Source organism: Carcharhinus amblyrhynchos, chromosome 6 (assembly GCF_965287045.1).
Source record: "Carcharhinus amblyrhynchos chromosome 6, sCarAmb.v2.hapA, whole genome shotgun sequence".
In the NCBI taxonomy this organism is placed as follows: Eukaryota; Metazoa; Chordata; class Chondrichthyes; order Carcharhiniformes; family Carcharhinidae; genus Carcharhinus; species Carcharhinus amblyrhynchos.
This window is the reverse complement of record NC_137329.1, coordinates 62068694-62188015: the sequence shown is the minus strand read 5'-3', so window position 1 is coordinate 62188015 and position 119322 is coordinate 62068694. Positions and strand designations below refer to the sequence as shown.

Here is a 119322-nt window from a genome sequence, read left to right as displayed (position 1 = left end):
ATCTCCAGTGCTTTAGCTGAGCCACTGCAGGTGGACAGCACCAGCATTGGTCATGTGTCCAAAAGTGGCTTGATATAATAAATTGTTGAAAACCCAGGAAGACCTAGGCAGTCTGCAGAAAACACCAAAAGTGACAGCAGCTTAAGCAAAAGCTGTGTCCTTTGCCTTCAATAATCTGGAGGTTGTACATCATAAAATAACCCCCCCCAAGCCTGATTCCAAAACTCCCAAATCCAGTTGGAAAGAAACTTGACCTGATATTAAAATTACAAGTACAGTTCATCTCATCATGGGAATCCTGCAATAATTCCGTACCTGACTCCAAATACTTGAATCCAGCTAAACTACAATTCAAGATGAAAAAGACTCCTTTCTTTGCAAGGCCTGCAACAACTGTTCTTCTACAATTATCCAAGCATGTGAACGATGAAGTATTGGTTTTCAAAGTGTATTAGTATTTTGTTTTCTTCAATGTCATCTTTCTTCTGTGTGGGCAAGAGTGATGTAGCATTTAGACTCTCTTGGTGAATGTGTAAATAAATAATCCTCTTTACTTAAATCCACAAAAGCTTGCTGCTGTAAACTAAATTGACCAGACACTCTGGGAACTTAGGAACACTCATCTTCTTTTCCAAAACTGCACAGACTATGGACAGTAAGGGAAGAGAATTGAGGATCAGTCCTTTCTCTCCTCCCCTGTCTGTAACACCTGTCCTCACTTATTGTATGCTGTCAGCTTGACAACAATTACACATGATGATGCTTGTCTATCAAAATGGTTCACACATGCTGGTGAAGCCACTATGGAAATGATATGATACTGTAGTCTCTGGTGCTTACACAACCATGTACATTAAGATTTGCTAAAAAAATTGTTCTCAATCTGTTTATTATATTCTTAGCTCTTGTAACGTCTGACAAGTGCTTTTAAAACACTCTAGTGCAAGGCATACTGAAATTTATAATATTTTTATTAACATATTTCAAAATGTGTATTTATAGAAGAATAAATTCACATAAGCTTGTTAGTGAAATAGAACTAGTCATGCTTACATACTGCAATCACATTTCCTTGGGAATCATAAAAGTACATATAGGAACATAGCCAAAAGTATCATTACAAAACAACAAGATCTAAGGAGAAGGCAAGCAGACACTGTATAGCACATTCTGAAGCAAAGCTTTTAGTTGCAGGAGGATTCCCAACCATCTCTGCCAGCCTTAACCACCCCCATGGAGCAGGGTAGTCTGGAGAAATGTCTGCCACATCAACACAATACAATGTACAGTTGGCTCAAATATAAATGATCCAGACTGACTCTGGCAAATCAAGAGACTTGAACTGTCTTTTTGGAAAACATTTTCTTCCTTTTTTAAAAAGATTTTTTTTTAAGCCACAAGTTGCTGCTTTTGAAGTTCAGATATAATAAAATTAATTAATTAATAAGATTCTACTTAAACAAGTTCAAACTCAAATAAACAAGATCTGTTTCCTGCCAGCAGGGGAAGGGACGGGGCCTAAACTCACTGAAAGCCAGCAGATTGCAACAGAGGGCGCCATTTTGCTTGTACAAATCCTTTTTGAGTGTGAGGCTGATCTTACGAGATATCCAATGCCAATAAGATTGCGAGAGGCACGCAATCAGGCGCAAACCTGATTTTTCAGCTCTCTTGCCATCTCACCTGCTCACTCTGCCCACCAGCCAGCGGGGCGAGATGGTATGAGCGCCCCAATATCTTTTCACAAAAGATATTTGTGACTTTGGCTGATTACTGTAAAACATATTTGCTGAATACTTTTGAATTTCGTAGTTGAAAGAATTTGCAACAATAACGAAAAGTGGCTTGGTTTTTTTTCTCAGAGATTATATTGTCCATGAAGAAATCAGCACTATGCACAATATCAATGTAAATGCATTACATTGGCTGCGTTGAATAGGACCTTTATCTGTAAAACAACAGAAATAAAACTTGGGAATTACTGTGGAAGTCACTAAATGTTGGATGTTTTAGGAAAGAACCATCAAGTCCTCTAAATTTAAGGTGCTGATTTTCCTGCTTTATTCTGAGAAAATTTTATCTTCTTTAAATAATTATCTGATAGCTTTTTAAATGCTAGGGTTGAAATCGGCCTTGCTGGTAGCATAAAGCCCGGTTATCTCTTCCAGTGGCTGCTGGTTTCATATTTGCCCTACTGCTCAAGTCCAATCTTTACCCTCCACGGATATTCAATTTAACAGTTTTCCCATTATGATAAAGCTTTGTGTGAAAATGTTTCTGGTATTCTGGCTCTAACACTATCAGAAACGAGAGGGATTTCAATCTGCCATGCAGCTGTAAAATTAATCTTGTCAACGAAGCACAAACTGCATAGTTTACATTTTAACTCATTTCAAAGCAGGTGGCTGATCACTAATACCTGGGTGACAAAGAGAAAAATCCTAGCCCAAAGCTCCATTTAACAATCAATGCAAATATTTCTTGGTAGAATTTTCAATGAATTGGTCATATCTGCTATAATCATTGATTCCATCCCTGGTGTTCTTTTTGGGATGACCCTTTTCCAAGATAATTACATGTTTTCCAATTAGAAGGAGCCCAAAACCGCACTCAGTACTTCAAATGCAGAATGATCGCAACATCTTTACTTCTGTATTCAACCCTTTTCAATTTAAAAAGATGGCATTCCAAATGCAGAAAAACACAGGGGTTTGTCAGTGGCATTGACCAAAGTTGTGGATTTTAGGCTGGAGGTCGCTTCTGAATGGGTTTGAGGGTGAATGTGTTTGTTGGGATTAGCGACCAAAACAGGTGAGTAAAGGGCAAGAAGAAGGTAGAGAAATTATAAACCATCATGTGAAAGACAGGGTTTCATCAAAAGTTAATCAGCTAACTCCTGTAACTCTGTTCAGTTGCTGTCCTCCACATTTCCAAATAAAAAATAAAAGTTAGGATCTATCAAGCCTGGTTTCACCCTGGGGTGAGACTTGTCCAGTAGCAACATCAGCTAGGATTGTAACATATAATCTGTTATGTATTTAAATGGTTGGAAGATTAAGAGCCAGTCAAATGATGATGTCATTAGGGTGTTGCACAGGCTGTTGTTTTAGTTTGTACTCCATGCAGAGAACATCGTTTTCAATAAACCTGTTGTGCGTTATGTTTAATCTACATATGCAAACCACATCTATTCTTTTTTGTTTAAAACCCACAATGCATAATGTAGTTAGGATGTTAGATAATTGAGTCTAATGAAGCATTCCTTCACGGAGGTCAACATGGTGACAAACAATGTTCGAGACCTTACAGTAGAGTTCACTTCATAAAATTAAACTGGCACTTAGAGATGAATCAGTCTTCTATGTGGGAGTATAGAAGTTCCAGTAGAATCCGGTAGCGATTCTACTACAGATGACACAGGGGGTTCTTGCTGATTCAGATACACATAGGATACACATTGATCAAGATACACACTGGTCCAGATACATAGAGGATTCACGCTGATCCAGACATACAGAGGATTCACATTAATCCAGATACATAGAGCATACACACTGATCCAGGTGCACAGAGGATTCACACTGAACAAGCTACACAGAGGATTTACGCTGATCCAGCCACACAGAGGATTTACACTAATCCAAATACATAGAGCATACGCACTGATCCAGACGCACAGACGATTCATAGAACATAGAACATTACAGCACAGTACAGGCCCTTCGGCCCTCAATGTTGTGCTGACCTATTGGATTCACACAGATCCAGATATACAGAGGATTCACATAGATCCAGATGCACAGAGGATTCTCGCTGATCCAGACACACAAAGAATTCACATTAATCCAGATACATAGAGCACACACAATGATCCAGATGTACTGAGGATTCACACCGATCCAGATGTACAGAGGATTCACACTGATCCAGATACGCAGAAGATTCTCGCTGATCCAGATACACAGAGGATTCACGCTGATCCAGATACACAGAGGATTCACGCTAATCCAGATACACAGAGGATTCACGCTGATCCGGATACACAGAGGATTCACACTGATCCAGATGCACAGGATTCAGGCAGATCCAGATACACAGATGTTTCATACTGATCCAGACATACAGAGGATACACACTGATCCAGATACACAGAGGATTCACTCTGATCCAGATACACAGAGGATTCATGCTGATCCAGATACACAGAGGATTCACATTGATCCAGATACACAGGGGATTCGTGCTGATCCAGATACACAGGGGATTCATGCTGATCCAGACACATAGGGGATACACACTGATCCAGATACACAGATGTTTCATGCTGATCCAGATACATAGAGGATACACACTGATGCAGATACATAGAGGATTCAGGCTCAATCAGATACACAATGATTAAGGCTGATCCAGATACATAGAGGACACACACTGATGCAGATACATAGAGGATTCAGGGTCAATCAGAAACACAGATGATTAAGGCTGATCCAGATACATAGAGGATTTACATTGATGCAGATACAAAGAGGATTCACACCGATCCAGATACACAGAGGGTTCACATTGATCCAGATGCACAGAGGGTTCATGCTGATCCAGATACAGAAAGGATTCACACTGATCCAGATACACAGAGGATTCACGCTGATCCAGACACACAGTGGATATGGGCTGATGCAGACACAGTAAGAAGTCTCACAACACCAGGTTAAAGTCCATCAAGTTTATTTGGTAGCAAACACCACTAGTTTTCAGAGCACTGCTCCTCCATCAGATGAGTGAGAGTTCTTCCACTCACCTGACGAAGGAGCAGGGCTCCGAAAGCTAGTGGATCAGTGTGATTCATGCTCATTCATGCTGATCCAGATACACAGAGGATTCAAGCTGATTCAGATACAGAGAGGATTCACACTGATCTAGACACACAGAGGATTCACACTGATCTAGACACACAGAGGATTCACACTGATCCAGATACACAGAGGATTCACACTGATCCAGATGCACAGAGGATTCACACTGATCCAGATACACAGAGGATTCATGCTGATCCAGATGTACAGGGGATTCACACTGATTCAGATGTACAGAGGATTCACATTGATCCAGATACATAGAGCATACACACTGATCCAGATGCACTGAGGATTCACGCTGATCCAGATGTACAGAGGATTCACACTGATCCAGATACACTGAGGATTCACACTGATCCAGATGTATAGAGGATTCACACTGATCTAGAAACACACAGGATTCACACTGATCCAGATACACAGGATTCCGGCAGATCCAGATACACAGATGATTCATACTGATCCAGATACATAGAGGATACACACCGATCCAGATACACAGAGGATTCACACTGATCCAGATACAGAGAGGATTCATGCTTATCCAGATACGCAGAGGATTCACACAAATCAAGATACACTGGGGATTCACACTGATCCAGATACACACAGGATTCACACTGATCCAGATACACAGGATTCAGGCAGATCCAGATACACAAATGATTCAAGTTGATCCAGGTACGTAGAGGATACACACTGATCCAGATACGCGGAAGATTCACACTGATCCAGATACTGAGAGGATTCACACTGATCCAGATACACAGAGGATTCACACAGATCCAGATATACAGAGGATTCACATAGATCCAGATGCACAGAGGGTTCATGCTGATCCAGATACAGAAAGGATTCACACTGATCCAGAGACACAGTGGATTCACGCTGATCCAGATGCACAGTGGATATGGGCTGATGCAGACACAGTAATAAGTCTCACAACACCAGGTTAAAGTCTAACAAGTTTGCTTGGTAGCAAACGCCACTAGTTTTCAGAGCACTGCTCCTCCATCAGATGAGTGGGAGTTCTCCCACTCACCTGACGAAGGAGCAGCGCTCTGAAAGCTAGTGGATCAGTGTGATTCATGCTGATTCAGATACAGAGAGGATTCACACTGATCCAGATACACAGAGGATTCAGGCTGATCCAGATACACAGAGGATTCACACTGATCCAGATACACAGAGGATTCACACTGATCCAGATACATAGAGGATTCAGGCTGATCCAGATACACAGAGGATTCACACTGATCCAGATTCACAGAGGGTTCACAATGATCCACATACACAGAGGATTCACACTGAGCCAGATGCACAGAGGATTCACGCTGATCCAAATACATACCGATCCACATACACAGAGGATACACATTGATCCAAATACACACAGGAATTACACTGATCCAGATACATAGAGTATTCAGGCTGATCCAGACGCACAGAGAATTCACACTGATCCAGATACACAGAGGATTTATGCTCATCCAGAGGATTCTCACTGAAGCAGATACACACTAATCCCAGATACACAGAAGATTCACGCTTATCCAGGTACACAGAGGATTCACGCTGATCTAGATACAGAAAGGATATGGGCTGATCCACACAGACAGTGGATACAGAGTGATCCAGACATACAGGGTTATGGGGAGAAAGCGGGAAAGTGGAACTGATCCACTTCAGATCAGCCATGATCTTATTGAATGGCGGGGCAGGCTCGAAGGGCTAGATGGCCTACTCCTGCTCCTATTTCTTATGTTCTTATGTACAGTGGATAGACACTGACCCAGATACACATTGATCCAGGTACCCACCGATCCACGTACACACTGATCCGAATACAAAGAGGATTTGCACTGATCCAGGTACAGAGGATTGGCACTGATCCAGATACACAGAGGATTCACAATGATCCTGATACACAGAGGATTCACAATGATCCTGATACACAGAGGATTCACACTGGTCCAGATACACAGAGGATTCACACTGAGCCAGATACACAGTGGATTCACACTGATCGAAATACACACAGGGTTCACACTTTATGCAGATATACAGAGAATTCACATTGATCCAGATACACAGAGGATTCATGTTGATCCAGATACACAGAGGATTCAAGCTGATCCAGGCACACAGAGGATTCACACTGATCCAAATACACACTGATTCATATAAACAGAGGATACACATTGATCCAAATACACACAAGTTTCACACTAATCCAGATACATAGAGGATTCAGGCCGATCCAGGCACACAGAGGATTCACGCTGATCCAGACACACAGAGGATTCATGCTGATCCAGACACACAGAGGATTTATGCTGTTCCAGATACAGAGGATTCACAGTGATCCAGATACAGAGAGAATTTATGCTGATCAAGATACAAAGAGGATTCACACTGATCCAGATACAGAAAGGATTCACAATGAACCTGATACACAAAGGATTCAAGCAGATCCAAATACACAGAGAATTCATGCAGATCGAGATACACACTTGGTTCACGTTTATCCAGATGCACAGAGGATTCACACGGATCCAGATTCACAGCGAATTCACACGAATCCAGATACACAATGATCCAGATACAAAGAGGATTCATACTGATCCATATACACAGAGGATTCATGCTTATCCAGATACACAGAGGATTCACACCGAACCAGATACAGAGGATTCACACTGATCTAAATACACTGGGGATTCACGCAGATCCAGATACATGCGGGATTCACACTAATCCAGATATGCACAGGATTCTCACTGAAACAGATACAAACTAATAAATATACACAAAGGATTCACATTTATCCAGGGACACAGAGGATTCAGGCTGATCCAGATACAGAGAGGACTCACGCTTATCCAGATGCACAGAGGATTCACACGGATCCCGGTACACAGGGGATTCACACTGATCCAGATACACAGATAATTCATGCCAATCCAGATACACAGAGGATTCACACGGATCCAGATACACGGGGGATTCACACTGAACCTGATTCACAAAAGATTCACACTAATCCAGATACACAATGATCCAGATACAAAGAGGATTCACACTGAGCCAGATACACAGAGGATTCACACTGATCCAGATACACAGAGGATTCATGCTGATCCAGATACACAGAGGATTCATGCTGATCCAGATACACAGGCGATTCACACTAATCCAAATACACGGGGATACACACTGATCCAGATACACAGAGGATTCACACTGATCCAGATACACAGAAGATTCAGGCTTATCCAGATACATAGAGGATTCACACTGATCCAGATGCACAGAGGACTCATGTTTATTCAGATGCACAGAGGATTCATGCTGATCCAGATACACAGAGGATTCACACTGATCCACATACACAGAGGATTCACGCTGATCCAGATATACTGAGGATTCATGCTTATCCAGGTACACAAAGGATTCATCCAGATACAGAGGATTCATGCTGATCCAGATATATAGAGGATTCATACTGATCCCAATATATGGAGGATTCACGCTGATTCAGATAGACAGAGGATTCACACTGATCCACTTAGAGGATTCACACTGAACCAGATACACACTGATCCAGATACACAGGGGATTCACACTGATCCAGATACGCAGAGGATTCACACTGAACCAGATACACACTAATACAGATACACAGAGGATTCATGCTGATCCAGCTAGAGAGGATTTATGCTTATCCACATACGCAAAGGATTCACGCAAATCCAGATACACAAGGGGTTCACACTGGCCCAGATACACAGTGGATACATGTTTATCCAGGTACACAGAGGATTCACGCTGATCCAGATACAGAGAGGATTCACACTGATCCAGATACGCAGAGGATTCAGACAAATCCAGATACATGGGAGATTCACACTTATCCAGATACACAGAGGATTCACACTGATCCATAAACACAGAGGATTCACTTGGATCCAGATAAATAGAGGATCCACGCTGATCCACATACGGAGAGGATTCACGTTGACCCAACTACAGAGAGGCTTCACGCTGCTTCAGATAAAGAGAGGATTCATGCTGATCCAGATACACAGAGGATTCAGGCTTATCCAGATACACAGAGGATTCACACTGATCCAGATGTGCAGAGGATTCATGCTTATTCAGGTACACAGAGGATTCATACTGATCCAGATACACAGAGGATTCATGCTGTTCCAGATACACAGAGGATTCAGCCTGATCCAGGTAAACAAAGGATTCACTTTTATCTAGATACAGAGGATACATGCTGATCCAGATACACAGGCAATTCACATTGATTTAGATACAGAAGATTCATGCCAATCCAGATATACAGAGGATTCATACTGATCCTGATATATGGAGGATTCACGCTGATTCAGACGCATAGAAGATTCACACTGATCCAGATAGACAGAGGATTCACACTGATCAAGTTGTATCGAGGATTCACACTCCAGATACACAGAGGATTCACACTGAACCAGATGCATGGGGGACTCACATTGATCCAGATCACTGAGGATTCACACTGATCCAGATCACAGAGGATTCACACTGATCCAGATACACAGGGGATTCACACTGATCCAGATACACAGGGGATTCACACTGATCAAGTTATATCGAGGATTCACACCGATCCAGATACGCAGAGGATTCACACCGATCCAGATACGCAGAGGATTCACACCGATCCAGATACGCAGAGGATTCACACCGATCCAGATACGCAGAGGATTCACACCGATCCAGATACGCAGAGGATTCACACCGATCCAGATACGCAGAGGATTCACACCGATCCAGATACGCAGAGGGTTCACACCGATCCAGATACGCAGAGGATTCACACCGATCCAGATACGCAGAGGATTCACACCGATCCAGATACGCAGAGGATTCACACCGATCCAGATACGCAGAGGATTCACACCGATCCAGATACGCAGAGGATTCACACCGATCCAGATACGCAGAGGATTCACACCGATCCAGATACGCAGAGGATTCACACCGATCCGATACGCAGGGGATTCATACTGAACCAAATACACACTAATACAAATACACAGAGGATTCATGCTGATCTAGATACAGAGAGGATTCATGCTTATCCAGATAGGCAGAGGATTCACAATGATCTAGATACACAGAGGATTCACGCTGATCCAGATACATCAAGGATTCACATACAGAGAGGATTCACGCTGACTCAGATACAGAGAGGCTTCACGCTACTTCAGGTAAAGAGAGGATTCACACTGATCCAGATGTGCAGAGGATTCATACTGATCCAGATGCAGAGGATTCACACTGATCTAGGTACATAGAAGATTCACACTATTCCAGATATGCAGAGGGTTCACACTATTCCAGATATGCAGAGGGTTCACACTGATCCAGATATGAAGAGGATTCACACTGATCCAGATGCAGAGGATTCACACTGATCCAGGTACACAGAGGATGCACGCTGATCCAGATGCACGCTGATCCAGGTACACCCTGATCCAAGTACACAGAACTTTCACGCTGATCCAGATACATAGAGGATACTCATTGATCTGGATGCACAGAGGATTCACATTGATCTAGATAAACAGGGATTCATGCTGACCCAGGTACAGAGAGGCTTCACGATGCTTCAGATACAGAGAGGATTGACGCTGATCCAGACACAGAGGATTCACACTGATACATAGTGGATAGATACATAGTGGATCCAGATACATAGTCGATACATAGACACAGTGGATACAAGCTCATCCAGACACACAGTGGATACAGGCTCATCCAGACACACAGTGGATACAGGCTCATCCAGACACACAGTGGATACATGCTCATCCAGACACACAGTGGATACAGGCTCATCCAGACATACAGCGGATACAGGCTCATCCAGACACACAGTGGATACAGGCTCATCCAGCCACACAGTGGATACAGGCTCATCCAGCCACACAGTGGATACAGGCTCACCCAGACACACAGTGGATAGACACTGATCCAGGTACACACTGATCCAGGTACACACTGATCCAGGTACACACTGATCCAGATATACACAGAGGATTCAGGCTGATCCAGATACACAAAGGATTCAGGCTGATCCAGACTCAGTGAGGATTCACACTGATCCAGATACAAAGAAGATTCACACAGATCCAGATACACAGAGGATTCACACAGATCCAGATACAGAGGATTCCTGCTGATCCAGATACAGAGAGGATTCCAGCTGATCCAGGCACACAGGAGCCGTTGGTCTGATATTGAGCCACTGTGCCACTACAGACTCAGTCTTCACAGAAACACAGTGAGGAACTGTGTGCTAGGCTCTCAAACATCTGGCCCCAAGAAGACGAGGACACTTGCTTCCGATTGCCATCAATATCAGAATTGCCCTGACCGCAGGGTCTTTTCTGGGCTTAAGTGGGAACCTGTGTAGTATCTCACAGGAGAATCAGCAAAGTGACGTATACTTTGTGTCAGACTGCATTGCTTTCCACCTGGGCCAGGCCCACCAGGATACCTGGCCTGCAGGATGCGGTGCCATCACTGGGATGCCCCAGATCCAGAAGCCAATTGGTGGCACCTGTCACGCTTAGAGCACTATCTCGACAAGGGGGCCCTTCATCAACAGGGAGGGGTTCCAATCCCTGAACAACCAGATCAGTACTTTCCTTCTCATTTTAAAAATACAAAAAAAAGTGTTTGACCCATGAACCTGAAGTCCCCACTGGGATTTGGTTTGCATAGCACTTAACATCTGCTGTGGTCATAATGATACCAACACATTAATTTTGTAGGTGACGTCACAGCAGAACCCCAAATTGAATGTTCATCGTCCTAGAATGTTAACTTTTCTGAAATCTTGCTGCCGTTTACACAGGTGAGATCTTATGGTCCTGCTGACAGTACACTCCTGCTGTGGGTTTCCCAGTGGCGAGAGAAAGCCCGTTGACACTGGAGGGACCAGAAGATCCCACTGCCAGTGAGCAGCGCACGGCCTCCTGCCACTGTGAAACAGACTGCAGTATTTTCGGATTTTATTTCAGATTGTCAGCAGTCAGAATATTTTGCTTTTTATAAATCACTATTTGCTCCCTGAATTAAAAACCAATTATAATAATGAGCAATGTTCCTCCATGATTCCCACCTGTGGCAACAATATGTTTGTTTTGATTTTTAAGTCACAGCCAAGATAAGCATTTGTTTCTGTGAACTTTCTTACCTCTGGCATAAATAGTTTTATACTGAGCTGTAAATGTAGGACGATTCACTGCCCCAGGATGATAGAATTCAACCATAAGTGCCCTTCCAGTGACCACAAGTTCTGCTTCATTTGTGCAAACTTTTGCTTTTAAAACTGGAGGTGCTTTAGACACATCACGAACAAGTAAATAAGCTTTTGAACAATTTTCTGATTTTTGAAGGTTGTTTGTAGCAATAACCATTTGTATCTGTTAATGAACAACAGTAATAGTAACATTTTAAATATCTTCCCTCATTTTCAGAAAAACATGTATGTAAAATGGACTTGAACTCTTATTTCCTAACTTGCCAAGAATTTCTACCCAAAGCTGCATTGTCAGTTGTGGCTCAGCTGGCAGCATTCTTTCCTTGCAGATGAAAGGGTTTAGGTTAAACTCCCAGCCAGAACTTGAACATAAAAATGAAGGTCAACACTCCAGCGCAGTATAGAGGGAGTGCTATGTTGGTCTTTTAGAGACACATAGGATATTGCTGTTGGAGAAGTTAGTGATGGCGATACCACTAAATACGAAGAGTGTGTCTCACCTTATAAGAGATGGTCATCGCCGTGTATGGCTTGCACCCTAATAAAAGTTCAAACTTGGAAGTTGTGCAGCTCTGTGATGGGCTGCATTCTTGTCTGAGACAATTACAAGTAAGGCTATCGCTTCAATTATTAATGAACAAACTTCCTTCTGATTCAGAGAAAAAGTAACAGCTGAAATAATTGAAGATATTAGCCTTAGGATGCTGCCCTGAGAAATTCCTACTGAGATATCATAGACATATAATATATGAATCAAGACATTAGTTTAATGTGCCTCTGTTGGCGGGGTCAAAGAGATAATAAATTAATCCCATTGACCTGCACTTACACAATGCCATGAAGTGTTGACCCTTTAAGTACTAATCCAATTTCCTTTTGAAAATTAAAAATTGAATCTGCTTCCAGGAATCTTTCAAACAATGAATCATAGAATTCCTATACTGCAGAAAGCCATTCGGCCCATCAAGCCTGCACTGACAATAATTTAACCCACACATCTTTGGATTGTGGGAGGAAACTGAAGCACCCTGAGGAAACCCACACAGACACAGGGAGAATGCGCAAACTGCACACAGACAGTGACCTGAGGCTGAAGTTGAAGCCAGGTCCCTGGCACTTTGAGGCATCAGTGCTAACCACTGTGCTAAGCACTGTGAATGATAGATGATTAATTCCAGAGGTGCCATAGATGACAGAAGATAAACAATTCAGATTTGATATTTTCATTAAGAATGCATTGTCATTCTTCCATATTGTACATGTCTATCCCATTCTTTCTTTCAGCATTGTGCATATACATCACATTCTTTTCCGAATGGCAGGCAGTGACAACTGGGGAATCGCAGGGATCAGCACTGCGACTCCAACAATTCACGACATATATTAATGACTTAGATGAGGGAACAAAATGTAATATGGCACAAAGCCGGGTGTAAAGGTGAACAGTGAAGAGAATACAGAGCTCTTTCAGTGTGTTTTGGACAAGCTGAGTGAGTGGGCAGGACTGACATATGAGGAGAGATTTATGTCGGTTAGGATTATTGCTGGAGTTCAGAAGAATGAGGGATGATCTCTAACAGGACAGATGCAGAAAGGATGTTCCCGATGATGGGGTTTCGACAGTAAGAAGTCTCATAACACCACGTTAAAGTCCAACAGGTTTATTTGGTAGCAAACGCCACTAGCTTTCAGGGCTCTGCCTCTTCGACAGGTAACCAAATAAACCTGTTGTACTTTAACCTGGTATTGTGAGACTTCTTATTGTGTTTACCCTAGTCCAATGCCGGCATCTCCACATCATAGGCTGTTTAGGACAGAGATGAGGAGAAATTTCTTCACCCGGAGAGTGGTCAGCCTGTGGAATTCACTATCACAGAAAGAAGTTGAGGCCGAAACATTGAATGCCTTCAAGAGTTAGGTATAGCTGTTGGGGTGAAGGGGATCAAAGGGTATGGGAGAAGGCAAAATCAATGTGTTGAGTTAGATGATGAGCCGTGATCATAATGAATAGCAGAGCAACTTTCATAGAATCATAGAATCCCTTCAGTACAGAAGGAGGCCATTCAGCCCACTGAGTCTGCATCGACTACAATCCCACCCAGGCCCTATTCCTGTAACCCCACATATTTACCCTGTTAATTCCCTGACACTAGGGTCAAATCATCATGGCCAATCAACCTAACCAGTGCATCCTTGGACTGTGAGAGGAAACTGGAGCACCTGAAGGAAACCGTGCAGACACAGAGAGAATGTGCAAACTCCACGCAGACAGAGACCCAAAGCCGAAATTGAACCTGGCTCCCTGATGCAGTGTGGCAGCAGTTCTAACCACTGTGCCACTGTGCTACCCCTCGAAGGGCTTTGAAGGGCCGAGTGACCTACACATGCCCCAGTTTTCTATCTTTCTCTGTTTCTATGTCCTCAGCATTGTACAGAGAACCTTTTACTTTCTTCAATATTATACGTGTTCTTCATTAATTCCTCAGAATTCTCAACGAATATGTCATTCTTTCCTCAGTACTGAACATGTCTACCCCATTTTTTCCTCAGTACTGTACATGTCTACCCCATTCTTTCCTCAGTACTACATGTCCATCTCATTCCTTCCTTTGTACTGCATATGTCCACCCTATTCTTCCCTCAGTATTGTACATGCATACCTCACGATTCCTATGTGCTTGGATGAGCCAAATACAGTTTGACTCATCATAATGGGTGTCAGGACCTTCATGGTTAATGTTGCCACTTGTTTCTCTTCGTGAAGTGATCTTCATTTCTGCACAATGAACTGAAAATACAAGAGGGAGAAATTAAACAATTGATAGAGATATGAGACTTGCATATAATTCAGAACAACGCACAATAAAAGTTGGAACTAAATATTTACTAAATCGGTATCTAGCACTGAATCCCTTTGCTTGTTTTCTGTGGTCAGAATAAAGTGCAAGTAGCATTTTATTTTTAGAAGTGATTGCTGCTGGAGCTACACTGCCACAACTTCGCTGTCGTATGACTCTTGTATCAGTATCAGAACCTTCATAAATTGTTAGATGATCTCGAAAGCAGCCTATAAATGGTCGAATATTAAAGAAATCAAATTCCAAGACAATCTGTTAAGAAAAAGATCAATGGTTAAATCTCATTTTGCAATTTAAGTTACTATAATAAAATGTTTGCAGCATCACAAAAAGGTTTTTTGTACAATATATGAAATAACAACATTTTCGGAAAGCTAAGTTCTGTCTTGAGAGTTTTGTTAAATATTGAAAGAAGTCTTACAACACCAGGTTAAAGTCCAACAGATTTATTTGGTAGCATGAGCTTTCGGAGCACTGCTCCTTCATCAGGTGCGACTCAGACTGAGTAAACCTGTTGGACTTTAACCTGGTGTTGTGAGAGTTCTTACTGTGCCCACCCCAGTCCAACAGCGGCTTCACCACATCTTAAATATTGAGGTTTAAGCTTAAATAATCTGAAGACAGTTCAGCTTTAGCCATTATAATAACTGCATTAGATCTCTTTGATTCTGAAATTCAGGTCATTATATGTTCCTATTGGCAAATTCTGTATTTGAAAATAGTGCAGCATCATGTTTTTGGAAACAGGTATTTAAAGGCTCTGAAAGTACAGCAGTAACAGCTGAAAATGAACTGTGATAAAACCACAAAAGTGGCTTTACAGACTTAATTCCCCCTCCACGTAACCACAACAACTCTGTGCACCGGGGCCGCTCTGCACACCCACCGGGGCAGCTCCACGCACCATGACTGCTCCGCGCACCGGGTCAGCTCAGTACATCAGGGCAGCTCAATACACCAGGGCAGCTCAGATTGGCAGCAAGAACAAAAGAAAATCCAAAAGTCTTCTATAGGCAGTTAATCATAAAAAGATGACAAAAAGAAGAATGGCGCTGATTCAGAACGAAAGAGGATTTACACAAGGAGTTAAGAGTCATAGCTGAGGTATTAAACTAATACTTTGCTGTGTCTTTACCAGGGAAGGGGGATTAAAATACATAAAGAAGGTTTACTGAATGGGCTGACTGTACTTATAGTTACCAGGACACCAGGAGCAGACGGGATGTATCCAAGAATACTGACAGAAGTGAAGGTGTAAATTGCAAAGGATTGGCCATAATTTCCCAATCATCCTGAAATATAAGGGTGGTGCCAGAGGGCTGGATATTTGCAAATGTGATAGTTTTCTTCAAAAAGAATGTAAGGGTTATCCCAAGAACTGCAGGCCAGTCGCTTTATCCTCAGTGCTGGTGATGCTTCTAGAAATGATTCGGATAATATTAATATTCAGTTGTTCAAATACAGCTTAATGCAGAAAATCATGTTTATTGAACTTGCTGGAGATTTTGGATGAGTTACTAGAGAGAGTTGATGAGGGTAATTCCATTGGCATGGTTACATGAACTACTGAAAGGTATTTGATAAAGTTCTGCAAAACAGACCTGTGAACAAAGGTTAGAGCTCACAGAACAAAATGGACAGCAGCAACATGGATATAATATTGGATGATTAACAGGAGAAAAAGAGATTAGCAGTCAGCAGTTTTTTTTCCAGGCTGGAGGAAAGTTGACAGGGGAGTTTCTCAGAGTTCTGTGTTCCTTCTTGATAATGGCAGTAAGAAGTCTCAGAACACCAGGTTAAAGTCCAGTAGGTTTATTTGCAGCACAAGCTTTCTTAGTCTTGCTTCTTCAGGTGGGTGAGGAGTTGTGTTCACAAATAGGGCATATATAGACACAAACTCAATTTACAAGGTATTGGTTGGAATGCGAGTCTTTACAGGTAATCAGTCTTAAAGGTACAGACAATGTAGGTGGAAAGAGGGTTAAGCACAGGGTAAGGAGGTGTGTATTCCAGCCACTGCAACAGCTCTGCAGGGCTTTGGCCCCACTATCCAGTCAGCAGAGAGCACGTTCCACCCACTCCAGCAGCTCCACAGGGACTTGGGGCCCACCATCCAGAGTCAGCAGAGAGCACATTCCACCCACTTCAGCAGCTCTGCAGGGACTTGGACCCCATTATCCAGTCAGCAGGGAGCACATTCCACCCACACTAGCAGGTCTGCAGGGACCTGGGCCCCACTATCCAGTCAGCAAGGAGCACATTCCATCCATGCCAGCAGCTCCAGCAAGCACTGATTGGCAGATCTGACAGCAGGAAGAAGGCCTGCTTTGGAAAGTTATCAGCCAATTGGTTTGGCCAACAGGCCTCCAGTCATTCCAGGAACAGTGCTGCAGTGGCCAGAAGAGGCACTGCAACTAGCTTCTTGGAACTAATCAAGATGGCTAGGTTTGGAAAGGCCTAGGGGATTGCATGGGAAGAGGTCAGGATCTTGGGGTGGCAGGTTGAGTGAGGAGATCAATGAGCTCCAAGGGGTGTGAGCCCTCATTCAGAAGAGGGTTTTGGATGGAACATTCACAATAGGAACTGTAGATGAGGAATTACCACACACTGCAACTGAAAAGATTTAGTTTTAAAAAGAAGTCCAAAGACATGCAGGTTAGGTGGATTGGCCATGCTAAATTGCCCCTCAGTATTAGGGAGACTAGCAGGATAAATACATGGGGTTGCAGGGAAAGGGCCTGGGTGGAATTGTGGTTGGTGCAGGCCCGATGGGCTGAATGGCCTCCTTCTGCACTGTAGGAATTCTATGAGGATTTGAATTGGCTTTGAATGATTGGATGGAATATACAGATGAGGAACTGAAATCATTGCTATATCAATTTTACAGATGCAGTAAAGAATAAGATGAAGCTGTGGACTAGGACAGATTTGTGGTTAAGTTGGTGCTGCTGATGAGAGAGGTTGAGAATGTGCATGGGTTTAGTGTGAGTCTCAGAATGGGATAGAGGGTATGGGGTGTCAGGGAGGGGTAGTACCTCTAGTAGGGGAACATGTTGCGTCCTTTTCAGGGCAGTTTGTCTGCCCTTTGTCCCCACCTGGAACTCAGCTCTTACCTGTGGCTCCCCACAGCTGTTTGCATGCGACAGCAGCTTCGACAAGCCAGCTAAACCAGGTGAGGGTAGCTGACGGGTCTCAACCCTCGGTGAGATAGTGGGATGTCTATCCCAGCATGTGAAGTCAGAGTCCGGCGGATTGAGTGGAAGAGACTAATGGAAGGTCCAATGGTCTCTGCAAGCATCATGGAACGCGAAGAGCAGGACAAGATACAGAAGACGTCCTGGTCACCCAGTCCCACCTAGTCCCACCTCCAGCCATTGTGACTCTTGTCTTGCCACTGGATCTAGATGGGGGTTGGGAAGAGAGAGTGAGGCTGACGCTGCGCAACTCTCCCTCACTTTAATCCAGATCAAGCAATGGTCTTGACACCATCATTATCATCATCGTCCTGTTCAACCCTTGAAGTCCTGTGGCGATGGGTGAGCGATGAAGCAGCAGGTGTGGATACACTGGGAGTTGTAGTCACAGACCTGCACGCAGGCACCTCAGGTCTAATGGTAATTTTCTGCTGACAGAAGCAGCAGTGAAACTCGGTATCTACTTGGGCGACTGAGCAGTCCTCTTCAGGAATGCACTGCTCACTTCCGTAGAATGAGGAAAGGGCTAGAAAAGGTGCCCTAAACATTGCCTGTTTCACTACACCCTGGCCAGTTTACCACGGCTGGCAGGGATCCCATCTTGTGGTTGAACAAACAAAGTAAAACACAAGGTGACCCTGCTCACCATTGGCACTTGGAATGTGAGCACGCTTTTGGACAACCCTACAGCAGACAGACCAGAGAGAAGAACAGCCTTAGTTGCCAGGGTGCTTGTAAGGTACAACATTGACATTGCAGCCCTAAATGAAACTCGTCTTGCCAACGTAGGTCAGTTATCTGAAACTGGAGGTGGATACACTTTTTTCTGGAGTGGTTGCAGCAGCGATGAGTGTCGTGATGCTGGAGTTGGATTCGCCGTCAGGAGTCACCTTGTTCGGAAACTTGATATTCTACCCAAGGGTGTCAACAACCGGCTTATGACATTACAGTTTCCGCTACAGAACCGAAGTCAAGCCACCCTGATCAGTGCCTATGCCCCCACAATGAACAACCTGCACGAGATGAAAGACAAGTTCTATGAAGAATTAGACGACCTACTATCAATAGTGAGCAGTACCAACAAGTTGATCTTGCTTGACGATTTCAATGCAAGAATAGGGTGTGACTCTGCAATCTGGCAGGGAGTCATTGGGAGGCGTGGAGTGGGCAAGTGTAACAGTAATGGCCTACTCTCACTGAAGACCTGTGCAGTACACAACCTTCTCAACACCAACACAATCTTCCATCTGCGTACATGTAACAAGACCTCCTGGATGCACCCCCGCTCTAAGCACTGGCATCTTATCGACTATGTCATTGCCAGGAGGAAAGACAGGTAGGATGTCAGAGTGACCAAGGTAATGTGTGGTGCTGACTGCTGGACAGATCACAGGCTCATTGAGTCCAAAATGAGGCTCCGCATCAGACCCAACAGGTGACAAGGAAGAAAGGTTATGAAAAGAATCAATGTGGCAAGCTAAACAACCCCAGCATAGCTTCAGCACTGGCTGAAGACTTAGAAATCAAGCTTGCTTACATATGCCTTGCAGGCAGCGCTGAGGACGACTGGGAACGCTCCAGGGATGCTATCCATACATCTGCACTGAAGATGCTCAGGCCCTCCACCCGCAAGCAGCGTGGCTGGTTTGATGAGAGGAGATACAGGCTCTACTTGTTGAAAAGCACCGTCTTCATCGGGCCTGTCAGAACGACCCATCTTCAGCTGCCAAGAAAAATGCTTTTACCAGTGCTCGCAGGACAGTCCAGAATAAACTGCGTAAAATGCAGGATGCCTGGCTGAGTGCCAAGGCAGATGAAATACAGGGATATGCTGACAGAAATGACTTGAAACGGTTCTATGAAGCCCTCAACATTCTCTACAGACCTCAATCTCTCAGGACTTACCCTCCTGAGTTCAGATGGTACAAATCTCATTACAGAGAGGGCTCAGATCCTACAGAGATGGGCTGAACACTTTGAAACCATCCTCAACTGACTGTCATTTATTAACGATGAGGCAATAGACAGGATTCCCCAGGTCGATATCAACAGTGCCATGGATGACCAGAGTATTAAATTAAAAGCTGATGTGTTCAGACTGGCTAAAAATAGTGGGCGAATAGAAGATTGGGATAGATTTAAAAATCAACAAAGAATGACTAAGAAAGTGATAAAGAAAGGAAAGACAGAGTATGAAGCTAAACTAGCACTAAATATAAAAAATGACAGTAAAAGTTTTTACAAATATATAAAGAAGAAGAGGCTGGCTACAGTGAATGTTGGACCCTTGGAGGATGGGGGGGTGGGATTTAGCAGTGGGCGATGAGGAAATGGCTGAGGTTTTAAATAAGTTTTTTGCCTCGGTCTTCATGGAGGAGGACACGAATAGTTTGCCGGATATCAAAGATAGAAGGATGGTAGGAGGTGAGGGCCTAAATGCAATTACTGTCACTAGAGAGGTAGTGCATGATAGACTAATGGGACTGAAGGTCGACAAGTCCCCAGGACCAGATGGAATGCATCCCAGGGTTCTGAAAGAAATGGCAGAGGTGATAGTGGATGCCTTAGTAATTATTTATCAAAATTCGCTGGACCCCAGGGAAGTGCTGGAAGATTGGAAAACGGCTAATGTTACGCCGCTGTTTAAAAAAGGTAGCAGACAAAAGGCAGGCACTATAGGCCGGTTAGTTTAACGTCTGTAGTTGGAAAAATGCTAGAATCCATCATCAAAGAAGAAATAGCGAGGCACCTAGAAAAGAATGGTTTGATAGAACAGACGCAGCACGGATTCGTTAAGGGGAAGTCGTGTTTGACAAATTTATTGGATTTCTATGAGGATGTGACTAGTGCGGTAGACAGAGGGGAACTGGTGGATGTGGTGTTTTTAGATTTCCAAAAGGCGTTTGATAAGGTGCCTCATAAAAGGTTGCTACAGAAGGTTAGGATGCACGGAGTTGGAGGTAAGCTGTTAGCGTGGATAGAGGATTGGCTGTCTAATAGGAAGCAAAGAGTTGGTATCAATGGGTGCCATTCTGGTTAGCAGTTGGTGACTAGTGGAGTGCCGCAGGGATCAGTGCTGGGGCCTCAACTGTTTACCATTTATATAGATAATCTGGAGGAGGGGGCTGAGTGTAGGGTGACAAAATTTGCTGATGACACGAAGATGAGTGGAAAAGCAAATTGCGTGGAGGGTGTAGAAAGTCTGCAGAGAGATCTGGATAGGCTGAGCGAGGGGGTGAGGGCCTGGCAGATGGAGTATAATGTTAGCAAGTGTGAGGTTATCCACTTTGGCAGAAATAATAGTAGGAGGGATTATTATTTAAAAGGCAAAAAGCTGCAAAATGCTACGGTGCAGAGGGACCTGGAGGTCCTTGTGCACGAGTCGCAAAAACCCAGTCTGCAGGTGCAGCAGGTGATCAAGAAGGCGAATGGAATGTTGGCTGTTATAGCAAGGGGGATAGAATATAAAAGTAGGGAGGTCTTGCTGCAACTGTACAGGGTACTGGTGAGGCCGCAGCTGGAGTACTGTGTGCAGTTTTGGTCGCCACACTTGCGCAAGGATATATTGGCCTTGGAGGAAGTGCAAAGGAGGCTGATACCGGAGATGAGGGGGTTGGCCTATGAAGAGAGACTAAATAGACTGGGTCTGTACTTGTTGGAGTTTAGAAGGATGAGGGGGGATCTTTTGGAGACGTATAAGATAATGAAGGGGATGGACAGGGTAGAGGTAGAGAGATTCTTCCTGCTTAGAAAGGATAGCAGGACTAGAGGACACAGCCTCAAGATAAGGGGGGTGCAGTCTAGATCGGAGTTGAGGAGGAACTTCTTCATTCAAAGGGTGGTGAATCTCTGGAATTCTCTGCCCGTTGAAGTGGTGGAGGCTACCTCGCTAAATATATTTAAGTGATGGGTAGATAGGTTTCTGATAGACAGGGGAATTAAGGGTTATGGGGAGAAAGCGGGAAAGTGGAACTGATCCACACTGAATGGTGGGGCAGGCTCGAAGGGCTAGATGGCCTACTCCTGCTCCTATTTCTTATGTTCTTATGACCCACCATTAGTAGCTGAAGTCACAAAAGCTGTCAGCCAGCTTTCCAGTGGCAAAGCCCCAGAGGCAGTTGCCATACCCGCAGAGGTCTACAAAACTGCTGGTCCTGTACTTATCAAGAAGCTCACTGAGTTGTTCCAGTCCTTTTGGAAGCAAGGATCCATTCCTCAGGAACTTAAAGAGCTTCCATCGTACAACTCTACAAGAGGAAGGGCAATCGGCAAGTATGCGACAATCACCGAGGAATTTCGCTGCTCTCCATCACAGAAAAAACCCTCGCAAGAGTCCTGCTAAATCGTCTGGTCACTCATCTGGAGCTGGCCCTGCTTCCAGAGTTACAGTGTGGCTTCCGCAAAGGTTGCGGGACTATTGACATGATTTTTGCTGCATGCCAACTTCCGGAGAAGTGTCAGGAGCAGAACTGTGAGCTCTACACAACCTTTGTTGACTTTGCGAAAGTCTTTGATACTGTAAGCTGACAAGGCCTGTGGAGGATCATGTCAAAGTTCGGCTGCCCTCCCAAATTCATTCAGATGGTATGCCAGTTCCATGATGGCATGATGGCCAGAGTACTGGATGGCGGAGAATCCTCTGAGGCATTCCCAGTCACCTATGGCTTCAAACAGGGCTGTGTGCTCCGTCCATACTGTTCAGCATGATGTTTACTGCCATGCTGAATGATGCCTTCCAGGACAGTGTTGCTGGAATCAGCCTCAATTCCAGAGTGGATGGAAGCTCTTCAACCTGAGGAGACTTCAAGCTATTACCAAAGTGAAGGAGACTGTTTTGACAGACTTCCTCTTTGCCAGTGACTGCGCCCTGTATACTGGCTCAGAGCCAGAGATGCAAGTCAGTATGGACAAATTTTCCATGGTTTGTGACAACTTTGGACTCACCATCAACATTAAAAAGGCTGAAGTCATGCACCAGCCTGCTCCTCATACATCGTATACAGAACCCATAATCACAAGGGAAAAGGGCAGAAACTACAGGCAATGGACCAGTTCAGTTATCTTGGCAGCACCGTCTCCCAAGCAGTGACTATTGATATAGAAGTTAACTGCAGAATAGCAAAGGCTATTTCAGTAGACTGTGCTCCACTGTATGGGAATGTCGAGGAATCAGCTCAGCAACAAAACTGAAGGTCTACAGCGCCGTGGTACTCACTCCCCTCCTGTATGCCTGTGAAACGTGGAGTGTGTATTGAAGGCATGCAAGACAGCTCAATCATTTCCACATGACTTGTCTTTGCAGAATATTACACATCAGATGGCAAGACAAAGTACCAGACACTGAAGGTCTCTCTAGAGCAAGTCTACCAACAGTCCACACACTGCTGATGAGGGGCAGTTCGTGTCATCCATATGCCGGACAAGCGCATAACCAAGCAGCTCCTTTTTGGGGAACTCTCTGTTGGAAGACGCTCCCATGGAGAGCAGAAGAAATGTTACAAGGACACACTCAAGGCCTCCCTGAAGTCTCTTGACATAAATACAACCACCTGGGAAACGCTAGCATAAAACCACCCTACCTGGCACTGCCTCATCCACAAGGGCTGTCAAGCTTACAAAGCAAGGTGTATTGCGGAAGCACAACTTAAGTGCGAGCTGTGCAAGTCTAGAACCACCAGCGCAACTACAGTGCCTACACAAGTCTGTCCAAATATGTGCCTGGACATTCCGTGCCCGAATTGGCCTGATCAGTCATCTTCAGACACATCGCATCCAGCCTCAAAATGACTAATGGTGTCATGGTCCTCATCGACGACGATGGATGAACAACAGAATGGGATGGAAACATGGTGTGAGGAATTCTGAATGTCTTGGAGCTATCTAATGATGGGCAGATCCAAAACACGGAACTTAGAATTTCAGCTGGAATCCAGACGAGAAAAGTTGGGGCCAGTCGCAATGGCTATGAAAGCGAGTTAGGTAGAGAGCAGATCAAAGATGCGAAGGGAAAAATGAAGTAATGAAGGTGAACAAGGTAAAAGAAACAGAAAATGCAGAGGTTATTTGTCCCATCACCATTAACTTTTGCTGCGCATTTCCAACCCTTTTTTAATCTCTCCTATCTTCTGCATTCACAGCTTTGCTTTCTGTTTTTGCTTCATGTCTCCCCTTTTCACTTGTTTAAAATCAATTACATCTCTAATTTTTCCCAGTTCTGATGAATCAGTCTGAAACCCTAACTCAGTTTCTTGCTCCACAGATGCGGCCTGTCCTAATAAGTATTTCTTGCATTTTTGTGTTCAGATTTTCAGTTTCTGCAGTATTTGGGGTTTTTTTTGGACGAACCAGTTCAGCTAATTGCTCCTTTTGTGGAAACATTAGCTAAATTGAAATGGTAATGATTGCCCCATCTTGGCCACCAAGTAAAATGACAGAGCCAAAGATTTCATTGCACCCTGATTTGCACATAGTTCAAGAGTTTAAATATCAGTCAACAACATTAGAACAGGTAAGCCACCCGACCAGTTTGAACCAATTGCCTACTTGGTATTGGCAGGAGAGAGAGATTTAAAACCATCCTCCAAGAGTAAAATTACGTAAGATACTCCAAACTGATACTGTCTGATTTAAATTTTAATACAAGTAAAATGACGACTGATTTCACAATGCCACGAAAAGTAGAGTCGTCTTCCCAAATTCTCTACGTACCTTCATTGCTGCAGGAGATCTGATCAACCATTTGCAGTGAGCATTATTAGGATAGACCGCTGGGAAATTTGGGGAGGTGAAATTTCGATCTTTGTCGGTTAATAAGCTGCCACAGACACCTTTAAAAAAATAAGCAAAAGAAAATATTAACTGTGTGATGTTACAAAAATAAATTCTACAATATAATGCATAACCACAAAAATAAAACCATGAATTGATTTGCACTATGGTTATTTTTAACTGTCACTTATTTGGTCCTTTTGGACGAGTGGCTGTCCTGAGTTGGGTCGATGGTATCAGTGTGCCAGACCTGATTCTGGAGACTTGGACACACTCTGTTCTGACATGTTGGTGCACTGTTGGGGGAGTACTGAACTGTTGGAAGTGCTGACTTTCAGTTAACACATTAAACTCAGATCTTGACTGTTTGGATAATAAAGATTAGCTGACATGACGTAAGGAAGGACAGGACTGGGGTGGGGGCAGTGGGGGGTGTTGGATTGGTTACACAGTCTCACGTTGGAAACATTTATCCCTCAAAAACGTGATCATAACAGTTTGTTGCATTATTCTAAGTGCAACATAGAACACTACAGTACAGGAACAGGCTCTTTGGCCCACAATGTTGTGCCGAACATGATGTCACATTAACCTGATCCCTTCTGCTTGCCCTTGGTCCATATCCCTCTAGCCGTTGCATATTCATGTACTTATCTAAAAGCCTGTTAAGCGCCCCATCATATCTGCCTCCATCCCAGCAATATGTTCCAGACACCTACCACTTTGTGTTAAAAACTTACTCCTCACATCTCCTTTGAATTTTCCCCCTCTCAACTTAAGTGCATGCTTCCTAATATTAGACATTTCAACTCTGGGAAAAGGATTCTGACTGTCAACCCTATCTATGCCTCTCATAATTTTATACATTTCTATCAGATCTCCTCTCAGCTTATGTCACTCCAGAGAAAATAACCTTAGTTTGTCCAGTCACTCCTTATAGCTCATACCCTCTAATCCAAGCAGCATCCTGGTAAACCTTTTCAGCACCCTTTCTAAAATCCTTCCTGTAATGTGGCATCAGAATTGAATGCAATACTCTTCAGTACGGTCTAACGAAAAATATTTATAAAGCTGCAACATAACATCGGCCGATATTTTATGACCCCGCTCGAGTGAAGCCAATGGAGAATTCTGTTCTGTGAGCCTCGCCTGCCCCAAAATGCGAGCGGGCGAAGCAGTAGAATTCTGGCCATCCTGATTCGTGTACTTAGTGCCCTGATCAATAAAGGCAAGCATGTCGTACACCTTCTTTATCACCCTATCTGCTTGTGTGGCCACTTTCAGGCAGCTATTGACTTGAACCTCAATATCCTTCTGAACATCAATGCTGTTCAAGGTCCTGCCATTAACTGTATGCTTACCCTTAACAGGGGAGGCAATGGCCTAGTGGTATTATTGCTAGACTATTAATCCAGAAACTCAGCTAATGTTCTGGGACCCAGGTTCAAATCCCACCATGGCAGATGGTAGAAATTGAATTCAATAAAAATATCTGGAATTAAGGATCTACTGATGACTATGAAACCATTGCCTATTGTCGAAAAAATCCATCTGATTCACTAATGTCCTTTAGGGAAGGAAATCTATTGGTCTGGCCTACATGTGACTCCAGTGCCACAACAACGGCCTTTGGGCAACTAGGAATGGGCAATAAATGCTGGCCAGACAGCAATGTCCATTTCCCATGAATGAATAAAGAAAAGTGATCTCTCAAACTACAGCACCTCAGACTTGCCTGGATTAAACTCCATCTGCCATTTCTGTGCCCAAATCTGAAACTGATTGATATCCCACTGTATCCTTTGACAACCTTCTACACTATCCACAATTCCAGCTATCTTTGTGTCACCTGCAAACTTACTAACCCGTCCATTTATGTTTTCATTCAAGTCATTTATATATATCACAAACAGCAGAGAACCCAGTATGAATCCCTGTGGAATGCCACTATTCACGAACCTCCATCCAGAAGAACACTCTTCCCCAACTACTCACTGATTTCTATGGGCATGCCAATTCTGAATCAAAGTGGCCAAGTCACTGTGGATCCCATGCATCTTAATCTGCTGGATGAGCCTACCATAAGGGACTTTGTCGAAAGTCTTATTAAAATCCATGTACACAACATCCACTGTTCTACCCTCATCGATCACCTTCACCACCTCCTCAAAAATATGAATCAAATTAGTAAGATATGACCTGCCCCACACAAAGTCATGCTGACCCTCCCTAATTAAACCATGCTTTTCCAAACGTGCATAAATCCTATCCTTAAGAATTCTCTCCAAAAGTTTCCCAAAAACTGACATGAGACTCACTAAAACATAGAAACATAGAAAAACTACAGCACAATACAGGCCCTTCGGCTCACAAAGTTGTGCCAAACATGTCCCTACCTTAAGAGATTACTAGGCTTACCTATAACCTCTTACTAAGTTCCATGTAATTATCTAAAAGTCTCTTAAAAGACCTTATCGAATCCGCCTCCACCACTGTTGCTGGCAGCCCATTCCACGCACCCACCACTCTCAATGAAAAACTTACTCCTGACATCTCCTCTGTACCTAATCTCCAGCACTTTAAACCTGTGTCCTGTTGTGGCAACCATTTCAGCCCTGGGAAAAAGCCTGACTATCCACTCGATCAATACCTCTCAACATCTTATACACCTCTATTAGGTCACCCCTCATCCTTCGTCTCTCCAAGGAGAAGAGGCCAAGCTCCCTCAACCTATCCTCACAAGGCATGCTCCCCAATCCAGGCAACATCCTTGTAAATCTCCTCTGCACCCTTTCTATGGCTTCCAAATCCTTCCTGTAATGAGGCAACCAGAACTGAGCACAGTACTCCAAGTGGGGTCTGACCAGGGTCTATATAGCTGCAACACTATCTCTCGACTTCTAAACTCAATTCCTTGATGGGTGAAAGCCAGTACACCATACGCCTTCTTAACCACTGCTTCAACCTGCACAGCTGCTTTGAGCATCCTATGACCTTGGACCCTGAGATCCTTCTGATCTTCCACACTGCCAAGAGTCCTACCATTAATATTATATTCTGCCATCCTATTTGACCTGCCAAAATGAACTACTTCACACTTATCTGGATTGAACTCCATCTGCCACTTCTCCGCCCAGTCTTGCATCCCTTCAATGTCTCACTGCAACTTCTGACATCCCTCCACACTATCCACAATATCTCCAACCTTTGTGTCATCAGCAAACTTACCAACCATCCATCCACTTCCTCATCCAGGTCATTTATAAAAATCAAAGACTAAGGGTTCCAGAACAGATCCCTGGGGCACTCCACTGGTGACCGACCTCCATGCAGAATATGACCCATTTATAACCACTCTTTGCTTTCTGTGGACAAGCCAGTTCTGGATCCACAAACCAATGTCCCCTTGGATCCCATGCCCCCTCACTTTCTCAATAAGCCTTGCATGGGACACCTTATCAAATGCCTGGTCTATAATGTTCTGGTTTATCCTTCTTTCCTTTCCTGAACAGATGAACAACATTAGATACTCACCAGTTCTTCAGACCTCTCCAGCAAGGATATAAAGATCTTTGTCAGGGTCCAAGCATACTCCTCTGTTGCCTCTCTCAATAACCTGGGGTAGATTCCACTGGGACCTGGTGACTTATCTACCTTAATGCACTTCACGAGAACCAACACCACTTCTTTCTTGATCTCAAAAAACTCTGGCATGCTCCACACTAATCTCACTATCCCCATTGCTTCTCCTTGGTGAATACTGATACAAAGTACTCATTCAGAATTGTGCCCACATCCTCTGCCTCCAAGCACAAGTTGACTCCTTTATCCTTAAGTGGTCCTACTCTCTCCCTAGTTATCCCCTTGTTTTTGATGTATGCATCAAATGCTTTGGGATTTTCATTGCCCCACCTTATTCTCCTAATTCCCTGCTTGAGTTTTATCCTGCTTTCTTTATATTCCTCATGGCCCCTATCTGATTTTAGATTATGAAACCTTACATATGCTTCTTTTTTCCTTTTAAAAGTCTGTGATCGCATACCAACTGACCCAAGAATAGCTTCTTCCCTGCTGCCAGACTTTTGAATGGACCTACCTGCCATTAAGCTGATTTTTCGCTACACCCTAGCTATGAATGTAACATTACATTCTGCATTTTCTCATTTCCTTCCGTATGAATGATATGCTTCGTCTATATAGTAAGAACATAAGAACATAAGAAATAGGAGCAGGAGTAGGCCATCTAGCCCCTCGAGCCTGCCCCGCCATTCAATAAGATCATGGCTGATCTGTTGCTGCTCAGTTCCACTTTCCCGCCCTCTCCCCATAACCCTTAATCCCCTCTCTTATCAAAAACCCATCAACCCGCGTCTTAAAAATATTTAGCGAGGCAGTGTGCAAGAAACAATATTTTTCACTGTATGTTAATACATGTGACAATAATAAATCAAATCAAATGTTGACTTGTCCAATATTAGCTGCTCCTAATTAACACTCTCTAGCCTCTGCCTAATTCTGTTGTAATTTGCCTTCCCCCAATTTCATGCCTTCCCACAAGGTCCTGACTTATTCATAGCTATCTTAAGGAAGTGTGATCACTGTTTTCAAAATGCTCTCCTACCAAAAGGTCAGTCACCCCATTCGCCAAGACAAGGTCCAGTATGGCCCCTCCTCTAGTTGGATTACCCACATAATGTTTCAAGAAACCTTCTTGTATGCACCTAACAAATTCTTCCTTGTCCAAGCCTCTTGTTTCAAGGAAATCGGAGTCAACGTTAGGCAAGTTAAAGTCACCCACTATGACAACCTTGTTGTTATTGCATATTTCCATAATCTGCCTACATACTTGCTCCTCAATATCCCGTTGGCTTTTGGAGGGGCCTATTGTCTAATCCCATCAGAGTGATTGCACCTTCTTATTTTTGAGCTCTACCAGAAATTGGTATTGCCTCCGTATGAGCCCTCTAGTATGTCCTCTGAGTGCAGATGTGACATTCTCCCCGATTAGTAATGCAACTCCTCCACTTTTTAGCTGCCTGTTTATATTGTCTAAAACATTGAAATCCTGAAATGTTAAGAAACCAGTCCTTTCGCTCTCAACCAAGTCTCTGTAATGGCCACAACATCATAGTCCCACATACTGATCCAGGCTCTAAACTCATCTGCCTTACCCATAATACTCCTCTTGTTGAAATAAACACACTTCAGCCCATCAGTCCCATCGTGTTTATTAACCTGTCAGGGCCTGTCATTCCTTTCAGACTTTCTGATTCTAACATCTATCTTCCCCTCAACCCTTCCATTTGCTGACCTGCTGCTTTGGTTCCCAGCCCTCTGCCACTTTAGGTTAAACCCTCACAAGTGGCATTAGCGAATCTCTCTAGGAGGGAAGGGGGGAGTGGAGAAAGAGGGAAAGGAAAGATAGAACGTAGAACATAGAACATTACAGCACAGAACAGGCCCTTCGGCCCACGATGTTGCGCCGACCAGTTACAAAACAATGACCCACTAACCTAAACCAATCCCTTCTCGTCCATAAACCTATCCACGGATCTCTTAAACGCCCCCAAACTAGGCGCATTTACAACTGCAGCAGGCAGGGCATTCCAATCCCTCACCACCCTCTGGGTAAAGAACCTACCCCTGACATCTGTCCTATAACTACCACCCCTTAATTTAAAGCCATGCCCCCTCGTGCTAGATTTCTCCATCAGAGGAAAAAGGCTATTACTATCCACCCTATCTAAACCTCTAATCATCTTATATGTTTCAATAAGATCCCCTCTTAGCCGCCTTCTTTCCAGCGAAAACAACCCCAAATCCCTCAGCCTCTCCTCATAGGACTTCCCCTCCATACCAGGCAACATCCTGGTAAACCTCCTCTGCACCCTCTCCAAAGCCTCCACATCCTTCCTGTAACGTGGGGACCAGAACTGCACACAGTACTCCAAGTGCGGCCGCACCAGAGTTGTGTACAGTTGCAACATGACACTGCGACTCCTAAATTCAATCCCCCTACCAATAAACGCCAAGACACCGTATGCCTTCTTAACAACCTTATCTACTTGACTCCCAACTTTCAGGGATCTATGTACACATACACCTAGATCCCTCTGCTCATCCACACTATTCAAAGTCCTCCCGTTAGCCCTATACTCGACACATCTGTTATTCCTACCAAAGTGAATTACCTCACACTTCTCCGCATTAAACTCCATCCGCCACCTTTCGGCCCAGCTCTGCAACCTGTCTAAGTCTTCCTGCAAACTATGACACCCTTCATCAATATCTACCACACCTCCGACTTTGGTGTCATCAGCAAACTTACTAATCCACCCAACTATACCCTCATCCAGATCATTAATAAAAATTACAAACAGCAGTGGCCCCAAAACAGATCCCTGAGGCACACCACTCGAAACCGAACTCCATGATGAATATTTACCATCAACCACCACCCTCTGTCTCCTATCCGCTAGCCAATTCCTGATCCAATTCCCTAGATCACCCCCAATCCCATACATCTGCATTTTCTGCAGAAGCCTACCGTAGTGAACCTTATCAAACGCCTTACTAAAATCCATATACACCACGTCCACTGCCTTACCCCCATCCACCTCTTTGGTCACTTTCTCAAAAAACTCAATAAGGTTAGTAAGGCACGACCTACCCGCCACAAAACCATGCTGACTATCTCCAATCAATTCTTTACTCTCCAAATAACTATAAATCCTATCCCGAATAATTTTTTCTAAAACCTTGCCCACAACAGAAGTGAGACTCACCGGTCTATAATTCCCGGGGAAGTCTCTGTTCCCCTTCTTAAACAATGGGACAACATTCGCTAACCTCCAATGTTCCGGTACTATACCAGAGGCCAACGACGACCTGAAGATCAGAGCCAGAGGCTCTGCAATCACTTCTCTTGCCTCCCAGAGAATCCTGGGGTAAATCCCATCCGGACCAGGGGACTTATCTATTTTCAGACCCTCCAGAATATCTAGCACATCCTCCTTATCAACTGCAACACTGTCAATTCTACTCCCCTGCAATCCAGTGTCCTCCTCAGCTATATCCATGTCCCCCTGCGTGAACACCGAAGAGAAATATTGGTTCAATGCCTCTCCAATCTCCTCCGGTTCCACACATAACTTCCCTCTGCTGTCTATAACTGGCCCTAATCTTGCCCTAACCAACCTTCTGTTCTTAACATACCGATAGAACGCCTTAGGATTCTCCTTAATCCTATCAGCCAAAGTCTTCTCATGTCCTCTTTTAGCCCTTCTTAGCTCACTCTTCAACTCCCTCCTAGCCAATCTAAGGTTTTCTAGTGCACTACCCGAGCCCTCACGTCTCATCCGAACATAAGCCTCCTTTTTCCTCTTAACCAACGAAAAAACTTTTTTGGTGCACCACGGTTCCCTAGCCCTACCAATTCCTCCTTGCCTGACAGGGACATACCTATCACGGACTCGCAGTAGCTGCTCCTTGAAAAAACTCCACATTTCAGACGTTCCCAGTCCCTGTAATCTCCTAGTCCAACCTATGCTTCCTAATTCTCTCCTAATAGCCTCATAATTACCCTTCCCCCAGCTAAAACCACTAGCCCGAGGTTCATTCCTATCCCTTTCCATCACTAAGGTGAACGTAACCGAATTGTGGTCACTATCACCAAAATGCACACCAACTTCCAAGTCTAGCACCTGGTCTGGCTCATTTCCCAGCACCAAATCCAATATAGCCTCACCTCTAGTTGGCCTATCTACATACTGAGTCAAAAAACCTTCCTGCACGCTTTGTACAAAAACTGACCCCTCTAACGAGCTAGAGCTATAACAATTCCAATCAATATTAGTAAAGTTAAAATCCCCCATAACAATTACCCTATTACTTTCACTCCTAACCAGGATCGTCTCCGCAATCCTTTCCTCAACCTCTCTAGAACTTTTAGGAGGTCTATAAAAGACTCCCAACAGGGTGACCTCTCCTCTCCTATTTCTAATCTCCGCCCATACTACCTCAACAGACAAGTCCTCATCAAACTTCCTCTCTGACACTGTGATACAATCCCTGACCAATAAAGCTACCCCTCCCCCCCTCCTACCTCCTTCTCTACTCCGACTAAAACATTTGAACCCCGGGACCTGCAGCAACCATTCCTGCCCCTGCTCTATCCATGTCTCTGAAATGGCCACAACATCGAAGTCCCAGGTACTGATCCACGCTGCAAGTTCATCCACTTTATTGCGAATACTCCTCGCATTAAAGTATACGCATTTCAAACCCTGCTCCACCCCACCCCTGCGATGCTGTGCATTGCAGTCCCCATCTATGCCCCCCTCACTTTCAACCCCTCTACTCAGGATCCCACCCCCCCTCCGAATCAGTTTAAACCTAACTGGATAGCCTTAGCAAATTTACCCCCCAGGATATTGGTCCCCCTCTGATTCAGGTGCAGACCATCCCTCATATAGAGGTCCCACCTTCCCCAGAATGAGCCCCAATTGCTCAAGTACCTGAACCCCTCCCTCCTGCACCAACCCCTCAGCCACGAGTTCAAACTTTCCCTCTCTCTATTCCTCTCTAAACTATCCCGTGGCACAGGCAAGAGTCCGGAGATAACCACTCTATCAGACTTGGCCTTTAGCTTCCACCCCAACTCCATAAATCTCTGCTTAATATCCCCTTCCCTTAACCTCCCTATGTCATGTGTCCCCACATGAACTATAACTTGGGGTTGTTCTCCCTCTCCCCTAAGAGTCCTGAATACCCTTTCCGATACATCCCGGACCCCAGCCCCTGGTAGGCAACACACCAGCCCTGAGTCCCTACCTTTACTTCCAACTCTCTTATCTGTCCCTTTAACTGTGGAGTCCCCAATCACGAGGCCCAATCTTTTGCATCCCCTAACCACCTGAGCTTTTACAATAGGCTCACCCCCAGAGACCTGCTCCCTTTGGCTACCCCCAGTTGATTCCTCCTCAACTGTAGCCTCCAGGACCGAAAACCTATTTTGGAGGGGAACAGCCCCAGGGGATTGTCCCCCCACCTGCTTCTTTCCCCTCTTAAGAACATAAGAACATAAGAAATAGGAGCAGGAGTAGGCCATCTAGCCCTTCGAGCCTGCCCCGCCATTCAATAAGATCATGGCTGATCTGTTGTGGCTCAGTTCCACTTTCCCGCCCTCTCCCCATAACCCTTAATCCCCTCTCTTATCAAGAACCCATCAACCCGCTTCTTAAAAATATTTAGCGAGGTAGCCTCCACCACTTCAATGGGCAGAGAATTCCAGAGATTCACCACCCTTTGAGTGAAGAAGTTCCTCCTCAACTCCGTTCTAAACCGCCTCCCCTTTATCTTGAGGCTGTGCCCCCTAGTCCTACTGTCTTTTTTGAGCGGGAAGAGTCTCTCCACCTCTATCCTATCCATCCCATTCATCATCTTATACGTCTCAATGAGATCTCCCCTCATTCTTCTAAACTCTAACGAGTACAAGCCTAGTTTATTCAGCCTCTCCTCATAGCTCAATCCCCTCAACTCTGGTATCAGCCTAGTAAACCTCCTCTGCACTCCCTCCAGGGCCAAAATATCCTTGCGCAGGTGCGGCGCCCAAAACTGCACACAGTACTCCAGCTGCGGCCTCACCAATGCCCTATACAGCTGCAGCAAGACCTCCCTACTTTTATATTCAATCCCCCTCGCTATGAAGGCCAGCATCCCATTCGCCTTCCTGACCACCTGCTGCACCTGCAAGCTGGGTTTTTGCGACTCATGCACAAGGACCCCGAGGTCCCTCTGCACCGTCGCCTGCTGCAGTTTTTCGCCACGTAAGTAATAGTCCTTCCTACCATTCTTCCTACCAAAGTGGACCACCTCACACTTGCCAACATTAAATTCCATTTGCCATTTCCTGGCCCATTCGCCCAGCCTATCTAGATCCTTCTGCCTGGCAGTGACCCAAGACTGATTTCTAGGAGTGACAATCTCCTTATAACTCCTATCAATTTCCACCTCCACCTCCCGAATTATGCGGAGTTCCTCTAACTCCACCTCCAGCTCCTTTACACGCTCCTCCAGAAGCTGCAATCTAACACACTTCCTACAAGTAAAATCACCTGAAACACTACTAGATTCCCTCACCACATACATCCCACAGGAGATGCAGCTTACTGCCTGAACTGCCATCCCTGAAGCAATTACCAGCAGAAAAATAAAAAATATTAAAAAAAACTGGTAGGAAGGGAGAGGTAGAGGGAAGGGGGAGGTTGAGGGAAGGGGGAGGTGGAAAGAAGGGGGAGGTGGAAAGAAGGGGGAGGTGGAAAGAAGGGGGAGGTGGAAAGAAGGGGGAGGTGGAAAGAAGGGGGAGGTGGAAAGAAGGGGGAGGTGGAAAGAAGGGGGAGGTGGAAAGAAGGGGGAGGTGGAAAGAAGGGGGAGGTGGAAAGAAGGGGGAGGTGGAAAGAAGGGGGAGGTGGAAAGAAGGGGGAGGTGGAAAGAAGGGGGAGGTGGAAAGAAGGGGGAGGTGGTTGAACAGGTTCGAACAAGACTTCTTCACTGCACAGAATCTTCAACCAATGCTATACACTAGATACATCGATGACATTTTCTTCCTTTGGCCTCATGGTGAACAATCACTGAAACAACTATATGAATGATATCAACAAATTCCACCCCACCATCAGACTCACCATGGACTATTCCCCAGAATCAGTTGCATTCTTGGACACACGCATCTCCATCAAAGACGGTCACCTCAGCACCTCACTGTACCGCAAGCCCACAGACAATCTCACAATGCTCCACTTCTCCAGCTTCCACCCTAAACATGTTAAAGAAGCCATCCCCTATGGACAAGCCCTCCATATACACAGGATTTACTCAAATGAGGAGGATCATGACAGACACCTCCAGGTGCTGAAAGATGCCCTCATAAGAACAGGATGTGGCGCTCGGCTCATTGATCGACAGTTCCGATGCGCCACAGCGAAAAACTGCACCGATCTCCTCAGAAGACAAACACAGGACACAGTGGACAGAGTACCCTTCGTCGTCCAGTACTTCCCCAGAGTGGAGAAGCTTTGACATCTTCTCCGGAGTCTTCAACATAAGAACATAAGAAATAGGAGCAGGAGTAGGCCATCTGGCCCTTCGAGCCTGCCCCGCCATTCAATAAGATCATGGCTGATCTGTCGTGGGTCAGTTCCACATTCCCGCCCTCTCCCCATAACCCTTAATCCCCTCACTTATCAAAAACCCATCAACCCGCTTCTTAAAAATATTTGGCGAGGTAGCCTCCACCACTTCAACGGGCAGAGAATTCCAGAGATTCACCACCCTTTGAGTGAAGAAGTTCTTCCTCAACTCTGTTCTTGAGGCTGTGCCCCCTAGTCCTACTGTCCTTTCTGAGCGGGAAGAGTCTCTCCACCTCTATCCTATCCATCCCATTCATCATCTTATACGTCTCAATGAGATCTCCCCTCATTCTTCTAAACTCTAACGAGTACAAGCCTAGTTTATTCAGCCTCTCCTCATAGCTCAACCCCCTCAACTCCGGCATCAGCCTAGTAAACCTCCTCTGCACTCCCTCCAAGGCCAAAATGTCCTTGCGTAAGTACGGCGCCCAAAACTGCACACAGTACTCCAGCTGCGGCCTCACCAATGCCCTATATAGCCGCAGCAAGAATATCATTGATATATTGATATATCACATATATATTGATATATCACATTGATATATCACATATCATTGATGAAGACGAACATCTCGCCAGGGCCATCCCCACACCCCCACTTCTTGCCTTCAGACAACCACGCAACCTCAAACAGACCATCGTTCGCAGCAAACTACCCAGCCTTCAGGAGAACAGTGACCACAATACCACACAACCTTGCCACAACAACCTCTGCAAGACATGCCAGATCATCGACATGGATACCATCATCACACATGAGAATACCATTCACCAGGTACACGGTAAATACTCTTGCAACTCGGCCAACATTGTCCACTTGATACGTTGCAAGAAAGGATGTCCCGAAGCATTGTACATTGGGGAGACCATGCAGACGCAACGACAACGGATGAATGAACATCGCTCTACAATTACCAGGCAAAACTGTTCCCTTCCTGTTGGCGAACACTTCAGTGGTCATGGGCATTCAGCCTCTGACCTTCGGGTAAGCATTCTCCAAGGCGGCCTTCACGACACACGACAGCGCAGAGTCGCTGAGCAGAGACTGACAGCAAAGTTCCACACACATGAGGACGGGCTCAACAGGGATCTTGGGTTCATGTCGCACTATCTGTAACCCCCATGACTTGCCTGGGTTTGCAAAACCTCACTTACTGTACTGTCTGGAGACAATACACATCTCTTTAACCTGTGGTCAGTGCTCCTTCCACTCACATTGTCGGCCACTTTAGGACTTGAACAGCAGGTTAGGTGTAAAGATTCGCATTCTAATCAGTAATCTGTAAACTGTCTGTGCTTTATATGCTCTGTCTGAGGCCAGAACTCTCCATTCACCTGACGAAGAGGGTAACCTCGAAAGCTAGTGAGTTTACTACCAAGTAAATCGGTTGGACTTAAACCTGGTGTTGTCAGACTTTTTACTACAGATAGAAGTTTATAATACCTGATAGAAGTTTATAAAATGTTGAGAGGAATAGATAGGGTGGATTCTCAGAGGCTATTTCCCTGGGTTGAAATCGTCGCTACAAGAGGACACAGATTTAAGGTGCGGGGAAGAAAGTACAGAAGTGATGTTAGGGGTAAGTTTTTCACTCAGAGGGTGGTGAGTGAATGGAATCGGCTGCCGTCAGTGGTGGTGGAGGCGAACTCGCTGGGGTCTTTTAAAAGACTTCTGGATGAGTATATGGGGTTTAATGGGATTGGGGGTTATAGATAGGTCTATAGATTGGTAGGTGTTGATGTGATCGGTGCAACTCGTGGGCCGAAGGGCCTGTTTGTGCTGTAGTGTTCTATGTTCTATGTTCTATAACACAGCAGAGAAATTGGCTAACTGCTGACAACTGCACTGTTATTAGCATCAGATAATTAACCTGTGTCCATTGCAGGCAGCATAGTAATTCACACTGCCTTCTCTTTAAATAGACTGCTGTATATACACATACTTTGTACACTGCTTACTGGCTACTCACATCAGTTGATTCTATTTCAAGAGAAAATACATTAGGGATGAAAAGGTGCTGGAAGACATTGCAAACTGAATCTATGCTCAGATTTTTTTTCAGTATTGATTGAAGATGTGAGAGAGAGTGAGGATCAAGGTTTTCATGCAGTGCACTGCTCAAGATATCCCATCACTTACCCACCACCAATCTATCAATTGGTACTTTGCTGGGTAGGTGATGAGATTTCTTGAGCAGTGCTAGGCTAATGGAGCAATTGGTCTGATATTCCATTCAAAGACGTACTCACTTTAAAATCCTTTCAGCAGTGTGCTGGCTGTTAATTGTGGGTTCAAGACTTTCAACAGCACTAAGGATGATGTAAAACATATGAACTTTCCAGCTATCAATTGGTACTAAGCTTGAAAATTTGTGGGCTTTGCATCATCTGTAGTACTGTTGAAAGTCTTGAACACACAACTGACAGCTGCCATACACTGGCAGCTATTTTACCCTGACATATTACATAGATATATCGCACTAAATTCACTGCAACACTTCCCTGTTTCTTGTAGAAGGCAAGGCACAGGAATGAGCAGCAAGAAAGACCTGGAGGACGGTGAGTGTGCCTGCATAAAGCAGACGACAATGGCCATCATGGCAGTAGTCTCTCTTCAAAACAAGATAGCAGCAGCTTCAGGCTCTGCAATAGGCTCCGCAATAGGCTCCAGCACAGAATGCTGATACTGAAATACAATACCGAGGATATGCCACATTGCCAGAAGTGCCACCTTTTAGGCGAAGCACTGATGTAATGCTGTGTTGAACTGCTCAGTGGGTATACAGATTTCTAATCAGTATTCAAAGAACCTATCCATTTGTCCAAGTACTTGGTGTGAACGACTACTTTGAGAAGCAGGAGAAGAGCACTGGAATAATTATGTCACTCTGGAGGAAGTCAATGAGACACAGTCATAATCTACATCACAACCTATGGGACCAGTTCATGACATTAAAAAAAATGACATTGGAAATGGTGAATGAGAAATATTAGAAGGTCAGTAAGGCTCATGAGCACTTTAGATCCAAGATGTTTATTAAGACATTCCTATTAGTGAACTAATCTGCTTTAGGAAAACAGCATTGTCCTACCTAGCTATCCAAATCTGCATCAGGTCATTACAAATACAGAAAGAAAAGTATATGTAATGAACAGACAGACAATTTCTATCTGAAAGAGATTTCAAAAGTACCAACTCAATCTATCCAGATCAGCCTGTGTCATTTCAATATATCCAGAACAATGTGTACCATCTCAATATATCCAGAAAGTGTGTACCATCTCACTCTATCCAGACCAGTGTATACCATCTCAGTCTATCCAGACTAGCCTATACCATCTCACTCAATCCAGAGCAGTTGTATCATCTCAATCTATCCAGACCAGTGGGTACCATCTCACTCTATCCAGAGCAGTGGGTACCATCTCACTCTATCCAGACCAGTGTGTACCATGTCACTCTGTCCAAAGCAGTGTGTACCATCTCACTCTGTCCAGAGCAGTGTGTACTATCTCACTCTATCCAGAGTGGTGTGTACCAGTGTATGTCAATACTAGTTTTAACTTTTTTTTGGACATGAAAGTTCCATTGCAATTTATAAAAGCTAAAACAAACATTAATGGACTTCAGAGTAAATAGGTATAGACTTACTGCACTGATATAATTTATTTATCTTTAAAACATCTGTTACACTGAGCCCAGTAGCAAATCCAATAGGTATGTTTCGATTTCTTTTTGGTACAATGGTCGGCTCGCGAGATTTGGCAAGATAGTACCTTCAATCAAAAATAAATCGAATTTGCAAAAAGCATCAACATTTTCATTCTGTATTCAAAGCTTAAAACCGTTCCCTTATGAGTTTTCTTAGTCTTGAATATTATTTCTATGCGGGTTGCATGATTTCGCATTTGTAATTAAAGAATAATGGACCATATGTCCAAACTCAAACAAGTTAAGCTTATCAATTTAAGGTGAGTTATCTATTTTCAATGCATTATTAATTGGTCTGTCACTTGCATCCTGTTTCTTTTGGTGTAGCCTTTAATGAATAAAAAGTGAATGTTAGCAGTAGGAAATGGCAACCCATATTTTGGAAAAGAATTGTAACACCCTAAGAACTAATAGGCTGGGAGCCGGTGTGGGGGATATCATTGAATTCTACATTGCAGAAGGAAGCCATTCAGCCCATCGAGTCTGCACCAGCCACAATCCCACCCAGGTCCTATCTCCATAACCTCATGCAGTTACTCTGGCTAATCCCCCAGACACTAAGGGGCAATTTAGCATGGCTAATCCACCTAACACACACATCTTTGGATTATGGAAGGAAATAGGAGCACCCAGAGGAAACCCATGCAGACACGGGGAGAAAGTGCAAACTCTACGCAAACAATTACCTAAGACGGGAATCAAACCCGGGTCCCCAGCATTGTGAGGCAGCTTACCACTGTGCCGGGGATGAGTTGAGGGGGGTGTGGGTGGGGGTGCTGGTGGTGTGATGGGCAGACTGGTGGTTGCAAATTTACTGATATATCAGGCAGAAGGGTGGCACAATGGTTAGCACAGCTGCCTCACAGGGCTGGGGACCCAGATTTGATTATAACCTTGGATGACTGTATAGAGTTTGCATGTTCTTCCCATGTCTGTACGGGGTTCCTCTGGGTACTCGGGTTTTCTCCCAAACTGTAAAGATGTAATTTGCTTTTGGTGAAGTAATTTGCTTTTATAAAGATGTGCAGGTTAGGTGTATTGGTCATGCTGAATTGTCCCTTAGTGTCACAAGATGTGCAGGTTAGGGGGATTAGCAGGATAAATATGTGGGGTTATGGGGACAGGATGGGGGGAGAGGGCCTGGGTAAGATGTTCTATCAGAGAGTCGTGCAGACTCGATGGGCAGAATGACAACCTTCTGCATCTTCTGTAGGGATTCTGTGATTTATGATTCTATAAACCCAACTCCAAGGGATGTAATAGTAGTAGTTATTCAATAATAAAATTGAAATTGAAAGCTGGGTCCTTTAATTATCACATTGAAACTATCAGTTGTTGTAAAAACACATCTGGTTCACTAATGCCCTGTTAGAAATGGAAATCTGTCAATATTAACTGGATTGGCCTACCTGTGACTCCAGATCCTTAGCACTGCACTTGACTCTTAACAGTTCAGTTGTACAAAACCGCTACATCCATCAAGTAGATTCCAGTAGCTCAAGAAGACAGCTCACCATCTTCTCAAGGGCAATTCGGAGTGGGCAATAAATATTGGCTTAGCCAGCGATGCCTACATCCCGGGAAAGGATATCCACTCACTCCTGGGTTAAATGGAGACAGGCTTGGATGCCAACAAGAAATCTGTCTGTCAAAGTCATGGATTTTTTCATACTGGATGACTACTTGTTGGCATAATTAAACCCTTTAGAGATTAACTTTGTTCCAAATTTGATCTGGGTAACATGGATTTCCCAGGTTTCAAGCTGAGCTGAGTTTAAGCTGCAGTTTAGGTGGGTGTTTAAATTCATCCCCAGATGAGAATGATTTAGGTAAGGAGGATCTAGAGTGTAGTCTAAAGTACACTCTAGGGTGGTCTAGATATCTAGAGTGTACATCTAATACACTTCACATGGCTTGTTGCCTCCATTCCCATCAGCACTAACCTACAATCCCCTATCCACCACCACACCCCTTCCCCCCCCAATACACCAGCCCCTAACTAGCTCTCTCCTCAACCCCCAGCCTCCACCATGTTACCCCAGTCTGCACCATGTCCTCCCCCACCATGTCTCCCCAGCCCCAACATGTCCCCGTCACCCCCATTATATCTCCCCAACATCCACCATGTCCCCAGTCCCCACCATGTCCTTTCAGCTCTGACTGTGTCACCTCAATCCCCAGCCCCTAACCCCACCGCCCCCCTGCACTTCTCCCGCATCCCCACTTTAGCATTGAACAGCTCTTTCAACAATTTATCCACCAATCCAGTCAATAGCTCCTGGACAATATTGACATTTCTCATGAAATATATGAAAAGATAAGCTGGCCTAAAGGAATGCAATATGGATGAGGTAAGCTTCATGTGCTATTATTGCTCGATAATTCATCACATATCCATGGGGCCTACACTTTCTTCAATCTGCACTTATTATTGCTTTAATATGATACAGAGGCAGAGGCAGACATCTCACTTTCTGCCCTGACTGCTCAGACATGGACAATTGCTACTGGGAGACCTGTCAAAAACTAGAAGAGGATCAGTGTGGAATATAGTGTATCATGAAATCGTTAATAATGATCTAAAGTCAGGAATTTGGTGTACTTGGGGAGTTGGTGCTGCTTTTCAATCTTTGAATTTCCACCTCGCATAGTTAGTATTTTTCTTTTGTATTTAAGCTAGGCAACTGTAACTTATTATTTCAATAAAATGATAACTTAAACTAGACAAACCAATTAATAAACTAAAATAAATCAATTCATTTAAAAATTTACCTGATGAACTCAGACATTTAGGTGGGGGGGGGGTTGTGGGTAGTGTGGGAGTTTTGGGGAGTATTGAGATCCTGGATAACAATACTGGTCGTAAGTTTCTGCAGCTTGTGGGATTGCAGTTTAGAGTTCTTGGGTTAGAGTCTGAGCCACATATATTGTGGGGATGAGGTGGGGAGAGAGAGATATTGCTACTTTGACCCAGGAGACAGCTATGCTCCTTGAGTGGTAATGGAGGATAGTATTGCCAGAGGATTCAAAGTTTTCTCTGTAATAGTAATCAGGAGCTCTGAAGACTGTGTTGCTTCCTGCTATCATGTTGAAGGCATCTCATTGCAACTTGAGAGGAGCTTGCAGTGGGAGACAGAGGATTCAGCTGTCATTGTCTAAGAGGGAAACCAGTCACACAAGTAGAACTAGAAATGATGTTCTTCTGAGAGAGTTGCAGAAGCTAGGCTTCAGATTAAAAAGCAGTAGCTTGAAAGTAATCTCGGGATTGTTGCCTTGGTCATGCATCAGTTAGTATTGGAGTAAACAGAAGGTTAAGTCATTGGTTGAAACATTGGTGTGGGAGGCAGGGATTTTAACTGGTGGATGACTGGCATGAGTGCTGGGGAAAGAAGGGGCTACTCCTATGGGATGGATTCCACTTAAACTAAGCTTGGACGAGTGTCTGGTGAATTGAATAACTTGGGCAGTAGAAAGGACTTTCACATAAACAGGGAAATGGGGTGATGGAAGGATTCTGGAAAGGATAAGTTAAAAAGCAGCAACAGAAATGCCATGAATAGATTGTGGATAATAATATGCAAAGTGAGTCAGGAAGGGATAGTGAGGGTCCTATTTTGATTCTTGCTGGGCAGATTTGAATCTGGGAGTGTTTCAGATCCGATTTTTAGACCATTCTCCAGCATCCCCATACGCTCTCTGCCTTAAAAAATATCAGCGATTCCAAATCGCACTGCACAAGCCTGTAGGTAAGACCTAATGTGCCCGAAATCCTGCAGCTCCAATTGATGCTTCCAACTACGCATGCACAGAAAAAAACTGATAGAATAATGCTCCCTTAACACTTTGCTCCCTGGGCGGATAATGCCACCACCCTGGCCCCCACAGACAGTGTCCCACACCCACAACATTATTGACCCCCTTATATCCCCACCCACCTGCCATGCAGAATGAACCCAAGCCCCTTGCCCTCACCGATCTCAGGCAGAATGGCAGTGGATCCTCTCTTCCCCCCAGTGATCTCAGGCAGAGTGGCAGTAGACCCTCTTCCCTCCCAATGATCTCAGCAGAGTAGCAGCAGACCCCCCTTCCCCCACATTGATCTCAGGCAGAGAGATCCACCCTCCCCATCCATCCTACACATATCAGGCAGGGTGATCTCCCTCACCCCCACCATGGACCCTCCTGCACAAGGCCCCATCTCCTCCGGACTCCACTGCCTGTGTGACACCTTCCTCTCTCTCCCTCGTCCCCAATCATTGAGGCACTCATCCACCAACCCTCCCTCCCAATCAGCACACCTGCAAGTGCTTACTTGCCTTCCCCTCAATGTTAATAAGCAAACTGAATGTAACCTCCTGGAATGCTCTGCCAAACTGCCTGCAGCTTTTCTGCTCTAATGAGGGGCAGCTCCATTAAAAACACAGGAATGGATAGACTGGCAGGCATTCCTGCACAAAATGTGCACACAACCAACTCCCCCCAGTTTTCTGAGGGTGAATTGAGGAGGCTACTGGATGTAGCAGAGGCAAGGAGGGACATCCTCTTCCCCCCAGGAGGACACAGACCCGGGGTGGGCGTGGGCGTGGGCGTGGGGGTGGGAGGGGGGGTGGTGCTGATGGAAGTGTGGCCTGGGAGGAAGTTGCCACCTTGGTCAGTGCCAGGGCACTGGCTCCCTGAACAGCGAAGCAGCGCCAGAAAAAAATCAATGACCTCATCTGTGCAGCAAGGGTGAGTATTGAGTCCCATCTTGCAACTTCTCCCAAACTCCCCCAGATCCTCCCATCCCCAGTACCCTGCATGCTTCCATTCCTGACCCCCAAACAACTCCTTCCTACCCCTCCCAAGAGCCCCATTGCCCTCTAAGGATCACCATCTGTTAATCTGTAGTAGTCACACCATCATTTCTTTCATGACTCCTTCTGTCTCCACAGGAGAAGATCGACTATAACAGCAGAGAGAGGGCAAAGACAGGGGGTGGAGAGCCAGACCACCAGGTCCTCGCCCCCTTTGAGGAGCAGGCATTGGAACTGTCAAGGGAAGCTGAATGCGGGCTATCAGCGACAGCATAGTCGGATTGCTGTTAAGGCGTGAGCATCTGTTATTCCGCCACTCACTTTGAAGCAACTACTTGGGGGCACGAGTTTTGGGTGTGAGGGGCAAGGTTTAAAGAAGATGCCTCTGTGCATGTTTATTTGCACAGAGAGGGTCGTGGGTGCCTGGAACCCACTAGCAGGGGGAGGTCATGGATGCAGATACAATAGTGACCTTTAAGGGGCATCTCTACAGCTGTGTGAATGGGATAGGAATAGAGGCATATGGTCCCTGGAAGGGTAGGGGGTAAAAAAATCAGATGAGCAGCCTGGTCTCTACAGGCTTGGAGGGCCGAAGGACCTGATTCTGTGATATAATTTTTTTGGTGCATTGTTTTATGTTCAATGGAGAAATGTGAATCATGTTTGGCATTCTGGATTCCTCTCTGTCCCTTGTACTTAAACTTGTGTCCTGTGTTGCAGGGGCAGATCTGGATGCCTCAGGGCCTTCTGGACTCCAGGTCACTACCGCAGCTGTCGCTCATCTTGGTCATGACAGCTCGGATGAGACCTCGGAGGATATGGGTGAAGGGACTTCCAAGGGTGGCATAGTAATGGCGTCAGCTTCCACCTCACAACTCACCATCCCAGATACTGACACATGGGTGGGTCCAGTCAGTGGGTGAGGCTTCTGGGTCACTCTCTGATGAGCATACATCTGAATGTACATCAGGTGGAGGAGAGAACATCTGAGACCTCATTCACCTGACGAAGAGGCAGTCCCCTCGAAAGCTTGTGAGTATTATCAAATAAATCGGTTGGACTAAAACCTGGTGTTGTCAGACTTTTTACTGGGCCTCTGCCAGCCAGAGGCAAAAACTCAATTGGCCCCAGGCTACATGCTGGGCCTCTGAAATCACTTCTCCCTCAGCTGCTGGAGATGCAGCAACAGAGTCAGGGAATGCAGGAGGGGCTGATGGCTACACTGGACCAACTGCGAGGCTGCTGGGAGGAGTCCCAAAGCTCTCAGATGGACCAGCTATTGCCTGTCTTGTATGCTTCACAGGCCAACATTGCAAGGGTGGCGTCTGCAATGGAAAGCCTGGGGCAGAAAATCCTCATCATGAATGCAGGCTTGAAGCAATGGCCAAGTCACAGCAGGCTCCAGCTGAGGAACTGAACAGACTTCTTGAAATTCATGGCTGAGAGGCTCAAGAGCTTGCAGGAGGCTCAGCAGGGAGTGCTGAGACACAGTAGGTGATTGCAGCAGCCCTTGAGAATGTGGTCCAATCACAGAGGGTCATGGCTGAGGAGCTGTAGAGCGTGGCCCAGTATCTAGAGGTGTAGAGGTGGCCCGTGACTCAAATGGTCATAGCAGAGAGTTCAACCACCATGAGTAGGATGCAGGTGGTCCTCAAGGACTGGCAGTGCCAGGTGATGCCAGAGCTTCTGGAGCTCACTGCAGAAGCACTACCATCCCATGGAGTAACCCGGGGCCCACAGGAACCCCAAGGGAGGAGGAAGGGCTGAAGCCCATGCAGGGGCCTTCCAGCCAGGAGACTGTGGCTGAGATTACAACTTCTGACTCTCCCCTTCCTGACAGTGGAGCATCTCAAGGGCAGCAGGATGAAAAGGGTGTCATGGAAACATCCCAGACACCTGGAAGCAGGCCAGGACGCTCAAGGTCCAGGGCCTCTAGAGGATGCCTGCCATGCACATCACAGGCCATGGGGCATGGTAGGCAGCTGGCCCTCTCCACCTGCGATGTACATTCTGGGGAGTCACTGACACATAGTAGTAGGCCACGTAAAGTTAAGAAGTTGTAGTTGTACTGAGATGGCATGGGTGAAGAGCTGCACTAGTTGGAAAGATATTTAAACACCTTAACATTTTCTGTTCACAAGTTTTCTACATTAGAATGTCTTGTCTAAACACCTTTATTGCAATTAAATGCTTTTTCACCACCCACCTGTGACTAATTTTTCTTGAACAGGAATCCTCTTTCATTGATGATCGCTGGAGAGATGCTTCATGTTGATGTCAGTTTGGGAGGTCCATCAATGCTGTGTCACTGAGAAAAAGAAGCCATTGGTTCCCCAGACCCCACGAGCGATTCCCTCCCATCCTCCACCCCAGCCACCCCAGGTCCCTATATGGGGATTTCAGATCCCTTACCCGCTACACAGATGTGGGCCCAGATGCCAGGTGCATGTGGAGCTCAGTTAAGAATCAGACTAGTTTGCAACAGGGCATCATCATATTGGTGCTTAGTGAGTTATCATCACCGTCCTGTTTGCCAAAAAACTCGCTAACACAGTACCCAGACCCACCACTCCGATGTTACAACGTTGCAGGACATAGAAGGAATTTTGGGGGGGGTGGTTTGGATGGAACCCACAGACACAAACCCTAGCGACTGAACTGCCTGGCGATCAAGGTCTCCCTTGCTGCCCTTGTATGCCTCATTTGAGCTGCCAGCCCCCCAGCACCTGGTTGGTGTTCCTCAGCATACTCTTCTTCATCTTCCTCCTCCTCCTGTAGGTTATCCTCCACATCTTCCTCCTCCAATATGTCATTTCTCTTAGTCAGATTGTGCGAGATCACTGGGTTGTATTAGAGGGCCCCGCCAGATTGGTCCAGGCACCGGAATCACAATGCACCTCTCCACTATCACATGAGTGGCTACATGGGCTTCATTATAGTGGGTCTCCACCTCAGACCCAGCTCTCCACACAGGCGGCATCAGCGATATCCAAAGCGGGTAACCCACATCATAACGAGCCACCCCATAGGCAGGGTTCCTCCTTGAATGCTTCCAGGATGTCCGAGCTCCTGACAATGAAACTTCTGTGCACGCTACCTGGATGTCTTGCGCTGACATGCATAATGTTCAAGTTATGGTCACACGAGTTGAACATTCAGGGAGTGCAACCCCTCTCTGTTCATGAATGTCCGTGGATTCTGTTAAGGGGCCTTGAGAGTGTGTGCAGTCGACGGCTCCCTGAACATTAAGCATCCCCACAATGGCTACGAATCCTGCAGCCCTGGCTTCCTGATGGGCCTGGCCCAGGTTAAATTTGATGTGCTGCCCAGCCCAGGCAGACAGGGCTTCTGTGACCTGCTTGACACAGGTGTGCACGGCTGATTGGGAGATGCCATGGACATCTTCACTAAGGGTCTGGAGGGAGTCAGTCACGTAAAAGTTCAGAATAGCTGTCAATTTGACAACCACTGAGAGTGGGTCCCCCCCTGCCCCCACCAACAGGTGCCAGGTCCTGCAACAGGTTGCACAGTTGTTGCACTGTCTCCTTTTGGAGGTGGAGACGTCGGCGGCACACGGTATCTGACATCTGTTCAAATGACACTCATGCACGGAATTGATCTGGTCTCTGCTCCTTCTTCTCTTACGCACTACCCCTCCCACACCCACCCCCCCACCTCCTCCCCACCCACACTTTGGTGAATGGCACCCACCTCCTGCCTCTGGTGGTCATTTCCCTCTATTCCTGCAAGTGGTAACGCCCGGGCCTCCTGTGCCCACAATTCTTCCTCCAGCTCCTCCTCTTCAGCAGCAACCAAAAGAACAGCAAGATCAATCAGTTGCATCACAAAAGCCATCTTGTCACTCTGAAGAGAGGTGGAAAGGAGAGGGGCACATGTAGAGGTTAAGGAATGCTGCTTGCCTCTAGCACATCAACCATCACAGTCCCCCAACACATACTCTCCCAATTCCCCCAACCACATACTCCCAACGGTCACAGTACCCCTCAAATTCTCCCAGCCACATGTTCCCCACAATCACAGCCACTCCCCCATTCTCCCAGCCACATGTTCCCCACAATCACATCCACTCCCCCATTCTCCCAGCCACATGCTCCCCACAATCACAGCACCCCCAATTCCCCCAGCCACATATTACCCACAATCACAGCTGTCCCCCAATTCCCCCACCCACCTGCTTCCCACACCCACCTGCTTCCCACAATCACAGCCCCCTGCAAAGTTGAGAGGCTGCAGCAGTGCAATTTGCAAGGGCTTTATGCACGTCATTCAGCTGGAAGAGAGCTGAATGCACTAGGACCCAGTACCACAAGGCCCGAGGTCAGTGCTGAAACCCAGTCAGAGACCCTGCTGAGCAACAGCCCCCCACCCTGACTCGCAGTCACCAACAACCTGAGGCAGAAAACGGCCACACAAAAGGATACCCATGAATAGCAGAGAGCCATTGGACACTATACACTTACCTCCTACTGACCCTCACTGATGGAGCACCCGAATTGGACTTTTATGGAGCATGTCTGTTTCACACCGATTCCAGATTGGCAAACAGGGTGGTAAAGAGGAAAGTGCTGGTAAAGTTAGACGTGCAGCCTATTAATTCAATTTAAATGCATTTAAATGTCTGTCGTGCCTGTTTCAGGTGCAATCCTGATCGTGGCCATTTTCAAGCCTTGGTAAAGGGGAACCAGCCCGGAGACGGGTGCAGATCACGCTACTCAACTCACACCCGACTTTACCAAGTTTTTGCGCCCAAAAACGGACGCAACTTGATGGCAAAATAGGCCCCAGAGTTACAAAAGTCATTGAATTAATAACTGGGTTGTTATTAGTTGGTAGTTGAATCGGAATTCTGGACCATCACGGCCCAAGGGAGGAAATACTCATAGGAATGTGCCTTGCTAATGATAATCACACCTGTGAAACCCGAGGTTGAAAACAATTGTCAGATCAGGTTCCTGACCTCCCCTGCAAGAATGTGGAACGGTGTAGCTATATCGATTAGGGGGATGCTGGTGGTTGTATAAGATGTATTTTTGTTGTATCACCTATTTCAAGTGAAGTTTTTGTTTTAAGTATCGTCTGTCTGTTAATTTATGTTTAACTTGTGTTGATTCTGATTGTTAAGGTAAATGCTACAAAAAAAATGAAACCTGGTAATTTCTTCATGGGGGATTCAGTACATCTGGAGTTTGTGGAGGCATTAGTGGTGATCTTTGAGCAATCACTGGAGTCAGGGAGGGTAAACACAGTAAGAAGTCTCACAGCACCAGGTTAAAGTCCAACAGATTTATTTGGTAGTAAACACCACGAACTTTCAGAACGCTGTTTCGTCGTCAGGTGAGTAGAGAGAGAACTCTACACTCCAGTCAGAACTCTCCACCGACCTGACGAAGGAACAGTGTTCCAAAAGCTAGTGGCATTTACTACCAAATAAATCGGTTGGATTTTAACCTGGTGTTGTGAGACTTCTTACTGTGTTTACCCCAGTCCAATGGCAGCATCTCCAGGTCAGGGAGGGTCCCAGAGGACTGGAAAATCACTAACATAACACTGCTGTTTAAGAAGGGAGGGAGGCAACAAACAGGAAACTATAAGTCGGTAAGCCTGACCTCGGTTGTTGGTAAGAGTTTAGAGTCCATTATTAAGGATGAGATTTCAGAGTACTTAAAAGTGCATGGTAAAATAGAGCAAAGTCAGCATGGTTTTATCAAGGTGAGGTCTGCAAATCAGTTGGAATTCTTTGAGAAGATAACGTGCAGGTTAGGCAAAAGAGAGCCAGTGGATGTTATCTACTTGGATTTCCAGAAGGTCTTTGACAAGGTACTGCACAGGAGGCTGCTGAGTAAGATAAGAGCCCATGATGATAGAGGCAAGGCACTAGCACGTATAGAAGATTGGCTGACTGGCAGAAAGCAGAGAGTGAAAATAAAGGAGTCCTTTTCAACATGATAGCTGGTGACTAGTTGAGTTCCGCAGAGTGTTAGGACCACAACTTTTCACTTTATACATCAGTGATCTATGACGTGAAGATGCCATGTTGGACTGGGTGGGCACGGTAAGAAGTTTCATAACACCAGGTTAAGGTCCAACAGGTTTATTTGGAATCACGAGCTTTCAGAGTGCTGCTTCTTCATCAGGTGAGTACAGAAAGGTCCCTTCAATGATACAGATGAAGGAACTGAGAGCATTGTGGCTAAGTTTGCAGGTGATACAAAGGTAGGTGGAGGGACAGGTAGTATGGAGGAAGTCGGGAGGCTGCAGAAGGACTTGAACAGGTTAAGAGAGTAGGCAAAGGAATGGCTGATGGAATACAACATTGAAAAATGTGAGGTTATGCATTTTGACAGAAAGAATAAAGGCACAGATTATTTTCTAAATGGGGAGAGAATTCAGAAATTGGAAGCACAAAAGACTTGGGAGTTCTAGTCCAGGATTCTCTTGAGGATGACTTGCAAGTTGAATTAGTAGTTAAGAAGCCAAGTGCAATATTAGTATTTATTTTGAAAGGACTAGAATACAAAAGCAGGGATGTACTGCTGAGGCTTTATAAAGCTCTGGTCAGACCACATTCGAAATATTGTGAGCAATCTTGGGCCCCGTATCTATGGAAGGATATGCAGAGGGTCCAGAGGAGATTCACAAGAATGATCCTAGGAACGAAAAGCTTGATGTATGAGGAGCTTGAGGATTCTGGGTCTGCACTCCATGGAATTTAGAAGGACGAGCAGGAATCTCACTGGAACTTACAGAATACTGAAAGGCCAGGAAAGAGTAGGTGTGGGGAAGATAATTCCATTAGCAGAAGAAATTAGGATCTGAGGATACAGCCTCAAAGCAAAGGGACAACACTTTACAACCGAGCTGAGGAGAAATTTCTTCAGCCAGAGGATGATGAATCTATAGAATTCATTGCCACAGAGACTGTGGAGGCCAGGTCATTGAGTGTATTTAAGACAGTAATAGATAGGTTCTTGATTGGTAAGGGGATCAAAGGTTACAAGGAGAAGATGGGAGAATGGGGTTGAGAAACTTATCAGCCATGATTGAATGATGAAGTAGACTCAATGGCTTAATTCTGCTCCTATGGTTTTATGATTATCTTCATTAATGGCTCCCCCACAGGGATCATACATAAATTCCACATAGCATATATAATGTCAATTTTAAGACATTTCTTATGACTATGTTGCAAAAATTAATGTAACACTCACTTTCCAAAATGCATAACTGAATTAAAATCATATGGTGTGCCCAGATTATTAGAATCTTCTTTGTCAAAATATTTTGCCATGTCTGGAAAAGTAACAGACAGCAAATTGAATTGAAATACACTATTTTTCACTGTCCAAACATTTCTGACATTTACTGAATGAGGCTGCCATTTTCTTACATATGATGTCATCATCTCGATCCCCGTTAAGACGGAAAGGTAAGTACGTATCTATGTCAAATAGGCTGCTCTGTAAAATTAATGTTTTTATTTTTTAAAACATGCAACAACTGATCAGTAACCATGACTCATAACAGAGGAATTTCTAACATTCAGACAAATAAGCAGAGTTTTGTCTTTTAAAATAGTGTTAATGTCCCTTCTTTGAGCTGTGCAAAACTTCCTTGCATTTCTAAAGAATTCTGACAATCAAAGATATTGCTTCAGCAACGACATCAGCTGCTTGTCACCCCTAATACTCAATGTGGTGTCAATGGTCTGACCATTACCTGTTCGCAAACACAATGGGTCTTATCCAGGGGCCTTGTTAGCCAACCTGAAAACAAAATGCCATGTAACTGAGACTTGAGGTGTCTGAATTCTTTTAATTATCTTCAGTTACTGTTTGACATCTGAAGAAAACACAGGCAGGAGCCTATGTCTACTATCATAGCATCAAACAGGTAGCAGAAGAAGGAGCTCTGCCCAGGTATAATCATCTGGCCCACATCTCCACAGTAAATTACTGGAACATTGGAATTGGTGTCTTCAAGACTAATTCAACTCTAGGCTTAGTGACACTAGCGCTAGACTATTAATCCAGAAACTCAGGTAGTATGCTGGAGACCTGGGTTCAAATCCTGCAAAGGCTGATGATGGAATTTGAATTCAATTAAAATAAAAATCTGAAATTAAGAATCTACTGATGACCATGAAACCATTGTTGATTGTTGAAAAATCCCATTTGGTTCACTAATGTCCTTCCCTGGTCTGGCCTACTCAAGACCCACAGCAATGTGATTAACTCTTAATTGCCCTCAGGCAATTAGGGATGGGCAATAAATGCTGGCCAGCCACTGATGCCCATGTCCCATGAATGACTAAAAAAAAATGTGCCTTCTCCCCTTATATAGATCCTCACTTTTGGTAAGATGGACCACTCTACTACAGTGAACCAACCTACTCTCTGAAGAAACATTCCATTTCTTTCCATTCTTGCTTCTGGACTCATGTAAAACCATAAGAACATAAGAAATAGGAGCAGGAGTAGGCCATCTGGCCCTTCGAGCCTGCCCCGCCATTCAATAAGATCATGGCTGATCTGCCGTGGCTCAGTTCCACATTCCTGCCCTCTCCCCATAACCCTTAATCCCCTCTCTTATCAAAAACCCATCAACCTGCTTCTTAAAAATATTTAGCAAGGTAGCCTCCACCACTTCAATGGGCAGAGAATTGCAGAGATTCACCACCCTTTGAGTGAAGAAGTTCTTCCTCAACTCCGTTCTAAACCACCCCCCCTTTATCTTGAGGCTGTGCCCCCTAGTCCTACTGTCCTTTCTGAGCGGGAAGAGTCTCTCCACCTCTATCCTATCCATCCCATTCATCATCTTATACGTCTCAATGAGATCTCCCCTCATTCTTCTAAATTCTAATGAGTACAAGCCTAGTTTATTCAGCCTCTCCTCATAGATCAACCCCCTCAACTCCGGCATCAGCCTAGTAAACCTCCTCTGCACTCCCTCCAAGGCCAAAATATCCTTGCGTAAGTACGGCGCCCAAAACTGCACACAGTACTCCAGCTGCGGCCTCACCAATGCCCTACATAGCCGCAGCAAGACCTCCCAACTTTTATATTCAATCCCCCTCGCTATGAAGGCCAGCATCCCATTCGCCTTCCTGACCACCTGCTGCACCTGCAGGCTGGGTTTTTGCGACTCATGCACAAGGACCCCGAGGTCCCTCTGCACCGTCGCCTGCTGCAGTTTTTCTCCACGTAAGTAATAATCCTTCCTACCATTATTCCTACCAAAGTGGACCACCTCGCACTTGCCAACATTAAATTCCATTTGCCATTTCCTGGCCCATTCGCCCAGCCTATCTAGATCCTTCTGCAGACTCTCCACACCCTCCGCACAATTTGCCTTTCCACCAATCTTGGTGTCATCAGCAAATTTCGACACCATACACTCGGTTCCCTCCTCCAGATCATCTATATAAATGGTAAATAGCTGAGGCCCCAGCACCGACCCCTGAGGCACTCCACTAGTCACCAACCGCCAATCCGAATAGCACCCATTGACCCCCACTCTCTGCCTCCTATTTGACAACCAGTCCTCTATCCACGCTAACACCCTACCCCCAACTCCATGTCCCCTGACCTTCTGCAATAACCTCTTGTGAGGTACCTTGTCAAACGCCTTCTGAAAATCAAGAAAGACCACATCCACCGGCTCTCCTCTATCCACCGCCCTAGACACATACTCATAGAACTCAAGTAAATTTGTCAGACACGACTTCCCCTTAACGAAACCGTGCTGCGTCTGCTCTATCAAGCAATTCCCCTCAAGATGCCTCGCTATTTCCTCCTTGATGACGGATTCTAACATTTTACCTACAACAGACATTAAACTAACCGGCCTATCTGGAAAATAACCACCAAGGCATCCACTATCACCTCCGCCATTTCTTTCAGAACCCTCGGATGCATTCCATCCGGTCCTGGGGATTTGTCCACAATCAGCCCCTCCAGTCTGTCGAGCACCACCTCTCTAGTAACAGTAATGTCATTGAGACCCTCCAGTCCTACCACCTTTCCATCGCTAACACCCGGCAAATTATTCACCTCCTCCTCTGTGAAGACCGAAACAAAAGGTTATTCAAGACCTCAGCCATTTCCCCATCCCCTACCACTAAGTCCCCCTTCTCATCCTGTAAGGGTCCAACGTTCAACCTAGCCAGCCTCTTCCTTTTTATATACTTATAAAAACTCTTGCTATCCTTTTTTATATTAAGCGCTAGCCCAGCTTCATAGTTTATCCTACCCTTCTTTATCAATTTCTTTGTCAATCTTTGTTGACATTTAAACCTCTCCCAATCCTCTTCTCGCCCACTACTCTTAGCTACTCTAAACGCCTCCGCTTTTAATTTAACACTTTCCTTCACCTCCTTCGTTACCCACGGCTGATTACCTCTCCTCCTACGGTCCTTTTTGACCATCGGAATAAATTTCTGCTGAGCACCAAGAAAGATCTCCTTAAAAATCCTCCACTGCTCCTCAGTAGACCTACCTTCCAACGCGCTCCCCCAGTCCACATTCGCCAATTCCTCTCTCATCCTACCGTACTCCCCTCTGTTCAAACAAAGGACGCGTGTCCAGGAACCCACTTTGTCGTCCTCCATCTGCACTAGAAACTCCACCATACAATGATCACTCTCCCCAAGAGGATCCTTCACCGCAAGGTCCCTAATTCTACCCGCCTCATTACATAACACCAGATCCAAGATAGCTCGCTCCCTCGTCGGCTCCAACACACACTGTTCAAGGAAACTATCCCGGCAGCATTCCAAGAACTCCTCCTTGAGCCCACCACGTCCAACATGGGTCGACCAATCAGTACGCAGATTGAAATCCCCCATAATTACGGCCGTCCCATTCCTGCACGCCACACTTATTTGCGCGTTAACAGCCCGCCCCACCTCCAGATCATTATTCGGGGGCCTATAGACGACACCCACCAGCGTCTTCCTCCCTTTGCTGTTCCTAATCTCCACCCACAACGATTCCACTTTCTGCTCTTTGGCTCCAATATCATCCCTTGCTACCACCCTGATGCTATCCTTAATCAGCAGAGCTACGCCCCCCACTTTTCCCTCCCGCCTATCCTTCCTAAACACTTGATAACCCTGGACATTCGGCTCCCAGTCCCTGTCACCTTGCAGCCACGTCTCTGTAATGGCCACCAGATCATATCCATTTGTGTCGATCTGCACCACCGGCTCATCCACTTTATTCCGAATGCTTCGTGCATTCAGATAAAGTGCCTTCATCCCAGCCTTCCCCTGGACCCTATTCATACTCACGCCCCCTACTCCCTTTATTATTGGGACATCCTCAGCCTCCACCCTTACCTGTACCCTCTCCTTAACTTTAGGCCTCGTAATGTCACCTACCCTCGCACCCTCCCCCCCCCCCCAATTAGTTTAAAGCCCTGTCTACAGTCCTCTTTACACGATTTGCCAGGACTCTGGTCCCAGCACAGTTCAGACCCACCCCATCCCGCCTGAACAGGTCCCACCTACCCCAATACTGATGCCAATGCCCCATAAATTCAAACCCATTCCTCCCACACCAATCCCTGAGCCACCCATTCACTTCCTTAATCCTGTCAACCCTACGCCCGTCTGCACTCGGTTCAGGCAGTAGCCCAGAGATAACCACCTTGTCAGTTCTACTTTTTAATTCCATTCCCAGCTTTTCATACTCCCTCCCCAGATCCTCAGTTCACATTTTGCCTACGTCGCTGGCACCCACATGTACCACAACGACCGGATTCTCACCCTCCCACTCCAGGTTCCTCTGCAGCCCAGCTGCGACATCCTGGACCCGAGCACCAGGCAGACAACACACCCTTCTGTGGACTTTGTCATTGTGACAAAGGACAGTGTCAATACCCTTCACCCCACTATCCCCAATTACTACTACGTTCCTTTTTCTTATATTTTTATTATGATCTGTCCCTATACCCCTTTCTTTTCCTTATGCCTCCTTTATCTTATGTGTGCAAAGGGGTGGATAATGAAAAAGTATGTGTTTGCGTAAAAATCCAACCCTTTTATTTTATCTTGAACTTGCTCGAATTATTTACAGATTGGCACACTCCAAATTTAAGGGTTGGGGAAAATACACCGCCACTTATAAAAAAGGAATAAAAAACCAAAAACATCTTTGTGTTTTAGGCTGGTAGTGAGAGGGGAAATCAAGGCTTTTTAAAGCAGAATTGTATACAACCACAGTCTGTGACTTCATGGATAAATACATCTTCATTCCATCACTACCATTAGGCCAGGCGACCGACCCTGGATTAATGAAAAATGCAGGGCAGCATGCTAACAGCATACTTGAAAATAAGGTGCAAATCTGGTCTAGTTCAAGAAAGGGCTAAGTGCATACTAAATGGTGGAAACAATATGTTATAGACAGAAATAAATTATACCATAATTGATCCATCAAATCAAAGCCTTATAGTTCTGCTTTACCCAACATGAATGGTGGTGGACAATTAAACTAGAGGAGGTGACTCCACAAATGTATTCATCCTCGATGATGAGGAAGCCTAGCACAGCAGTGCAAAATAAAAAGCTGAAGTATTTTAAACCATCTGCAGCCATACAAAAAGAGACCCCATATATATATATATTCAAAAATCTTTATCAAAATAAATAAAGCCCTCACCCTCCTTTTTCTTCCCCATCTGACCCATGCATCCTTTTCCAGGACAAACTTTCTGAAAAAACTTTGAATGGATTTTGCCACAACATTCCCTATGGCACTGCGGCAGCTGAGTATATGACTGCAGATGCCCTCTTCACATCAGCTTCCTTCTCTTCCTGATGCTTATATTGAATGACAGATCAGGCTCAAAGGGCTGTTTGGCCTACTCCTGCTCCTAGTTTCTATTTTTCTATGAACCCTATTGAAGTTTATATCCTCCAGAGGTACAGTGTAGGCAGACTGAAGGAAACAAAGGCTGGACCCAGGAGCTGGCAATAGGCAAATGCAAGGTTGCTGTCACTCTTCCTGTCACATGAAGCAATTAATTGACTGGCTAGGCTTGGCCACACAGTGCACAGGGCTCTCACCGAGGGTTCAGAAAAAGGTAACACAGGTAGATCTACATCATGAAGACAGCTGTGAACAGAGGTGAGGAGATTCTTGAGAAGTTCATCATTCTGTACCTGTGCAACACAGGTTGATTGAGAAATGCAGTCAGATGGGAATCAGTGGCAAAAACTTTGAAGGCACCTGGAGAAGTTCAGAGTTCTGAAAGACTTTATGGCTGAAATTGGTACCAAATATGTTGAGTGCGTTGCCCTGAAATCCACCTCTCTTACATCAGCTGTACAATACGTAATTTGCAATAGGTTCATGTTGATTTTGGTTTGATTGTTAAAATAAAAACGTGCCCAGTGGGTTTTCATTTCAGAAAATTCAGTTCTTGTAGTTTGTTGGTCTCCACAGGCATCATATCAGATGCAATTTAATAAATATATTACCATTTCAATTCTTACCATATGGTGATCTAAATTTCAATATGTGTTAATAGTGTCTGAATTATTTTACAAGATTTATTCTGTACAATGTTTGCTATTTTCATTGATGGGATGTGGGCATCATTGACAGAGGCTGCAATTACTGTTCACTCCAATTGCATTAAACCATCTTCCTGAACAACTGCAGTTCATATGGTGTAAGTACATTGACAGTACTGTTGGGGGGCTCAGTTCTCGGATTTTGATCCAGAGACAGTGAAGGAATTGTGATATATTGTCAAGTCAGGAAGTGGACATGGAACTTGGAGGGGACAATGCAGGTGGTTTTGCTCCCATGTGTCTGCACCCTGTGATCTTTTAGGTGGTGGAGATAGCATGTTTGAAAAATGCTGTTGAAGAAGCCTTGTTGACTTGCTGCAGTGCATCTTGCAGATGGTATACATTGCAGCCACTGTATCTCAGTGATGGAGGGACTGGATGTTGAAAGTGATGGATGCAGCGTCAATCAAGTGGGCTGTTTTTCCTGGATGGTGTCAAGTTTCTTGCATGTTGTTGGAACTGCAATCATCCTGGTAAGTGGAAAGTATTCCAGTACACTCCTGACTTGTGCCTTGTAGATGGTGGACAGGCTTTGGGGAATCAAGCGATGAGTTACTCATTGCAGAATTCTCAGCCTCTGACTTGCTCTGGTAGCCACTGTATTTATATGGCTATCCAGTTTCTAGTTAATGGTAACTACCAGGATTCAGGTAGTGGGGATTCAGCAATGGTAATGCCATTGAAAGTCAAGCAGAGATGGTTAGACTTTCTCTTGTTGGAGACTGTCATTGTCTGGCACTCATGTGGTTCGAATGTTTTTTGTCACTTATCAGCTCAAACCTATTGTCTTGCTCTTGCTGTACTGCTTCACTATCTGAGGAGTTGCAAATGATGCTGAACATTGTGCAATCAGTAGCAAACATCCCCACTTCTGACCTTACCCTGGTGGGAAGGTCATTGATGAAGATGGTTGGACCTAGAACACTACCCAGCAAGAGTGTGGGTCTCCAAACAGTGAACAAAGAACAAAGAGAATTTTCCTCCTCATTCCCATTGACTCCAATTTTGCCTGGGCTGCTTGATGCCCCAAGCTGTTGCTTGACTACTCCAGCAGAGAGTCGTTGATAAGCCAAAGGGCTCTCCACTGCACTGTAGGGATTCTATGATTTCAGAGTCAGGTGCGTTGCTGTGGGTCAGGAGTCACGTGTGGGGCAGGTAAGGACGGCAGATTTCCTGCCCTGAAGGAGGTTAGTAAACAAGATGGATTTTATGACAATAGCTTTGGGGTTAGCATTAGACTAGTTTTTAATTCCAGGTTTTATTAATTGAATTTAAATTTCACCACCTACTGTGGTGGGATTTAAACATGGACACCTGGATTACTGCAGATCATTACCTCTAAATTCCCATTCTAATATGCCTCCCTCTACGTGTAGGAGCCGTTTGTCTGTTATTCACAATATTTCAATTTCAACTGTGAAATGCAATTCCAAATATTCAAGATAAGGCTGAAAATGAATTATTTTGAATGTTCTTACCAGGAAGAATATTTTCAAATTTGATTTCTACATAGGTATCACGGTCACTCCTGGTATGTTCATGATAAAATCCAATTGTGTGCATCAAGTGATGCTGTATTTTTGAAAATTGCAGACAGCCAGGTGCCTGCAGTGATACTATCTGTGGTCCTCCTACTGGTCCTAAAGTCGATGTACATCTACAAAATAAAAATCACCACATAAATATTTCTACCCTTCCAAATGTGGGAAGTGAAATTCTTTAAATTAGTACTAATTGGTGATGGGTATTTTCTCTGGTTTCCAAGTGTATCACAATTTTAAGATTTTCTGAGAATATTTGGTATAATGTTCATCATTTCCAGTGAAATTGTAATATGTTTTATTAGAAATTGGTCATGAATGTGCTTACAATATTACTGAATATAAGGAGTGGAGGAATCTTTATTTATTTCTTTTACAGGTATTGATATTTTCAAGACAAATGAGGTGAATAATTGTGGATCATGTAATTTTCCATTTTCATCATCCACCTTGAAGCTCTCTTATCAAGTATTAGCTTTTCTTAATGGTAATTAAGAAAAGCTAATACCATTCCCTGGCATGATCTAACCCTCTGCAGGATGTGCCACCAGGGGTACAGCAGAATGGCATAAAGTTGGGTGGCCTTGTTTGTGGGAATTGTCAGCATTAACACTGGATCCTGTGAAGTTTTATAGCTTCCTTTGAAACAAGGCAAAGGTAATCTGCTGCCAAATGCCCTCTGCTGGGGGTAAACTTCAATATCTAGCACAAATAGTTCCATCACTGACCGATTTTAAAAGAAAATTACATCATGGAAAGTGGGTTGCGACAGGAAGACAAGGGTTTGATGCCCAATCCCCTTTTTTCAGCCATTTCAGAGGGCAGGTAAGAGTCAAACACATTATTGTACATCTTGAGTCACATGCAAGACCAGGGGCACAGATGACAGATTTCCTTCCTTAAAGAACATTACTGTTTCCTGGTTACAATTACAGGGACCTGCTTTCTATTCAAGAGTTATATATTGAATTTAAATTCCACCAACTGCGATGGTGGCATTTGAACCAATGTCCCCATAGCATTAGCCTGGGCCTCTGGATTATTAGTCCAGATTCCCATATCATCTCCCCAGGTTGTGATGCTAAGTCTTGAAGTATGTAGTCTTAGACTACATTTCAGGACGAAAGAACAAGTTCATAGGAGCAACCAACTTGATTTTCTCCTCATCAAACCACTTGTCACAGATAGCATTGCTGGAATTGGCCATGTACGTATACAAAATGGACAGACAGTAAAATAATGACTGGCCCATCAACACAGCCCTGGTATGTTATGCATCCTAATGCAAACAATCCTCATCTCAAGGGTAATTAAGGATGGACAATAAATGCTGGCCTAGCTGCAATGGCCACATACTATAAAAAATGAATTACAAAAACCTACCAGGAGATATTTAATCTTCTGGGAGTGGCAAAACATAAAACACTCTGACATTAAATAGAATACAGCAGCAATGAGCTGGAAGGGGAACAGGATCAGCTGAAAAGACTATGGTTTCTAATCAAAGTAGTTCCAAGAGTTTACAAACTTTTATTTTGAAAGGTACGTGCTAGTGTTTCCTGAGTTCCTGTGTTACTTTGGTAGAAGATTGTCAGAATCCCCAGAAAAAAGAAAGAGAGGATTACTTGGACATCTGGAAACAATGCAACTGTAGTTTGGGGAACTCTAAGGTACATCCTGGCATTTGGGGTCACTTCAGCAATGAGTCTTGGAGATCTGGGGAAAAAATTCCAGTCTGGGGGCACTAGGAGTAATTTTCAGAATAAGGTGACAATGGTTTTTGAAATCTTTGAGGGTTATAGGGAAGTGCTTTATTCTGGGATGGGGGAGGTTGCATGATGGAGAGGTAGGAGTTTCCATGGTCCAACAGAGTTCTGAAGGAGTGACAAAATATGTTGGTATTGGGCATTGTTAGAACATAGAACATTACAGCACAGAACAGGCCCTTCGGCCCACGATGTTGTGCCGACCAGTTAAAAAACAATGACCCTCTAACCTAAACCAATCCCTTTCCATCCATAAACCTATCCACGGATCTCTTAAACGCCCCCAAACTAGGCGCATTTACAACTGCAGCAGGCAGGGCATTCCAATCCCTCACCACCCTCTGGGTAAAGAACCTACCCCTCACATCCGTCCTATAACTACCACCCCTTAATTTAAAGCCATGCCCCCTCGTGCTAGCTTTCTCCATCCGAGGAAAAAGGCTATCACTGTCCACCCTATCTAAACCTCTAATCATCTTATATGTTTCAATAAGATCCCCTCTTAGTCGCCTTCTTTCTAACGAAAACAACCCCAAATCCCTCAGTCTCTCCTCATAGGACCTTCCCTCCATACAGGCAACATCCTGGTAAACCTCCTCTGCACCCTCTCCAAAGCCTCCACATCCTTCCTATAATGTGGGGACCAGAACTGCACACAATACTCCAAGTGCGGCCGCACCAGAGTTGTGTACAGTTGCAACATGACGCTGCGGCTCCTAAATTCAATCCCCCTACCAATAAACGCCAAGACACCGTATGCCTTCTTAACAACCTTATCTACTTGATTCCCAACTTTCAGGGATCTATGTACACATACACCTAGATCCCTCTGTTCATCCACACTATTCAGAGTCCTCCCGTTAGCCCTATACTCGACACATCTGTTATTCCTACCAAAGTGAATTACCTCACACTTCTCCGCATTAAACTCCATCCGCCACCTCTCGGCCCAGCTCTGCAACCTGTCCAAGTCTCCCTGCAAACTGTGACACCCTTCCTCACTATCTACCACACCTCCGACTTTGGTGTCATCAGCAAATTTACTAATCCACCCAACTATACCCTCATCCAGATCATTAATAAAAATTACAAACAGCAGTGGCCCCAGAACAGATCCCTGAGGCACACCACTCGTAACTGAACTCCATGACGAATACTTACCATCAACCACCACCCTCTGTCTCCTATCTGCTAGCCAATTCCTGATCCAATTATCTAGATTACCCCCAATCCCATACATCTGCATTTTCTGCAGAAGCCTTCCATGGTGAACCTTATCAAATGCCTTACTAAAATCCATATATACCACGTCAACTGCCTTACCCCCATCCACCTCTTTGGTCACTTTCTCAAAAACCTCAATAAGGTTAGTAAGGCATGACCTACCCGCTACAAAACCATGCTGACTATCTCCAATCAATTCATTACTCTCCAAATAACTATAAATCCTATCCCTAATAATTTTTTCTAAAACTTTGCCCACAACAGAAGTAAGACTGTTGGGATATACAGTACTGAAAAGAACAACTTCCATTTATTTAGGACCACTAATATAGTATGATAGTGTGGTCAAAAAAAATGGTGAGCAATCCAAAGAAGATTCTACAAGCAGAGTAGAAATCTTTCTGGGCAGAAGGGCCTTGAAGGATGGGTTTCCATCTTTCAGTTTCTTTCCTTGGACTGCCCAAAGCTCCCTTTGTGCTTGATGCCTGTCATCAAATAATTAATCTTCCTACATTAACACACTTAGAGCAAGTTTGCTGCTGCTTTAAATGATTTTCACAGGATTAGATTCCTTAACTGAACACATTTAGCTTTAACGTTAATTGTTTTTCGTTTCCAAATCTTAAACGTGCAAATAATATTTAAACTGTAATTGAGGGAGTTGCTCATGGTGATTTACATAAGAAGACTTCAATAATTCAGACGTCTTCCAGGCGAGCTTAAATCACTTGGTAAAATAAGCTTGGGCTGAAAAGAATCAATATATTCTTGTTTAACTATCTTCTGAGGTGCTCCCTGAACATCAGGAAGGAATCAGTTGGTCTCAATTTCTGATCAGCTCTTATTGAATTGGTCAGTTGGAAATGTAAAGGTAGGCAACTTGAGACGTATCTCTATTTATTAAAGCTGTTGCTGAAATAAAACACTGAGAATTTATTTTCCAATTCCTTTCTACATTTTGGATAAAGAAACTCTTAAGTCCTCTCAGGATAAGAGAGGCAGCCTGCCACATAAAAACATACTGATCAACGTATCCTCAATGTTTTTATTTCTGTAGTGCATGGCTTTAAGTTTGCAGCCCATCTTGAAGTATTTTTAACGTTTATTTATTAGCCCCACAAGTAGGCCTAACATTATCACTGCAAATAAATTACTGTGAAAATCCCCTAGTAGCTACACTCTGGCACCTTTTCAGGTACACTGAGGGAGAATTTAGCATGGCCAATGCACCTAACCAGCATGTCTTTCAGCCTGTGGGAGGAAACCGGAGCACCAGGAAGAAACCCATGCAGACACAGGGAGAACGTGCAGATTCTGCACAGACAGTGACCCAAGGCGAGAATCGAACCCTTGCGCTGTGAGGCAGTTGTGCTAACCACTGTGCCAACGATCACTGTCGTACATGCAAGGAAAAAAGCAGCTGACACGTGCACTACCTGCATGCGAAATGTCAGGTTGTTGCCTGGCCGGGCAGCTTAAACAAAGATGCTGATAAAGAAGCAGGTTGCAAAGTAGACATGTTCAAAATGCACAGATGTGGCTTAAAGTTCTTAATGATTGTTTTGATGGAAATATATGGGGGATAAACTTCTGCTGGGGTTCTCCTTGCTGTCCCTCATCACACCATTTCTGCTATTTTCCACAGTTGCTGAAGTTCCTGGGCGAATGAGAAAAGCCAGCAGAAATTGGCCCCATTTACTTGGGTTTTTGAGACAGTTTAGATCTTCAACTAAAACTTTAACGAAATGATTAGAATACACTAAAAACAACTCAGTAGATTATTTTAATCATGTTACTGCAAAATAGGCATTTGGTTGAAATTACGGTTTCTTAAGAAACAAACATTGTGTTCCAGAAATAATTTTGGGTGATTTGATCATTTCATTAATCAAATGTAACGGCAAAACCACAGATGCCAGGCCAACTCTCAGCAGATGTGGAAACCACTGAATGGAACAGAATGCATCAAACAGAATTCCTGGGGAGACAAGAGAATACCAAAGGGAGCAGAGGGGTGGGGTTCAGACTCCTGGCTGTTAGAATGTTTGGGTAAGATGCATGAGATAGAAACTACACAGATCAATGTTCAATCTTTTGGGATATCTAGGATACATTTTTGATGGCATATTGCTAATTGCTATCAAAATTTCACAAAACTAAATGTTTGTCAGGAAAGAGCCTACCAAGCTCATTGTGCCTGTATCTTTGCCACTTACCCAGATTTTGAAACAATTTCAATGTAGTTAGCCTCCAATACTCGGTGTTTAAACTTGACGCATGTCAAAAATCCAAACTCACCCAAAGCAATGCGCAATAATATTTGTTGTTTTCTGTCTGCAAATATTTAAAACAGTTTGTTTAATTCACTAATTATTTTCTCACTTTGTCATCCTGAATTTGAAATCATGTTGTTCGTACTTAATTCTTGTTTTTATTGCTCACATATTAAAACAAATTAAAACCATTTTTTATTCATTCACAGGGTGTGGGCATCACTGGCTAGGCTAGCATTTATTGCCCATTCCTAAGGGCCCTTCAGAAGGTGCTGGTGAGCTGCCTTCTTGAAATGCTGCAATCCCTGTGGAGTGCATACACCCACAGTGCTATTAGGGAGGGAATTCCATTATACTCCTGATTTATGCCTTGCAAATCGTGACCAGCCTTTGGAGAGTCAGAAAGTGACTCACTGCAGAATTCCCAGCCTTTGACCTGAGTTGGCAGCCATAGTATTTACACGGCTAGTTCAGTTCAGTTTCAGTGGTAACGCCAAGGATATTGATAGTGAGGGATTCAGCTATGGAAACATCACTGAATGTCATGGGGAGGTGGTCAGATCCTCTTTTGCTGAGATGCTCATTGCCTGGCAGTTGTGTAGCACAAATTTTACTTGTTACTGATCAGCCTGAGCCTGGACATTAAACCAACGGTTTGAGTCTGGAATGCACTACCTGAAAGTTGGTGGAGGTGAGTTCAATCAATATTTTACAGGTCTTGCAGCATTTGAACATGGACTGCTTCAGTATCTCAGAGTCGTGAATGGTGCTGAACATTGTTCAGTCACAGAATCACAGAATTGTTACGGCACAGGAAGCCATCTGGTCCATCCTGTCTGCAGGGGCTCTTCAAATGAATGACTTTGTTCCTTCCTCCATACCCCAGCACCTTATTTCTATTCAAATAACAATCTAATGTCCTCATGAATGTCTCATTGAACCTACCAGCACCACATTTCCAGGCAATGCATTCCAGACTCAAACAATTCATGTAGATAAGTTTTTTCTCACGTCACATTTACATCTATTGAAAATCACTTTAAATCTGCACCTGTTCTCAATCCTTCTATGAGTGGGAACAGTTTCTCTCTCTCCACTCCCTCATGGTTTTGAGGGGGATTTCTATCAAATCTCCAGTTAGCTTTCTGCTCTTCAAGGAGAACAGTCCCAATCTCTTGAATCTATCCTCGTAACTGAATTTCTCATCCCTGGAACCACTTTTGTACACCTCTTACGCATTCTGTCCAATGCATTCGTATCTTTCCTGTAGCGTGAGTCAGAAATGTATTCAACCGTTTCAGATGTGTTTGAACTAGTGTCTTACATTAGTAACCTCCTTGCTCTTGTACTCTGTCTTTGTTAATAAATTCCAGAATACTAGATGCTCTGTTATCTGCTTTTTCATTGTTCGACCATCTTCAACGATCTATACACATATACACCTAGGTCCCTCTGCTCCTGCACTCCCTTAAGAATTTTATTTTTTTAATATTCTGTTCATGCTCTTTCTATCAAAATGTATCACATCACAGTTCGCCACATTGAACTTCATCTGCCACCTGTCTGCCCACTTGACCAACATTCTATGTCCCTTTGAAATTCTACACTCTCCTCCTCACAGTTTACAATGCTTCCAAGTTTTGTGTCATCCACAAATGTTAAAATTGTGCCCTACACACAAAGACATTAATGTGTCAGGCTGGCGATTGGGGCGGGGTGGGGGGGGGGTGCAGCGTGGTAGGGGAGGGGGGTGGATCGAGAGGTTGGAAATGGAGGTCCAGGGCAGATGTGCCATCTCCCTACTGAGAGATTGGTGCATGTGCAGCGACCTGCTCAGTGAGCTGATGTTGGCCTCTTGGACAGGATTAGGCCATGCACCCCTGACCCCCTTACCTGGATGAATTCCCCCGGCAGACTCTGTGAAGCACAGTGTGCCAGAAATCCATCTGACTAAGTATGCCCAAAAAGTGGCCGGGAAAATGTTTTGAGCAAATGGCCCACATGGTTTTGAAAGCTAACAGCGCTGTGAGAACTGATTTTATTTCTTAAAGATAAAACATTCAATGCATGTGGAAAACATGGGTTCACAGATGATAATCAGTATAGATTTGTTAAAATCATACCTGACAAATATGATTGAGTTATTTGATAAACTGATGGTTAATGTTCATGTGGACTTTCAAATTGTATCTGGTAATACACAGACTCTCAGAATGGGGTCTGTGGGTGGCTGGGGATCCACACAGACCTTTCAGAGAATCCACAAGATTCCAAAGTACTTATGGACACTGCTTGAACCATAAGTTTTGCATCTTGAATTTGGCTAGGGTGAGCATGAGAAGTTTCATTTCGGTATGATTTAACAACCCACTAGAGAGCTTTTATTAAACATAGCATATTTAAGAATATAGTTAACACGTATGAAAAGAAAACTGGCAATATCTTTTATCATTTACAAATGAAAAAAGAGAAGGAAAACAACCATAATAATGTATTAACCCTGCTGTATGAGAAATCGACTAAGTTAGGATTGTTTTTGCTGGAGTTCAGATGGATGAGGGGCAATCTCATAGAGACTTATAAAACTCTAACAGGACTAGACAGGGTAGATGCAGGGAGGATGTTCCTGATGGTGGGGGATTCCAGACCAGGGGTCACAGTCTGAGGGTTTGGGATAGACCATTTAAGACAGAGATGAGGAGACATTTCTTCTTGCAAAGAGTGGTGAGCCTGTGGAATTCATTACCACAGAAAGTAGTTGATGCCAAAACACTGAATGTACTCAAGAGGTGGCCCGATATAAAACTTAGGGCAAATGGATCAAAGGTAATGGGGAGAAAACAGGATTAGGCAGTTGAGTTGGGCAATCAGCCATGATCATAATGAATGGCAGAGCACGCTCAAAGGCCCAAATGGCCTCCTCCTGCTCCTACCTTCTATGTTCTCTGCAGTAAATAACACAAGCTTAGATGGCTTTGCTGCCTGCCCAATGTCACTGTTCCACATATTTGCTCCGGGCTGGAGAGGAACTTGCAGTGGGAAGGGGAGGACACAGTCATTGTGGCCTCTGTAGGTACTAATGACACAGACAAGATGTGGAAAGAAATTCTGCACAGTTATTATGAGGAGCTAAGCATCAAATTAAGCACAACATCGAAGGTCATAATCTCTAGATTATTACCTGAGCCATGTGCAAATTGGTATAGGACAAATCATATTAGAGAGATTAATGCAAGGCAGGACTGGTGTAGGGGAAGTCCATTTTGGTTTGTGGAGCACTGGCATCAGCAATTGTGAACATGGGATTTGTACCATTAGGACAGTCTACCCCCAAACCTGCTGGAGAAGTACAGAGAGAGTTTTAAACTAAATAATGGAAGAAAAGATGTAATTTGAGAAAATGTGGGAAATCAAAGAGCAGAGACAAGACAAAAGTGAAAGATATTTGTTACAAAGTTGGGTAGAGTAATTGTAGACTGGTGTTTGTAAAATTGTAAAATGCTAGGGGGGTGGGGGGATGCATTGCATGGTCCCTTAAAAGATGGTGCTTTTTCTGTGCTGAGCATTAAAAAAAGTACAGAAGGAGCCGCAAGCTAAATGATTTATATTGAAAGACTAAGCAGCAGTTTTCACCAAGACAACAGGCTTTTCAATTTAGCCAATCAGTTTGAATCAGGCAGATAGATACAAGAACCTATTAAATTTAAATCTGATGATTTTGACAACTAAGGACCAACCTTATTGTGGGAAATATTGTAATGTCATCACATGTATAAAAGACGAGGGCAGTGGGATAAAAAGAAGAGAGCAACAGATCACAGCTCAAAGCGTCATCTAGATAGCTTTTTTTATTCTGGTTTTATTTGGGAACAGTTAATAGAAGGGATTTATTCAGTTTGTTAATATTTAGTTAATTTGTTCACTGTTAGATAAATAAATTGTTATGTGTTGATTTTAGAGTGAATGTCAGTGATTTATTTTGTATTTAATCACTAGGAGTTGCTGAAGCGCAGTTCACACACCACTTCATACATTTTTTACAGATTATAAGGTGAGGTACTTCTCTTTGGGTGTTTTGGTGTCAGTTCTCGCCGGGGTGGGAATCAACCTCCACTTTATATCATTATTACAGGGAATGAAAAAAGAAACATGATAGCAAAGTTGGAAGAAAACAGGGAATTATAGACCATTCAGCCTGATGTTGGTAGTGGGAAAAATTCTAGAATTCCAGGTTGATCAAGCATGACCATTATAGAAGAGATTGTAGCAGAGCACTCGGAAAACAGTGGTCAGCTGGAGTTATGAAATGGAAATCGCGCTTGAACTAGAATTCTTCAAGAGTGTAACAAAGTGTTGATAAGGGGGAGCCAGTGAATGTGGTGTGTTTGAATTCAGCGAAAATGTGAGGTAAAGCCATGTGGTGATTAGACTGTGCCAATATAAGGCAATAAGTTTATAAAGGCAATTTCTATTATAATTCTAACCAGCTATAAAGAAAAGTGCCCAATTAAGTGTTCTGCAGAGCTGCCAGGTTGTGCTACACAATACATGTCTACTTTAGCCATCAAGTATATGTAATGTATAACTGGGCCCCCATCTATTCCCCTGCAATACTGAGGAAACACATTCAGGATTATAGTTATGTGGAAATTTGATTGTCTTGAGCTAAAAAAAATGCACAAACTGTATTTTCTCAAACTAAAGTGTGATGTTTTTGACTCTGTTTCAGTTTAGTTCGTAAATCATTAAGGCAAATAGATTTAAAAGGACATTAACCCAATTAACTTACCAAAATTTGATGCAAAAGTATATGGTATGTAAACAACTCCATCACTAGCACGAGGCCACAAGCAACTTGAAAAACCCTGTGGACATTTCTTGGCACTTCTATGCATGTCAACTTTAACATCTCCACCTACAAGGTGCTTCCAGGTACTAGTGTTTTCTGCAAAAGTGAAATTTAAATATATTAAGTCGAATACAAAATTCTACAACTGTAGGAAATATTAAAGATGGAAATGGATAGAATAAACTAAATCTGTGTACTGATTAGGAATCGATAGTAAAAGTACATATTCATCCATTTATATGTTTAGTACTTTAATAGAAATAGTTATCCTGAATATTGACTTTACAGATGTACAAAGTTGGACTACCTACCTTTAGGGCTTTTACTTCCTACACTGGAACAAGAATGAACCATTTAAGTGACCTAATTTCAAATAAACCCAAAATGGCTGCAGCAAGCACAGATAGCCAGTAATGGTGAGATTATTAGAACTATATTCTAGCCATCTGAGCTAACTAGTCTTCACATATATTGGAGCAAATCTGCTCGCACATTGGAGTAAACCAATCAGCATATCTGATTTAACTAGTCCACAAATGTGAGCTAACCAGGCTATACATCTAAACTAACCAGCTTGCCTTACATCCGTAACTCTCATTTATCGTGGCTAATCCCCCTAACCTACACAAGTTTGGACACTAAGGGGCAATTTAGCATGGCCAATCCACACACCTTGCACAACTTTGAACCGTGGGAGGAAACCAGAGCACCGGAGAAAATCCATGCACGCACGGGGAGAATGTGCAAACTCCACACAGTCAAACATTTGAAATTGAACAAGGGTCCCTCACACTGTGAGGCAGCAGTACTAACCACTGTGCCACCATGCTGCCTATGACATGTGAGGCTCAGAATTGGTCTGTATCACTTTTAGTTACAGAGGTTCTCAATTCTGATCCGTTCATGCCTATTGAGGTGCAGAAGTGAAGGACTTAAATTTGGTATTGTCTCCACATTTACTTGCTGGATTGAATGGGTCCCAGTGCTCAAAAGGCTGAGCCACATGCACTAACAGCATGGGATCCATCTAACCTTCTCTTCCCAAAGGCATTCGTTTTCTTAAAGGAGTGAATTATTGGGGGCTGCTGATGATCACAATTGTAAACAAGGATAATGGAACAGGGAGAAGTTTCCCAGTCCATGGGCTCTGCAGTGGAGGGCAGGGTGGTGGCCAGGGGGAGTGATGGAATGGTTCCGCAGGGGGCCAGGAAGTCCACAAAGACCAGTCTTCAAATGGATTAGGAGCAGGTGCTCAAGGAAATCAATTCCTGAGTTGGCCACGAGGACAATCAGATATGTTTCAAGGGAAGTGAAGTATAACAATGGCTCTTTGTTGTCACCAGAGTTATTCAATCAGAACAAATACTCAGAGTCAGATGTACTTCCAGGGGTAAAAATTGGAAGCAAGATTATAAACAAGTTGTAGTACTCTGACGACACAGCATGGGTTGCAGAATCAGAAGGGCCTTCCAACATATCCTGGTAGATCAGGTAAAATCTAGAAACTTGGAATACAGATTACGTATGAACATCATGATGACAAAAACTATAATAGAGGGAATACATTGGACAAAGCAGAGTGAGGATTGAAGTGAATGGTGTTAGACCACAATAAGAAGGTAAGTTAGGACAATTGATAGCCCAATAGTAGATGCAATGGTGGAGTCAGAAGAAGGATAGATATAGCCAGAAGAAAAATGTTGATGCTAAGAAACATGCTTAAAATTGCACAATACAAATTATGAGATGCTTGAAATTGTAAGAGCAAAAGTAACTCTAAAAAGTGAAATGAAGAAAATGTCAATACTATGGCCATTTGGTCAAAGCTGAAAAGCTGCAGAGATCTCTTCTAGGGGGTAATGCAGAAAGACGGGTCAAGCTAGGCATAGTTGGATGATGGACATCACAGAACAGTTGCGATAAGTTACAGTGTGAGGTGGCAAAATATGGACAACATGAAATCTGGCAGGGGTGTCTCAAAGTTGGACAGAATGGGAAGGCCAGGAAAACCAGCAAACAGTGTCACAAAAATGACTGCACCTTCACAATGTCATCACCTACCCATGGCTTCACTAGTCATTCTCACTCCTCAATGCACTACAGGCCAATCACTTAGTCACCCTCTATCTGGAACCATATACAAGTTAACAATTGTATGACCATGGAATAATTGCCTTCCATCATATCTTCTCATATATTATCTGCCTCCCAACTGCCTATTTCGATTTCCTGCTTTCAAACACCCATGAACTGTCACTTGGCCAACAACAGGAACAATAGCACAGCATTGTAAAGGAGTCAAGTCAATTGACCTGATATTCACAGCTACCAGGTCAGTTACTGCCACAGCATGCACCATTGAAGCTAGAACAGAGTTGGCATCTGCTGGTAGTGAGTTACCAGGCAAGAGTGAGCTGCAGCTAAGCCCGGTGAGTAGGATAGTTCTTGTGCCAGCTCACCAGAGGGTGAGTTCACAGATGAGGATCTGCTGCTGTGGATGCAGATGAGAACCTTTATGTACAACATGCAGCAGAATGCTTTTGCACATGCATGTTGAGATGCTGGGTGTATTGGCTGGCCCCAGACAGCCTCCTATCATTGTCATATAATCATGGAGAAGTCTGGTTCCAAATTGGAAGTGGTGATCAGGCAGGGTTTGTTCTCATCACACACTCTTGCTCTGCGATGTTTTGCAGACCAACAGGTACTGCCACTACAGCAAACCTATTACTACAGACTACGTATGGGAAGATCACCAAAACCACATTCCTCCATGTGAAGATTCCATCAAATCCAAATATCACCACAATACCACTAACACCGCTTCAGAAGTACACCCAGAGACTTGGTAAAAACAAAATTATTTGAAGGTTAGGTGCCTGGCTTTTTAAATAATCTGAGTATTGGACCTATTTTGCAGCAAACTTGTTCCTTGGTAAATACATGTCATAAATCTGCATGGTCCAAATTTGGAAGTCAAGTTCCACATCAGCCAGTAGGGCAATGTAATGTTAAAAAAGCATCAGGTCAAATGTTTCTGTCACATGCAAAGGCACCTAGGCAAACACCCTATTCAGCATGGGATATGTTATGTCATGTCAGAAACAGCACACCCCACAAGATGGACTTTACAAAGCTACTGTAACACTTTCTCTATTGACCCAACACATTCATGTTATCTGGGAATGGACTGAGACAAAGCTAAAAAGAAAACAATTGTACAAAGACACAAAATTCAGATCAAAATAACAAAAGGAACATAAAATAAAAATGTAAATAGAACATAGAACATAGAACATTACAGCGCAGAACAGGCCCTTCGGCCCACGATGTTGCGCCGACCAGTTAAAAAAGCAATGACCCTCTAACCTAAACCAAACCCTTTCCATCCATAAACCTATCCACGGATCTCTTAAACGCCCCCAAACTAGGCGCATCTACAACTGCAGCAGGCAGGGCATTTCAATCCCTCACTACCCTCTGGGTAAAGAACCTACCTCTGACATCCGTCCTATATCTACCACCCCTTAATTTAAAGCTATGCCCCCTTGTGCTAGCTTTCTCCATCCGAGGAAAAAGGCTATCACTGTCCACCCTATCTAAACCTCTAATCATCTTATATGTTTCAATAAGGTCCCCTCTTAGCCGCCTTCTTTCTAACGAAAACAACCCCAAATCCCTCAGTCTCTCCTCATAGGACCTTCCCTCCATACCAGGCAACATCCTGGTAAACCTCCTCTGCACCCTCTCCAATGCCTCCACATCCTTCCTATAATGTGGGGACCAGAACTGCACACAATACTCCAAGTGCGGACGCACCAGAGTTTTGTACAGTTGCAACATGACGTTGCGGCTCCTAAATTCAATCCCCCTACCAACAAACGCCAAGACACCATATGCCTTCCTAACTACCTTATCTACTTGATTCCTAACTTTCAGGGATCTATGTACACATACACCTAGATCCCCCTGTTCATCAACACTATTCAGAGTCCTACCGTTAGCCCTATACTCTACACATCTGTCAAAGTGAATTACCTCACACTTATCCGCATTAAACTCCATCTGCCACCTCTCGGCCCAGCTCTGCAACTTGTCCAAGTCTCTCTGTAAACTATGACACCCCTCTTCACTATCTACCACTCCTCCGACTTTGGTGTCATCAGCAAATTTACTGATCCACCCAACTATACCCTCATCCAGATCATTTATAAAAATTACAAACAGCAGTGGCCCCAAATCAGATCCCTGAGGCACACCACTTGTAACCGAACTCCATGACGAATACTTTCCATCAACCACCACCCTCTGTCTCCTATCTGCTAGCCAATTCCTGATCCAATTAATTAAATCACCCCCAATCCCATACATCTGCATTTTCTGCAGAAGCCTTCCATGGTGAACCTTATCAAACGCCTTACTAAAGTCCATATATACCACGTCAACTGCCTTACCCCCATCCACCTCTTTGGTCACTTTCTCAAAAAACTCAATAAGGTTAGTAAGGCACGACCCACCCTTCACAAAACCGTGCTGACTATCTCCAATCAATACATTACTCTCTAAATAACTATAATTCCTATCCCTAATAATTTTTTCTAAAACTTTGCCCACAACAGAAGTAAGACTCACCGGTCTATAATTCCCGGGGAAGTCTCTGTTCCCCTTCTTAAACAATGGGACAACATTCGCTATCTTCCAATCCTCTGGCACTATACCTGTGACCAACGACGACCTGAAGATCAGAGCCAGAGGCTCTGCAATCGCCTCTCTTGCCTCCCAGAGAATCCTAGGGTAAATCCCGTCTGGCCCAGGGGACTTATCTATTTTCAAACCCTCAAGAATATCTAGCACATCCTCCTTATCAACTGCAATACTATCCAGTTTACAACCCTGTAACCTAGTGTTCTCCACAGCTACATGTATGTCTCCCTGCGTGAATACCGAAGAGAAATATTGGTTCAATGCCTCTCCAATCTCTTCCGGTTCCACACAACTTCCCACTGCTGTCTCTAACTGGCCCCAATCTTGCCCTAACCAATCTTCTGTTCTTAACATATCTATAGAACGCCTGATTGAGAAGCCTGATACCCTACAAAAGTACTACAGAGGTAGGTTGCAGATGGATTGCAGTGATTGCAGTTTAGCACACTGATTAACACTCTGCTGAAATATATAAATGGTTTGGTATACGTTATCATAGGCGATGATAAAAGTTAAGATGAACTGGCATAGCTGGACGAGTACTGGTAAGCAGGTATAATGCAAATAGGGCACTCTTTTGGAACTTTGCTTTTCTTCAAAAAATAACCTTGGCTTTGATGACACTTCATTCAAAAAATGTTTGTCATGTTTGTCTTAAGAATCAACAGTCTGTGACGATTGGTTTTCTCTACCGCCTTCATTATAGGAGAGACAACAGCACAATTTCCAAGTACACGAAAGGCAAAGGCGCTAGACCGCCTGCAAAAGCTGTCATCTCGATGTAAAAACAATGAGGCAGTAATTATCATCTCGATGTAAATGCAATAACTGCAGTAATTGTCATCTCAATGTGAATACAATGAGGCAGTAATTGTCACCTTGAAGTAAATACAATGCGGTAGTAATTATCATCTCGATGTAAATACAATAACTGCAGTAATTGTCATCTTGATATAAATACAATGAGGCAGTAATTATCTCAATGTAAATACAATGACTGCAGTAATTGTCATCTCAATGTAAATTCAATGAGGCAGTAACTGTCATCGCCCTGTAAATACAATGACTGCACTAAGTGTTATCTCAACGTGAATACAATGAGGCAGTAATTGTCATAAGAACATAAGAACATAAGAAATAGGAGCAGGAGTAGGCCATCTGGCCCTTCGAGCCTGCCCCGCCATTCAATAAGATCATGGCTGATCTGTCGTGGCTCAGTTCCACTTTCCCGCCCTCTCCCCATAACCCTTAATCCCCTCTCTTATCAAAAACCCATCAACCTGCTTCTTAAAAATATTTAGCAAGGTAGCCTCCACCACTTCAATGGGCAGAGAATTGCAGAGATTCACCACCCTTTGAGTGAAGAAGTTCTTCCTCAACTCCGTTCTAAACCACCCCCCCTTTATCTTGAGGCTGTGCCCCCTAGTCCTACTGTCCTTTCTGAGCGGGAAGAGTCTCTCCACCTCTATCCTATCCATCCCATTCATCATCTTATACGTCTCAATGAGATCTCCCCTCATTCTTCTAAATTCTAATGAGTACAAGCCTAGTTTATTCAGCCTCTCCTCATAGATCAACCCCCTCAACTCCGGCATCAGCCTAGTAAACCTCCTCTGCACTCCCTCCAAGGCCAAAATATCCTTGCGTAAGTACGGCGCCCAAAACTGCACACAGTACTCCAGCTGCGGCCTCACCAATGCCCTACATAGCCGCAGCAAGACCTCCCAACTTTTATATTCAATCCCCCTTGCTATGAAGGCCAGCATCCCATTCGCCTTCCTGACCACCTGCTGCACCTGCAGGCTGGGTTTTTGCGACTCATGCACAAGGACCCCGAGGTCCCTCTGCACCGTCGCCTGCTGCAGTTTTTCTCCACGTAAGTAATAATCCTTCCTACCAAAGTGGACCACCTCGCACTTGCCAACATTAAATTCCATTTGCCATTTCCTGGCCCATTCGCCCAGCCTATCTAGATCCTTCTGCAGACTCTCCACACCCTCCGCACAATTTGCCTTTCCACCAATCTTGGTGTCATCAGCAAATTTCGACACCCTACACTCGGTTCCCTCCTCCAGATCATCTATATAAATGGTAAATAGCTGAGGCCCCAGCACCGACCCCTGGGGCACCCCACTAGTCACCAACCGCCAATCCGAATAGCACCCATTGACCCCCACTCTCTGCCTCCTATTTGACAACCAATCCTCTATCCACGCTAACACCCTACCCCCAACTCCATGTCCTCTGACCTTCTGCAGTAACCTCTTGTGAGGTACCTTATCAAACGCCTTCTGAAAATCCAGAAAGACCACATCCACCGGCTCTCCTCTATCCACCGCCCTAGACACATCCTCATAGAACTCCAGTAAATTTGTCAGACACGACTTCCCTTTAATGAAACCGTGTTGCGTCTGCCCTATCAAGCAATTCCCTTCAAGATGCCTCGCAATTTCCTCCTTAATGACGGATTCTAACATTTTACCTACCACAGACGTTAAACTAACCGGCCTGTAATTCCCCGCCTTTTGCCTGGCACCCTTCTTAAACAACGGCGTAACATTAGCCGTTTTCCAATCCTCCGGCACTTCCCCGGAATCCAGCGACGTCTGGAAAATAACCACCAAGGCATCCACTATCACCTCCGCCATTTCTTTCAGAACCCTCGGATGCATTCCATCCGGTCCTGGGGACTTGTCCACAATCAGCCCCTCCAGTCTGTCGCGCACCACCTCTCTAGTAACAGTAATGTCATTAAGACCCTCCAGTCCTACCACCTTTCCATCGCTAACACCCGGCAAATTATTCACGTCCTCCTCCGTGAAGACAGAAACAAAAAAGTTATTCAAGACCTTAGCCATATCCCCATCCCCTACCACTAGGTCCCCTTTCTCATCCGCTAAGGGACCAACGTTCACCCTAGCCAGCCTCTTCCTTTTTATATATTTATAAAAACTCTTGCTATCCTTTTTTATATTAAGCGCTAGCCCAGCTTCATAGCTTCTTCTACCCTCCTTTATCAACTTTTTTGTCAATCTTTGTTGACATTTAAACCTTTCCCAATCCTCTTCTCGCCCACTGCTCTTAGCTACTCTAAATTCCTCCGCTTTTAATTTAACACTTTCCTTCACCTCCTTCGTTATCCACGGCTTATTACCTCTCTTCCTACTGTCCTTTTTAACCATCGGAATAAATTTCTGCTGAGCACCAAGAAAGATCTCCTTAAAGATCCTCCACTGCTCCTCAGCAGACCTACCTTCCAACGCGCTCCCCCAGTCCACATTCGCCAATTCTTCTCTCATCCTACCATACTCCCCTCTATTCAAACAAAGGACACGTGTCCGGGAACCCACTTTCTCCTCCTCCATCTGCAACAGAAACTCCACCATACAATGATCACTCTCTCCAAGAGGATCCTTCACCTCAAGGTCCCTAATTCTACCCGCCTCATTACATAGCACCAGATCCAAGATAGCTCGCTCCCTCGTCGGCTCCAACACACACTGTTCCAGGAAACTATCCCGGCAGCATTCCAAGAACTCCTCCTCGAGCCCACCTCGTCCAACATGGGTCGACCAATCAATATGCAGATTGAAATCCCCCATAACTACTGCCGTCCCATTCCTGCACGCCGCACTTATTTGCGCGTTAACAGCCCGCCCCACCTCCAGATCATTATTCGGGGGCCTATAGACGACACCCACCAGCGTCTTCCTCCCTTTGCTGTTCCTAATCTCCACCCACAACGATTCCACTTTCTGCTCTTTGGCTCCGATATCATCCCTTGCTACCACCTTGATGCTGTCCTTAATCAGCAGAGCTACGCCACCCCCTCTTTCCTCCTGCCTATCCTTCCTAAACACTTGATAGCCCTGTACATTCATCTCCCAGTCCCTGTCACCTTGCAGCCACGTCTCTGTAATGGCCACCAGATCGTATCCATTTGTGTCGATCTGCGCCACCAGCTCATCCACTTTATTCCGAATGCTTCGTGCATTCAGATAAAGCGCTTTCATCCCAGCCTTCTTCTGGACCCTATTTGCCATAACGCCACCACTTGGGACATCCTCAGCCTCTTCCCTTACCTGTACCCTATCCTTAACTGTAGACCTCCTAACATCACCTACCCTCGCACCCTCCCCCCCCCTAATTAGTTTAAAGCCCTGTCTACAGTCCTCTTTACTCGATTCGCCAGCACTCTGGTCCCAGCACGATTCAGACCAACCCCATCCCGCCCGAACAAGTCCCACCTACCCCAATACTGGTGCCAATGCCCCATAAATTCGATCCCATTCCTCCCACACCAATCTCTGAGCCACCCATTCACTTCCTTTATCCTGTCAACCCTACGCCCGTCTGCACTCGGTTCAGGCAGTAGCCCAGAGAAGACCACCTTGTCGGTTCTACTTTTTAATTCCATTCCCAGCTTCTCATACTCCCTCCCCAGATCCTCAGTCCGCACTTTGCCTACGTCGCTGGCACCCACATGTACCACCACAACTGGGTTCTCACCCTCCCACTCCAGATTCATCTCGATGTAAATATAGTAAGACAGTAATTGTTATCTCAATCTAAATACAATGAGGCAGTAATTGTCATTTCGATGTAAATATAATGAGGCAGTAATTGTCATTTCGATGTAAATATAATGAGGCAGTAATTATCATCTCAATGTAAATACAATGAGTCAATAATTGTCATCTCAATGTAAATAAAATGAGGCAGTAATTGTCATTTCGATGTAAATACAATGAGACAGTAATTGTCACCTTGATGTAAATACAATGGGGCAGTAATTGTCATCACAATGTAAATACAATGATGCAGTAATTGTCATCTCAGTTTAAATACACTGAGGCAGTAATTATCAACTCAACGTAAATACAGTGAGGCCATAATTGTCATCTGAATGTAAATACAATGTGGCAGTAATTGTCATCTCAATGTAAATACAGTGAGAGAGTAATTATCATCTCGATGTAAATACAATGAGACAGTAATTGTCACCTTGATGTAAATACAACGAGGCAATATTTGTCATTTCGATGTAAATATAATCAGACAGTACTTGTCATATCGATGTAAATACAATCAGACAGTAATTGTTATCTTGATGTAAATACAATGAAGCAGTAATTATCATTTTGATGTGAACACAATAAGGCAGTAATTGTCATCTCAATGTGATTACAATCAGGCAGTAATTGTCATCTCAATGTAAGTAACTGGCATCTTGGGATGCTTGAGGGAGAGGTGCGGCGATGCCTGGAACATGCTCCAGAGGAGGTGGTGGAAGCAGTTACAGTAGTAACATTTAAAAGGCAACTGGAAGGGTACCTGAATAGGGAGGGTATAGAGAGTTACAGACCGAGTAAAGGCAGGAGATGTTTGTTAGTTAGTTAGGGCATCATGACCAACATGGGTTTGGAGGGCCAAATGGACTGTTCCTGTGCTGTACTTTGCTTTGTTCAGAATCTCATGCCTTTACCCCCAGGAGGAGAGAATATTGAGTCAGCCAGATTGCTCCTGTTTATGTAAATTCGTAACTTTGTTAAACACACACGTTTTAAATCAACACTATTAATTTGCCAGCTAACTGAGGATTTATTCTTAATATAGTCTCACCAATTCTTAACTTCAAGCTCTGAACACTGTTATAGTTAAGGCTTAGCATTAATTAACACTGATATCAGTACATTGAATTGCCTTTGCTACTCATTTTACTACATACATCAGTTATGGCAATAATTTGTTATGGAACTTCCAAATAACTGTCATTGCACTTAGGCATGTCTGTTAAGCGTTTATGCACCCAACTTTAAGCAGTAACTTGCAGCCAAATTATAGTGTTGAATACATGACTTACAGTTTTGCTTTTTTATTAATGATTTGATAGGAAAGAGTTAATTCACTCAATCAGCTACCTGTGAGCGACCTAACTCGGCATTTGTAAAATAAAAGTAATTTTGATCTACACTGTTAAATGTGGTTCAATGCAAAACAGTTTGGAAGTGGTTTTAGGCATCAAATAGTCTCTCGAATTACAATAGAAGGTAAAATCCCAGAGCACTTCTTAGTCTAGAATTAAAAGAGGATAACAGAATTAATCTGACTTCCTTATATTTATTATCAGTTTACTGAAATCTACCTTTTCTGCACAGTCTATAGAGATTCCATATAACATTCATGCCACCAAAAAGGAAATCTTTAAAAAAACTGAATACATTGACTAATAATATTTCACCTCTTTCCACATTGAGTTACTCCCATGTTCATGAAACGGTGTTTTAAGTCACCACAAAAACATAAAATCTGAACTCATAAAACTCTTTAAATCAACTGCTTCCTTACCAAGGTGTTTGTTAATTTCCATAATACTGTTCCCTATGTCCAATTCACTGATATCTGCCCTTTTCTCTTTCAGCATATCTAAAAACAAAAAAAAAACAATTATTTATTCACTCATTAAAAATATGTCTATCCAGTATTCATGTGGGCAGTCTGATTGGCCTTTTTGTCTCATTATTTTCCTATCTCAGCTGGCATCATTGACAGAGCTGGTGATTAATGAGATCAATGCCTCAGTTAAAAGTGCTGGAAACTTAGACAATGGAATGAGATGCAAGAGTTCACTGGATCTAACTGTGATGTTAGTAAAGGGCTCAATATTGGCCAGATGTTCCTGTAGTACCTTCTTCATAATACTACTTCAATCTCCACAGTCAAATCAATGACAAACCCCTGGACTACAGCAACAACCTGCATTTATATAGCACCTTTAAAGTACAAAAGCATCCCAAAGTGCTTCACATAAACTGATGGAATTTAACAACAAGCAACAGAAGGAATATTAGGGAAGGCGACCAAAACTTGATGTGAGAGTTAGGTTTTCAGGAACACCTTAAAGGAGCAAAAATTTAGGGAGGGAATTCCAGATCATAAAGCTAAAACTGCTAAAGGCAAAGCTGTCAATGATGTGGTGAACAAAATCAGGAATGTATGAGGCTAGAATTCAAAGAATGCAGAGGTCACACAAAACTATTAGAGACAGGAAGGGCCAAGGCCAAGGAGCAAATTGAGCATGAGGATATGAATTTTAATTTAGAGGTGTTGCTGGACCTGAACTAATGTATGTAAGTGAACACATAGTGATGGGTGAACAGGACCTGGTATAAATTGGAATAAAGGTTTGAATTAAGTCAAGATTATGGAGGGTGGAACATGGCAGGTCAACTAGGGAGCATCAAAATAATCAAGTCAGGACTAAGAAAAGATGGTAAGAAGTCTCACAACACCAGGTTAAAGTCCAGCAGGTGTGACTTTAGTCTGGTGTTGTTAGACTTCCTGCTGTGTTTACCCCAATCTAACGCCGGCATCTCCACATCATGATTAAGATGGTCAGAGGTGAATAGAGAGGATATAGCATTGTTCAATTCAAGGTTGAAAAGAATAAAATGGTTTAGAGCCATCTGATTCAACCTCAGAGTTGTGAGGGATAAGGATGGAATCAGTGCTAGGGAGCAGAGTTTGTGACCAGCTGAAGACAGATACTTGTGTCTTCCCAAAAATCAACTGGAAGAAATTTCAGCTCATCAACCACTGGACATCAGACCTAAAAGTAGCATAAAAGTAGAGGCTGAGGTGGTGAGGTAAGAGCTGTGTGAGAACTAAGTAACATGTGGAGGCTGAAGTTATCACATGCACTGAAGAACGAGTCCATGCCACATTGCATGTCAAGCTCTGAACTGCAGCTAATGCACAGTATTAGCAAACAATTGACAGGTGCACAGAAGAGAAAAGTCCAACAAAGAGGGAAATAGAATCCAATCCTGTCATGAAGTTTGGCAATCCCCAAGCCTATAGGCCGGTGTGAGTTGAGAGGCAAGGAAGGAGCAAGGTTGCAACAATTTTGGATGTGGCAATTTTTCCCCACATTTCTTCTGTCCATTTAAAATTTTAAAAAGCAATGTTTTTTCAGTAACTATCTCACAATTCTTGCTCAGGTGTCACAATGTTCAAAAAGCTTCTTTTTGCCAGTGTCTCCTTTTATTTAGGGCGCTGTCAGAGAACACACTGGGTCATTCTACACTTATAAGCACAACAGAACAGTTGATTGAATACTTGTGTCTTCTTTGAGTGGGAGGATTGTTTTTCAAACTGGAGGCTTGTGACCAGCAGTTATATTAATGAACTTTAGCAAGGCCTTTGACAAGGTGCCACATGGTAGGTTGTTGCATAAGATTAAATTTCATGGGACCCGGGAAAGGTAGCCAATTATATACAAAATTGGCTTGATGACAGAAAACAGAGAGTGATTGTCGAGGATTGTTTTTCAAACTGGAGACCTGTGATCAGCAGTGTGCTTCAGGGATTGGTGTTGGGTCCACTGTTATTTGTCATTTATATTAATGATTTGGATGAGAATTTAGGAGGCATGGTTAGTAAATTTGCAGACGAAACCAAGATTGATGGCATAGTGGACAGTTAAGAAGGTTACTTAGGATTGCATAGAAGATGTAGATTGTCAACATATTTTTCCAAAAATAGGGATGTTTAAAACTAGAGGGCACAGGGGAGAGGGGAGAGATACAAAAGGATCCAGAGGGGCAACTTTTTTCACACAGAGGATGTTAAGTGTCTAGAATGAGATGCCAGAAATAGAAGCTATGGGTACAATATTGTCTTTTAAAAATCGTTTAGACAATTACATGGATAAGGTGGGTAAAAAGGGATATGAGCCAGATGCGGGAATTTGGGACTGGCTTAGTGGTTTAAAAAAAGGGTGACATGGACAAGTTGGGCCAAAGGGCCTGTTTCCATGCTGTAAACTTCTATGACTGTGTGCAGCACAGCTGGGCCTTCACAGTTGTTGTGACGCAGTCAAAAAAATCCTTTGGCAAATGTGGCCCGATGCCAGTGCAACAATGTGAACAAGGACAATTTGGATGTGCAACAAATGCTGGCCTTGCCAGTGCTGTTCACATCTTATGAATGATTAAGAAAAAGAACACCACCAAATAAACAAAATACAAGTGGTGGAACAGTAATAGGTGTATTTTTTTTAATTAGTGAAATTCTATTCCAATTAGGGCATGTATTGGCCAAAACAGGAGAATGGGGACAGCTGAAGAGATACTCATTAATAAAGTGTTATTATACACCAAAATGCTAAATGTGAACCTAACATATAACCTACAGTTAGGTAGCTTTTGTACTTCGCTTAGGTATTAGCCTTGGCTCAATTGTAGCATTCTTGCCTTTCGTGTGGCATCAAGGCTGTTTTAGAGATTTGAGTCCATAATCTGGGTTGATTTTTGAAGATGCAACAGTAGTGGTGTACTGCATTGCTAGAGGTGTCATCTTTCAAATAAGGTATTAAACCGCAGTCCCTTCTGCAATCTCAGGTACATGGAAAGGATGCCAAGGCAGTCTTTTGCGAGTAAGAGTTGTTCTGACCAATACTTATTCCTCAGGCAACAATCTCAGAGCTGCTTATGGGATTTTGCCATGCACAAATGATTAATGACAATTACAACACTGACTATCTAACTGCCTGTAAAACTGCCTCAAAATACCTATTGTTATGAAAGGTGCTACCTAGATAAATACAAATTCATTCTTTGTATAGTTTTTAAATGGTTCAAAATGTTAAGAAAACAATATTTGCAACATATCTATAAACCACACCCACCAACTGTCATCAAAAATAGAACAAAGTCCTCAGAGTTAGGCATTTTAATTGAATGATAAATTATATTCACATTCTGATCCTTTTCATTAAGTCATTCTTAAGATCAGGCATCACAACGATTTCAATGGTTATTTGCCAATAGCAGCAGTTAGAAAATCATCCCCAATTTCCTACATTCTAAAACAGATGAACAAAAGTTTTGGTACCTTTATCATTTCCACAATAGATTAATGTCAACTGATCCTTGACTATGTAATTCACTGTTCGAAAACATTAATGACAGCTCATCACCACCTTTTCAAGGAAAATTAGAGGTGGACAATAGATGCTGGCCTAGGCAGAGGTGCCCACATCCCGTAAATGAAATACAAAAATAACCAACTTTACCTTTCATTCTGAAAATATTTAGAATGAAAATCTGTAGAAGAAACAAACCTTGCATTATCGGTGACATCGAATTGTCCACCTGCATTAAAATGATAACGCATTACAATGGTAATTAATGACATATCAGTAAATAGTACTCTCATCATGTTCTCTTACCGCCACAAAGTTGGTGCATGAGGTGCACATCACAGAAAATAGCAAGAAAACAGAAGTAAAATTCATCTTCTGTTGTTACAGCTTTATTTGAACAGTGAGCTTTTATAAATGAAAAAAGGGAAATGTTAGAATGTGGTTTAAGAAAATTGGCTTCATAATGTAACTTCAAAACCTTTAAACAATTGTTAGATGATTCTATGAATAACAGCAAACACGTTTACTTTATCGATGAAACAGTTTGCATTAACGTACAAGTGATTCACATTTATAACAGATATTTCATTTTTCCTATTTTGTCGTTATTAATTTTATTAGCAATTCCTGAAGAAAGGCATCATGAGCTCTACCAAATCACTGACCTAAACAGAGGATACAATAAGTTAATTGTGGCAACAATTTTGTGGTAAACTGAGGAAATTATGGTTATATTTCAAGATCTGTTTTACTTCAAGAACTGCTAATGAACATAATGGGACAATTATGCATTGTGCTTCTGAAACCTGATTTCAAACATGTTTAAGAGAGTGCGAGAAGCAGTCTGCTTTTGTGAAGATCAGACATTTACCTCTCAAAGAGAAGGTTATCGAGCATCTTTGTAAAAGTTTCTCTCAAGGTAATAGAAATCAACTGCCACAAGGAAATCTATGACAAGAATCCTAGCAAGAAATCAGTGCAAACCTGCAACCAGCCAAACTATTTACTTGTTTAAGAGAGAATTATTTGAGGAAATTATGGTTATATTGCAAGATCTGTTTTACTTCAAGAACTGCTAATGAACATAATGGGACAATTATGCATTGTGCTTCTGAAACCTGATTTCAAACATGTTTAAGAGAGTGCTAGAAGCAGTCTGCTTTTGTGAAGATCAGACATTTACCTCTCAAAGTAAGAGAAGGTTATCGAGCATCTTTGTAAAAGTTTCTCTCAAGGTAATAGAAATCAACTGCCACAAGGAAATCTGTGACAAGAATCCTAGCAAGAAATCAGTGCAAACCTGCAACCACTAGCAGATTCCAGCATCCACAATAATTTGCTTTTATAGCACTCCCTGGAAGACTGGTAAGCTGAGCTGTAACACAAGGTATAGTTTAATACCTTCCTCAGGTATCCAACTCTGAAATCTTTCACAGACCTGTACAGAATAAGCTGGTGTCTTGAAAGTTGTACTACATTTATGTCTACTCCAGTTACCATCAGCTCATAACATCGTAGAGGTTTACAGCACAAAAAGAGGCTCTTCACCAATTATGTCTGTGCTAAATCTGAAAATGCACGCACCAAAATAAATAAGTACAAAAGGTGAAATCACTGCAGCAAATTGATTGAACAATACTCGTAATGGATCAATTTGATGACTACTGAACCAGTAAAGAATTCTCTGACTGGTATCCGCACCATAATTTATCCCTCAAACAAGATACTAAAAGATTTGGTTATTTGTTTAATTGCTTTTGTAGGAAATAGCCATACTGTTTTTTACATTACAATAGGATAATATTTCAAAAGAGGTATTTCACTGGCTGTTGATCATTTTGACTGTATAAAGTAATGCAACTGAACAACAAACACAAAAGCATACAAGGCTATGCACCAAATGCTGAAAAATGGGATTAGGATAAATACATGCTTGATGGCTGGCACAGACATAATTGGTGAAGAGCCTCTTTTTGTGCTGTAAACCTCTACGATGTTATGAGCTGATGGTAACTGGAGTAGACATAAATGTAGTACAACTTTCAAGACACCAGCTTATTCTGTACAGGTCTGTGAAAGATTTCAGAGTTGGATACCTGAGGAAGGTATTAAACTATACCTTGTGTTACAGCTCAGCTTACCAGTCTTCCAGGGAGTGCTATAAAAGCAAATTATTGTGGATGCTGGAATCTGAAACTAAAAGAGAAAATGCTACAAAATCTCAGCAAGTCCGGCAGAATCTGTAAGGAGAGAAAAGAGCTGATGTTTCGAGTCCAGATGATCCTTTGTCAAAGCTCCTGGTAGTTTGGAAGCAATTGCTCATTATCACCACTAACTTCATTTTGATATGCCTTCAAGATTTCACGTCCCAAGTCAAGTTTTTCTTTACAAACCCAATTTATGTGACAACAATGTTTCATTATATCTTCATGGATGACATATATACTTAAATGCGCCCCCTGATAAAATCTCATCTGAACTGCCTCCAATGCATTTACATCCTTCCTTAAATAAGGATATCAAATATGCACAATCTCATAATGCCCTATGTAATTGAAGCATAACATCCTTACTTTTATGTTCAATTCCTCTCATACAGCCTCAACACAGGCTGATTTTGAGGACACAGCCTCAAAATAAGGGGGAGTCAGTTTAGAATAGAGTTGAGGAGGAACTTCTTCTCTCAGAGGGTAGTGAATCTCTGGAATTCTCTGCCCATTGAAGCGGTGGAGGCTACCTCGTTGAATATGTTTAAGTCACAGGTAGATAGATTTCTGATCAATAAGGGAATTAAGGGTTATGGGGAGCAGGTGGGTAAGTGGAACTGAACCACTTTCAGATCAGCCATGATCTTATTGAATGGCGGGGCAGGCTCGAGGGGCTAGATGGCGTACTCCTGCTGCTATTTCTTATGTTCTTATAATAAAGGTCAGTATTCCATTAGCCTTCTTGATTACTTGCTGCGTCTGCACACTAACATTTTGTGACTCATGCATGAGAACAGCTAGATGCCTCTGCACATCGGCATCCTCAAGTCCTTCTCCACACACTCTGGACATACTCTCTTCCACCTTCTCCCGTTAGGAAAAAGATGCAAAAGTCTGAGGTCACGTATCAACCGACTCAAGAACAGCTTCTCCCCTGCTGCCATCAGGTTTTTGAATGAATGTATCTTGCATTAAGTTGTTCTTTTTCTACACCCTAGCTATGACTGTAACACTACATTTTGCACTCTCTCCTTTACATCTCTATGAACGTAATACTTTGTCTCTATAGCACGCAGGAAACAATACTTTTCACTGTATATGAAAACATGTGACAACAATCAAATCAAAATGTAAATAATATTCAGTTTCTTTATTCTTCCTGCCAAAGTGAACAACTTCACACTTTCCCACAGTATACTCCATCTGCCAGATTTTTGCTCACTAACTCAACCTATCTCCATTTATTTGAAAACTCAAGTCTTCTTGACAACAAGCTTTTCTATCTACCTTTGTGTCATCTTCAAATTTAGCTACCATGCTTCACTTTCCTCACCCACATAATTGATTAAATTGTAAAAAGTTGAGGCCCTAGCACAAACCCCTGTGGGACTTCACTTGACACACTCTGCCAATCAGACAAAACCCATTTATACATGCTCTCTGTTTTCTGTCAGGCAGCCAATCTTCAATCCAGGCTAATATGTTACATGTTATACCATGAATGTATATTTTTTGCAATGGCCTTTGCTGTGGCACCTTATTAAAGTTGAGTACATCTACATGCTCCCCTCTATCCACAGCACAAGTTACTCCTTCAAAGAAAATTAGCAAATTGGTTAAACATGATGTCCCTGCTGACTCTTTCCAATTATCTTGAGCTTGTTCAAGTACCCAGATGTAGCCTCTTTAATGATTTATTCTAAATCTTTCCCCATGCCAGATGCCAAGCTATCTGCTCTAGCTTCCTGTTTTGTGTCTCCCTTTCTTCTTAAACGGAAGGGTTATGTTTACTAATTTCCATTGAACTGAACCTTTCCAAAAATCAAACAAATATTGGAAAATTAATACCAATGCATCTATTATCTGTTCAGCCACCTCTTTTAAGTCCATCAGGACCCAGAGACTTGTCAGTCGTCAGTTCTATTGGATCGCTCTTTACCGCTTCCCTAGTGATTGTAATTTCACCAAGGTCCTCTCTCCCCTCCAACTCTGATTTACAACTATTACTGAAATATTTCTTGTATCCTTTGTAGTGAAGACAGATGCACACTAGTTATTAATTTCATCTGTTATTTCTTTATTATTTACTATTAACTCTGCATTCCCACTTTCTAGAACACATTCACTTTACATACTCTTTTCCTGTTTAAATACCTGCAGAAACTTTTGCTATCAGTTCTTACATTCCTAGCCAGCTTCCTCTCATATGGGAATTTCTTTCTCCCGATTAACCTTTTTGTCATTCTCTGCTGTTCTTTATATTCTGACCAATTACATGACCTGTCACATTTTAGCACAATTGTATGCTTTTCCTTGAATGTTACGCTCTAACTTCTTTAGTAAATCAATGACGGTGAGAATATACTCAGAGCCCCCTACAGTCCCATCAAGTCTGCATTGACTTTAAGAATAGCTTACCCAGGCCCTGTCCTTCGACCTATGTGTGGCCCCACCCATTTATCATGGCTAATCCATCTAACCTAGACATCTTGATAAACTAAGGAATAATTTAGCATGGCCAATCAACCTAACCTGTACAACTTTCGACTGCGGGAGGCAACCAGAACATCTGAAGGGAACCCACATAGACACTGGGAGAATGTGCAAGCTCCATACAGCCAAGTCCAGAATTGAACTCGGGTCCCTGGAGCTGTGAGACAGCGGTGCCAGCCATTTGCCACTCATATCATAAAACCCTACAGTGCAGAAAGAGGCCTTGGGCCCATCGAGTCAGCACCGAACACAATCCCACCCAGGCCCTACCCCCATATCCCTACATATTTTACCCACTAAATCGCTCTAACATATGCATCTCAGGACACTAAGGGGCAATTTTTTAGCATGGCAAATCAACTGACCTACACATCTTTGGACTGTGGGAGGAAACCAGAATATTTGGAGGAAACCCACACAGACATGAGGAGAATGTGCAAACTCCACACAGACAGTGACCCAAACCAGGAATCGAACCTGGGTCCCTGGAGCTGTGAAGCAGCAGTGCTAACCACTGCGCTACATGCCACCCCAGTTATGTTCTGAGTATTTTGAAACATCCCCTTAAATGTCTGCCACTGCTTCTCTATTGATCTATCCCTTAGCCTACTATTCCAGCTCACTTCAGTTAGCTCAGCTTTCATTCCACATAGTTGCTCTTATTTAAGTTTTAAATACTGGTCTTAGACTGTCTCTTCTCCCTTTTAAACTGGGCGTTAAATTCAATCATATTATGGTCGCTGCTATCTAGGGCTGTCTTCCTTTGAGGTCATTAATTAATCCTGTCATGTTACACAATACCAAGTGTAATATAATCTTAAATGTTTGCCATTGCATCAATACTGACCTATGTCTTAACCTAATTTACCAATTCCCTTTAGGCAGCTCAGCTATTCAAAGGACAAGTTGATGGATTGGGTAAACAAGTGAGAAACATGGTTCAATTCAGAGAAGTGTGCGGTGCTTCATTTTGGTAGGAAGAGTACGGAAAGTATAAAACAAAGGAAAAAACTCTAAAGTTGCAGGAACATAGGGACCTTAATATATATGTACACATACATATATGATGATGGCAGGCTTTGTCAAGAGCACAGTTAATAAAGCATATAGTATCTTCGGCTTTATTACTTGGGGCACTGAGTACAGAGTAAGGTGGTCATGTTAAACTTGAATAAGATGCTAGTTAGGCCTGATCTAGAATAGAGAGTCCAGTTCTAGGTACCATACTTGAGGAAGGATGTGAAGGCATTGAAGAGTGTACAGAATAGATTCACAAGAATGAGTCCAGCTACGAAGATAGATTACATTCTTGGAGAAAAGAAGGCTGAGGAGATCCTTGATACAGGTATTGGGGATCCTGAAAGATATAGACAGGGTAAACAATGATAAACATTTCCCACTCAAGAAAGCATCAAGAACTAGAGGGTGCAGCTTCAAAATAATGTCTAAAGTAAAAGAGAGGGTACAGGTACGGGAAAAGGTCATGGATGTCCCAATAATAAAGGGAGTTGGGGGCATGAGAAAGGTTGGTAGCGTACCTTCAAATAGGGCCCAGATAAAGGCTGGGAAAAAGACACTTTATCTGAATGCACGAAGCATTCGGAACAAAGTGAATGAGCTGGTGGCGCAGATCAGCACAAATGGATATGATCTGGTGGCCATTACGGAAACGTGGTTGCAGGGTGACAGGGACTGGGAGCTGAATGTCCAGGGGTATCAAGTGTTTAGGAAAGATAGACGGGAGGAAAAAGGGGGAGGGGTAGCTCTGCTGATTAGGGATAGTATCAGGGCGGTAGTAAGGGAAGGTATAGGCTCCAAAGAGCAGGACGTGGAATCATTGTGGGTGGAGATAAGGAATAGTAAGGGGACGAAGACGCTGGTGGATGTGGTCTATAGGCCCCCAAATAATAACTTGGAGGTGAGGCGGGCTATAAACACGCAAATAAATGATGCGTGCAGGAACGGAACAGCGATAATTATGGGGGATTTCAATCTACGTATTGATTGGTTGACCCATGTCGGACGCGGTGGGCTTGAGGAAGAGTTCTTGGAATGCTGCCGGGATAGTTTCCTTGAACAGGGTGTGATGGAACCGACGAGGGAGCGAGCTATCTTAGATCTGGTGTTGTGTAACGAGGCAGGTAGAATTAGGGACCTTGTTGTGAGGGATCCTCTTGGGAAGAGCGATCATTGTATGGTTGAGTTTTTGATGCAGATGGAGGATGAGAAAGTAGGGTCCCGGACCTGTGTCCTCTGTTTGAACAGAGGGGAGTACGATAGGATGAGAGAGGAATTGGCAAATGTAGATTGGGGGCGCAGATTGGTTGGTAGGACTGCTGAGGAACAGTGGAGGATCTTTAAGGGGATCTTTTTCGGTGCTCTGCAGAAATTTATTCCGATGGTAAAGAAGGATCGTAGGAGAAGGGATAATCAGCCGTGGTTATCGAAGGAATTAAAGGAAAGTATTAAATTAAAAGCTGATGTGTTTAGAGTGGCTAAAAGTAGTGGGCGAGTAGAAGATTGGGAGAGGTTTAAAAATCAAAGATTGACAAAGAAGGTGATAAAGAAAGGAAGGATAGACTATGAAGCTAAACTAGCACTAAATATAAAAGAGGATAGTAAGAGTTTTTATAGATATATAAAGAGGAGGAGGCTGGCTAGGGTGAATGTTGGACCCTTAGAGGATGGGAGGGGGGATTTAGTGGTGGGAGATGAGGAAATGGCTGAGGCCTTAAATAAGTTTTTTGCCTCGGTCTTCATGGAGGAGGACGCGAATAGTTTGCCGGGTATTAAAGATAGGAGGATGGTAGGAGTTGAGGGCCTGAATGCAATCACTGTCACTAGAGAGGCAGTGCTTGATCGACTAGAGGGACTGATAATGGACAAGTCTCCAGGACTGGATGGAATGCATCCCAGGGTTCTGAAGGAAATGGCAGAGGTGATAGTAGATGCCTTAGCGATTATCTTCCAAACCTCGTGGGGCAGGCTTGAAGGGCTAGATGGCCTACTCCTGCTCCTATTTCTTATGTTCTTAGATGTGACACTAAATGACAATCTTCAGTACCAGAACAAGGCTTTGTGTGTCATGACTGTCAGATGGTCCTGTGACTTTTGGTCTGCTTTCGTCTGAAAGCCTGGTTCAGGTTGATTTTGCTAAAATGTTAGCCTCCCACCAATCCCACAAATAGGTCACTGATATGGGGTAATGGGTACTGTTCCACATATAATAGATTTAGGGTGACTTTGAAGCCTTAAATCCCTTACAGATCCATCCTTCATGATGACTGATACTATTGGTCTTTTTAACTAATGCTAACAGTTTCCCAGTCTCCTGTCTTCACAAGTTATTCTAAATCAACTTCCACTTTCAGACTGATACCAACCTTGCCTTCAAGCATTTTGTTTGGTTTCCTCCTTTCATCTTTAATTTAACTGTAATGTCTTTCATATTTTCCATAATCCATGAAATTCAACAATGTGTTTCTTTAGAATTTTTCTAATACCTAATTCTCATAAGTCATCAGGTTGACTTTAGTCCAGTTCAGTGAAATCTTCTCTAACCATATTTGACCCATCAGTGCTGGATAATTGTCCTTTACTGCGTATAGAGACTAATTTGCTGGTTGTCCATTCAGTTGCAGTTACTTCAATGTCGCCCTGCACTGGTAACACCATCTGTGTATGTCTTCAATACTATTCTTGAACTTTCAACGGAACATATCTGAGCTTTTCCCTATATATAGTCTCTGCCTCGGTGTCCACTTCCATCCTTACTAGCTGTCCATCCAGCAGTGGCGTGACCCAGAATTGATTTGTAACACCAGCAGTGGCTAACATATTGAGCGATAATTCATCCTTACACTGTTAAATGCTTTGTTCTCTTCACCTTTTTGCACAGCATAAAAACTTTTTTTATTGTGTTCATATGCTGCTTTGGTTTGATCTGCCTTCTTAATTTCACTCATAGCTTGCTTTTTCTTCCAGCAGGCATGCTGTACCTGACGTTTTTCTATAGAATTTGCAGACTATGTCCTTACACAAGCATTCCGCAGCTGAATGCCCTGGCTTTGCATATCAGTGGCATGTATGAGTTTCAAAACTTTAAGATGTCAATTCAGCTGACATTTTGTGTATTCAATTATACACACTCAGTTACTGAGCTTCTTTTGCAGCCAGCTCCATCCTTGGCCTTTTACAGGGTAAGGCTACCCCCGGTTAGCAAACATTCCTGTATTGCTTCACTTTGCAGACTACAGACAAATCCGTCCCAAATGGTGTCATTCTGCATATCACCAAACTCTCAATATTGCAAGCCTTGTTGATATGTTTTAGTGCTTGGTTTCTCCAATTGCACTAAACTTCTGAGGAGATTTAATGTTTTTCCACCCATCACACTCAGGAACATGAACACCCTATTTTCTTTGCCTGCGCAAATTAGTCAAAACCCTCAGTATAAGAATTCAATTGTTCCATATTTTCATCAAAGAATCCCACAATGCCGAAAACTCCCACCATTTTCTAATAGACGTTCCAGTATGCAGAGGTTCCAGGTTGCAGCATGTTTCCAGGATGTCTGGAGCACATGTGAAGAACTTCTCTTCTAAATCTTCTTTTCCTGACATTTTCAGTATTTTTTCCTCCTCGCTTGTGGCTGGCAAGCACCATTCAAAGTCATCTTCACCAGTGTATCACCATTGTTGTATACTACAGAGTTGATGCTAGGAAGCATGGAGGGTTAAAAATAATGAAATTTTATTCAAAGGGTGGTGTTCACTCCCTGGTTGCTTCTTCACTCAGTTAGTTTCCCACACTAGCAACCTATGACACCACTTCCGATGGATTGTGCAGTGCTTAATGCAGCTACTGAAAATCAATATTAATACATATCATGCATATATATTGAAATGGCTAACCAATAAGTTGTGGACCATTATCTGTGTTGATCTTTCTCAGCACACCAAATAAACTGAAAAGAGAACTTAGATTGTGCATAACAGTTATGCTTCACAAATTATGAAATTGGTAAATAATGAGTGCTTGATAATAGTGGATGATGACAACAAAGTCAGTGCCATGGACATAAAAGGTGTTAGATGCAACTTTGGACCAAGAATGTGTAGGAATTTAATCAATGGTTCTTAGTGCTGACGTAACGTATGCTTTTGAAATGCTTCACACTTCTTGGCAACGATTTCAATGTCATCATCATGCCCTGCCATCAGACTGTCTCTCTTGCAAGCTTTATCATCTGATCTGTTGTTATGTGTGAGTGACGAAGGTGTTGAAGAATATCAAGTCACGAAGTTATGACAACCTATCTGCCTTTAAAGATGACTCCTCAGCAGATACCTAATTCATAAGGACAAAATTGTTTCAGATGTTCATGGACCTCATGGAATCCAGTGCAGAAGGAGGTGCAGAACAGTGCAGAAGGTGGTCATTTGGCTCATCAGGTCTGCACCAACCATAATCCCACCCCCAGGCCCGAGCCCCATAACCTCATGCATTTATCCTAACTAATCCCTCTGACACTAAGAGCAATTTAGCATGGTCAATCCAACTAATCAGTACATCTATGGGCTGTGGGGGGAAATCAGAGCACCCGGAGGTAACCCATGCAGACATGGGGAGAAACTGCAAACTTCACACAGACAGTGACCCACGCCGGGAATCAAACCTGTGTATCTGGCACTGTGAAGCAACAGTGCTAATCACTGTGCTACTATGTAGCATAGATCTGTTAAAGGCAGATCCTGTTTAACTAACTAACCTGTGTTTTCTGATAAGATAACAAAGGAGGTTGATAAGGGTAATGCAGTTGATGTAGTGCACATTAACTTCCAAAAGGCATCTAATAAAGTTCGGCATAGGAGACTTGTGAATACAGCTAGGGACAACAAAATAAAAAGGACAGTGTGGATATAAAATTTGTTAAGTGACAGAAAACAACATTGTTTCCTGTCACTCAACCAGTTGTTTTTCAGTCTGGAGGAAGGTGATGTAGTGAGATTCCCCAGTGATTGATGTTATGGTCCCTGTTTTTCTTGATACATATTAAAAGATCTAGACCTGGTTATATAGGCACAATTTCAAAATATGCAGATGACACAAAACTTAGAAGTATCATAAATGGTGAGGAGGATAGTGATGGACTTTATAAGCCTGGTAAAATGGATGGATATGTGGCAGGTGAAATTTAAGGTTGTGAAGTGATACATTTGGTAAGAAGAATAAGAGGCAATATAAAATAAAGGATACAATTCAAAAGGAGGTGTAGCAGTGAAGAATATGGGGAGGAGCTATACTTGCACAAATTATTAAAGGTACCAAGGAAAGTTGAGAATAAAATGCACAGGATCCTGGTTTTACAAATAGGGGCATAAAGCATCAAAATAAGGAAGTTATGATAAACTTTTGTATTAAAACACTGGTTCAGCCTCAAATGGAGGAGTATGTCCATTTCTGAGTACCACAGTTCGAGAAAAATGTGAAAGTGTTAAAGAGGATGCAAAAAAAATTCACAAAAATTAGAGAAGCTGGGACTGTTCTCTTTGGGGAAGACATTAAGAGGAAAGAGAGATGTTCAAAATCATGACGGTTTGAATATAAGGGGGGGGATATTCATTGATGGAAGGACAGAGAATCAGACGCCCCCAATTTAAGGTGCCATGAGGAAATCTTTATTATAGAGCGCTTGGTTAGGATCTGGAACAGATTGGTGAGTTGCTCTGGCAGAGCTCTGGTAGAATAACAGCAAATGTCATTCAGTGCAGTTACCATTCTATGATTTTCTAAGAAATTACTGTAGCTCCAATCTAGAGAGTCGCCTTTCAGTGGACTTTGGCAGAATCCTTGATATAGCTTCTTTCTATGGCACATTTCAAAGAGGTCCCAGGGATATATTGTACAGAAAAGTTTGAATGCTGAATTGAATTAAGCCATTCTTCAATGATGGTTTTCCAGTTTCCATAGCATGGATATTTTTTGCCACTTCTTGCAGCTGCTGGCATTTGCATTGTGCAAAATATACCAGATCAGTTAATCTGTAATCTCCTGCAAGCGTAACATTGCAGCTCCCTTGAAACTGCCAATTTTCTCAAAACATAATGGATATTTTGATGTTAGGTGGTTAACTATTAGTAGTTTTGGAGATTGATTGGCCGTACAAAGTCTGACTAATGGTGTGGATTGTCATTAGTGAGGTCATAGCATCTTGGCAGACTTGAGCGCTGGGCCTTTAATTTCCATGATGTAGAACATCTGTACTATTCAGGACGATTGATTGTACTTTGCACTCCAGGATTATGGAACCTGCACACAGAAATAGTGAACTATTGCATGCTGAGAAGTTCATAGCAGTAGATGTCACCATGGCCTTCCATTTCTTTCCTGTGTCAATTGAGGTTGATAACAAGTAGTCATCAACTTTCTGGGGACAGAGAATTTGAATCTCAGCAAAGATTTCAAGATGGTGTGATGACATCTACGTTTTCCAGACTGATTGCATGAAACATGATTGCATTGATTGCCTTCACTGTTCTTCATTCCATTGTGTACATCATCATAATTTTCTTGTTTGGCAGCCACCTCATGCATTTTTCGAACGGGATATTGCATGGTCGTTCTTATTGTTGGAAGATACTCATATTCTACAGTCTATTTGTATTACTGCATGGCTCTTTGTGGAGCCTTTGCTCTAGTACACTGCTACTGCCAACATACCTCGCAGAATTCTAGAAAATTGGATATTTCCTTTATTCATGCAAGGCACACCTTCAAAGTGTTAAGGTGTTTTAATAAGTGCATCAAAAATTGTGGTTGTGCTTTGTACCTGTAAAATTCATTAACCTGCAAGGGTCACTTCATACAGACATCCAATCCTCAGCAGCTCAATGATGGTCTACATTTCGCATTTGTCTAGCAGATCATTCTGAAAGACTTCCATTGCAGTGGATGCAATCACAAATTCTGTCTGCTGGACCTGCACTGGAAAAATCACAGTACTTCCCCTTTCCATTGCATCTGTTGATTAAGTTGTCTATGGATTCAGCAAGTTTTGGTCTAAGTGACACAAACTTTAGTTGTTGAATGCATATTACAACAGTATTTTATTCCAGGTGGAAACCGAGGACTCCATTTTCTGGAACACCATGGGTTTTCATGCATGCACAAATTGAAAGTGGGCTACACATGTGCAGTTTATCATTGAAAAATCTTCAGGCCAGTGTACCTGCATGGGAAACAAGCAACATGAAAACAATCACAAGACCCAGGAGTTGGGTACAATATTACAGAAATTGCAGGGTAGCAAGAGATCCCAAAGAGGGAGAGGGGACACGGAAGGAGAAAACCATTGGCAGGAACCACTTTAGAGAGAAATGAGCAAAGAAAGAAGTTTCAAACAGTAACAATGCTGCAATTGATAGGTTCCAAATAGTGAGAGCTCAGGAAAAGCCTTGGAGAGCTAAAAATGCACTGACAATTCCATGCTGCAGACCATTAGGATTGTAAATTATTTTATATTTCTTACTTTGCAAAGTAAAGCTTATTTTGTCTGTTCAAAAAAAATTGTGGAATTTTGTCTTCTTTAAACAGAAGGTCACTAACTGGACTGCACCAAAAACATTGATGTCTGGTCTAGGATCATAATGCGTACTTTTAAGTTCATGGTTTATAGAATTGCAAGATAATCTCATGAGACAATTCATGACACTCCATTTCTGCATTGAAAGCATTCGGTTGATTCAGAAGCATTCAAAAAGAGTACAGTATATTAATACACACTGCACAGGCAAATAGTATTATTTGGTACACAGAACATAAATGACTTTGCATAGCAGCACATCATATCAATTATTTCAAAACAATGTAAATCTTAAATGAAAGCAAATGTTTACAACTAAATACTGTGCTTATTACTAAATATTCTAAATGAAAACTTAGTCTATTGACAAAAAGAACAGCCAGGCAACTTATTTCACATATTTACAAATTTAAAATATGGTTTTACTGTTTACAGAAGAGAACACAAGTTCTCTGTACCTATGTCACCTCAGTTATTTGGTTGATGTTCCAAGAAGATCACACTTCTTCCTTACTTTGTTCCTAAGGGTTAGTTTGATGCTGCTCTTTTACAGGAACAGGTACATTTGAACTAAGGAACAGAAAAGGGGCAATCAGATTGATGGAAGCATATAGTCCTCCAGTCTTGAGGGAGTTAAAAGAGCAAATCTGTTGGCAAATTTCTCCTAAATGCTAAACAATAAGACAGTGATAGTGGATGATTTCAATTAACCTAATAATTAATGGAATACAACAGTGTAAAATGTACCAAAAGGCCCAGAGTTCTTAAATTCAGAGGAAATTTATTCATCAGTATGTGGCACGGGCGGGTGGATGTGGCCTGTTGGTAGTAGGATGGAATACTGGATTTAGGTATAGGGAATAAAGATGGATAGCTAAGAGACTATCAGTGGGACGATGTTTATGTTGTAGTACTCATAATTCAGTTACATTTAACGTAGGATAAAGGTAAAATAAAAGTTGTAAATTGGAGAAATGCCAATTTTACTAGGCTAAGGTGCAATTTAGAACATAGAAAAACCACAGCACAAACAGGCCCTTCAGCCCACAAGTTGCATCGATGATATCCATACCTACTAGGCTTACCTATAACTCTCTATTCTATTAATTCTATTAAGTCCCATGTACCCTATCGAATTTTCCTCCACCACCACTGACAGCAGCCAATTCCACACACCCACCACCCTCTGAGTGAAAAACTTACCCTGAAAAACTTACCTGCGCAAGGATATTTTGGCCCTGGAGGGAGTGCAGAGGAGGTTTACTAGGCTGATACCGGAGTTGAGGGGATTGAGCTATGAGGAGAGGCTGAATAAACTAGGCTTGTACTCGTTAGAGTTTAGAAGAATGAGGGGAGATCTCATTGAGACGTATAAGATGATGAATGGGATGGATAGGATAGAGGTGGAGAGACTCTTCCCGCTCAAAAAAGACAGTAGGACTAGGGGGCACAGCCTCAAGATAAAGGGGAGGCGGTTTAGAACGGAGTTGAGGAGGAACTTCTTCACTCAAAGGGTGGTGAATCTCTGGAATTCTCTGCCCGTTGAAGTGGTGGAGGCTGCCTCGCTAAATATTTTTAAGAAGCGGGTTGATGGGTTTTTGATAAGAGAAGGGATTGAGGGTTATGGGGAGAGGGCGGGAAAGTGGAACTGAGCCACGACAGATCAGCCATGATCTTATTGAATGGCGGGGCAGGCTCGAAGGGCTAGATGGCCTACTCCTGCTCCTATTTCTTATGTTCTTATGATATCTCCTCTGTACCTACTTCCCAGCACCTTAAACCTGTGTCCTCTCATAGCAACCCTTCCAGCCCTTGGAAAAAGCCTCTAAGAATCCACCCAATCTATACCTCTCAACATCTTATACATTTCTATCAGGTCACCTCTCATCCTTCGTCTCTCTAAGGAGAAAAGACCAAGCTCCCTCAACCTATCCTCATAACGTATGCCACCTAATCCAGGCAACATCCTTGTAAATCTCCTCTGCACCCTTTCAATAGCTTCCACATCCTTCCTGTAACGAGGTGACCAGAACTGAGCACAGTATTCCAAGAGAGGTCTGACTAGGGTCTCATAAAGCTGCAACATTATCTCCCGACTCCTAAACTCAATCCCTCGATTGATGAAGGCCAGTACATCATACGCCTTCTTAACCACATCCTCTACCTGCAAGGCCGATTTAAGAATCCTGTGGACCCAGACCCCAAGGTCCTTCTGATCCTCTACACTGCTAAGAGTCTTACCCTTGTTATTATACTCCTTCATCCCGTTTCACCTGCCAAAATGGACCACTACACATTTATCCGGGTTGCAGTCCATCTGCCACTTCTCCGTTCAGCCTCGCATCCTATCCATGTCATGCTGCAACCTCTGACATCTCTTTAAACTATCTACAACACCACCAGCCTTTGTGTCGTCAACAAATTTACCAACCCATCCCTCCACTTCCTCATCCAGGTCATTTAAGAAAATTACAAACAGCAAGGGTTCCAGAACAGATTCCTGGGGCACTCCATTGGTGACCGACCTTCATGCAGAAAAAGACTGGGAAATTTAAATTTTAAATATAAAAGGGGAAGATCGTGCCTCACCAAATAAAATTTTTTGAAGTAACAAGGATGATTGGTGAGCATTGTGTTGTTGATATCGTCTACATGACTTTCAGTAAAGCATTTGACAAGGTTCCACATGGCAGACTGGTCAGAAAAGTGAGATTCCATGGGATGAGGAAGGTGGCAAGCTGGATCCAAAATTGGTTCAGCAACAAGAAACAAAGGATAATAGTTGTTGAATATTTTTCAGAATGGAAAATGATTTCCAGCAGTGTTCCACAGGACTCAGTTGTTTATTGTATCTATTGATGATTTAGACTTAAATGTGGTGGCTAACCTATTTTTTTAGCATTACCATTATTTCTAACTGTAGCTCTGAGCCTCTGACCTATACCTTGTAGTCCTTAGAGTCATAGAGGTTTACAATTTTAATTTTACTTTTCTAATTTTAACTGTGAGTTTCAGGGCTATGAATTTAATGCGGGGGGGGGGGGGGGGGGGTGGTTTGACTGGATAACTTTTTGTCAACTGAGATACACAATGGGACAAATTCTGCATCATAAGGTTTCTGATTTTGATTAAATCAATGCTGGTTCTCTGTGATCAGCTGAAAATTTCCAATGTGATCAATCAATATCCTTAACTATAGATTCTAATATAGTTCCTCAACAGCATATCTTGGGCTAATGGTTTTCTAATAACTTGGTTTCTGGCTCTCCCCTTTCTTAAATAGTAATGACATGGGAATTTTTTCCAATCTATAGAAATATTCCTGGATCAAGATTTGGACAATTATAGTTCAAGGAATCTGGAATGGAAATTATCTAATCCTGTCACATCCTAGCACCACTATTTTGTTATTTTGCTTATTCTAATTTTGATTAGTCTCTGATTCAATGTTAGTTTCCTTGGGATGTCCCGCATGCTATTCTCTCCCTGTACTGTTACATTAAATCAATATGTTTGCCAGTTCTTTATTTTCAATCACCACAATCATTTGCAAAGGACTCATGCTATTCCTGAGTATCGTCTCCCAACTGTAAAAATTTGAATTGATTTTCATATCCATTGGATTTCTTTTCACATTCCTCTCCGCAATTCCTACCATCTGATTTTTGACCTTTTCCTCTTCTTCATTTCTCAGCAAGTTACATTTTTGTAGTTTTTTCCTTTTACTTTTATGTTCTTACAACTTACACACCATTGCCAGTTGAATATTTGGCAACTAGCATGCTATACTCATGCTATAACTGTCCCCATAACATAAGAAATAAGAGCAGGCCCATCAAACCAGCTCACCATTTAATCATGGCTGCACATACTGTGGCCTTAACTTTATTATTTTGCCTGTCACCCATTAACTTTGCCTCTCTGTCAATTGAAAAAGTATCCAGCTCAGCTTTTGCCCTGTTATCCCAGATCCTGATCTATTGCAGCTGTTGAATCTGTTCTTCCAAGAATCTGATTGACATTGCTGCTGGACAAACAAGTGTGGTTGAATTACTGCTACTCAACACTAAATTTTAAAGTCAGGTCCTTACAGTGGTTCACCCCATGTGGCAGAGGCACATGTGCTGGAAACATGAGTGCACTGTCTCTATCACTCCACACAGTTTCACCACTCCCTGTTGCTCTACATCACTACCTCTAATTTTTAAAAATTCATTTGTGGGACAGGGATATCGCTGGTTGGTCAGAATTTATTGCCCATCAATAGCTGCCCCTGAGAAGGTGGTGAGTGGCCTTCTTGAATCGCTACAGTCCATGAGCTGTGGATTGACCCACAATGCCATTAACTTTATTATTTTGCCCTTCACCCAACAGCAGTATCTCCCTGTCAATTGAAAATTTTGCCCCAACAGTCCAATCTGCTCCTGTCACATGCCATTCTCTCCACACCCCATCATTCTCACCCAAAACCACAATTTTACAACACCAAAAGGGATTTTCCCAGATTGCGGCAACAATCCCTCCCACTGCCCACCAAAGCACCTCCCCATAGGAAATTTCCCCCTCACCCATTTCTTTCATTCATAACCATCCCACTCACACCAATCTCTATCGCTCACATTCAGCTCCCTCTCTCTCATTGTCTCACTCAAATCCATTCCTGCTCCAATGCTCAGCCCCATCTCCCCTGCCTTCCCGGTTCCAATCCTCCATCTCTCTCGACCCCACCCCTCCCCGCTCTCTCAACTCCAGCCCCTCTCCAAACTCCACCACTACCCCTCTTGCCACCCCACCTCTCCCTTCCCTCTCCATGTCTGTGGACACGGTCTTTCTCTCTGCACCCCGCCCCCCGCCGACCCCGGGACTCCGTCTCTTTCTCAGGACCCCGTGTGTGTCTCTCTCTCGACCCCATTTCCCTCACTCCCTCCCCCCTCACTCTCCCCTTCCTCCATCAGTCTCGCTCCACTCCCTTCCCTTACTCCTTCATTCACATTGCTTGCTCCCCCTCCCCACTCCTCTCGCCTGCGCTCTCCTTTTCTCACCACTCTCCCCCACTGTCTACACCCTCACACTCTGTCTACCACTCTCTCTGTTCTCTTCTACTTGCCTAACGGTCCCTCCATCTCCTCCCACCTTTCATGCCCCACCCCTGATTCCCCCCCCACCCCACCCCTGATCCCCCCCCCACCCCACCCCTGATCCCCCCCTCCCACCCCACCCCTGATCCCCCCCTCCCACCCCACCCCTGATCCCCCCCTCCCAACCCCACCCCTGATCCCCCCCCCTTCCCACCCCACCCCTGATCCCCCCCTCCCACCCCACCCCTGATCCCCCCCTCCCACCCCACCCCTGATCCCCCCCCCTTCCCCACCCCTGATCCCCCCCTCCCACCCCACCCCTGATCCCCCCCCCTTCCCCACCCCTGATCCCCCCCTTCCCCATTTGATCTCTCTCCTCACCATCTCCAGCCCTATCTCCTCTTTCTGCCCCATCTTTCTCCGCCCTCTCCTTTCACCACCCCCCCACCTGCTGCCATCCCTTCCTGCTGTCCCCTCTCTGCCTGCGGCACTCAGCGCTGTTCTGCTGACTGAAGATGGATTTTAATCACACCAACAGATTCAAACCGCCAACTGCCAGCTCGCCCAGTGCGCCTGCGTCAACCAACGGCAGCGCGCCTGCGGAATGGAAACTCAGACCCAGTCGCACCCCGTTCCCCGCCCCCTAGACCCGCCCCCTCCCCTCCCCTTAGACCCGCCCCCTCCCCTCCCCCTCCCCCTCGACCCAGCTCCCCCCTCCCAGTTCCCCTAGACCCTGCCCCCCCCTCCGGTGGCCCCTCCCCTTGGCCCTCTTTCCAGCCTCCCTCCCCGTCCCCACAGTTCCACAATAAACACCCAGCCCCTCGCCCAACAATAAACACCCTTCGCCCCACACCACAACCCCCTACTATAAACACCCAACCCCAGCGCCCACCAATATAATCACCCAACCCCAACGCCCCCACTATAAACACCCAATCCCTGCCACACCACTATAAACACCTAATCTTAGCCCCCATCCACTATAAACACCCAACCCCAGCTGCCCAATATATCCACCCATACCCAGTCCCCCATGACATATACACTCTATGTATATACACAAAATCCCAAACCCCCAAAATATATACACCCAACCTAACCTCAACCTCCCCATTATACATATATACACTCAACCCTGCAAAATATACACTCAACCCCAGCTCCCCCACTATAAACACCGAACTTCATCCCTCCACTCTGAACACTCAATCCCATCCTCTCACTATAAACACCTAACTATATCCATCCCACTATAAACAGCCAATCCCAGTCTCCCCACTATAAACACCCAACCACATCCCACCCACTATACACACCTGACTCTAGTCCCCCCAAACACCAGCCCCCCACTGTAAACACCGAACCCCAGTCCCTCTGTATTCACTCAACCCCAAACTATAAACACCCAAACCCAGTCCCCCCACTATAAAGACCCAACCTGCATTATAAACACCCAACCCCACCTACCCTCAACTGCATACACACATGACCAGCCCCCCAGTGTAAACACTTAAACCCAGTCCCCCCATTACAAACACCCAACCATAGCATCCCCCCACTATAAACGCCCACGCCCAAGCCCAAGCCCAAGCCCAAGCCCAAGCCCAAGCCCAAGCCCCCCCCCACTATAAACACTCAACTTCACCTCCCTTCTATAAACACCAAACCCCAGCCCCTCCCCACTATAAACACCCAACCCCAGCCCCCCACTACTAACAACCAACCACATCCCACCAATGATAAACATGCAACCCCCTCCCCCACTATAAATACCCTATCCCATCCTCCATGATAAACACCCAACCACATCCCTCCACTATAAACACCCAACCACATTCTTCCTACTATAAACACCCAACACCACCCCCCACTATAAACACCCGACTGCTGCCCCCCCACTATAAAAACCCAACTCAGCTCCCCAACTATAAACACCCAATCTCACCCCCGCAAACCCAGCCCCCCCACTATGAACACCCAACCCTATTCCCGCACTATAAACAGCCAACCACATCCCCACTATAAACACCCAACCACATCCCCACTATAAACACCCAACCACATCCCACCAACGATAAACACCCAATCCCAGGCCCCCCACTATAAACACCCAACTCCATTCCCCAACTATAAACAGCCAACCATAGTGCCTCCCCACTAAAAACACCCAACCCAGCCCCTCAACTATAAACACCCAACCACATCCCACCACTATAAACACCCAACACAAGCCCCCCTCACTATAAACACACAACCCCAGCCCCCCCACAATAAACTCCCAACCATACACCCAACGATAAACATCCAACTCCCATCCCCCCACTATGAACACCTAACCCCAGTCCCCCTTTACAAACACCCAACCCCAGCCCCCCTATGAACACCCAACCCTAGCCCCCCTCTATAAATACCCAACCCCAGCCCCCCACTCTAAACGCCCAACCCCAGCGCCCTACTTTAAACACCTAACCTCAGCCTCCCACCATAAACAGCCAACCACAGCCCCCCTATTATAAACACCCAACCCTAGCCCCCCCACTATAAACACCCAAACCCAGCCCCCCAATATATCCACCCAAACCTAGCCCCCCATGATATATATACCCAACACCAGCTCCCTACTATATATAATATATATACACACACACACAACCTCAACCCCACAAAATATATACACCCAAAGACAATCCCTCGTTTATATACTCAACCCCCAAAAATGTACACCCAACCCGAGCCCCCCACTATGAACACCCAACCTAAGACACCCACTATAAACACCCAACCCCAGCTCCCTCACTTTAAATACCCAACCTCAGTCCCCCTACTATAAACACCCAACTCCAGCCCCCCATGATAAACACCCAATCCCATCCCTCCACTATAAGCATCCAATCCCATCTCCCACTATAAACACCCAACCCCAGTCCCTCACTATAAACACCCAATCCCAGCACCCCACTATAAACACCCAATACCAGCCCCCCATTATAGATACCCAACCCCAACCCCCCCACTATAAACACCCAACCCCAGCCCTACCCACTATACACACCCAACCTCAGACCCCCCCCGCCCGCTATAAATATAATATTATTTGGATACAATAATTACGAGGGGCCACAGGCTTAGGGTGAGGGGGAGGGTGAGGTATAACTCGGATGTTAGAGGGAGGTTTTTCACACAGAGGGTGGTGGGGGCCTGGAATGCACTGCCAAGTAGGGCAGTGGAGACAGGCACGCTGGGGTTGTTTAAGGTTTACTTAGACAGGCACATGAGCGGACTATAGATGGTGGGATACAGGAGACTTTTCTAAATAAAGACCAAGAGCTTTGGACACCCCTGGGAATCAATTGATTCCTATTGGACCTTCCAACATATTTCATGACTCACTTGCTTTATTTCTGCGCTTCTGGGGATTCCGTAAATGTCTAAGTTTTGCATGTTTATTGATGTCTTTTCTTTTACTTCACAGGACATTCGGTCCGCCTTGTTGGCCGACAAGGGGCTGCTCTTGGATGTTGCTTTGAGAGTTGCCTAGTGCTTCACGTCGTTAGTGTACGCTTAAACTGGACCATCTGACGGGCAACATGACAGCTCAGTGGCTATCACTGTTTGCAGTGCAGATACATGGATTTGGGCTGTGTCTGCGGGCGTTTGCACATTCTCCCCATGATTGCGTGGGTTTTCTCCGGGTGCTCCAGTTTCCTCCCACATCCCAAAAACATGCTCTTAGGCTGATTGGTGTAACAAATTGTCCCTAAATTAGTCTTCCCTCAATCTTCCCCAATAGGTGCAGACAAAGGTCATGGGTAGAGAGGACACTCAATTTTAAAATGGCGGCGTGGGCTTGTTGGGCGGAAGGGCCTGTTTCCCCTGCTGTGTTGTTCTTTGTTGTTCTTTGTAAATACCCAACCCCAGCCCTACCCACTATAAACACCCAACCCCAACCCGCCCACTATAAACACCCAATCCCAGCCCTACCCACTATAAACACCCAACCCCAACCCGCCCACTATAAACACCCAATCCCAGCCCTCCAGTATAAACACCTAACCCCGGTCCCCCAACTACAAACACTCAACCCCAGTCCCCCTCTATAAACACCCAACACTAGCCCTCCCTCTATAAATACCCAACACCAGCTCCCCCACTCTAAACACCCAACCCTAGCGCCCTACTTTAAACACCTAACCCCAGCCCCTCACTATAAACAGCCAACCCCAGCCCCCCATTACAAACACCCAAACCCAGTCCCCCCACCATTTACACCCAACCCCAACACCCCACTATAAACACCAACTCCAATCTCCCCAGAATAAACACCTGACCCCAGCCCCCCAATATATTCACCCAAACCCAGCTCTCCCATGATATGTACCCCCAAACACCAACCTCCCTACAACATATGTATATGCACTCCCAACCCCTCCAAAATATTTGCACCCAATGGCAACCCCCCTATGTATACTGAACTCCCCAAAATATACACCCAACCCCATCCCCCCACTATAAACACTCAACCACATATCCCCTAAGATAAAAACCCAACTCCATACCCCACTATAAACACTCAACCAATTCCTCCCCACTAAAAACACCTAATCCTAGCCCCCCTCCACTATAAACACCCAATCCCAGTCCCCCCACTATATACACCCTACTGCATCCCCCCATTATAAACAAGCAACTCCAGCCCTTCCACTATAAACACCCAACCCCAGCACCCCCCAGTATAAACACCCAACCCCAGCCTCCCCACTATAAATACCCAACCCCAGCCCCCCCACTATAACACCCAACCCCAGTCCTGCCCACTATAAACACCCAACCGCATCAGCCCCTCGCATATGTACTCAACCCCCCAAAATGGGGTCGAGGGTTGGGTGTTTATAGTGGAGGGGGCTGTGGTTGGTTGTTTATAGTGGGGAGTTGGGTGTTTATAGTGAAGGTTCTCGGGTTGGGTGTTTATAGTGGCGGGCTGGGGATGGGTGTTTATAGTGGGGGGTTGGGTGTTTATAGTGGGGAGATTAAAGTTGAATGTTTATAGTTGGGGGGGATGTGGTTGGGTGTTTATAGTGGGGGGTGGTTGGGTGTTTATAGTGGGGAGACCCGAGTTGAATGTTTATAGTTGGGGGGATGTGGTTGGATGTTTATCGTGAGGGGGATGTGGTTCAGTGTTTACAGTGGAGGGCTGGGGTTGAGTATATAGAGTGAGGAGTTGGGTTGGGTGTCTATATTTTGGGGGATTGGTATTGTGTGTGTGTGTATACATACATATAAATGGGAAGCATTTGATGATGAGGCAGGAGACGAAATGGCAGGTGTTACACCACCTGTATTTGCATGGGAAAGTGTTCTAAGTAGACAAGGTGTTGCAACTGAATAAGAAGCAGACCCGAATATCAGAGGGAACTGTCCTTTAGAATACTCACAGGAAAAGTGTGGGGAAAGGAAAATGTGTTTGGCCATGGTATCATGCTGGAGTGGTAGAAATGGCAGAGAATGATTCTTGGAATATGAAGGCTGGAGGGGTGGAAAAATAGGATAAGGGGAGTTTCTCTATCTCTCCATTACCTTGGTTCTGATGCTTTAACCATTCACATAACAGCTTCTGAAACATTTTATTTCCCTCCCCACCACTCAAATGTGGTTGTCAGAAACCTTAACCATATCCAACCTATTTCCTGCATTCCTTTCACCCATTCCCCTCATCCCCAGAGCCATTGTTTGGGTTTTACTTTTTCACCGGAAAGCTCATGAGACAATTTCTATTGATATTCCCTTTTATTCATATCTACATCTTTGGTGATGTAGACCCCACTGGATGGCACTTCTAACATTTTGATTTGATTTATTATTGTCACATGAAGTAGCATACAGTGAAAAGTATTGTTTCTTGCACGCTATACAGACAAAGCATACTGTTCAAAAAGATAGAATTAGAAGGTCTGCTGGGTATAGCTTGCAAGAGGTCATCTTGCTCTGGCACCATCTTTTGTTTACATTAAATTAAGCATTAAAAACAAAATCAAGAGTTGGAGGATAAAGGAGTAAACCTGACAAAATCTGGAGTGGAGTCTCATTAGGCAGTTGATATTTATTCAAGGAATTTTTGAAACCAACTTCCAACCGGTTAAGCCCCAGATATCAGCTTTTATCTTTCCTTTGGATAAATGTAATGTCGATTATACCAGTCTCTAGGCATCCAGATTAACCAATACAATCTCTGTGAGGCTAATATACCTTTTAGAACATAAGAACATAAGAAATAGGAGCAGGAGTAGGCCATCTAGTCCTTCGAGCCTGCCCCGCCATTCAATAAGATCATGGCTGATCTGTCGTGGCTCAGTTCCACTTTCCCGTCCTTTCCCCATAACCCTTAATCCCCTCTCTTATCAAAAACCCATCAACCCGCGTCTTAAAAATATTTAGCGAGGCAGCCTCCACCACTTCAATGGGCAGAGAATTCCAGAGATTCACTACCTTTGAGTGAAGAAGTTCCTCCTCAACTCCGTTCTAAACCGCCCCCCCTTTATCTTGAGGCTGTGCCCCCTAGTCCTACTGTCTTTTTTGAGCGGGAAGAGTCTCTCCACCTCTATCCTATCCATCCCATTCATCATCTTATACGTCTCAATGAGATCTCCCCTCATTCTTCTAAACTCTAACGAGTACAAGCCTAGTTTATTCAGCCTCTCCTCATAGCTCAACCCCCTCAACTCCGGTATCAGCCTAGTAAACCTCCTCTGCACTCCCTCCAAGGCCAAAATATCTTTGCGCAGGTGCGGCGCCCAAAACTGCACACAGTACTCCAGCTGCGGCCTCACCAATGCCCTATACAGCTGCAGCAAGACCTCCCTACTTTTATATTCAATCCCCCTAGCTATGAAGGCCTGGTAAGAGTGGCATGGTAAGAGTGCCATCCATCATCAAGGAATCCATCATGACCAGAGGGTAAGCTTTACAGTCAGCATGCAATTGACACTGTCAATCGAGACAAAGAGTAAAGAAAATTACATCACAGGAATAGGCTCTTTGGCCCTCCAAGCCTGCACCAATCATGCTACCCGACTGAACGAAAACCTCCTGCTCTTCTGGGGACCATATCACACTATTCCCATCCTATTCATGTATTTGTCAAAATGCCCCTCAAAATTCACTATCATATCTGCTTGCACTATCTCTCCTGACAGTGAGCCCTAGGCACCTACCATCCTTTGTGTAAAAATCTTGCCTTGTACATCTTCTTTGAACCTTGCTCCTCACACCTTAAACTTATAACCCCTAGTAATTGACTCTTCCATCCTGGAGAAAAGCTTCTGACTATCCATTCTGTCCATGCCCCTCAGAATCTTGTAGACTCCTATCAGTATGCCCCTCAACCTCTGTCGTTCCAGTGAGAATGAGCCAAGTTTCTCCAACCTCTTCTCATAGCTAATGCCCTCCATACCAGGTAACATCATGGTAAATCTTTTCTGTACCCTCTCCAAAACCTCCACATTCTTCTAGTAGTGTGGCAGCCAGAATTGAATACTATATTCCGAGTTCAGCCTAAAGTTCTATGAAGCTGCAATATGATTTGCCAATTTTTAAACTCAATGCCCCTGCCAACGAAGGCAAGCATGCCTTCTTGACTACGTTCTCCACTTAACGTTGCCCACTTCCACTGATCTGTGTACTTGTATACCCAGATCCCTCTGCGTATCAATATGCTTAAGAGTTCTGCCATTTACTGTATATATCCCATCCGTAGTGGACTTTCCAAAATACATTACCTCACATTTATCCGGATTAAACTCCATCCTGTCATCACTCTGCCCAAGTCTTCAACTGATCCATATCCTGCTGTATCCTGATGGTCCTCATCGCTATCCACAATACCGCCAACCTTTGCATCGTCCGCAAACTTATTAATCAAATCACTTACATTTTCTTCCAAATCATTTATATATATTACAGATAGCAATGGTCCCAGCACCGATCCCTGAGGAATGCCACTTGTCACAGCCCTCCATTCAGAAAAGCACCCTTCCACTGCTACCCTCTGTCTTCTATGACCGAGCCAGTTCTATATCCATCTTGCCAGCTCACCTCTGATCTTGTGAGGCTTCAACTTCTGTACCAGCCTGCCATAAGGGGTATTGTCAAAGGCCTTGCTGAAGTCCATGTAGACAACATCCACTGACCTATCCTCATTATTAATCTTCATCAATTCCTTGAAAAACACTTATAATTACTTCTGAATTTTGTTGATTTTGTTGCCTTCAAAATACATGACAGCATTCACTAACATCCATTTCTTTATTTTTTTTGCCCTTTGTCCCCAATATTGCCATAAGCCAAAAAGTCAGCTCAGGTGTAAAATATAAAAATATAATTATTTCTGAATGCCTCACCTCCCAGTGTGTCATATGATGGGGTGTTACAATCATAGCTCATGTTACTGCTGAACAAATTAGATTCCAGGGTGAAACCTGGCTAGATAGGTCATAACTTTTATTATTTGTTAATACATGCGGAAGTCAGCTACCGAACAGACTCACAGGAGTCAGCTGCTGAACTTTTAACAAAACAATACAACATTTATGAACAGGAAAATAGTAACTATCATGCACTGCTCTATCGCCCCATCTATATCTTTACAGATATAAAGCTTTGTAAGAATAACACAAGTTATAAAGTCTATCCTACACTCCAATGCTTAGACTAAGTATATCATCTATGTATACAAATCAGAGAAGTGTGGTAAGGCAGCCACACTCTGAAACCAAGTGGTAAATGTCACCCAAAACAATTTATACCGATTTTTATCGAATCCTCCTAGATGCTTGTCACAGTATGAACCAACTAGTCTGATTGGAACCCTGGGCATTATTATACTATAATTTTTTATTAAGTGCTGGGCGGATTTGAAACTGGGAGAGTTTCAGATCCGTCTTCTGGGCCAATTTTTAGGCAGCCGTATTTGCATTCTGTCTACAAAAATGAGTGATTCTGGTTCTCACTGTAGAAGCCTGTGGTCGGGCCTTAGTGCACTTGAAGCCCTGTAGCTTTGATTGGAGCCTGCAACTGCGCATGTGCAGAAAAAAAAAAGCTGCTCCCCTGCCACATTCCTCCCAGGCCGGAAAATGCCTCCCACTGGGCTCCCATGGACATTGGTCTCCCCCCAACATTACCGACCCTCTCATCCCCCCACTCTTCCACCACCCAGACCAATCATGGGCTCCTCTCCCCTCCTGCCCACAGATCACAGGCAGAATGGCAGTGAGCTCCCCTCTCCACCCTGGGATCACAGAGAGAGTGATCCCATTCCCCCCTCCCCCTGTTGATTACAGGCAGAATGACAGCAGCCCCCCTTCCCCCACCCCACCCCACCTGCACAAGGCCCCCATTTCTCCCTGGCTCTGATGGCTGTTATGGCACATCCTGCTCTCTCCCCTGCACTATTTCATCATGGAGGCACTGAACATCCCCACCCCAGCTCAGCATGGCTGCAAGTGCTCACTTGCCTTTTCCTCGATGCTAACAAGCAATTTGTATGTAACTTGCTGGAATGCTCGGATAAGGGCATTGACCTTCTTGTGGCACTGCTTCTCTGTTCTGGGTGCCAGTGCCATGGCATTAATGGGAGTGGCAACTGCCTTCCGGGCCACATTGTTATCAGCCCACCTGGGTCTGCATCCTGCTGGGGGAGAGAGGGTGTCCTACCTTGATTCACCTCTGTCACATCCAGCAGCCTCCCAAGTTTGCCTTCATTAAATCTGGGGACTGGTCTTGCGCTCCAGGAATGTCTGCCCACCTGTCCATCCTCGGGGTTTTTATGGAGCTGCCCTCATTAGGGGAGATCAGCTGCAGGCAGTTTGGCAGAACATTCCAGCAAGTTAGATACAGTTTGCTCGTTAGCATTGAGGGGAAGGCTAGTGACCACTTGCAGGTGTGTTGATGGGGTGGGGTGGGGTGGGGTGGGTGGAGGGGGCAGGTGGCAGATCAATGCCTCAATATTTGGGACAGGGGAGAGAGAGGGAGATGTCATACAGTCATCAGAGTCTGGAAGAGACAGGTGTGCTGGAGGGTCCGGGGTAGGGTGGAGGGGGGATTGGGGATCACTCTGCCTGATATCAGTAGGGGGAGAGGGGGGACTGCCACTCTGCTTGAGATCGGTGGGGGGACTGGGGATCCTCTGCCACTCTGCTTGAGATTGGTGGGGAGGAAGGGGGGCTGCTGCCATTCTGCCTGAGATCGGGAGGGGGAAAGGATACTGGCACTCTGCCTGAGATCAGTGAGGGACAGGTGGGGGCTCTGCTGGTACTCTGCCTGATATCGGTGGGGGGGGGGTCCACTGCCACTCTGCCTGAGATCGGGGGGTGGGGGGGGGCATAGGGAGAATGGGCCACTGCCACTCTGCCTGAGATCGGGGGGTGGGGGGGGAGCATAGGGAGAATGGGCCACTGCCACTCTGTCTGAGATCGATGGGGGGAAGGGGGAGAGGGCCGTGAGCAGTCTGCATGGTGGAGGCTGGGGGCTAAGGGGTCAGTGATGTTGCGGGTTGGGGCAATGTCCATGGGGACCTGGGGAAGGATTATCTGGCCTGGGAGGGATGTAGCAGGGGAGCAGCGCGCTATCTTTTTTGTGCACATGCAGTTGAAGGCTCCGATCGGAGCTGTAGGGTTTCGGGCGCATTAAGCCCCACCCACAGGCTTCTGCAGTGTGATTCAGAACCACTGATATTTTTGCAGGCAGTGTATAAGGGGACTCTCCAGAATGGGTCTAAAAGTTGGATCTGAAACACTCCCAGTTTCAAGTCTACCCAGCATTTAGGATGAAAATGGTAAAATAGGGCCTCTGTGTTTGCTTTAGGGTCTTAAAACTTCATTACAATGCAGACATCTAAACAGACCAACATACTCACAGACAACATTTAAAATGAAACTAAAACTGGAAAAATATAAATTAAGCTTAAACTTAAAGCTTTATCTTATTCCTAGCATTCACAAAAACAAATATAAATTACTTAAAGCTATATCTTTTTCCTAATAGGAGCTTCAATCAATCTCAACTGTACTTAGGCACCAACTTCAAACACCAGTGTCTCAAACAAAGGTCAGTTCAGACTGCCCGCATGATATTCTGAAGCACATTCCAAATGGTGAGAAATTATCTATCCTAGGCTATTTCAATGCACCTGTTGCATCAGGCAGAACTTAACGGCCGTAATGTTTTAGTCATACTGGGATGAGCAAGTGACATTGGACAATGGCTTCTTGAGCTTTGTGCCCAGAATGAATACTGCATCATCAACATTTCAGGATAAACATCACCATTAGGTAACAAGGCGTCATGCAAGGTTTGGCTATAGCACCAAGTTGACTTGATTATCACCAAAAGACTCTTCTAACATTCTCTATACCAACATCTACTCCAGCACAGATTATGACACTGACCACTCCCTTGTCAGCTGCAGAATAAAGGATCAATCCTGAAAGTTTCACAGCAGAAAACAGAGCAGTTGTTCAGTATCAACATCCCTGGTGCAAGGTATGATGTCAAATACCAATACTTGCATTTGTCCTTGAAGAACTGCTACCCATTCAAGAATTAGCAGGAAATAACAATATTACTGAAGCTTGAAAATTGCGGAGTTTAATCATTATGACATAGTAGCAGCAACATTTGGTAAAGAATTAACCTGCAACAAAGGCTCTTGTTTGCTAATTGGTTTAGAGCAGAGATGAAATCTGTCATTGAAGCAAAACCTACCTGAGCCACAACATAAACCCAACAGCAAGACAATTGTTCAATAGGCAGGAAGGTACTGTGCAAGTAAACATTGGCTGGTATTTTCCAGCCCCAGCATAACAAGTCCTACCACAGTGAAAGCGGCAAGCTAGCCAAAAGTCAATTGATTTCAGCGGTTCAGAAGATCCTGCCTCTGGGAGAGGCTAGGAAGTCCTACCCATTAGATCAACCTATGTCAAAAAATCTAAACTGTCAGTGATGATGGAAACCTATGTTTCTTATGTGTGCTAGTATGGTGGGATCAAATGGTACCATCACCAGAATTGTCCAACTTGAAGTCAACAGATGTTGGAACACCTACCAACTGACATAAGGGATGTATCATTGGACTGAACACTACTGTGAGCTAGATTCCCTTAAAATGGTCATCTGTGTTTGATGCTTTCCCAAATAGGATCCACATCATTGGAGTTTGAAAGGGTCGTTGACTGCTTAGCAAACTGGAAGGTAGTCAGCAAAGATGGAATTTCTGCCGACTCCTCAAGAAAACAAAATCCTACCTATTGCTACACCTGCATGACTTCCTCCTTCACTGTTCCACAGGAAATGCATGGTGCAATACTCATCATATTCTACAAAAATTAAAAACAACAGAGGAGATTTCCAGAACTGCAGAGTCATCTCACTGTGAGCATCATACCTGAAGAACTCCATTAATATTCAGAAGCACAGTGCAGCCTCCTGGCTGGCAAACCTACAATGGATGTGATATTTTCCATGTGGCAGCCAGAAAAGAGACACAGGGAACATCTTCATTTTACTCCTGTATATCTCATTAAAAATTCAACAACATCAGCAGGGCAGGACTAAATCTGACTGTTCAAAGTTTCTAAATCTCATTTACCTCTTTCTTAACAACATGAATGGTACAGTTTGACAGCACCATTCCCAAAGTCACAAGGAGAAGAATGCAGTAAAATAGGTGTGTATTCTTGCCCCACGTTCATTAACATTTTCTTCTTCATCCTCCTGACATCAGCCTTCCCTGCAGATTTGGAAGGAATTCACCTGCATTCTAGATCAGATAGTTCTAAAATCTGTCTAGACTGAAAAGAAAAACAAAAATACAGCACCCTTCAACCAGAGAATGACTCTATATTTTTGATGTCGCACTAGTTGCTCATGTGGAAAGTCAGCTAGAAAGACTCATGGATTGTTTCTTCCATGCCTGTAGCCCGTTTTCCCTGACTATGAACATCAAGAAAATTGTGGTTAAGGGGCAAGATGTTGCATCACTTCCCTTAATCTCAATAAATAACAGCTCACTGGAAATGATTAAGAAATCCTGCTACATTGGGCCAACAGTGACAGACATCCATTGATGCTGCACTCAGTGTGTGTATAGGGAAAGCAGCTAGCACTTTTGATCAATTCATGAAAAATGCATGGAATAACACAAGTTGACTTTTACAACCAATATAGCGATTTATTTAGCTTTTAATTTTTTTTGAAAGATAAGGGTGCCAAGTATTATGGAACAGACAGGAAAGTGGAATTGAGACCATGACCAGATCAGCCATGATCTTAATGAATGATGGAGAAGTCTCAAAGGGCTGAATGGTCTATCCCTGCTCTCAAGTCCTATGTTTCTATGTTCCTATGTCTGATTTACAGCTATCAAGGAAAGAAACTCAACAACTTTCATCTTTACTGTTTGCATTGCATTCTCGGGGAAGGACAAAATCATGAATGCGGCAGTCCTTTCAAAGACTTCCCAAGGATGTTGACACCCACCAAGCATAGACAACTTTGATGTTTTGAACCTGTTTGGAGGATGGAAACAGTTGCATACTCAAGTATTTTTTTCACGGGGAGGTAGCCAGGTTGATCAAGCTCTGCTTCAAGGATGCTTGCAAGAATGAGACCAAGGACTTGAATGCTGCTTTTCATACCCAGGAGACATTAACTGCTGGCAAAGGAAAATTGTATCTTCACCTGTAAGCTGGCTTGAGGCACCATGATGATCACTGGCAACAGGGGCTTGTCAGCAACATCAAATACAACACACAACATCTAATAAACTCTTCAATTATTGTATTTATTTCAAAACCTACTTGTCACCACTCTTCAGCCATCTTCCATATAAAGCTACACATCCCAATTAATTTGCTCCAAGTCCATCATCTCACACTGATAGAAGGATTCTAACAAAGATAAATTCATATTGCTGTTTTTATTCTGTTCTAAGTAATCTGCTTTTTACCTGCCCTTTTAAGTACCCAATCTTGTTGCATCCTCAGCACATTTGTGTAATGTATGGAAGTTGCATTATCTGGAAAGACCGTTTCCTACGGAGAAATGGGCTGACCAGAATAAGGTTAGTGATGTTGATATCAGAAAAAGTTAAAGATCCAGTGACCCAGAAAATAGTTACCCCTCTGAATGAAGATGCAGTATAAACATGTGTGGCATGGTGGTTAGCACTGCTGCCTCACAGGGCCAGGGACCTGGGTTCAATTCTGGCCTCGGGTGACTGTCTGTGTGAAGTTTGCACATCCTCTGTTGGGTTTCTTCTGGGTGCTCTGGTTTCCTCCCACATTCCAAAGATGTGCAGGTTAGGTGGATTAGTCATGCTAAATTGATCCTAGTGTTAGGGGACTAGCAGAGTAAATATGTGAAGTTAAGGGAATAGGGCCTTGTTGGGACTATGGTGGTGAAGGCTTGATGGGCCGAATGGCCTCCTTCTGCACTGTAGGGATTCTATGTAAACGGTGTTTAGGTGATTAATGTCTGACAAATATTTCAAGTATCAAAATATGAGGCAATTTTATTACTGTATTGTTCTATGTTCTATGTTCTAAAATACTGTGGATGCTGGAATCTGAAACAAAAACAGAAAAAGCTAGAAAATTTCAGAGGTCTGACAGCAGATGTGGAGAGAGAATAAAGCCAATGTTTCAAGTCTAGATGACTCCTCATTAGAGCTAAGAGCAAAGAAAATCAGAAAAGATTTATGGTATGAGGGTGAGGGAGACTATTATTGGACAAAGAGAATATAAATGAGCATGAAGAAAGCTGAGATAGGTACTAAAAGTATCCATTAAGAGACCAGAATGTGTGAATGGCAGAACAGAGGTACAGATGGTTAAAGAAGCCATCCCCTATGGACAAGCCTTCCGTATACACAGGATCTGTTCAGATGAGGAAGATCGCAACAGATACCTACAGACGTTGAAAGACGCTCTCGTAAGAACAGGATATGGCGCTCAACTAGTCAGTCGACAGTTCTGGCGTGCCACATTGAAAAACCGCACAGACTTTCTCAGAAGACAAACATGGGACACAGCAGATAGAACACCTTCTGTCGTCCAGTACTTCCCCAAAGTGGAGAAGCTGCAACATCTTCTCCAGAGCCTTCAACATGTCATCGATGAAGACGAACATCTCGCCAAGGCCATCCTCGCACCTTCACTACCTGCCTTCAAACAAGCGCACAACCTCAAACAGACCATTGTCCGTAGCAAACTACGCAGCCTTCAGAAGAACAGTGACCATGACACCACCCACTGCCATAGCAAACTCTGCAGGATGTGCCAGATCATTGACACGGATGTCATCATCTCACGTGAGAACACCATCCAGCAGGTACACCGTACATATTCTTGTGGCTTGGCCAACATTGTCTACCTGATACGCTGGAAAGGATGTCACGAGGCATAGTACATTGAGGAGACCATGCAGATGCTATGACAACGGATGAATGGACGTCACTTGACAGTCATCAGGCAAGAGTGTTCTCTTCCTATTGGGGAACACTTCAGCAGTCAAGGGCATTCAGTCTCTGATCTTCGGGTAAGCGTTTCCCAAGGCAGCCTTCATGATAACGACAACACAGAATCGCTGAGCAGAGATTGATAGCCAACTTCCCCACACATGAGGACAGCGTCAACCAGGATCTTGGGTTCATTGTCACACTGTCTGTAACCTCCACGACTTGCCTGAACTTGCAAAATCTCACTAACTGTCCTGTCTGGAGACACTTCACACCTCTTTAACCTGTGCTTAACCCTCTCTCCATTCACATTGTCTGCACCTGTAAAGACTTGATTACCTGTTAAGACTCGCATTCCAACTATTATCTTGTAATTGAGTTTGTGTCTTTATATGCCCTGTTTGTGAACCAAACCCTTCACTTACCTGACAAAGAGGCAGCACTCCGAAAGCTAGTGGCGTTTGCTACCAAATAAACCTGTTGGACTTTAAGCTGGTGTTGTGAGACTTCTTACAGATGGTTAAGGCAGTTGGCCTGAAAGGTGGGGCGGGGGGAGGGTGGTGGTGGGGGGGAGAGCGAGGTGCAAGAAGGAGAGCTGGCATGGAGAAGTGGAAAAATGGAAGTGAGAATGAAGAATGATAAAAATAGATGAATGAAATGAAAAGAAGAAATGAAATGAAATAAATGGAAATGGGGTGAGAATGGAGAAGAGACTTCATGCTCTGATGTTGTTGAACTCAATGTTTAATCCAGAAGGCTATAAAATGCCCAATAGGAATGTAGTGGGAAAAAAATCACAAAGATGGCTACCTAGCACATAAAAATGTTACCTGGGAGAGAGACATTAAGCGGGTACTGACCTTTAGTGCAGACAGCTAC

The 119322-nt window shown here is 43.9% G+C and overlaps 1 protein-coding gene across 1 annotated transcript; it reads right to left on the bottom strand.

Moving 5' to 3' along the window:
• Positions 1–11767: 11767 nt before the first annotated feature.
• On the bottom strand, positions 11768–111102 carry LOC145344341 (embryonic protein UVS.2-like). Its single transcript, XM_080191471.1, has 9 exons — positions 111027–111102; positions 81000–81077; positions 59773–59934; positions 51927–52008; positions 39845–39969; positions 24944–25062; positions 15071–15293; positions 14844–14971; positions 11768–11902 (listed from the first exon to the last, which is right to left on the bottom strand). The coding sequence occupies exons 1-9, from the start codon at positions 111100–111102 to the stop codon at positions 11768–11770; spliced, it is 1128 nt and encodes a 375-aa protein (XP_080047597.1).
• Between the last annotated feature and the right edge of the window lie 8220 nt (positions 111103–119322).

What these genes read in the sequence shown, in the direction of transcription:
- LOC145344341 (XM_080191471.1), bottom strand. Translation starts at nt 111,102, where the DNA reads ATGGACTTCAGCAAGGCCTTTGACAATACCCCTTATGGCAGGCTGGTA. An exon ending in GGAAATTAACAAACACCTTG is followed by an intron (nt 59,935 to 80,999) that starts GTAAGGAAGCAG and finishes CATCGACTTTAG; the next exon opens with GACCAGTAGGAGGACCACAG. An exon ending in GATCTCCTGCAGCAATGAAG is followed by an intron (nt 15,294 to 24,943) that starts GTACGTAGAGAA and finishes TTTTCTTAACAG; the next exon opens with ATTGTCTTGGAATTTGATTT.